General features: G+C 53.5%; 2 protein-coding genes across 4 annotated transcripts in view; both read right to left on the bottom strand.

Moving 5' to 3' along the window:
• Window positions 1-55197: 55197 nt before the first annotated feature.
• On the bottom strand, window positions 55198-112670 carry MATN1 (matrilin 1; the record flags this gene model as incomplete). The annotated part of the gene is made up of 11 exons (XM_080801722.1): window positions 55198-55325; window positions 56487-56591; window positions 56940-57031; window positions 57381-57438; window positions 104789-104896; window positions 105721-105873; window positions 106451-106867; window positions 107342-107467; window positions 108177-108399; window positions 110556-110902; window positions 112574-112670. The coding sequence occupies 11 exons, from the start codon at window positions 112668-112670 to the stop codon at window positions 55198-55200; spliced, it is 1854 nt and encodes a 617-aa protein (XP_080657848.1).
• A 10318-nt stretch (window positions 112671-122988) lies between these two features.
• LAPTM5 (lysosomal protein transmembrane 5) overlaps window positions 122989-142601 on the bottom strand; it is a 24377-nt gene continuing 4764 nt past the window's right edge. The window contains exons 2-9 of one of the 3 annotated variants that reach the window (XR_013966721.1): window positions 133031-133124; window positions 132264-132340; window positions 130629-130760; window positions 129829-129951; window positions 127851-127946; window positions 125598-125690; window positions 123146-124373; window positions 122989-123055 (exon numbers count right to left, since the gene is read on the bottom strand). Coding sequence is in view for 2 of the 3 variants with exons in the window: in XM_080801780.1 (XP_080657906.1) it covers window positions 124284-124373; window positions 125598-125690; window positions 127851-127946; window positions 129829-129951; window positions 130629-130760; window positions 132264-132340; window positions 133031-133124 (705 nt within the window). In the remaining variant the exon portion in view is untranslated. Of the gene's footprint in view, window positions 124374-125597; window positions 125691-127850; window positions 127947-129828; window positions 129952-130628; window positions 130761-132263; window positions 132341-133030; window positions 133125-137178; window positions 137344-142601 lie in introns of those variants that run through there. The other 2 variants (XM_080801781.1, XM_080801780.1) reach the window with 2 other exon arrangements.

The following is a 142601-nucleotide window of genomic DNA, read 5'->3' as shown; positions in this document are numbered from 1 at the left end:
AGACTGGACACAGATAAGGAAAATGGCAACAAATGAAACCTGAGATTTACCAAATGAAGAGCACTGGAAATGGTAAATACGTGAATAAATATAAAAGGTATTTTTCTCAGGGTATCTGGGTGGCTCAGTGGGTTAAGCCTCTACCTTCGGCTCAGGTCATGATCTCAGGGTCCTGGGATCGAGCCCCACATCGGGCTCTCTGCTCCAAGGGGAGCCCGCTTCCCCCTCTCTCTCTGCCTGCCTCTCTGCATACTTGTGATCTCTGTCTGTCAAATAAATAAATAAGATCTTCAAAAAAAAAAAAGATATGTTTCTCATTTTTAGAATTTCCTGAAAAGGCAACCCTTTAAAGCCAAAAGTGATAACGTATTTATTGCAGGATCTAGAACATGGCAAAGTAAAGACAGGAAGAGGAAGGGCAGGAGGAATGGCAGAAGGGGGCAGGTGTACTGCTGTAAGGTCCCTCCATGACCTGTAATGTGCTGTACTATTATTTGGAGACAGACCAGACTATGTTCAAGTCCCCTATTGTAAACCACAGAGGAACCTCTAAAAAGTACCTCCGAAAAAGAAGAACTAATAAGACAATAGAAAAACCCTCACAAAAGGCTTGCTGAAAGACCAGGGGTCTGGTGATGTGGTCACAGAAGGCTTGTGAGCAACGTGTGAGGGTATGGCTTCACAGATTGGGGGGAGGGGGAGAAACCCACAATTCAGTGTTGATGTTTTGTTTGTTTGGTTACTGCCTAGTGCCCACCTCATGCCGCCCCCTCTGGATTCTCATCCTTGATGAGGCCTTTGCTCAGCAGAACAAACACAGCAGGTCAAACCCTGTGACTAGAGACGGTGTTTGGAATAGGTGTCATTTCTCCTGAGAAATGAAAAAAAAAAAAAATCTACCTCCACGATATATTTTTGTTAGCATGGCTCAGAGAAAGCAGGGCCCCGTCTATTCATGAAAAGCAGCATGTTAAGTACTTCTAGTCTTCAGAACCAGGTTAAGCACAGTAACTAAATGAATCTGGCACTCTTACTGGATGGGACTGTATGATAGCATGTGTCTACCATTTGCCTTTATAAGGACCTTAGCACGATCCCTGGGTGGCTCAGTCGGTTAAGCATCTGCCTTCAGCTCAGGTCGATCCCAGGGGCCTGGGGTCAAGCCCTCCATCGGGCTCCCTGCTCAGTGGGGAGTCTGCTTGAGAGTCTCCCTCTTTCTTCCCCCCACTCACCCCCCTCAGCTTGTGTGCTTTCTCTCTCTCTCTCTCTCTCAAATAGGTGAATTTTTAAAAAAATCTTATAAGGGTCTCAGCAAGATGTACTCATTATGCTTGGATTTGGGGTAGATTCCCATCCGTCATTGCTCTGACACGTGGTAGCTGCTCCACACAAAGTCAGATGTAATGTTAAATCCAAAACCACACAGGAAAGAGTTCCCTTCCCAAGGAAACAGTGAAAACTTAACAATGTAAAACTTTAGAGCGTCTAATTCCCGGTAATAAATGGAGGCCCCTCCCAACATTCGTAAAATGAATCAGAGAAGCTTTTGGTATTACCAAATTGTTTAATGGCCTTACAGATTTGGTGAATCAGAATGAAACATCTCCACTCCACAACTCATCCCTTTTTTTTTTCTAGATCTAGGTGAAATTCTTATTTTCATAGTAGAGTTTAAAGAGTCCATATTCCTTAAGCCCCCACTCACAAGACTGTTCAGTAATTTTGGCTGTTAGAGATCTTTTCAGTCTTGTACACAAAGGTCGGCAGAGTCAGTTGTGAGTCAACTTCCTCAGATGCTCTTCAAACCAAAGTTGACCTTCTCAACGTTGTCTGCGCCAGGAAAATATGGAGTGGAATTCGTAGATTTCACGAGGGCCTGTTGCTTTCCTTACCATATTAGATACGCAGGAGCCATTGGGACTGGGTTTTAAAAGATGAGTTGGAGAAGTGAAAACGTTTTTCGGCCTGAGTTTTTCAACAGTGAAGACGCAGAAGAAGGTAGAGCGAAGCCATGATCACACTGACAGTAGACTGGAGGGCGCAGACGCCAGACTTGCTGCCCGTGGCGGTGGCGGCGGGGGCAGCGGCGGGCGGCGTGGTTTGGGAAGCCTGTGAAAAAACCTCATGCTGAGCCAAGAGCAGCGCCAGAAACAGCAGCCCAAGCTGAAGCCTGATCAACATCCCTCTTCCCATGGTCCTTCTGTCGCGCTCTGTGTGCCGGCCCCGGGAATGAAGGACCGTGAGCTCCAGGTGACTGCAGGCAAAATGGCAAGGGCGGTGGGCGCAGGACCTTACCTACCCGGGAGCGGGGAGCGTCACAATGCCCCCTGAGTTGAAGCGCCAGGACAGGCCAAGCCCCGCCCGCCAGAGTCACAATGTCAATGACTGCCCCGCCCTCGGGCTCCCTGCCCCACTGGCCAGGGCGCCTCACAATGGCCCCTGCGTCCTGCCCAGATGTTCCGAAGGCTAGGGCTCCACTCCTCCTCCCCCCACCCCGCCTGCCCATTACCTAGCTTTCAAAAGGAAACCTCTAGAACTTCTTAAGAGCCCCTGAGCTCCATTACTTAGAAATCTAAGGTTCCCGCTGTCTTCCAAAGGGCACTATTTTCCCCCCATTCTTAAAAAAGGCACATACTTGTTGTTGAAGGTTAGTAGTTCTGAGTGCGGCACAAGGTTTGTACCCAGACATAATCGCTATTTGGTGTGTTTTTATACAATCTGTATACACGCTTTCCCATAGGAGAGGTTTCCTACCCAGAATTTTGGCTCAATATGTAGAATGACTAATTTTCCTATCATTTATAATCTTTTATTTTTTTAACTTTCTTTTTAGATTTTATTTATTTATTTGACAGACAGAGATCACAAATAGCCAGAGAGGCACGCAGAGAAAGAGAGGAGGAAGCAGGCTCCATGCTGAGCAGAGAGCCTGATGTTACTCAATCCCAGGACCCTGGGATCATGACCGGAGCCGAAGGCAGAGGCTTTAACCCACTGAGCCACCTAGGCGCCCCCTGTCATTTATAATCTTTAAAAAAAATAGTTTCTTTAGAAGATTGCACCCTGAACTGTCTTTCTTGAGGGTGTCCAGTTTTAATCCCCATCTTGTTTGGTTTTTATTCTTCTGGATTTCTAGAGAAGAAAACACATCATGGTGTTAGTCTTGGTTGTTTCTTGGTGATAAGATTTTTCTATCTTCCCACTCTTCCATACTGGGTTTACCTACGGAGGTTGAACTAGTAATTTGTGGGGGAAGGAGGAGATTTTTTTTTGTTTTCTTGCAGAATGCAGTAGGTGGAACTCAAGCTAGAATAAACTAAAGTGAAAGTTACTTTAAAAAAAAGAAAAGACTATGGGGTGCCTGGGTGGCTCAGTGGGTTAAGCATCTGCCTTCAGCTCAGGTCATAATCCCAGGGTCCTGGGATGGAGCCCTGCATTGGGGGCTCCGCCCTGCTCAGCGGGGAGCCTGCTGCTCCCTCTCCCTCTGGCTGCCTCTCTGCCTACTTGTGCTCTCTATCTCTCTATCAAATAAATAAAATCTTAAAAAGGAAAATAAGGCCACCTATCCTAAAAAAAAAAAAAAACTATAAGGAGTTGACAGTGAAAATTTAAAAAATAATAGAGATCCATGGTTCATAAAGGGCACTTTGAGTCTGAATGGGAAATGATCCTCCCTATAGTACTGGGGTGGGGAAAAAATAATCTATACGCTGTTTGAAATTTGGGGCATGACTTGTAATAAATTTAACAAGTTTTTTAAACATTTGGCTTAGATTCTCTTATCAGCTTGAAGAGAAAGTTTAAAGTCATTCAATGCCCTGTCCATCCTTGGTTTTCAAGAATTTGAATATTTTCTTTACATTCCAGAAATTAACATAAATATTTTCTTTACATTCCAGAAAATTAAAACCTCCTCCTCCTCAATTTTCCTAAGCCCCTGCTTCCTGTCTCTTTGAGAACCTGAGTCTCTTTTACTGAACCTTTAGGGGACAGCCTGAGGAATTCTCTTGTTGAGCCCATACAAACTGGATTCCCTCGAGCTCACTTAATTTTTTCCGAAAGTGATACAGAGATAGCGGTGAGCACCCTTCAAGCACCATCAGGACGAGACTGAAACATGGATAGATGATGCTGACCGCCAGTCCTCCCAGTTCCGTGTCACCCCCAGCCCATGGGAGTCCGCAGTCCAGCCTGGGTGTGGCCGGAGCTCAGGCTGACTCACAGCCCCACCATCCTCTGCTGGCTCCCAACGCCCAGCGGTCTCCTCAGGCCGCTGAGGGCAGGATCCGGGCTGGGTCCCCACCCTTCCCTGGACCCAGATCCTGGGGACAGAGCAGGTGTCTGTCTCAGCTTGGGGGGTAGTAGGAGCCCACTGGGAGCAATGAGGGCTCTCTGCTCCCAGGTTACTCGGGGAACCATGAATTCCCACTGTCCCTGGGGTATCCAGAGCAGGAAACAGGGATGATGAGGGGCCGTGGAGCCAGGTCACATAGGGCCAGGCTGGAGGGGCTCTGGGGAGCAAGGGTGCTCCGTGGGCCCCAGGGAGCATCCAGGACTGTAAGAGGGAGAAGTTGACAGCATGAAGGTTCCCCAGAGCCCTGACAGCATCTCCCTGCCCACGCTGTGCTCAACCAGTCCCACGTCCCCAGAGAGGACAGGTCAGCTGCTCCCCCAAGAGCGCTCAGCCACCACATCCCTCTCTCACAGCACCTGCAGGAAGGACCCGTGGACAGTCTCTCTGTTCTGCTTCTCTGGGGCTGGATTGCATGACCACCAACCTCCATGGGAGCTGCAGGCTTGTGAGAAGGAAACGCACGAGGTCCCCTCCCACGTGGCAGGAGGGCCCACCCCATGGCCCGTCACTAGAGACCACATGAGGCTCCTTTGTGCCCGTCCTCCTTAGAAACTGCCCCGTGTGCCCAGGGTCCCATTCCACGCATGTCAGGGCAGACCCCAAAGGTGGCCTCTTCTAGAAGGGTCCCAACTCCACCCCCTTCAGGGAGAGCCCGGACGCTGCCCCTCCAAGAGGCAGACCTAGACCTGGGTCTAAGGGGAGCAACCCTTAGAGCCATCTGGTTCAATCTCTCCCCCATTTTTCAGAGGGGAAACTGAGGCCCAAAAAGGAGAGTGGTTTCTTAGGGAGCAACTGCAATCTGGGGATAAGAGGTCTCTTTTTCTCTCCTCCTCTCCCTGTTCTACCACTTTCCTCCCCACTTTCTTCCTGCAGTCTGTGTCTGGGTCTTGCCTAACATCACACAGGGGACCATACTGCATTGTGATCAGAAGGCCTCGGGAGTCGGGCAGACCTGGTTCAAATCCCAGCCCCACCACCTCCTGGCCATACCATCCAACCGGGGTCTCTGAACCTCTCAGAGCCTCAGTCTCTCCCAGGAAATGGGGTGAATCCGAGAACCTGCTTGATAGGAGTCAGGGGAGGATTAAGGGAAGGAATGTGGAGAAAAGCATGCGCCTGACCTGCCCTCGTGGACAGAGCTGGGGCATGGAGAGAGACACACAGACCATCAGAACAGAGCCAGAACCGGGCCTCCTGACCCCTCTTCCTCAGTTACCATGATGATGGTAAGGAGAGCCACTATGGGCTGGCTTCATCTTAGGTTGTGTTTAAAGGACAAGGGAATGTGATTGTGGGGATGTCTGGACTCTGGGTATTCTGGCCAAAAAAGCAAAGCACTGCGGGCTCAATGCTTACCAGTCAGAGGTTTCTGTAAGATCAGCTTCCGGAGAGGCGGGAAGCAGCATCTGGAGCTCTGTGCCGTATGGCCGGGCTTTGGCTAGGAATGAATCCTTTTCTGCCCTGAGTGTGGGGACAGTCCTCCAGCAGCCACTCAGCTCCGGCAAAGCCTGATCCAGGGACAGCCAGCCCGTCCCCTGTGGCCACATCCTGGGGGACCAGCAGGATGAAGAGCGAAAGAGGTGAGTGGTCTTGGGCGGCCAAAGAAGGCCTCTCAGAAGAGGGGACATTTGAGCTGAGACAGTGACAGACTCTCAGGGCTGGTTCTCCAGCTCAGTGTGACCACCTGGAATCCTCCCAAAGTCAGGGGGTGACATTTTCAGATGACAGGAGCACAGCAGGGCAGACACGTGCTGCATCAGCTGCAGAGCCGAGGGGCTGTCGGGAGTGGTGGGGTCTAAGTTGAGAGCCCAAGGGAGGTCAGTCCAGAGGGCGTTGCAGCCCACGGCCCTCCCACACCCAAGGCGGTCAGATCTCCTGATTTTGGGGTGGGGGGGGGAGAAATCTGATTTCTATGGGAGAGATCCCAATATTTAAACATTTAAACCTCCACCTCGACCCCTTCCTTTCTCTCCCACCTTCCTTTCTTCTCTACTGTGCAGTGTTTATTTCCAGAAACCTGACCCAGCCTCTGCCATTCACACTTCAGAATTCGAAGAGTGTTTATTTCTCTTTCCCTGAGCGAGGCTGCGGGGTGAGGTTTCCCAGGGCCAGTGCCTGCCCTTCTGGAGGTGAAGCCCCACGGCAGCACCCGAGTTTGTGAGCGCATCACAGCCTCTGATATTTACTGAGTGTCTCCTCTGCCCCAGGCCTTCTCGGGAATGATCAGTTCCGTGCGTTTCCGAGCGCTGGGAGGTGATGCCTCCATCTGCACCAGGCTGTTGAAGAAATCAAGTCTCTGAGAAGTTCAGAAATAAGTCTGTGGCCACCCAGCAAGTAAGGAGTGGAACAGGGACAAAGATTCCTATCTCTGCCCCAAAGTCTATTTTTCCCCTATACCAGTGAATTTCAATGAGGGGGGATTCTGCCCCCCCTCCAGGGGACTTTTGGCAAATTCTAGAGATATTTCCCACTGTTGTGACTCAGGGATGCCCTTCACATGTAGGAAATAGAGGTCAGGAATGCTGCAAATATCCTCTAATGCATAGGACAGCCCACCCCCCAAAAAGAATAATCTAGCCTGAATGTTAATAGGGCTGAGTCTGAGAAACCCTGACCTAAGGGTCAAGGTCTGTGAGCTTAGCAGGGCCCTGAAGGAGGTGCAGCATTTGGGCAGAACAAGAACACAGAAGGGGGTCGCTCTCTCCTTTCGAGGAAAAAAAGGCATAAGGTTAGGAACAGCGCGTGTTTGAGGTCCTGGTCAGTGGGGCTGCAGCGGAAAGTTCAGGTCTGGGAGCAGGAAGGAACCAGCTCAGCCATGGAGACACTGCCAGCCTGTGTGGGTCGGGGCTTTTTGGCTGAACCCCGCTCATTGCAGCTGAGCTTAAAAGGAAATGTGCTGGCTCTGGTGTCTGAAGATGGACAGGCAGGGATGGGAACAGAGTCCGACTCCAAAGCAAAAAAAGAAAAAAAAAATTGCCAAACAGACAAAAAGAAAAAAATATTCCTGAGTCAGCACATACCTCGAGCTTGTAAGCATCAGACAGTGTTCCAAGCGTTCTCCGTGCCTGACCTCATTTATCCTCACAACAGCCCTTTGGGTGGATATTATTATTTCCTGTTTGTAGATGAGGGAAATAAGGTTCAGGGATGTTAAGTAACATGCCTGGGATCACACAGCTAGTAGTAGGTGGCAGATGCCGGATTTGGGCTCCAGTTCCTCATCAGGGCTCAGGACGCTGAGTGGCTTCCCCCAGGTAGGAAATGAGAAGCCGTCAGATGTCACGGGGTTGCCTAAAGTCAGAGCTGGACTTTAGAATGGCTCTGTGGCAGTGCGGGGGCGATCAAGGGGGAGGGGAAGGACTGGACAGGGTCTGGGCAGGAGCCTGGGAGCACCTAACTCTGCAGGACAGTTGATGGGGGCTGGGGGTGGGGCGTGACCCAAGTGGGATGCTCAGTACAATTCCCTGAGCCCCTGAGCCCCTGGCCCTGCGATGGGGAAAAGTGGTGGTGCAGGTACAGTGCAGGGCGGGGGCTCCCAGATGATGGAGGGCAGGGCTCCGGAGGCGGCATTTGCTCCATTTTCCAGCTCAACCCCCTCACTTTGGGCAGATGGAAACTAGCCCTGTAAGTCATCCATCTTCTGCTGCCCAAAGGGAGGGAGAGGGGACGGCGCCTGGTGGCGCCAATGGCAGTGGTGGATCTTCCCCTGGTGGGTTCCCGGGATAGCAGGCTGTCATTCCTTCTCGTTACTGTGCACCAGCAGCTTCCAGAATCTCCCATCCCTGGGGCCACTTGCCATGATGTCCCCTTCCTTCATCTCGGATGGACTCAGCCTCACTGACGGGCTTGGTTGTCTTATCCCATCTCCTCAGATCCAAAACCTCCAGCAGCTCCCATCTGCCACCTCTGTCTTCACCACCCAGGGCTGGATTCCCGCCTTCCACGGAGGCTCCTCCCCACCGCTGGCCTGGGCCATGAACCTGCTGGGCTGCCCTGCCCCCTCTGGCCCCTGCCAAGCCTCTGACCTCAGTGAGCTGCCTGGTTTGCCTGGTTAAGGACAGGTGCTGCTCTGTGAGCCTACTTCCCTCCCTCCCTCACTCCCTCCTGCCTCCTTTCCTTCCCTCCCTCCCACCTTCCTTCCCTCCCTCTCTCCCTCCTTCCTTCCCTCCTCCCTCCCTCCCTCCCACACCCACACCAGCAAACACTGAGTGGGCCCTTGGCCTGATGCATCTCCTCCTCTTCTTCCTGCTCACCTCCAAGTGTCTCCCTCAATACTGAGCTCAGGCATCAACCCCTCTTGCACAGCTTTGTGGACCCCCGGCTGGGTTAGACCCCCAGAGAGCGCTCACACACTGCTCTAGGGCTCAGCTCTGACACTGCTCAGCACGCGGCATCCCTGCAGCAAGGGGACCCCAGGCTCCTCCTATCCCAGGACACCCCATAACCCACGGCTTAGGTCAGAGGGCATCTCCCAGCTGCAGAGGGGACAGGGAGAAGGCACACCTGCTTCTTAATCCCCTCTGCTGGGAGGCAACACTCACATCACTTCTCCTGATGCACCACTGAGAGCTGGTCACTTCTCCCAACGCCCCACCCGGATGCAAGGGGGGCTGGGAAATGTCGTCCAGCCCACCGTCCCCCCACAACCTCTGCCGCCTCTCTCCCTCACCACTGCCTTTCATCCTCATAGTCACCCCCACATGCCCGGCGACACCACCACCACACTCACCACCATCGTTCACCTCGTCACATCGCTGTGAGGACCTGGAGGACTGGGGAGGGTGTTCAGCAGTCCAGGAAGATATGGGTTCAAACCCCGGCCCTGCCCCTTGGCAGCTGTGTGGACTGGGCAGGTCCCATCCCCCTTCCCCAGACTCAGGCTGTGCGTCTGTAAGTGGGGGTCCTGAGGTCCAGCTCACAGGGCTGCCAAGGGGCTCTGTCATGGTACCTGCTGGACAGTGGTCAGCATGGGGCCTGGCCCTTCACTTAGTAGAGCGGCTATGGTGGGGGGACCAATCCCCTGGGGGGAGGGGGCAGGAGGGCGCCAGGGAAGCACATGGGCTCAAAATATAGCCTTTCTAGCTGGCCTTCCATGTGGCAGGTTTTGAAATTTGATTCAAAAACAAGCAGAAAGACTCCACGGAGAGGAGAATACGTTAGGACAGGTGATGCGGGAGGGAACAGAGCCTGTGTGTCTGCAAAGACGTGGCTTGTGTCTCTCCCAGAAGGAAGTCCCCTAACACAGCAGCCCCAACACTGATACACGGAGGTGAGGGGGCCAGGCTCCCTGGTGGAAAGAAGGTAGCAGCCACGGGGCTGATGTGGCAGTCGTCGTGCTCGGGACACTGCCCTGGGAAGGGGGTCTCATGGTGATGGTGGGGAGCCTGGGAGGAGCCGGCTGGCACCAACCTGCCAGGTGACCATGGGGACACCACTCAAGGACTCCAAGCCTCCCTCCTCACCCACCTCCAGCAGCCACACTCGGGCCCAGCCTCCCCAACCTCCCCATCCCTGGGGCAGAAGGCAGAGGGCCACAGGGTGGCCATGGGCGGTGCAGAGAAGGGGCAACGGGATTTAGGGACATGGCAAGCACCTGAAGGTGGCTGGCTGTTTCACTTCCATAGGCGTTAGCTACAGGTGCACTGTGCCCCATCCCCCATAGGAGCCCTCACGCCCCAGGGCTCACCTCTGACCTTGACTCCAGGAGCAAGCAGCCTCCCACCAGGTGGTGACCAGGGCCCAGGGCAGCCCCTTCCCGCCTCTCAGGAGCTGACGATCCCTATACAGGACAAAGGGCGAGGCTGTGGGGTGGCTCGTGGGGTGGTGCAGTGGGGGAGGGTGTGGGGTAGCAGACTCACAGTTCTGCAGGGATCACCCTCTCATTTCTCCCCACGGGCTGCTCATCTATCCCTCCCAGCAAACCCACATGATCTCCATTCTGCAGATAAGGAAACTGAGGCTGGGGAGGGCAAGGGATGTGCCTAGTCACCCTGCAGGAGCGTGAAGATGCAGGTCTCCCACTCCCACCACCTGGTTCCAAAGCAGCACCTGGTTCCACCCCACCCCAGAGCTCCCTATGAGTGGGCCTCTGCTCTCCAGCCTGTGTGCTCCTCGAGGGCAGCAGCTCTGCCTCCTTCACCCCTGCAAGCCTGTTGTGCGGGTTCCCAAGCTCCAGAGCCCCTGCAACAGCCACTTCCCATCAGGAAGCAGTCTGGCTCTACAAGAACAAACGAGAGCTCAGGAGCCGTGATCTATAGCAGTGTAACGACTGGAGGGGCTGAGACCGGGGGTCCCCCTGGAGGTCACCATTTTGTCAAAAACAATGAGTCTGTGTCAGACGTCGACTCTGTCAGTTCATCCCAGCATTCATGGATGGTGTTGGGGCAGCAGGGCTTTGATGGAGAGCAAGTCTGGTTTCCTGGGCAGTTATCTCCCAGGAAGGCAAAAGGGATTCATTGAACAGCCTCATGGGATCGTGAGGCTGCTAGAGAACACCACCTCTGTTTGCTCAAATCCATGTGCTCTGTGTTTTGGGTCCCTGAGTGAGCCAGGCATCGAGGAGGATGTGTGCTGTGTCCTGGGCTGGTACAGGCTGACTGACCTGGAATCAGCCTAGGACCCCAGGAGCAATAGAACAGAGGCTATAACCAGATCTGTCAGTCCAGGGAGGGCGGAGAAAAGGAGGGCAGCGCCGACGGCTGGTTATGGATCAGTTGTTCAAATGCTACAGACCATGGGAAACCCCTTCGCCTCTGTGAACCTCACTTTCCTCATGTGCAGCCTCTACCTCCCAAGTTGTTAAGAGGCTTAATGAGATGATGTGCATGACTCTGTATAGTGCCTGGTGGGTGGCAAGCACCCAGTAAACACCAGCTTTTATTATTGTGGTTGATGTCAACATGGTCCATGTCTAAATGCTTTTCATGACTCCACTATTCTCTGAATTTCCTGATTCTACTGGTTCCAGGAGTTTCAGGACTCATTATCAGAGATGACAAAACCTCCATCAGTGTGGATATGGCACCCTGAGGATCAAAGCCGTCTAAACTTGTGGGCTGGTCTCACTAGCTTAGTGCATCCCGGAGCTAATGTTTATAAGCAGAGAGCCAACTTAAAGCAAGAAAAGAATCACATCAAAGTCAGGGCTGAGAAGTTCACAGGAGCAGAAAGGAGGCCCAGGAGAAGGAGGCAAATAAAGTAAGATGAATGGATCCATCTTCCTCCACCTTCCGCTACCAACGCCTGCCTTGATTCCTAGAAACACTATAGCAGAGCCTACCTCATACCTCTCAATATATGTTCATCTTCTTTGATAACAGAACATGAAATGTCTGTCAGGGGTCACCGGCTTCAACTAATAAAAGACTATATTTCCCAGCTTTCCCTGCAGCAAGGTAAGGTCATGTGACTACGTTCTACCAATTGCCTATGAGAAGAAGTCAAGGGCTGTCACACGTGCCCTGTGTGCACATAGAACTTCCAGGTTGTACCCTTAAAGGGAAGGGCCCTCTATGACCTGTCCTTCGGTTCTTCTTACTGAAATGTGAACGTGGAAGTGAAGCATATCTGATCAACGGTCGGGATTAACAGTTCTGAAGGGCAAAGCAGCAAAATCGAAGGCGCTTGGTCCCCAGCAGAGTGGAGCCATCCAGCAACTTACTAAGAAAGAATATACTTCTGTCTTCATTACTGATGCACTGAGCTTTATTAACTGTATCATAATATGTTGATCACAGCACTGAGCAACATTGCACAGTGGCTGAGCTCTCTCAGGAAAAGCTATGCCAGGGTCCCAGGTACCAGTGTCCTCTTCCTGCAACGTAAACTACCCCAAAATGTCATCATTAAAACAACAATCTTTGATTTAATTCACATTGCCGAGGGTCAGCGATTCCAGCTAGGCTCAGCAGGGCTGTCGTCTCCTTCTGCGGGTTGGCGGGGGTCTGGCCGGCTGCAAGAGAGGACAGGGGGCCACCACCGTTCCTCATCCTCAGCGGATTAGCCCAGGCTCATTCTCAGAGTGGAGGCAGGGTTCTGACCACCGGAACAGGCACAAGGGTACCTGGTCACGGACATTACGGTTTCCACGGCATCTTATTGGCTCCACCTACTCCCGGTGGGAGGAACCACCCACGCCCTCAGGGGCGCCTCCTTGCGGTCCTCCAGTCCCCTTGATGCTACTGTCCTGACTTCTCCAGTGTTCTGTCTTTCCTGCTTGACTCTGAGCTCCATGAAGACAGAATCATTGTTTCCTTTACCACGGTCTCACCAGCGCCTCACCCAAAGCCAGACTTAAAATGGGCGTTCAGTATAGGTTTGCGAGCGAACGAATGAATGCGTGAATGAGTGAACGCATGATGAATGAATGAACGAACACATGAATGAATGCCTCCCCCACTGTGAACACAGACAATGCGCTGGGTGGACCGATGCTCAGGAACTTCCCTTCATGCATTGGTCCTTCCCTCTCCTGCAAAGGTGTGTGGGGTCCTCTGCCTGAGCTGGAGCTCCAGCTGCGTCCTGACTCTGTGCCCTTGGGCAAGGACCTCCACCCCGACTGTGCCTTGGTACTTCATCTGTAAAATGTGGCTGTTGTGAGGAGTGGGGGGAAATAACTTGGATGAAACACGTGACAGCCAGCCTGGGACAAAGGGAGCACCAATCGTGTTAGTTATCATTAGTGTTAAGAAGGACTCAGAGCCCGGGCATATCCTCCTCCAGTCAGGAGTCTCCCGGGACTCACGTGAAATATTCACCCCAAATGAATTTGGGTCTCCTTTGGAGATGCCCCTCCCACACACTCCAAAGCTTCCCACCCTCAGCCCATTCACAACTGCCTCAGATTTGGACTCTGCCATCCACAGAGCAGGGGAAGGAAGGAAAATTTATTGTACCACCGGTGGGATGACAGTTATGAATAGCAGGCTCTCCCACCACCACCCATCACAGCCATGGGGAGAACACTGGGGCGGGTGGCTCAGGGACCGAGTCCTCCTCCCTTCAGGGCCCGCTCTGTCCTCAGCCCCAGCCTGGTGGAGTCATCAAATAAATCCAACATTTAGAAAAGGGGGGTGGGATGGGGGACTTCAGCAGACAGTTCCCTGAAATGTAATGGTAATAAAATAGAAAAATGGACCAGCTTGCTCCAGATAACCAGCGCCAGAGAAGTAATTTCTCTGCCCTGAGTCAGGATGCCGGTGGCAGAGGCACCTGCCCAGGTAATTCATCAGCCTCAAATTAATGGATTCCTCATGAGTCGCCTGCACGTGTCTCCATCCAGGGTTCTCAGAACACCACTTTTTAGATTTTATCAAGACCGTTTTTCTCTCTTCTCCCTGATCAGGGAGGCAGGCACCATACTAGGGGGCATAATTGAATACTGATTTACCATCAATGACCCAGAGTAAAAAAACACTCCATTCAAGGGAACCAATTGTTTCCAACTGCCTGAAACCTCCCTGGGCCTCAGTTTCCCCATGAATCACTGAACTACTGGTGTTAAACCAAGCACATGAGAGCCAGTTTTGTGTTCATGAGGAAAAAGCCTGTATTATGTAGGAAGTGCCTCAATTTCCTCAGTTGTTAAATGGGACTAAGGGCATGGGATGAAGGGGACTCTTACTTTATTGCTTGAAATCTTTTTAAACAAACATATATTGTTGTTGTGTTTGGACTGACAAAATAAAACACCATGAAAACATAAATTGAAGGTGGGAGTCCACACCTTGTCAGTTTACAGCAGAGTTGAACTAGGTGGGACTCAGGACAGCCCACACATGGCCCACAGCCAGTACACACTGAGCCCATGATGCATGTCGTTGCCAGGCTGCTCCCTATTACTTTTGCTGGTGATGGTTGTTGCTGTTAGAGATCAGGGTTCTTGGCAGGTGTTGGCTGTGTGACTTTGAACAGAGAGGATAACCTCTCTGATTCATCTATAAAATTAAACACTGCTTTCCTGCCTAGAGCCAAACAGATGGACTGAAAGACTGACAGAGCATGCAAAAAAGACCATCTCTGAAGAGTTGTGCAAAGAGAAAAACCTAAGGCTACAGGCTGAACGCACTTTGTTCTGGAAAACCAACCCCACACAAAGGGTTGCTACAAGACTTTATTTTTTTTTAATTTTTTAAATGTTTTCATTAATTTATTTTTACTAAGCACAAGAAGCATCAAAGGCAACAATCTAATCCTGCCACAAGTTCTTCATGATAAAGACACTTAACTAGGAATAAAAAAAAAAAACTTAACATAATAAAATCCATATATGAAAAGCCCACAGGAAACATCATACTCAAAGGTAAAAGACTGAAGTCTTTTCTGCTAAGATCAGGAAAAAGGCAAGGATGTCCACTCTTGCCATTTATATTCAACATAGTGCTGGAAGTGCTAGCCAGAGCAATTAGACAAGAAAAGGAAATAAAAGATCCCAACACTTGCACATGGATGTTTGTAGCAACTTTATTCATAATTTCCAAAACTTAGAAACAAACAAGGCATTCTTCAGTAGATAAATGGGTAAATAAACTGTGGTATGTCCGGACAATGGAATAGTATTCAGCACTAAGAATAAATGGGCTTTAAAGACATAGAGGAACTTTAAATGCATATCACTAAGTGAAAGAACCCACTCTCCAAAATGAAAAAAAAAAAAAAAAAGAACAAAAGAAGAAATAACCATACCTCTCTCAGGGATTCACATACACACACACACACACACACACACACACCACATCAGAGGCATAAACAGGTTCAAAATCGGGTGGATGACCCTGGACATGGGATTCATTATCCAGAAAGTGCCTGCTCACTGGGGACAAAACACTAAAGGTGCCATTACTCCTCACCCGCCTTTTCGGGGTGAACTGGGACTTGTCCCTGGTTTTCACTAATGGCTTTTGTGGTAGCTTCAAAAGCCATCATGTCAACATCTTGCCCTGTTTATCAAAAAATGTCACTTTTGTGAAATATGCCCGGCAGTGGGGGAAGAGAGCAGAGGAAGTGTGGTTTCTCTCCCTCTCTTGCAAACCCTTCTGGTCTCCCCGTCAGCCGGGGACACCGCAGAGCTGGTCTCTGGGCTCAACTGCTGGTGATGTTTGCAGACAATGCTCAAGATTTTGCAGAGGTGCCCTAATGCCAGCTTCCCAAGCACATTGTTCTTTAAGAGTCACCTCTGTGAGAACATTTATTGTCCATTGCCCTTTCAAAATGGGTCTTACTCACCTGTCCCCGCACTGTGCTGCACACAGTGTCCAGTACAAACAGGAGCTTGAGGAAACACTGGTTGTATTGAAAAGAATGTTAAGCAGAAATTGAACGTGCTTTTAAGGTTGCATTGGAGCATGAAAGGTAAATGTTTGAAAATCAAAGTCCTTCTCTGTTGCTCCCCGGAGAGCATAGCACTTCAAGAAAGCCTTTGGCAAATCCTTTTGTAAAGGGCGGAAGCGTGGGATTCTTCTGTACCGTAAATACCCCTCACTTGTGACACTGTGATTTTATATATGTATGCATATGTATACATCTGTTAATGTTTAATGTATAATATTAATTTATAAGTATTATTAAATGATAAAATATTACATAAAGTATCTAGTGGATCCATTATACAGATCATCCTTCTAGGACACCCACCATTAAATTTGGGGTTTTACTTAACAATGGCTCAGATCAGAAATATTTCAAGCTCTCAGGATCAGAAAAAAGCTTGATAACTTTTTTATTATGAGGCAGAAAATGTGGGAAACCAAGACACATAACCTGGCCCACAGAGTTTCTTTCTCCCTCTATTCCCTAGGAAGAGCAGTGTCCACGATATGCAGCTAATACCCCGCTGTCCCCTCCCTCGGTCTGGGGAGTTGTCATCTATCTGATGGTCCAAAGCCCAGAGTCACTGCCATCATTGGGGGGAACAACTGTTCCCGAAGCAGGGGGTCGGACTGCAGGACAGAAATGAGGCTGAGGGTTCACAAGTACCCACAGCTCTCTTATCTCATCCAGGACACTCAGAAAGTTTCTATCCTTGATGGAATTGTTAAGAAGCAGGAAGACACTCAGGCCTCTGCAGAACTTTGCATGAGAATGATCTACGTGGCACGTGGCAATTTCAAAACAGGTCTGCAAATTTGCTGACACTCCTCCCCCTGAGAGGTGCATCCTACATTCCTCGCTCTGGATCTGGGCTGAGATTTGGTGACTTGTCGGCCAGCAGACACAGGCAGAACACCCTTACCCTGTCCCTAGACCCCCCTGAAAAAGCCATCAAGGATGTCATCAGGCTCAAGGCCTGGGGTCTCAGCATCTAAAGCAGGTCCAGGGGCAGAGGGGCTCCTTGGGTACAGTACCACAGGCAAGATGCCCTACTGGAGGAAGAGCAGAGGGGAACAAGTGCAAAAAACTCCACCAAACAAAGTAACAATAAGATGAAGCCATGCAATGGGGCTGTAGCTGGAGTCCGTTATGGGAGACATGATGCCATGTTTTGCCCTGATGAGGATGAACCCATGGAGGGAGGAACATGGATGACTCAGGAAGGGCAGTGCTGCTGGAGCAATGACCTTGACACGTGGAAGGGGTGGAAGCTCATGGCCTTGGTGGGGAGCACCATTAAGAGAAGGCCAGAGAAGGCCAGGGCCCTGATGGATATTCCCCAGGGTCTCCCAACACAAGAGCACATCCTTCCTATGGCAGGACACTGATTCTAGCTGGGAAAGCCCTGGCCATTGTGGGGACCAGGAGAACATGGATCACGCCGAGCTGACGGGGACATGAAGGTATCTCGCTAAAACCTCTCCTCCTGCAGATGTGAAGTCTGGGGCCGAGGCCCACAGCAACCTAGAAGTCACCGGACTGACCCAGAGTCTGGCCCAAAGCCCCATCTCCCGACTCTGAATCCAGCTGTTCTTCTTCCAAGATTAGATCTCTTTCCTGCCCAGGTGCCCAGCCTTCCCCCTTCCCTGTAGATGTTTCTTCTTTTTGAGGTTTTGTGTTTTGTTTTGTTTTGTTTTGTTTTGTCTTTCAGTTTTATTGAGATATAATTGCTACCCACCACCATATCCCTGGAAAGTCTGGATTCTCTCTAGAGCAGGCCCAAGCCCCTCCTTGCCCCCACTATGCCTTGAAATCTCTGAGTCCTGGCCACACCGACCACCTGCAGGAGTCAGCACATCGGTCCTGCTGAGTGAAGGTCTGAGATCATCGCTGACACTGGAGGTGGGGACTATGTAGACACATGTGAAAGCCCAGCCCTGCTCCTGAGAGGTCTTGTGTCCCTGATGGTCACAGTGCACTGTGTCTGCAGGAGGCTGTCCCACCCCAGATTCGCAGCCATCAAGGGAGGGGTTGTGATCAGAACTGACCTGTGGAGGTTGGAAGGCTTCCCATGAAGAGCTCAGCAGTGGGACAGCTGGATGGGGCACACATGCGAGGCCATCACTTAACTGTTTGGGTAAAACACGACTGCTATGAAATTTTAATTAAATTCTTATTTGTGTTAAATAATTCAGCACTGACTGCCCAGGCCTGTCTCTGGAAGGGAAGCCAGGGCCTGCTCGATGTAGCAGGAAACTGTAAATGTCAGAGATGCTGCGTGGGGTGAATATGGACATCCTCCCCCCCACCCCCCATCGCCCGCGCCCGTGGTAACCTCCCTTCTCAGGGAAGTCAGCTTTCTTACTTCCTGCTCTGGTCACCTGGCAGAGTGAGCCGGCTGGAGGAGCAGTTGAGGGCAACACACAGAAGAACTCTGGGGCAGGCAACTGTGGAAAGACCATGGAGTTCAAGGTCCAGCAGAATGAGCTGTGGATCCTGCATCTACAATTCGCCAGCTGCAAGACCTTAGCACATCATTTCCTCTATGAGTCTGTGTTTCTGTATCTGCAAAGCAGGACTACAACTCTCATCAATGCAGAAATGCCAATTATTCTTCTCCTGCACATCTCTTCTTATCAGCCGAAGGCCTGCCGAGGGTCTTCTTCAAGCCCCACAGTTTAGCAGGTCTGGAGTGGGCACTTCATCCAGGCTGGAAGAATCATATTGTCTCTTCTGGGAATTTCAGTTTGGAACATGGAGGCAAAGTTACACATCCGCAGAGAACCAATCACGGCAGCCCCTGGTAGAGGCCATTATTATCTTGAGTGACCAGTGAGCAGAGAAGCCAGTCTACTAGGAAATTTAAAAGCTAGGTAAAGGGAAATAGAGATGAGTCATCCTGCAGAGCCAGTGGGAGAGAAAGGCAGAGAAGGCAAAGAGAATCAGAGAGGGTCTCTGCCAGACCACTTGCAGGTCACAAGATGCCTGGTGGTTTTCTACATTGAGATCAAGGCATCCTAAACCTATTTCTGCTTGAGTTTCTTTCTGTGAGTTTGTTAACCAGTTAGAACTCATTTCTGGCTCAAGCAAAAAGAGGATTAACCCAGTGACTGGGGTACTGGGAGCTTGCAGTGTTAGAACCGACTCAAGAACAACTTACTAGGGTCCCCAGTGATGGCATCAAGACTATAATTCTCTCTATTTCTCCTCCATGTGTTGTCTTCATTGGCAGGCTACACCTGAAACGGTAGCAACCACTCTAGCCCATGAACTTCTGGGTTCAAGCTCAATGGGAAGAATCTAGTTCAAGTTCAGTGAGAAGAGCAAGAGCTTATTTCTCAGAAGCCCCAGTCAAAGGCTCATGGTAAAACAGTGGCTCTGGTTGGGTCTCATGCTTATCCCTGAGCCAATTACTGCAGCCCAAGGAATGGTCTGGATAGACTGGTTTGACCCCGGGGCTCCCCTTTGAGCCAGAACCTTCTGGTAGACACTGATTTGTTAGGCGAGGCTACAGTCTCTCAGAAGAGGGTAGTGTTTTTAGAAAGCACTTGGCCTGCAATTCTTGTAGCTGCCGTCAGGGGGTGACATATGTCAACATTCTCAGAAACCGATAAATCTCTACTTCCTTTTTCTTTGTAAAGCTGTGTTGTCAGTGGAACTATATCAAGAGGTAATGATTTTATTTGCAGGTCCAGTGTATCAGAAAGATCAAAGTTTTGACTCTGACTCCAACATTTAACAGTTAGAAAATTTGGGCAAATGTCTTAGCCTCTCTGAGCATCAACCACTTCTTTCCTAAACCAGGATTAATGCCATCAGTATCATTGGGATGCTGCAAAATTTAAGTACAATAACATATGCAGTGTACTTAGCACAATGCCTAACACACAATAGGTACAGGGTGGATATTCGTTTTTCTAACAACTTAGAAATATGTTCCCTAAGTTTTTTGAAAGTCAGTATATATAGTTTCGTAAAACTCTACTATAGACTGTAATTAGTAAGATAAACGCCATAATGGCTTCTAGCACTAACAGCCATGAATAACAATGTTTCTTTGGGAAAGTATAATTCAAACTCCAGACAGACAGACACAGCCCATTCTACCTCCCCTAGGCAGCTTCCAAGAAAGCAATCGTCTTTAGGTAGTACCTAGAGCAGAAAGAATGAAGCAGAACAAGACCAGGCTGTACAGATGTAGGGGCTCAGGGCTGATGGACACCAGGAGCGGGAATGAACCTCAGATTCTCTGATCTATGATCATCATAATAACAATAAGACCACCAACCAGACCATTGCTCCCATTGCTCAGGGGTTTACTGTGCGCCATGATTGCCTTAATTCTCAAGGTCAACTTCTAAGGAAAGGACCAGCACTATCCAAATGTTACAGCTGAAGGAACCCCTGCAAAGGTAACAAATTTGCCCAGTCTTCACAGGTCTGAGTGACTGATTCAGGTCCCTGCCCCTGACCACTGCACTCACTGCTGCTCTGCTCCCAGGTGTCTGCTGGTGCAGCTTTGAGGGCTCATGATCACCGTCATGGTCAGCTGCAGAGCAGAGCCCGCCAGGACTCCCCCAACCCCCCTGACCCTGCAGGAGTAGACAGCAAAGACAAGAATCTGGGCAGGCTTCCTCCAGGCAGCGCCGGGGGGTGGGGGGCGGAGGACGGTGGGGTACCTGTGCCATGGGGTCATGCCGCTGGCTGTGCCTCCTGCTCAGACACTTACCATCTTTGTCGCTCAGGCAAGTAGCTCACCTCTCTGAATCCCAGCTTACTCACCTCAAAGTGCAAAAAACACCTCCTTTTTCCTCTATAGGCCTCAACCCCCCGCCCCCATATTGCAAAATCAAGCCCATGTCCCTGGGCTCATCCTTGTCTGTGTTTCCAGCCAGCATGTGAGCTCCACAGGGCAGGACTGAGCCCATCTTGCTCATGGCTCTGTCCCAGTGACCAGCATGCCACAGGCCCTCAGTAAACACTTATAATGTGAACACATGAGTGAGATGAGTTCTGACCACCCTGGATCCTCAGCGAGCCCTCCATGGACCAGCCACAGTGACATCACCCAGGGGCTTGCTGGAAAAGCAGCAGCTCAGGACAACGCCTACCCCCACCCCCCACCCTCCAGGGTTAGAGCTGCATCCGCAGGACCTCAGGACAAGTTCATCCAAGTCCCAGGAGCCTTGGAGCCTCGGAGCCTCGCACCACCCCCCAGCCCCCACCACTCAGCCACCTTCTGTGATGTTTGCTCATGGGTCACCTCACTGAGCCTCTGCCTTCCCCTCTGAAAACCAGCAGTTCCACCCCCTTTCCCTGAGGACAGTCAGGAAGGTTAAGTGAATGGTGGACCTGACATACCCACTCCCAGGAGATGCTCCATAAATGGCCCCAAATCTTGACCTCCTCCCAAATCTTGACCTCCTCCCAAATCTTGACCTCAACAGCTCACCTCACCCCCATCTGTCCCCTTCTGCCATATGGACCCCTGGTTTGGGTTTTTTGGTTTTTGTTTGTTTTTTTGTTTGTTTTTATTTTTAAGGAGGAGAGGGGCAGGATCTACCCCTTCCATTCTCCTTCCTTGTGACTGGGATGGGCTCCATCCTGGCCCTGGGCTTGATTGTGTGACCGTGGTCTGGCCAATCGAAACTCTTCATTTGCCTGGCCCTGTGGAGATCTATTTCGGTGAGAGATCAACAATAAATAGACAGATAACTTAATGTCAGATTAACACTATGAAGAGGAACAAAGCAGGCTAAGGGATAGGCCATAAGGGAGGGGCCTGTGGCCAGGGATGGGGATTTGATAGAAACCTGAAGAAAGCCAGGGAATGAGCCTCAGCCAGAGAACATTCCAGGCAGAGGAAAGAGTAAGTGCAAAGGCCCTGAGGCAGGGCTATACCAAGTGACTAGAGAGGAGGGAGGGTAGGAGACATGAGCTCAGAGGAGTGGCCATCCACCAGACCATCCAGGACTCTGAGTTTTACACTAAACAAAATGTGAACCCAGTGAGGGCTCTGAGCAAAGAATGCACATGAATAGTTATAAATTATAGTCATAATAATAGCAATCACCTTACATGCTCACAATGTCCAGGCCCCTCCTTTAAGCTCATGAAATATATATTCATGTAACCCTCATAGTAACCCTACCATCGCCACTCATTACAGATGAGAAATTAAGGCTCAGTGAGGTGACAAGTTCACCTGGGTAGTAAGTGGCAAAACCAGGACTGGAATCCAGGCAATCTGGCTCTGGAGTCTGGCTCTTTATCGCTGCTTCATTTAAAAATTAAAAAGGTTGATTCTAGGAACTCCTGGGTGACTCAGTCCATTAAGCATCTGACTCCTGGTTTCTGCTCAGATCATGATCTCAGGGTGGCTAGATTGAGTTGGCTTGGGATTCTCTCTCTCCCTCTCCTTCTATCCCTCCTCCCACCAACACTTGCACTCTTTCTCTCTCTTTCTCTCTCTCTTAAAAAAAATTTTTTTAAATAAAAATAAAAGGTTGAAAATAATATAGAGGACAAGGGTAGATGGAGAGGAGAAGGGAGTTGAGGGAAATTGGAAGGGGAGGTGAACCATGAGAGACTATGGACTCTGAAAAACAACCTGAGGGTTTTGAAGGGGCGGGGTGGGAGGGTGGGGGAACCAGGTGGTGGGTATTGGGGAGGGCGCAGATTGCATGGAGCACTGGGTGTGGTGAAAAAACAATGAATACTGTTATGCTGAAAATAAATAAAAAATTTAAAAAATTAAAAAAATAAAAAAAATAAAAGGTTGATTATTCTTATTTTTCAGATGAAGAAACCAAGGTAATGCTTTCAGGTTCACAGGTAGCAGGGCTGGGAGTTGAACCCAGATCGTTGTGATCCAGACTCAGCCATCGAGAGCTGGAGTCTGGATCCCAACTACGACCTTGCCGCCTTCACCCACCCTGGTTGGACCCAGGCTTCTCTCCCACCCCATGTTGAGCCCAGACACAAAAGTGACTCCCCATCAGTCTCCCTAATCCTCTGGAGACACGCCTTCCAGGACTCAGCACCCACTCAAGCCTACGTGAAACCCCAAGATTGCAACTGGCCTGGGCCCTGGGCCTGGGGCACACGTGTGCTCCCCCAGCTGCCTGTTGGGATCAGCAGTGCCATTCCGGCTGCTCTCCTGAGGCCCCATTAGCAGGTGTCACGCATGCTCGAGTGTTGTGAGCGAAGAGGTTCAAAGCTAGAGGCTCATCAAAGCTCCCCCACAGGGAAGAGCCTCCTTTCTATCCAAACATTCTGCAGGGTTTCAGAAAGAAGCAGCTTCTCGGCTCAGGGATGGCCAGACCAAGCCTCCCAGCAGCTCTGCCACCTGCCTCACAAAGGGCACAAATTACTGAGGCCCACGCTGAGCAGAGAGCAGAGGGCCGATGACCAAGATGTAGCTGAGAAGCCCCAGCCGGTCCACTTTCCATCTACGGAGTGGGCTGGGGCCAAGGCTGGCGGGGGCCGTGCAGATCCTCAGGGCCCGGCTGCATTGCAAGGTCGCGTCCGTCTCTGGGGTGAGTGGGGGTGGTGCTGACATTGGTCCTGGGAGGGTGGAGGTGGCTGGTTCTGAGCCCAGGGTGCTCCCTGCCCTGGATGCTCTCAGTAGACATTGCAGAGTCCTGGGTGCCCTGCCCTTGTCCCCAGGTGCTCACCCTTACCCGCCAAGGAAGGCTGCCCATGGAGGACACCTACGGCTCTCCATTCCTCCTGTTCCCTCCGTGAGAGCACGTCCAACGGCATTCACAAAACAGGGCACACACCATGTGCCAGGACACAGCTCTGAGAGGGACAGAAAAAGCCCCAGCCTCGTGGAACTGACGTTTAGTGGGGTGACAGACATTAACAGACTCAGCGGTATTGAGAGTCAGGGGGTGGCATGCGCTAAGGGGACACAAAGCAGGGTGAGAGGACAGAGGTGGCTGTGCGCAGGTTAGAGGCTGACATGACCCCAGACGGAGGGTGGGCTCCAGGGCTCCCGCATCTCCAGCCCAGACACAGAGCCAGGCCCAGGCTGGCCCTCCGCAAGCATCTGTTGCCTGATTATCTGCATGGACAGAGCCCCCTCCTCGGGTCTTTGTAGTCAGGGAAAGACTGGCGGGGGGGGGGGGGGGAGGTTATCTCAATGCTCCCCTCTCCGGTGAGATATCTCCACAGGACCACATTCCCAGAGGATTAGGGGCCCTGCACCCTCTTTGCCCAGTGTCTCCAGAGGCCATTCCCCAGCAGAGGAAAGAGTAGGACCCCTCCCCTCCTCCCTTCTCCAGGCAAAGCCGGGCCCTCTCCCCAGAGGGGTGGGGAGTGACTCTGACACCCCTCTCTCTGTTGGGGCAGAGCTGATGGGGACAGAAGTAGGAAATGCCAACTCATATGATAAAGAAAATAATCTGGGACATCAGGCTCCCCTGGGAACAGCCGCGCGCGTGCGCGCGCGCGCGCACACACACACACACACACACACACACACACACACACACACCCTCCTCGCTCCACAGCCGGGAAGCCCTCTGTCTTCTTGTAGTGCATGTTTCAAGCACATTGTTTTCCCCTCTTGATAAAGTGTAATTCGTTTAAGGCTCTCTGATGGTTATTTCAGGTCTCCAAAGCATACTCTTCACGGGCAGATCAATTCCAAGGAAACACCTAGAGCCCATGAAAGTTAGATCCATTAACAAGTGCTAAGTGGCCAGTCGCTCACAGAGGGGGCCTTTGACAAAGACTAAGAAATGATAAAAACAGGCTGCTGTGCCCAGAGCCCCGGAGCCCTGGAGCCCTGTCCTCAACAAGTCTTAATTATCTCTCCTCCCCCTGAAATCAAACTTCTTTTCAGAGTCTGGAAAGGATGATTAAGGAAGACTCAGAACAAATCAGCCCCGTGTGGGGATAGAGGGGCCCCTCACAGGTCACCCCCAGAGGGCTCTCTGTTCCGCAAACCCCATGAGTGTCGGGGAACGGTCTCTGGTTCCCGTAGCCCCGCATTTTGGACACCAAGTGTCCTCACAGGAGTGGGGGCGGTGGGAAGTGAGGAGACCCGAAACGCCACCCCAGTGCCCCAGTGCCACAGTCCATCAGGAAAGGGAGGCCAGGCAGGGACTATGGAGCAGCAGAGACCATTTTTAGAGGCTGAGAGAACACCAGGGATAGCCTCTCGATTCTAATACATTAACAGAGACACGGTTTCCAAAGACTTTGACTTCTGCTAGTGGACAAGTGTCCTGGGGCCCAATGTCAGAATGTCCTCAGTAAAAAAATACCACATGGACCCAAGTATTGCCTCCCAGCCTTTCCTTTCCTCACCTTTCACAGGTGAGGAAACTGTGGCTCATGGAGTCTACGTAACTTACCCAAGCTGCAAATCACAGCCAGATCTGTCTGAAGCCAAAGCCGACACACTTCACTCTCTCACCTCCCGCCGACTCCCATCTGCAGACCTCCATGCTCATGCCCTTTGCAACGTGACTTGCAACTCCTTCCACCGAGGGGTAAAATCTGCTTCCCCACTTCTTAATCTGAGCTGCCTTTATTATAACTTGCTTTGGCCAATATGGTGCTGCAGAAATGACATTGTACTATTTCTAAGCCTAAACCCCAGGAGGTCTTGGGGACTCCGGCTCTGTTTTTTGTCACCTGCCCTCACTATGAGAACAACTCTGGAGATACTCTCTCATTTCTGCAGGATGAGAACACACAAGGAGCAGAGATAAACCATCCCGGTAGAGGCCGTCCCAAACCATCCAGCCTCCAGCCAACATATCCACCGTCCTAAAATGCTAGTTAGCTCAGCATAGCCCAGCACAGCCCAGCCGGCAGCAACAGAACCACCCAGCAGACCTAGAGGTTCCTAAACTAAATTAATGCTTGTTATTTTAAGCCACTAAATTTTGCAACACTGTTATACAATAAGAGCTAACTGATAGACCATACCTCCATTCCAAAGCAGTTTCACTCACATCTTTCAACATTGCTAGTATCTTGCCTTTTCCAAAATCTCCCTTAACCACCATCTTTACTCCTGAAGACCAGAGGAATTTCTCCCCTGTCTGGAAAGACCATGAATAGACAGTTGTCAGAATGCATGTCTCCCTCCAGCCATTCCTTCATCCAGTCATTCAACAACCATTGATTACGTGCTTAACCTTGTGTGTCAGGCGAAGGGTCCCTGTCCTCCTAGAGCACGCAGGGAAGAGCAGCACTAAAGAGACAATTGCATACAGGGTAACACTGGAAAGAAAGAGCATTTCACCAACTTTGCATGAAGTACCCCAGCCTGAAATGAAGTTGCTAGCTCCGTGCTCAGAGCGCACTCTATGAGAAAGCCGGGGCTCGCAGGGTCACGGTGAAGGGCTGGCTCGCCCTGCATCAGGGGAACATCAGCTCTGCATCCCAAGAGTGGCTCCCAGGCCTTACCAAGATCCTCAGGGCCATGTTGACACACAGGGGCTCCTGCAGGCCAGACAGGAGAGGCTCAGTGGGTCTTCATGTCTCCCCCACTGGACATGTCCTGGCTAGAGCCAATCCAGGAAGGAACAGGGAGTCTGTGGGGAGAACAAACACAAGAGGACCTGCTGCGTGGAAACCACGGTCGTTAGGGTCAGACTCAGCAGGAGCGAGCCTTAGTTCTGCCACCTGGAAGTGGGACAATCCTGGCACACTTGTTGGACACCGGGGAGGCCCCGTCCCTCACCAGACACACACAGATAACAACCACCAGCTTGCAGGGTTGGCCTTTGTATTTGAGAATCAAATGATACCACAAAGTAAAGGACCATACTTGGGTCCTGATACAGGCTCAACAGATGGTCGCTCCCTCGTGAATAAATGCATAGAAGACAGCATGTCAGCACCGGCGAGGATGGGATGTTGGAGGCTACAAATCTGAATGTCTGTTTTTTCTCTTCCCCCAGCCTTGGGCCAGGCCTCTAGCCGTCAGCCCCCTTGGTCAGAGCCACTCCCAGGGGCTTTCCCCTCTCGGTCAGATGCTTCCCTCTCTTCCCAGTTCCACCCTCAGCCTGGATCTCTTAGTGCCATTTTCCCCATCTTCCCCACTAGGCTGTGGACACCCAGGGATCAGGGAGCCATCTCTGCGTTCCCCCCGGCAACTCAGGGAATACATGCCTGGGACTGGACCTCAGGAGGTCAGCTCTGTCTCTCTGCAGTTACCCACAGGGGCCCTTTGCCAGGGACAGATCCTGACTGGATGGGCCAGAAACCCAGCTCAGAGTGGGAGGGACTAGTGCCCCCCACCGCCCCAACTGCACCTGCTGTGTGTCAGGGGCTTTTTTTATTAGCTCATTTAGGCCCCACACAAGATTGTGGAGTGAGAACCATTCAAATTCCCAGTTTGTTGTTAAGAAAACCTGTCCAGAGAGGAGCCTGGCCACGGGCTGGGGGCAGGTGAGTTCCTGAGTCAGACTCGTGTGATTTCTTCTCCACCTTGTAGCCACGCGTGAGGTCACATAGGCGCTCCACCATGCAGGTTGAGAGCTGGCTCTGCAGACCCTAAGAGAATGGGAGCCGGGAGGGCCTTACAGACTACACATCTAAGCGAGGGTGTCCGTGTGGGCTGTGAGGAGGTCTCTCCACCCTGAGTCACCCCGACCTGGGTTCAAGTCTCAACTGTCTCCCTTAAAACTGGATGACATTGGGTACATCACTAGGTCACACTTTTGCGTTGCCTTGTGTTCCACGCTGGGCAAAAACCCCCGCCTGGGTGTCCCCGAGTCTTCCCTAGGCGTATTGTTCTAGAGGTGTTTTCCATATGTAGGTGTGCTCGATGATGTAGGCAAAAGCATGGTGTTTGGGCTCGATAAAGGTTGGCCAAATCTGGGGCTGGATGCCCAAGCCCCGAACCCCAAAGCTCTCCTTCTTGTCTAGAGGCTAAAACCAGCTTCGCTCATCCTGGAAACAACATTATACAAGGATCCTCCCTTACTCTCATGTCCTCCTCAAGGCGCCCAGACTGCCTGAATTAACCAGGCAACGTCATCCATGGGGATGGCCCCGGCAGCAGGAACATCCCCCGCTCCCTCTGTCTCCCTCCATCCTCTCCTCCCACCTCCCTGTCTCCCTGGAGGACTCCATCCCTAGCACAGCGGCTGAGCACGTCTGCAGAGAGCTCCGAGGGGCTGCCGACGATCGCGTGTTCCTGTAATGGCCTTCATTAGTCTGGCTGACATCAACACGGTTCTCAAGTCCATATGTTTAACTTAATGAGGCATTATTTTCAGCCTGAAAACTATAGAAGAAGCATGTTTTCTCCCCAAGAGCTAAGCTGATGAATAGATTAATCCCAGACTAAGAAAATGAAAATGCTGGCTCGTTTTTACTCTTCAGTTTTGGCTGGACTTGAATTAATTTGAGTTAACCTGATTCTTTCTCCTGGGAATAAACAGGAAGATGTTTACCCCGCTTAGCCCTGGGATGTGTCCCCCATTCACCTGTTTCCTTTCTACCAGCTCTGAGGAAATTAAAACAAACGCCAGCGTCTGAGGAGAGGAAAGCAGTGCCTGAGATAGAGCAGAAGGACGCCATTACGGGCTCACTACCCAGATGAGGACCCGAGGCTCAAAGGGTGTGGAGGGTCCTTGGCGGGAAAGATGAATGGAATACTGGGTGTAGCCCCCAGCAGAACGCGTGCTCTCGATGCCCTGTGCCCCCCTCCCCCCACCAAGGAGCCTATTTGGCTACTAACTATTGCTTCCTCATTCTAGATGCAAATCACTAATTCAACCTGCCCTGTCTGATGCTTTCTCAGCTGTGCGAAGCCGGTCCTGTACTCCGGGAAAGCCGCTGGTAGCGAGCAAGCCAGGACAGTCGGTCCCTCTACCATAGCTCCCGGCAGTGCCCGAACCGCCACCTGGGCCCCACATCCCTGCCTTTCCAACTGATGAACTGCCACAGCTGGGGCATCCTGGGACACCTCCCTAGGGTGTCAACGTTACTCAAAGATTCCGATGGCAACACTTGTACTAAAGTAAATCCGCCGACTATACTGAAGAGGTCAATGGCAAAGTTCATGGGGCTTTTAAAGATAAGGCATCAGCCTTCAGGATGTTTTCTTCGTGGGGCAAATCCCTGTAGGAGCGTTCCTGCTGCTCTGAGACGTATCCTCACACGAGGGCCACCCGGATCCTATCCTTAAGCTCAGGCTTTCCCTGGACTCAGACTGCACCTCTGTGCCCCACTAACCCCGCTCAGAACACTGAGCCTAAGTCCAGGAGGCCAGTCCTGACTTTGCCCTTGAGCTGGTCCTAATCTATCTCAATCAACAGCCTGACTTCCTGAGCCTCAGATGCTATGCCTGGCATTAGACATAGCTGGATTTGAGGGCCAGCCCTGCTGTGCCAGCCAGGGAGGCCACCTCACTATGCCCCTACTTTCTCATTCTTCAAATGGGGATAACAATCCGGAGGAATTCGTTACATTGCTGCACGGGATGGTTCACATGTTCCGAACAGGGCCTGGCACACGGCCACTTCTTGATGGTAACCTAACCTTCACCTTAAACTCAAGCCCACCCTGTTCCAGCCCTTGCCCAGTATGTCCCCACCGCAACCCATGACAGTGGCTGGAGACCAGATTCTATCCCCTGCCACCTCCGGATATAGCACACGGGAGACCAGCGCCCCACACTGCATCAGGACATTTCTACTCTCTCTGCACACTACGTCTCATTAAGAATCTTTCCAGGAAAAAAAAAAAAAAAGCCCAAAGAGCAAGCAGCTTTGAGAGAGCAACTGCACGGGGAGAGGAGGAGACTGGTATCAGGACAGGGAAGCAGGACAATGCACTGCTGTTTTGGGGTTTCATAGTCTCTTGCCTTAACAATTGAGGTTGGGCTATAAGCGGGCAGGTGCTCTGGCCCTTCCCACATCTGTCTGTCTCATCTCAGGTGATCTCTCACCCTCTCTGGCCCTGGGACCCCTCCTCTGTAAGATGTCACCCAAGCCTTAAGCAGACCCAGTCCCCTCTGCAGTCCACCCCCAGGGACTCCAGCTGGCACCAACCCCAGGGCACAAATCTCAGGAGACTTCTCGATTTGGACGTGTTCCGAGACCTCATCTGCTGAGCCTTGCTTTATTTTTCCAAATGCAACCAGTGCCTCTCACACCCTCCCGAAAGAGGCGGGAGCCCGAACTCTCCCTGTCCCTGGCTTCCCTTGTCTGATGCCAGGCTCCCAGAGCCCTCCTTTCTCGGACAGTGGTATGGGAAGGACCAGGAGCAGGAGACCAGAGTTCAAGGCTGAATGCTGATTCCCATTCATAGAGTGACCTTAGGCACATCCATACTCTGCCCTGAGTCTCAACTCCTCTGTTTAAATAAAATGAACTCCATCTCCCCCGGCACCCACAACTCAATAGTCCGTGCAGTTGACACTCAGCAACACACCCTCACCTGCCTTCCAGGAGGGTCACTCAAAACCTACCAGCAGAGGCCCCACTGTGCTCCAGACCCTATGACTGATCCTGGGGATAAAGGATGCCTGAGGCCCCACGGATCTCATCAAGTGACACCCTTGGCCCTACAAGGAAGGAGAAACCACATGGAGTCATGATCCCAACACAGGGGCAGAGGCCGGGGCCAGGTCAGCACAGAACACCACAGGACCCAGGACTGACTATGTCCATGCTGGGTGTGCAGGAGAGCTCCCCAGGAGCCTGAGCCTACCTGCCCTGGGGGAGCCTCCAGACCTGCTCCATGACTCACCACCATCAAGGTCTTAGACAAGCCATTCCCTCCCAGGCCTGCTAACTGGTCTGTAAAATCCAGGTCTCAGCTCAAATGTCACCTCCTCCAAGAGGCTTTCCTAGACCTCAGACCAAAGCAGCGCCGTGTCACTCTCTTCCACAAGGGCTGCAAATTATACTTTTATCTGTTACTTGTTTCTTATCTGATTGTCCCTGACTCCACACACACCAAATGAGGTTGTTCCATTCATTCCCATGATAAGTATTTATGTATCAGGCAATGTTCTAGGAGCTGGGGATTCCACAGTGAGCAAAACTGTCCAACATTTCTTCCTTCACAGAGCTCGTACTGTAGCTGGGGAGCTGGCAGATAGCAAGGTGATTTCATAACATACAGAGCACGTCAGGAAGCGCTAAGTCATTGGCAGAGAAATTAGGCAGGAGGTGGGTGAGGAGTGGGTACAAGGAGTTGGGGTACAATTTTATGGATTTGGTCAGGAAGGCCTCACCTGGAAGGACTCACATGGGCACAGACTGGAAGGATGTAAGGCTCTAGGGGTGCATGGCCCTGGGGAGAGCACCCCGGGCTGCAGGAACCACAGGCTCAGAGGAGGGAGGTGGGCATGTGCCCGGGACACCCAAAGATCAGCAAGGAGGCCCGGGTGGCTGGGGTGGGATGGGGGGAGATTTCAGAGGGCCTGTATGGGGACTCTGGCTCTACCTTGAGGAATATGGGAGCCATGGGGGGTTGTGAGCAGGGGAGAAGCAGCCGCACTGGTGTTTTTCAAAGCTCTCTCCTGCTACTCAGTGGAGAAGACACCACTGGGGACAGGAGTAGAATCAGGGAGGTGGTTGGAAGGAAGGATCTGGGCTGTGGGCAGTGGTGGTTCGGATCATAGAGGGGGCTTGAGGGGTAGAGATGAGGAACTTGTTCAGGTACCCAGCATAGCCCCTGGCACACAGTAGGCCCTGAGAGATGGGGGCTGTGACCATCACTATGGAAGGAGCTGAGAATCCGCAACAGACTCTCCCGGCCGCCTGCGCTCCTCTCTCCGCGGCCGGCTAACTGTGTTTTCACTCTCTCCAAGGGGATTAAAAAGCACAAATCCTTGGGCTGGGGAGAGAAATTGCCAGTGACCCGGGGAGGGCGGAAGTCACTTGCCGAGGTCTTCGAAACAGTGGAAAAGACGAGAGGGCTGGATTATATAAGTGATAAAACACTGACGTTCACACATGCGACACGTGCTTAAAGACGCACATCCACAGCATTTTTAAGGGCAAGGTAACCTTTAAAAATGATTTGCTCTTTCTTGGTTTAAAAAAAGTTTGGGAGGTAAAATAGATATGTGTGTGTGGTGACTTGAATTCTCCCAGATGGCACCCTTTCCTCCGGTAATGTATTCTGTCACTGGGATTTTAACGGGATGTGATTACAGCAGTAGCCATGCTCCGTTCACACGGGCCAACGATCGCGTGCATTTCTTTTGGAGTGAAACTGACAGCCAGGTTAGAATAGAGAATCTGCTTGGGTGCGTGCTGTGTGTACGTGTGTGCGTGTGCGTGTATGTCTGTGTATATGTGTGTCATTTAAAAAAAAAAAATCCCTGGAGCCATTTGGCCATTCAAAAGCTGCTGCCCAGTTTGTTAGGATGGTGAACCATCTGGAGAGAAGGCCAAGGCGATGTCCGAGGGACCTCAGAGAGCGGGGAGGTGGAGCCCAGCAGAGCCAGAAAATGGGACTGAGCTCTCGGGTGGGTGTCAGGACCAGGGGGCAGGCTCGCAAGGCGATCTGGAGCCTGCCGCTCCTCCTCTCTGGGCCTCAGTTTCCCTGAAAGGTCAAACAAAGGACTTCTTTATCTCTTAAGATTCCTTCCTTCTGGTGTCTAAAATCATAAACAAATCAAAGATGAAGGACGAGAAAGGAGGAAGGCATGGAGGGGAGGTAGGAGAGATAATATCTTGTTGCACTTGGGACTTCAATCCGGAGGACCCAAGTGTGGAAAGCACGGTCCTCCCTGACAGAGTGGGGCCAACCCCAAGGGGATGAGGCGGGAGTCTGCCAAACGCCTTTACCTCCGTGGTCTCTCTCAACCGTCCTAGAGTCCCAGGAGGGGAGTGTTGTCATCCCATTCTGTGGCAGGGGTGGTAAGACCTGCCCAGAGCCACAAGGATCCAAGGCTCCTGCCAGAACTCGTTTCAGTTCTCTGACTCAATCGCACATCCTCCCCGTGCTCCAGATGACTGAGTCCTGAGTTCTCAACACAGAGAGGAAGAGGACCCTGCTGCTGGTCGCACGTCTGCACCCCCACACCCAGGGCCGAGGGCCAGGGTGTCTGCAAAGGGGGGCTCACAGAGCCGGCATCTCTTCTCTGAGGGCCAATCTCAGAGCCCCCCTGCCCTCCAGGGAGGACCAAAGGGGAAAGCAGCCCCGTCCCCTGGAGTCACCCACTGGGCTTCATACCTGCTGGAACTTGGCAGGAAAAAGCTGCTGCGGCAGTGAACTTCTCACTCTCCCCTCTAGGTCCTGACAGGGTCCCCACCCTGGGAAATAGGGTTTCATTGCAGACACTTGGCTGCCCACATCCCTCCAGCTGTGGGAGCAGGGGCCCCGAGAGAGGGACCCGTACCTGCCTAGAGAAGGGGGTCCCTGGGCCACATGCTGGGGAGGAACGGGAGGCACATGCCACCAACCGGGTCAGCTGTGATGTTTGTCTCTTGCAGACCTCCCCATGATGACCCACTTCCACCTGATGCCATCATTCCAAACTCTGCGTTCCAGCCGGCGGGTGCTCAGTGGCGTCTGGAGCAGCTCAGCCTGGCAGTGAAGCTCACCCTGGCCATCTCAGGAGCCCAAAACCAATTTCGAAATAGAACACATCGTTGACAATTGCTTCCGACCTCACCATTTCTTGCTTATGCCCCATGCAGTGGGAGGTGGAAAGGAAGAGACCATTGGGTCCTGCTGACCGCAGCCCCCCTCCCCACGAGAGGACCATAGAGCGGAGACCCACCCCGGTTCTCCTGCTCCAACCCCAGGCCTTTTCCATCTATCTCTGTGTTTCTAAGTGCCAGACTTCTCTTCCCATGCCTCCTGTCGGCACCTTCAAATGCAACTTGTCCAAAAATGAGTTTATCTCCTCTGCACCCAACTCACTTCTCCCCGTGTTCCCAATCTCCAAGATTGGAACAACCCTCCTGGGGGACCTCAGTGTCACCCTGTCACATTCTGATAGAGTTTACCTAAGAAAACAGCAAGGGGCATTTTCTATGGGAGGCCCAGAAAACACGGGAGGGAGGTGCGAGGCTGGGTCATGTCAGACCAGACATCTGCTGGATGTGGTTTACGAGCGCACAGGACATGTTTGATGAGTGAATTTTAAAAAATGAATCAATGAGCAAATCCAGGAATGAACAAAGGAACAAGTAAATGGACAAAGAACCGCCTGAAGGAATTCCTTCGTAAGCAAATGAATGGATGACTGACCGCAGAATGAGCAAATACACAGGTAAACAAGCGATGGACTGGACGAGGGGCTAAATGCACAAATGAACCACTGAGGACACAATGTCTGAAGGAAGTGCGAGCCGTTGGAGGAAGAAATGAGCGAACCATGATGGAAGGAAGGACTAAGTTTACACAGAACGGGTGTAAGAAACCACTGGTAAACGGATCCTAAGCCTAGTGGAGCAGGGGAACGAATGAACAAATGACAGAATGAAAGAATGGACATAAAAACAGAAGGACCAACCGTGAATGATGGAAAGAGCCCACGTGGGAGCCACTGAGCGCAGAGGGCCACCCGGCCAGCCCGTTCCCAGGGGACAGCGGGCTGCCGGGCGGGACACCGCCATACACCTCGGAAATCCATCCGGACCCCCTGGAGCCAGGCTCTTGGCAAACAGGTCACACTCCTCCCCGGGAAGGTTTTTGAAGGAGCTTCTGTTTGGATGTGATAAGAATATTATTACACAGTCCGGGCTGCAGGGGGCGGCTCCGAGGGATTAACTCTGGGTCCCGTGGAAAGAGCTAAACAGAATCGACTGTATTGTTTTCCCAACTCAGTTGCGGATAATTACCCATTATGTAGCAAACCCCCAGCATGATTTTAATAATCACTATTAAAATAACTGCTTCCACCGTCTCCTTACAAATTAACCTCCGGGAGGTGTAATTAATGTCGGCGTGGGGAAGTCTGCGGAGTGGCCCGGGAGTGAGAAAGGGGGGGGCGCGATTGCCTGGGTGGTCCCGTGAGACAGCAAAGAGGCCGTGTGGCCCAGGGAGGAGGTTTGGGAGCTCAGAGCCTAGGTCCCACGCCCCATCCACAGCCATGTGACACTAAACAAGTCATTCAGTCATCGGGGCTCCGTCCCCTGTCCTATCAAGTGCCCTGATTCCCAACCTCCCCCGGGGAAATGGGGGAATCAGGGGGATTTTCCAGCAGCGTTCCTCACTGTCCCCTCCCCCCACACACACAATGTGAGGCTCATCCTCATCATGGAAAATGAGAGTTTCTCCTGACCCACGTTTCTCCCCCACCAGACCGAGGCTGGGACCCGGCTGTCCTCAGTGGGTGCTCAGCACACAGCAGGTGCTCAGCAAACGCTGGTGGGAGGACCAGCTGGATCCTACCATGTGGTGCAAGCTTTAGAAGTGCCCTGGAGTCCCTTTCAGGACAACTGAGGTTTGATAAGCTGACGGCCCCTCCCCAAGGTCCTCATGGAGCCTGTCACCGTCACTCGTCTCTGACGCTCATCCAGTGTGACTTGTTTTCTTTCCTCCACCATGGTCTTCTGCCTGTCTGGGACCCTCTACCACCTCCCGTATGCCCCTCTAACATCCGGGGCCTGAGAAGGGGTCCTCCAGGGATGAGTGTGTGGGACGGGAGCCCCAGGTCTCTGACCAGGGCCCAGGGGCTCTGCTCTGAAAAGAGCATACAGGTAGCATCGCGTCTCCTATCTCCACCGCCCTGACCCACCAGTGACAGAGGTCAGCTTGTGGGTCTAGGACTTGCTGAGTCCCCATGGGAGCCTGGAGGAGCTGGACAGGGATGCTGACCTCTGACGGCCACATGATGTATCCCTGCTGTCCTCCATGGGGACTGAGTGCTGGGTCTGCACATGGGAGTCTGGAATTTCTGCCATCTTCCAGAAGTCTGCTTTCCTAAATAGCCCAGTTCACTCGGATTGCCTTCTCTATCCCTGAGACTGAACTTCCTTCCCAGATATGCCTGCAACTTCAGGCTTAATGAGCCTTTTCTCTGGGTTGGACCCCACCTGATGGCCTCATTCTCTGACTCCTGCCTGCTTCTTCCATTCCTGAGGAGTCAGCCTCCTCCAATCCCACTGATGGAACTGACCTTAAGGACGGTGGGGGAGGAGGCTGGAGAAGGCCAGTCTAGAGAAGACTCAGCACCTTTTTATGGGGCCACTCCGTGATTCTGACGTATCATTACCAGCTAAGCCTGGTCTGGCATGGGCCGCCTTTGTATACATTGATTAATTCGTAAACACTGGTTGAAGGGTCCTTTACGTGCAAGGCCCCAGGCTGGGTTCTTATGTGAGAACTCCTGTCGCTCTCCCTGATACAGAAAGGGCTGTGCGACTGAGTCCTCACGTTCACCCTTGATCTGTCAGCTAATAGGTGTTCCGGGGGCCGTGCGCTCAAGCAGCTTGCTGGAAAACAGTCCCTAAGCCAGCTCTGCCCGGCAGTGGTGCCCGGCTGGGTATGCACAAGATGTTTCAGGACAGACACCTGAGTTCTGAAGAGAAGAGGAAACCAGAGCTCAGGCATGGAGGACAAGGATGGGGCGTTCACCTGGCAGACAGGTGGGGAAGGGGGACACTCTGGGAAAGGGGCAGCGTCCATGAGAAAGTGGGGAACCGAGTGAGAGATTGGCGTGTTTAGAAAACCATAGGTAGTAAATGGATGTAGCTGGTGTATGGGTATGTGCACACATGTGTGTGTGAGAGAGAGAGAACGTGTGTGCACATATGTGTGCTTGTGCATGTGTGAGAGTGTTTACATGTGTGTGCGTGTTTGAGTGTCTGAGCATGTGTGCATGTGAGAGTGTGTATGAAAGACTTGTGTGCATGTGGGAGAGACTTGTGTGCATGTGTGGGGGAGACTGTATGTACATGTGTATGTGTGACTCTATGTTCATGTGTGTGAGAGTGTGTGCATGTGTGACGGAGTGTGTGTGCGCTTCTGTGTAAGAGTGTGCATGTGTGTGTGAGAGTATGTGTGCTTGTGTGAGTGTGTGTGGTACATGTGTATGTGTGAGTGTGCATGTGTGTGAGAATGTGTGTATGTAAAAGAGAGAGAGAGAATGAGAGAGAGAGAGAGAGAGTGTGCGTGTGTGTGTGTGTGTGTGTGTGTGTGTGTGTGTGTTGAGGAAAAAGGAAGACAAAGCAGAAGGCAGAGTCCCAGTCCGTCATCCAGGGCCCACTGCCCGCATTGAGGAGTGGGAACTCGACTCTGTACGAGGAGCAGATGATTTCCTGAGGAGGAGTCCATGGTGGGTTCTGTATAGTCGGGCAAGCATGAGAGACCTCTGCTCTGCGCTCAGGGAGGTCAAAGACGTGGAGAAGGTCCCTCTGTAGCCCCAGGGAGTGTGGTCACACATCACCTCAGGACATCTTGCCTGTAAGGCTTGTGACCAGTTCTGGGACCTTCTGGTCTCCCATCTCAGCTGAAGATGTTGGGCACAGAGACCCAGTGACCATCCCAGCCGGTCACCTACTCAGGTCTGCGCAGCAGGACCATCCTAGCTCAGACTCCTCTGCACCCTCTGCTCTTCCAGAGCAAGTTCAGCCTCACGGGGCAGCCCTAGCAGGTTCACCAGGAACTGGGTCAGAGGATCCCCACTCACCTTTCCAAGACAGCCAAGGACACCCCCAAGGACACTAGCAACCTGACAGGTGGCCAGAACTCCTCTTCTGGTTTGCTGCATTCTTTAAATCATCCCTAATCATTACAAATGACTCTTAGAGAGAAAGGAAGAAGTTATAAAAAAGAAAAAAAATTGAGGTAGCTCCTATGAAAAGATCACTAATCAAACATGGAAACTTCCAACTATCTTCCCCATATGATGCACTCATCCCTGGCTAGGGTGAATGCTTCCATAATTGAGTGAGTAGGGGTTCTAGGTATTAAAGGAGCAGAGAACCAGAGGCTTCAGCGTCAGATGGACCGGGTCTGAGCTCAGCCCCATCCATGGGCAGACTGCGCTTGACCTCCCAAACCTCAGACTCCTCATTTCCAGAGCGGGGGGCAGTGTCTCTCTCACAGGTGCGAGCAGAAGAGTGGGAGTAAAACGTGAGGCACTGCGGACATTCCAAATGTGTTGCCATTGTGACCGACCACGTGAGGAGCAAAGCTAGAGCAGAAGTTGTCTTGGGAGAGACGCTTCTTTCCTCTTTGTCCCTGTGGAAATTTCCTCAATAGATGGCTTGAGCCTGTTTGATAATCTCACCTTCTTCTGACAAAAGAAATTTCCACTGCAGGAAGCTTTATCACCAAAGAAGAAAAGAAAAAAGAAGGCAACTGCCCTGCAATGTTCATAAAATCCATTTCTTACCCAAGGTCCCTGGTTGCAAAGAAGAGGGGCGGCGCCTCGCTCCTCCATGTGTCACCCTGCATGAGGACCTGACAAGCAGTCTCATTGCATCCCTGCAGTGACTGCAAGGGGACATCATCTCCCCACTGTGCAGATGGGGAAACTGAGGCCCAGAGAGATGACATCATTAAATCCTTTGCCCAAAGTCAAACCTGGATGTGAGTGGCAGGGTAAAGATTCTGCCTTCTTCTCTGTAGTATCAATCAAGTTTTTATTCCTCTTTTTTCCCCTCCTTTACTGGTTTGGAAATTATACATTCTATTTATCTTCTTTAATCTTTACCTTTTAATAAGCACACTTAATGCTGTCTAAAGTGAATCAATATCTCTCCCTCCCTCCAATCAGATATTAGAATGCATCAATTCTCACCCCCCTCCCATCTTGGTGTAATGGCGCCACTCTCCTTACACTCCAAATTAGTTAAAATACTATTGTTGTCACCACTCTGGTGTCATGTGATCAATGCACACTGACCACTTTCTCCACTCAGCACTGTATGCGTGATTTACTCCTTCCTTCTCATATCAGTGTCCTTCCTGAAATATGTCACTTACCAGTTCTCTCAGCAAGGTCCTATGAGTGACAGCCCTCAGACTTTGTCTGAAGATACCTTCCTTTCTCCCTCAAATTTTGTTTTCTACTTCAGATTTTTTTTTTTGTTTCTTCAAATCTGTTATTTATCAGGAGTGACTGAAATTTTAAAATATAATTGAGTCCCATCACCATCATCAGCATGGAAATGGCTTTAAGAGAAAACTGGCCAGATGAGTCTTAGTGCTTCCCGCTTCAACCAGGATGTCCCTCAATGTGAAATGACAATTCAGTTGACTACAGAATTGGATAGCCCTGGCCTTTGGCATGGAAAGCATTGTCCCATTGTTTCCTGATCTCTGTTGTTGCCACAGAGAAATCTGTTGTCGATCTTATCATCTGGCCTTGGTAGGTCACCAAGCCTTTCTCTGGTTGCTTCATTTAATACAAACTTTGTATTGATACATAACATACAGACAGAAAAATGTCAGATTCATAAGCCTTCAGCTGGATGAATTTTCACAAAGTGAACACAAAACACACACAAAAAAACAAGAAGCCCACTGTAACCCCTTCACTACACCCCCACCAGGCATAACCAGTGTCCTAACTTCTAACAGCAGAGAATACCCTGGCCTGTTTCGAACTTTATATAACAGAAAAATGTATTACGTACTCTTTTATGTCTGGTTTCTTCTCTCAACATTATACTTGTGCTATTCATCTGGGTGGCATGTAATCTGGGTTCATTCATTCTCATTGCTGTTTACTATTATATTTTATGGATCCATGCTGCTGTTAATGGACATTTAGTTTCCAGTTGGAGGCTGTTGTGAAGAGCAATGCTGTGAAGATTCTTGTACATCTCTACGGGCAAACAGACCTACATAGGTGAGAGTAGAATCTGTGCCTGGGTCATAGGATAAGTGAAATGTAACTCTAGTGGAAACTACTAAAGTTCCACCAACATCGTACCAGCTGATTTTCCCACCAGCAGTGAATGTGAATCCTGGTGGCTCCATTCTTCACCAACAGTTGATATTCTCATTCCCATTTTAGCCATCTTAGTAAGTGTATTACATTGCAGTTTTGCATTTTCCTGATGACTAATGATCACAAACCTTCTCATATGCATCTAGGTCATTTGCATAACCCCTTTTGTAAAATAAGTCATTTTCCAGTTTTCTACGGGTAGTCTATCTCTTTATTGTGGTTTTACAGGAACTTTTATTTATTCTGCTTATGAACCCATTGTCAAATATCTGCAGTGGTGTGCTGGGAAGCTAGCACTCCGGGGGAAGGGGAAGATGGCCTTTTTGCATTTGCCAGTTTCCATGGCGTTAAAACTCCCACCATGGCCAATTTCAAGCTACTGACCGTTTCACAACTAACAGTTCCCAAAATCTTTGAATATTGAACAATGAGTTCTTACAAGACGGAATGAGCCAATGTCATCATGTCACGGGGTGTATGTACTGCGAATATGTTTCTCCACTCGCTGGCTGTCCTAATACTTAACTTTCAATGATTTTCCCTTTACAGTTAGTACTTATCATCTTTCCTGTTATAGTTAGTACTTTTTGTCCCCTGTTGAATACATCTTTGCCTGCCTCGTGTTCCTGGAGATACTCCTCTAAATCAAGTCTAGAGGCTTTATTGTTTTACCTTTCATATTTAAATCTATGAGCCATCTCAGTTGACCATATACGTTTCAAGGTAGAGATCAAGTCCCTTTTCTATTTAGTATATGGATATTCTATTGATTTGGTCCCATTTATTTAAAAGACTATCTTCCACGATACTTCAGCATGACCTTTGTCATAAATGAGAGTATCCTAATTGGATTTTTGGACTTTCTCCTGGTCTTTGATTTAATGCATTTTCACTATGAGGTATCTCAATGTGGATTTATTTTTTAATAGGATTTTCATTTCAGAACAGCTTTAGATTTACAGAATTATTGCAAAGACAGTAGATTTGTGGGTATTGCGAGATGATCCCCATGATAAAAGTTAACACCCCCACTACAGAGTTACAGAACTTTTTTTCCCTGTGACAAGAACGTCTAAGATCTACCCGCCTTCTTTAGTTTTAAGAGAGCATTTTATGTGATTCTATTTGATCTTGTCTCTGAATGTAACAATTATATTTCTCTTTAAAAGAAACTTTAGTATGTATACATTCAACTCATGCAGGTCTACCTGCAAATAACACTATTTCATCTCACGTTAGTATAGGTACCTAGGGTAATTCCCAGTTCCAGCCCCTACTCCTGTCACTAGTAATAATGTGGTCCTTCATTTCGCTTATCCATATGCTGTAATCACCCAATACAAAGTCACTATTATTACTTTACAATTATGGTATTTTTTTTTTAGATTTCATTTATTTATTTGGCAGACAGAGATCACAAGTAACTATTATTACTTTAAATGGTGTAAATAGTTTTAGATTAAGAATAATAAAAAGAGGGAAGACAACGTCTCCGCTGTCCAGCCTGCCACTCCCTTGCTGTGTATTCAATAAGCTTCTATATCCTTTAAAAAAGAAAAAAGAAAAAAATATTTATGTGTAACTTCATTTATTTCTTCTCTAACGCTCTTTCTTTCTTTATGTGTCTGCAAGTCTTGGATCGTATCACCTTCCTTCTGCCTCAAGAAAATATCTTAACACTTCTTACAGGGCAGGCCTGTAAGTAACAAATTCCTTCAGCTTTTTTGTCCAATAAAGGACTTCTCCCTCCTTCAACCGTGGCACCGAAGGAGTTTCTTACCTTTACACTCAGCCTCTAGCAATTTGTCAGAATGATCGTGTAAGTGTTCCTACCTCCTGGTGACTCCAGCAGCTTTCCCAGGCTGGCGGGTCTTAGCTGTAACTCTCTCACATCACCTGTCTCTCTAAACTCTGGGGTGGCAGTTTGCTCCGCACTCTGAGTTCTCCGAAGGAGCCAAGAAAAGTCGTTGATTTTCTGCATGTCCAACTTCTCTAGCTGTAAGAATGGAGGTAACAATTTCCAAGCTCTTAACATGCCAGAGGTGAAACGGGGAGTCCTGTGGATTTCTCTATATTGTACCTGTTCAATTTTTTGAAACTATAAATTGAATTTTTTGTATGTTCTGTAAAAGTCATGGCCCTTGTAGATTTGAGTATTACTTTTTATAGTTCTTCCTGTGTTCTGGAACTCCTAATAAAGGTTTGATGGAACTTATTCTCTCCTTCGTGTCTCTGAATCTCTCCTCCATATTTTACTTCTCCATTCCTTTCTGTGGTACGTTCAGGGTAATTTCCTCTTGTCCATGTTCCAGGGAACTGATTCTTTTCCCCAGTTCTACCTAATCTGCCAGCCAATCCACCCTTGAGGGTTTTTCAAATTGTAATGATTATCAATTTCATTTTTAGATTCTCTGTTTTTTCTAAGTCAGTCCATTCTTTTTAATAGTGTCTTTTTTAAAGATTTTATTTATTTATTTATTTATTTGAGAGGGAGAGAGCATGCACGCACAAGCAGGGGGAGAAGCAGAAAGAAGCAGGCTCCCCACTGAGCAGGGAGCTCAACTCAAGACTGAGTCCCAGGACCCTGAGATCAGGACCTGAGCTAAGAGCAGGCACCTAACTGACTGAGCCACCCAGGTGCCCCCTTTTGAATAGTGTCTTAACTGTATTCTTGTGGGTTTTTTTTAAAGATTTTATTTATTTATTTATTTGTCAGAGAGAGTGAGCACAGGCAGACAGAGAGGCAGGCAGAGGCAGAGGGAGAAGCAGGCTCCCTGCTGAGCAAGGAGCCCGATGTGGGACTCGATCCCAGGACCCTGGGATCATGACCCGAGCCGAAGGCAGCTGCTTAACCAACTGAGCCATCCAGGCGTCCCTCTTGTGTTTTTTTATATTTTTAATCACTTTAAATACATTTATATTATAATTTCTATAAGAATTGCTCTCTTATTTGAAGTTATTTTGGTTTTTTTTAAGATTTTATTTTATTTATTTGAAAGAGAGACAGTGAGAGAGAGCATGAGCGAGGAGAAGGTCAGAGGGAGAAGAAGACGCCCTGTGGAGCTGGGAGCCCGATGCAGGACTCGATTCTGGGACTCTGGGATCATGACCTGAGCCGAAGGCAGTTGCGCAACCAACTGAGCCACCCAGGCGCCCAGAAGTTCTTTGGGTTTTTATTGTCCTAGCTTGCATGGTTACTAACACTCACGGATGATAAATTATTTTCTCACTTTTTTATTACGTCATTTGCTAGCTCATCTTCAGTGAGGCTTTATCCGTGGAAACTCTGAGCAGCTGGAGTGAAAGGTGGGGCCCTCCCGAACTACTCTGCCTTGGCTTCTGCCAGGTGCGCCAGAAGTATCACCAGCCTGGGACTGATTGTCTGTTAATTGCTTCATGGGGGGGAGTCTATGAACAGTGCCTACAGTATAAATTAAAACCACAAAACCAAGCACAGCACAGGCTTGTAGCCACTATCACCCAAAGAGGTTGTCAATTCTCTCAGAGTCCAAGTGAAAGCTGACATACTTCCCTTCTGTATCCTACTTCTTGGAAATGAATTGTTTTTCTTGTATACTCTCTCTTTAATGTTCAACCCTTTGAAGGTCTCAGCTTTAGGCAGCTTCCCACATTGCATCCCAAACATCATTTTCTGTCCCTGGAAAGCATAAAGCCTAACCCCTCAGCCAGTGAATGTCTACCATCATCCTGCCATATGGCAGCTGCCACGCCCATCCACACACTCGCCACCTGGCTGCCAGTCCCTTTCCACCTCCAGGGGACGTCCCTTCCCCTTTTGCTATATTTGATCAAATGTCTCTAGAGTTCATAGAGGGAAGGTTTTCCAGAGAAGAAGTCAGAACCCAATCCCCATGTTGGGTCTGTCCTCTGCCCTACCCGCCCTGTGCCTGAGGATCCCGTGGGTCATCCGGGGCCAGGTGTTCAGGAAGCAGGTGGATGTACGGGTCACAGCGCAGCACGTGGGACTGGGAGCACGGACAGATTTAGAGAGTAGAGGGGATGTGCTCCCTAACATTCTTGGGAAAGTGCGAATGGCCATGTGGGTGTGTTGGAGGTTTTGTTCCCTTTTTGTGCGTGCCTGGGCTCGTGTGGGTGGAAGTGGGTACTTTCGTATCTGAAGTCTAGATCAGTGACAAATACGAGTGTAAATCTAGGGGGCATGACATCTTGCTGCCTTTATGGGAGAAACTGAATGGATTCGTTTAAACTGAAGATTAAAAAAAAAGATGCAGCTTAGAGCTGTGTTCCCTTCTGTATCCTATTTCTGTATCCCAGGCTCTGACCGTTACCGAATACATAACTTTGAGCAAGTCATTTCTCTTTTATGAGACTTGGATCCCTCATCTGTAAAAAGGGGGATACTATAGATCACCTTACAGAGTTAAGATTAACTGGCATGACACACATCTAAATGTGTCAAGCCAAGCACACAGTAGGGGCCTAAGAAGTACATAAAGAGCCCCTGCTCTGTGTTCAGAGTCAGATCAAGAAACCTGGGCTGAAGGCATGATCAAGATGTTTGCATCAGGTCTCCAAAGATCGGATTTCACAAGCTGGGAAGGGAGTGGAGGACAAGGCTTTCCAGGCAGAGACTACAGAATGTGCAAAGGCTAGAGAGAGTAAACACTAGAGGATGTTCCGGGGGCAGCCAGTGGTTCCGTGTTGCTCTTGCTCTTGGGAACAGGAGGGTGCAGGTTGTGAATTCCATGGACATCTGGAAAAACTCAGGGGATAAAAGTGCTGATGGAAACAAACCCACAGCTCACACTGAGCTTCGGTGAGGCAGTTGGAGCCTCTGTGACAACTGTGCCCGGGAGCTGAGACGTCCGTGCTCGGAGGAGTTGGGAAGCAAAGCCTCGCTCTCAGCACCTGCTGCTAATGAGGCCCTGGAGAGCGCAGGGCCCTGCCGGGCTCTTCCTGTCAAATGCATGTGGGAGGTCTGGACAGAGCGCAGGCGGGACTCAGAGGATTGCAGGGGTGCAGCCGTCGGATTTCACAGGACGGAGGCATGGGGACGAAGGGGGCATGATGACATTACTGATTATGCAAATTAGTTACTATGTCTCATATCTAACGTCTACTAAGGGACTTCTATGTACTGAACACTGTTCTGTGTATGAACTTCATTAAGCCTCACAATAAGCTCACGAGGTGGGTACCATTATTCCCCCCATTTCACAGATGAGAAACAGGTGCAGAATTGAGTTGATTCAAGGAAAGGGAGGAAGGTTGGGTGCATGGCAAGATTTAGAAGTCAGACCAGCCAAAGTTCAGATCTCCATCTGGCCCCTCACCAGCTGTGACCCGGAACAGGTGATGCCCACATCTGTCTGCCTATTCCTCTTCCGTACAATGGGGGATGGGCTATGACCCCTGCAGGACCTGGACAGGAGAGGCTGGAGAGCAGAGAGTGCCCCCGGCATCCCCAAAGCTGGGGTTGGCCCCTCACCCCTACAGCCAGCTCCAGGCACATTTGGGATCAGAGATGCCCAGAGGAGGATGCTGGATCCTTTAGGGACACAGTTTGACAGCTGCCCTCTAGAAGCTTCGCTGGAGATCTGTTCCCAGTGTCACATCTGGGGTCTGTGACCACCTGGCCAAGGACTGTGGGCACTCAGTGCCAGCCCTGAAAGCCAGCCGAGAGGCCGAGCTTCTGTTGCTGGAGGCTGGACTCCCAGATGCAAGTACCTCTTTGATTACTTTTTAATGAAAAACACGTCTGCATCCAAACTGAAATTATATTGTCAGCAGTTAATTATCACTTGTCAAACAAGTGTGTGTCCAGATTGTGGGTTTAATTTCCATATAGGTTTGCAAAAACCTCATTCCTCTTATTTGATGAGGCTCTCTAAGCAAGAGACACTCATTGTTGGAATCATTCCCTTTTTTAAGCACTTTTTTTTTTTAATAAGCAGGTCTCCTTGCCATCTGAGTCGGAGCTCTTTGCAAATAACAGGAAAGCACTAAGTGTCATTTAGGCAAAGAAAAATGGGGAGGGGAGAGTACCAGGTTCCAAGGGTGTCTCTGGGAACTTGGGGGCACCTGGGCCTGACGCAGACCTGGCACCGGGAGCTGGAGCCCCCATGGGACCCCAGCCATCTGCCCTGGTCACCCTCTCTCTAGCATTCCTGGTGTCTCATGGCAATTTCTCTTGATGCATCTGTTTCCTTCCTCCCGCTGCTCTTGGCTTTTCTTCTCTTGTGGCAAGAATAGCCTTCCCTCCTCTCTTTGAATGAATAACACATCCTTTCAGTCAAGGACCCAGCAGCTCTGGGTTCAAGTTCTGCCCCTGACTCCCCAGTGTCCCAGGGCTTGTCCCCCACTCCCACCAAGCCGCTACCACGTGTGTGAAATGGGGCCAGTACCTGCCTTGTCCACTCCTCTAAGCAAAATGCTCTGCCCATCAACAGTCACATGGTGGACTCTGCAAGGAAGGGTGACCGTGGCTATTTCTGCTGCTGGCAGGTCCACTACTGTCATCATAATGATAATAGGACAGGGTCCTCCACAGAGTGGGAGCCCCTTCCTGGAGAGACAGAGATGGGGAAAAGAGGCTGCCCTCTGTGGGACTCTCACTGGATGGTCTAGAGACCCCAAGCAGGTGCTGGGTGACCTCAGCCCTGAGCCACGGAGCCCCAGCTTCCTTGCCTGCAAAGTCGGGAAAGCAATGTCTACGCTGCAGAATTGTCGTGGGGACAAAATGAGACAACAGTGTCTGGCAGGCGACAGGTGCTCAATAAACCCTCCTTTGCTTTCTGGCACCAGCCCTTGGCCAAGGGAGGGAACAGCAAGTGCCCAACGAATGAAGGAAGAATAAATTAATGATATTTTTAATGGGATTATAGACCACATCACAGCTCCGTTTAGAATCTTCTCCAAAGGCCTGGAACCGGGAGCTGGCATCTTTTGTAATTTTATTTCTTTGTTCTTTGGCTGATGTCTGTTTTCTCCAGTGAAACTGGAATTTCCAGGAGGCCAAGAAGTGAGTTTCTGTTCCTGATTATCTCCCAAGCATCTGGCACAGCATGTGGCCCGTAGAAAACATCACAAATATGTTGCCGAGATGAAAGAGACAATGCGTGTAAATACTCAGCCCAGCACCTGGAACATTCTACATTCTCAATAGTCGCCATGCATTACGACTATTAACTTTCCAGATCTCGGTGTAACTGAGGGCTGAGGGGCAGAGGGGGAGGAGGCGAGGGTTGGGGAGACAGAGGTGGGGGGCAGGCCTCCAGCTTTAACTCAGGGAGTTCATGGGAAGGAGACTCTGTGTGATGCTGCAGGAAAACCAGATCTGAGGACAAGGGTCGGGAGCCCAGCTCTACGGAGAGAAGACAGACCTCAGTTTCCCCGTGTACCCAGCCTCGGCCACCCACTGAGCCCGGGCAGCCCCTGAGTCTCCAGTAAGTGCAGCAGCCCAGACCACGGACCCGGAGGATACGTCTTGTCCTGTCAGATGGGGAACAAGAGAGGCAGCGTCTGTGCCTATCACAGGGGCTGTTAGTGGTAGTGGGGCGGTGGGGGGTTCTGGGTGACAGTCTCGTCTACACTGGGAGCAGAATCCGTTGTCAGCTCTGGAGAGGGTGAGGAAAGTGGCTCCAGCCTGGATTTAAGTGTCAGTCTCCAGTCCTGTCAACCGTCACAACCAACACGCCAAAGAAGGAGTATTAGTTGAGGCAGAGGCATGGGGGGGTGGGGGGTGCGCACACATACACACTCCCTTCTGCCTCAAACAGCCTCACCACTTGCCCTCCTCCTCAGACCTGGGCTCTAGACTGACCTCTGCTTCTCATCCAGGCCAAGTAGTATCTGTTCCTTGGGAAGAGGGGACACCATACATGTCCCACTACCATCCACTCATCCACTCCAGTCCTCCCCCTTTGAGTGGCAGACTTGACCCCACCTCTACCTCCAGGACGGGGAGAGCCCATGTCTTCTAGGAAATGGGAAGGAGGAAACACGTGACCCACATTGACTCTGCAACAACATGACAAGCCAGACTGAAGGCGGAGTTGGTAACTCTGGGAAGTACAGCCAAGGGATAGAAAAGCATGGGTCATTGGTTGTGCAGCTGAGATGCTAGATCAAGCCTTGCCTGAGACCCAGTTCACCTCCAGCTTGATAGTTTAAGCCACTGGGCTTTCCACTGCCTGCACCGGGCCCCAGCTTCTCCCTCTGTAGCAGGAAGCAGTTATTCGCTGACGCCTCAGCGGCTCGCTGGCTCCCCTGGGATGCAAGTTTGCAGGCGTCAGCAAGCACTCAAGCCCCTGAACAGGAACCCTTCAACAGTGCAGCTCAGAGACTATTCCTAGGATCAGGGCAGAATCCATTTCTTCCTTCCTTCCTTCCTTCATTCATTCATTCAGAATAAGTTAAACATTTACGGTGTTCCAGGCCCTATGCAAGGTGCAGGGTTAACTTCCAAGGGAAGCAAGATGGGTGGGAGGGCAGCAGGCTGTGGTGGACCGTGAGCTCCATGAGGAATGGCTGCCTCACACGTGCCTGGACAGCACCTGCCACATCGAAGGGGCTCAACAGACCCGCCATGAATGAATCTGACTGAGGAAGGGTAATAGTGCAGATGAGGGGGCCTTGCTGGGATCCAGGAGGTCACAGAGTCATGGCGTCAGGTGAAAACAAAACAGGTGGCTTGGGAGAAATCCAAGAGGGGGGATGGGCTGGATTGGCTGGTGTGTGTGCATGTGGAATGAGGGTGTACCTCTGGCCTGTGTATGCATGGAGGGATGTTTGTGTGTGAGTCACAAGGGCTCATGACGGGGTTTGGTAGATGTCTGTCTATCTGCGCCTGCGCTGTGCATGTCCGTACCTCTGTCCACACTCCGCACGCACAGAGGTTCTGGGTAGAGCCTTCAGGGGTCCCCAGCTGGGCACCCCACCCGGTGTTACCTCCGCTGCCCACCCGGCCCCTGTCACTGAGGAGGGCGTCTGCCCCCACCTCATTCCCCCCCAAGACCGCCCCTCTCTCCCCCTCCCGCTGTAACTGATGGAACCGCCGTTCTCATTTCTAATCATTTCCTGCAATTTGCAAAATAGTTTCTTCATTTCCCACCAAAGGGGCTACTGCTCCCTCCTGTCATTGAGTCAAACAAAGAGAAGAATAAGAAAAGTGATAAACCATCGTGAAGGAAAGGAAAGATGCGGGGGGAAAGGCAGTTGCCGAGCCCGAGGGTGATTACAGAGAAATGATGTGAGCGAGTCATTTAACCAAATTCTATTTTAACTAAGGATGAGCTCTGTTTGCTTCCTAATGCACCGGCCGCCATGGCTCCCGGGCCACATGCCCCTCAAGGAGGGCTCGTGACCTGAATACTCACCACCACCCGTGACCCAGCGCTCACCGGGCCTTGTCCTCGGAGGGCCGGGCCTGCTGGTTCCTCCTGATTGTCCGGGCAGCCTCGAGCAGAGCAGGGAGCCCCGTTCGCCTCCCTCAGCACACGCGGGCCCCTTGCCCCAGTCCCAGTCATTCCTGTCCTAAGCCCACAGGCTCCTCCTCCCTCCCAGGGCCCCAGACAGGTAGGGTCCCAGGACCATGAAGCAGGCGGGTGAGAAGTGGAGACACAGTCTGTACGCCGCAGGGTTTCCAATCATTAGACCGGCTGACGTGAAAGCAGCAACTGTCATCAGCTGCGCTGTGATGAGGGCCACGGGGCCCCACCTCATGGAGTGAGCTTCCCAGAGGTACCCACCCTTCCCGGCAGAGTCACCCAGGTCCGACGGCCTGGAGTCCTCCAGGCAGAGGGAACAACATGGGCAAAGGCTCAGAGGTTCAAGTAGCAGAAGAAGCCTGGTGGTGTGACGGGACCACCTTGAATGGGGAGAAGGTGGCAGGTGTTGAGGCTGCAGAGGCGGAAGGACCCAGACTGCCCTGGGCTCTAAGGCCAGTCAGAGCAGGTGACAAAGGGGCAAAGACCTGAAGCAGGGGAGGCAGGGAGCAGGGCAGACGTGGGGAGGAGTTTCCAGCTGGAGGGCAGGGCAAGGGCAAACCTTGAGGCTGACGGTACACAGGGCTCCCAGCCTAGGAGGAGCCCGAGGGGCTGTGGAGAAGGAGTATGGCTTGGGATGGACAGGGAGTGGACTCAGGGGTGCGGGGGCAGGAGAACTCAGGGTCCCTAGGGGACTGTGCTGAGTGAGGTAGAACCCCGGGCATGAAGCTGGGCAGGGAGAGCTCCACCCTGAAACTCACGGGGTCACCTGGCTGCTGGGGAGAGAGTGATGGGAGCAGGGCCGGGGCAGAGGCAAGGAGCAGGCACAGGGGTGGTGGGGCCAAGGGTGGAGCCTAGAGAGCTGTAGAAGGTCCCGGATCTGGGGTCACGGGAAGGCCAAGCAAACGGAACTCAAGGATTATTCACTCCCTACACACAAGCCATTTTCGGTTCTTAAAACGTCATGCTATTTCACCCAACATCTCCTTCCTTATAGGGGACTTTTCTACAAATTAGAAATTTAGAGGAAGATCAAAGAATGAAAATATTTATTGCAGCATTATTTATAATACTAAAAAATGAAATCATTCAAATTATATAAATAGGAGATTAGTTAAATAAATTATGGAACATTGATCAAAGGACTACATGAGACAGAGAACTGGTCGGACCGGATTATCAGGGAAGAAGCACCCAAATTTGTGGGTGCTGTGTGGGGAAGAGGTGGCCGGGGTTCGTTGAGACCCAGTTTTCACTCTGGGCGCCCCCATAGGAGAACCGCACATCCCCATCGCCTGCATGTCGGGGTCCCCATGAGACCTGCTTTGGCTGAGCAGCGTGAACAGAGGTGGGGAGTGAACCTCCCGGGGACAGAGCTTCTAAGGGTCAGAGCTCGGTTCTCCCGTCCATCCGTTCTTCCCTGTCGCCGTGACTGAGAAGTATGGGGACACGCTGACCCCCTAGCACGTGGCGCCCCATCAGCCCCGTCCCCAGGTGTGTGCGGTGAGCAGAGTCCTCCCCACTGACACCAGCGGACCTGTAACAGGAGCGAGAAGTGAGCTTCACTGTTCTGGAGGGTTCCCTGCTCTTGCATGGTAGCCTAGCTCGTCCTGACAGCAACATGGCAACAGCGTACAGGGAGGAACGAAGAATGGAGAAACACATCAGTAATGGACCGGCCGCTGTCTCTGGGAGGCGGGGCCTCAGGGGACTTCAGTGCTCCCACAGTTACCACTCGGCACTTTCCGGAGGCCTCCCAGCGAGCGTGCAGGACTGTATTAAGGGGGAAGGTGAGCGTCATTGCGTAGAATGGCAGCCCCGCTCCGGGCTGCGGCGCCTCTCCCTCACCTCTGGCTCCTGGGCACTGAGCCTTGGTCCCGCCCAAGGAGCCCTTTATTACAGATCCTCTCATTCTCGGATTGTCCCTCCTGCATAATTTAGCACAACCAACACCGTCTTGTCCCCAAATGTTTAATCTAATGTCTCCTGGCCTGGGATTCTCAGCTCTCAGCGCGGCGGTGGCAGGAGGGGAGATCTTCAGGGGCCACTGAGCACCTGCACTCTGTTGGGGCCTGGACTCATGAGAGCTAATGCCCAGTGCCAGGCACCGTGCTCCACACTTTGCACACATTCTTCTGCTTAATTGCTCAAGAGCCCTACAACAGAGGCACTATTGCTATCCCCACATTTTACAGATGAAGGTACAGAAGCTCAGAGAGGTTTAGAAACTCATCCGGGATCACACAGCTCAGTAGTGATGGAGCTGAGCCTTGAACCCAGGCAGTCAGCTCCCAAGTCCCAGTTCTCACTCTGTTGAGTACATTTCTGAGATCCCACAGCAAGGAAGCAGTGGAACCCAGGCTGGAAACCAGGATCCACCGAAGCCAGTGGCCTAACCGGTGATCCACACTGCCTCCCTCCACCATGCCTGGGGTCTGAAGCTCCACTACTGGGCTTTGGAATCAAAATATAAAATCACAGGGCAGCACTGCTTCAGAGGGGCAAGAGGCTAAGGAAAGGAGCCTCAGAAGAGATCAGGATTCAGATCTTTCTATCCTTCTATCATCTAAGGAATCATGGCCTGTAGACTCAGTGTTGGAAGGGGTCCAGGATCACCCGGACGAGGGATCTTATCTCAGACCACCCGCTTGAATCACCTGCTTTAGAAAACGCCTGATGCCACACACCCTCACCCAGCCATTGTACAGATGGGGAAACTGAGGCTGGGGAGTTGAAGAAGGAAGTGTCAGTGCCAGGACCCCAGGCCAGTCAGGGTCCACCCTTCACCGCCTCTGCGTCTCTCAGCTCCAGGGACTGCCCCCATCGGAGTCCTGACCACCGCTGAGGAGGCCCTGGAGGAGGACCTGCCTTGCTCGTCTGTGCTCCCCTCGCCCTCAGCGTGGTACCCTGTGTGGGATCAAGAGTCATAAACATTCACTGAACCCAACAGTGGGGACAGGGACGTCCTCCCTGGGTAGGCTCTGCCCCCACCCCACAAGCCTCTGCACACATAGCCCGGGGTGCCAGGCTCTGGCTCATCTCCTTCAGTGCTTCCCTCGATGTCACCTGCTTCCCGGACCCCCGTGTCCCCCTTCCGTTACTCCCCCACACCTGTGAGGTCTCATGGTGGTCTTCCCCACCTGGCATTGTCCTATGTGCCCCCCCCCAAACAGCTGCTGAATCCCCTGCACCTAGAACAGAGCCTGGGGCATGTTAGTCACTCCGCACATTGTTGGGTGGGGAGTGACTGAGTGAATGGACCTCAATTTCCCCATCTGGAAACTGGACCATTCTCTGTGGTCCTCAGTGTCTCTCCCAGGCCCATCGCCCACGGACTCTGTCTGTCTGAGAAGCCCAGAGGACCAGGAAGGCTGGAAGGGCAGCGATGAGCCTATGTCTGAGTGGGGGACCGGCAGCAGTGACAGTGAGGCCCCCCAGCAGGGCTGGGCTGAGCGTTTCATCCCACACCAGTGCCTCTGCTTATGTTGCAGTGTCGGCCAGGAGCCTCCTATGCAGTCATGAAATCATGATGTACCTGTAGGTGTACGATTGTCAGATGTGGTTTTACATATTTTGGTAAATCTATAAATATGGAGTATAATTACCCATCATTAGCATATGCTTATGTTCTGCATAAGTGCATATTGTTTCCCCAAGAACGCGAGTTGCCAGCTCATGACCCAGACGTGGTGACACCAGCCTGGAGATTGTGTTCTCCCCCATCACTGATGACAGAGGTCCATTCATCATCCTGGAGGCGTGGGACGGCCAGGATGGTGGGCGCATCTCCCACCTGGCAGGTTCTGGGCCCCAGAGCTCCGGAGGGACAGAGATCAGGGTGAGAAGGTACATCAGTCCCAACTCCCAGCCTGGGACCCCGGGGACGCTCACCAGGGCCAGGAGGGGTCCCCTAGTTGCCTGCCTGTGCCGGCTCCCACCAGGTCTCGCAGTGGATCAGAGCACCGTGGCTGGCATCTGTTTGCCCTCACTTGTCCTGGGGTCACCGTCCTGAGCCTCAGCTGCATCATGGGGACGGAAGCAGCTCCTTCATCACAGGGGGGCTGGGAGGACTTAGTGAACGAGCACGAGGGAAGGGCACCCAGCCCACGGAGGAAGTGATCACACGTTTGAGCTCCTCTTCTGCCCTTGTCACCCCCACGACTGTCACGGAGGAGGCACATGGGCCCATTTTACAGACGGGGCTCGTCTCAGCAGTAGCTCACAACTGTTAATACCCCTTCACACCAGGTGCCCCCACACACAACCTTGTCACCTGCACAGCCCTGTCCTCAGCAGGTGCTGTCGCCATCCCCACTTCACAGGGAAGGAGACTGCACCGTGGACCAGATCACACAGCCAGTGAAGGACTGAGGCTCAGTGCAGGGCTTTTGACCCCCAGGGTTGGCCTTGGCACCAGCCCTGACCCCACCCTGCTGGGGACACTCGTCATAGCACCCACTGAGAAGGTGGTGGACAAGGGCAGCCGCCCACCCCACAGCCCGCCCCTCCTTCCTTCACTCGCAGAGCCCTGGATTTGTTCTTCAGCAAGAGACCTGGTGGGCCTCCCCAGCCCAGCGGTGAAGCCAAGACTGGTACGCTCCACTCCCCAACCCCGCCGCCTCCAGACATAGGCTTTAGGAGAGGGTGTGTCATCCAGATCTGGCCATGGAGGTGTGAGAGAAAATCTGCTGGTGGAGGGAGAGCTCGTAGGAAATGTGTTTCTGCCTCGCTCTACTCCCCTCCTCTAGACTTAACTGGCCTGTGAGACAATGTTTGGAGCTGTGGCAGCCATCTTGCTACTGTGAGGCAAGAAGCTAAGGAAAAAGGCCAACATAGTGGAGGACGATAAACCTGATTTGTCGGCATCACTGAGCACTGACCAACCCTGGAACTGTCTTTCTCCAGACACCTTTTTGCTCAGGATCATTACATGTCTCAGTTGCTTGAGCCATTGTTAGATGTTCTGTTACAAGCTGCCCAACACAGTCCAACTGAGAAAAGCAACTACTATGTGCCCAGCACACATCTCTCCTAAGGGTCATGGCCATTCATCTACATCCCATCTCTGCCATCAAACCCTGGGGTCCTGGAAGGAGAGGTTGTGTTTTATAGCCTCTGTAGCCCCAGAACTTCATAAAAACCATGACCCACGGTGAACCCCAAATACCACAGTGCAAATGACATGAGTGGATGGATGAATTAATGAGCAAATGAAGTTCTTTGCCAACTGTAAAGTGCTGGGCCCAAATGCAGGATTCAGATCTGAAACGGTGTGAGGAGGTGAGGAGTGGAAGAGGGGCAGGTGGAGAGCGGGATTAGAGGAAAAGCGGTGGTCCCTGGCTCCAGCAGGGGTGAGGCGCCACCATCCTCCCAGGTCCCCTGTCTCTCCACCCTGCTGCACAGACCATAGATGCCAGGTCTGTGAATCCCACCACCCCCCTCCCCTGCCTACTCCAGGCATCCCCTGGGCTGCTGAGCCTCTGACAGCAAGCGCCGCTCTCCCCAGGCAAACACCGAAAGGCAGGCTGCGTGCTCTGTCATTCCCCCCTTAAAATTGTCCTGAGAAACCAGATGGTTATCATGACCCCAGCTGCGCTTCTTTGCTGCGTGATTTTATAAGAGGCGGAGGACGAGGCCGCAGAAGAGGAAGCCGCGGGAAAATGAGGAACAAACACGCAGGGTGAACAGGCTTGAAAATTTCAGCTCCAAATTTTGCAGCGAGACTGGTTTAAAGAATGATTTCAAATGAATTTTGCCATCAGAGTAAGAGATCTGTCTTCCCCAAAACACTTTACTTTGACAGCTGACTTCAAGAGATTTGACAGAATTCATTTTTCCAGCCGCCAAGAGATCACGGTATTAAACAAAACGCGTTCCACCGTGAGAACTCCGTTAGCCGCCTGATACAATTGTGTTCCATCCGGAGTTGAGTGTCTGGACTCATTTTTCCCTCTTTCCTTCTAGGCTTCCTGCATTGATAAGAGGCGAGGCCGGCAAGGGCCCCGGGGCTCTCCACTGCCAAGGCCCCAGATGACCGAGGGAAGAGAGGGGACCGGAAGGGGCTGCCAGGTGTCCAGGGGGACGTGACCAAGAGTAAACAAGGGAAGCTGGGGGAGGGGAGGTGGGGAAGGAGGGAGAGTGAAGCCTGAGGGCCCAAGGGGCTCAAACAGGCAGAGCTGAGGACACAGCAGGCTTGGGGAGGGGTCAGGGAGGTGGCTGGGTCACATCTTCCAGTCACCAGAGCTGACCTCTGCCGGGCTGGGCATCCCGGTCTCCTTCTGCTGCAGGCGCTGCTGGGCCATGGGGAACGCCTCGAGGAGAAGTCCCAGCTCGGTGACAGACGCTGTTCCTGATCAGTGATGGAGCCTCAGCCCTCATCAGGACTAATCACTGGGTAATGACGTGTGTGTAAACACTCCCCCGAGGGCTGAGGGGGCCCAGCGGGCCACAGGAGGTCCCTGGGACTCCACTCCCTCCCTGGGACCTTCCATGTAGACCTGAAGGCCCTTCTGCAGGACGGGGACTTTGGAGTCGGCAGACAGAGGTCCCTATCCCGGCTGTGGCCAGTTAGCAGCCGGGGACTTGGGGCTTCATCTGGCTGGGCCTGTTTCTCAGCTGGATAAGGAGCCAACACTGGAATCTTCAGAGCCTCGAGGACCGCATGAGAGACCATGCCTCCGAGGACTCCGTCCTGACCTTCGAGCGGGCACCTGGCAAACCAGCCCCCTCTGCTGCCTCCCTCACACCTCCTGCCCGCTGCTCACCCCGCCTTCCCTGATTTCAGCTCCCAAGTCAATATAACAAGGACGGCCCTGATTTCAGCTCCCAAGTCAATATAACAAGGACGGACTCTCCTGAGCCCCTCTTGCCCTGTGCTCAGCTCCACAGACCCATTTTCTCATTTATTCTCTTGGTCTGCTCGGGGTTATTCTTTCGGCCCCATTTTACAGATGAGGACACTGAGGCCCAGAGAGTAATGTGGACAGTCACATAACTATAAGAGGTCAGATCCAGGGCACAAACCCTGGTCTGATTGATGACATGAATTCCTGCTTTCTCTCGCATGCCTTTCCCAGGCTTCCTCCCCAACGCCCCTACCCCCCCCCACCCTCCCCCACTGGCTCAGTCCTTACTTCGCTCTCCAGCTGGGGCCGGCAGACCCTGGGGGAGCTGACGCTGCACAGAAGCGGGGCTTCAGATCTGGACAGCGATCCCTGCCTCCTTCCCTGGCCAATACAGCATCAGCCTCACTCCAGTCAGTGATTGTGTCCAGTGGGGCCCAAGCCCCATCCAGGCCTTCCCACCACCGTGGCCCCTCCAGGTGCATTCAATGGGTGATTTATGGGCCAGACGTGTACGTTTGTATGAGCTGCACCCAGGTCAGCTTGAATGGGCCCCATTTAAGATTTTACCTCTGAACAGCTCCTTCCCCTCAGAAAGACCTGGGTGCTCCGTGCTCACCAATTACACAGAGGTGGTGACAGCCAGCCCCGGGCCTGTTACCTCTCACCTGGACCTGAAGAAGGCAGGACCCTGGACTGTGCTAGGCTGGCTGAAGGCTCCCCTGGGGCCCCTGGCTCACATTCCACCTTCAGGTTCACGGTTGAGAGCTGGACTGTGGAGAAAGAACCCCTGGGCCCAAACCCCAGCTGTGTGACCTTGGAGAGAGAACCTAACCCCTCTGGGCCCAGTCTGCCTATCTGAAAGTGGAAATACGTCAGTTATTATTATTATTACCAGTGCCCCCTCACCCTTCTCCTGCCCCCTACTCCCACCCCACTGCGTCCCACCTCAGGGACCCATACCTTGCTCCTGGACACCTGCCCCCAGTCTCCAGGGGGCACTGGCTCACAGAGGCCTTCCGATGAGACCCCAGGGATGGTGACCTTTTTCAGGGCCTCTGGAAACAGAAGCAGCCTTCGAGGCCCAAAGGGATGTGTTCCTCAGAAGGAGCAACTCTCACCATCTCCTTTATGGACAGACTGGCTGACAGTTCTGATGTCCAGGGGCCTCTTGTAGTGCTTCAGGAAGGAGGACACAGCGGTCACCGAGGACCTACGGAAAGCCGAGTGTTGGAACAGGGCAGCCCTCGCAAGTGGGGTGATGGGGCCCATTTCCCAGAGGCGAGGGCAGGGGCTCCAGGAAGGGGAGCGCCCCCCGCCCCCCCCGCCGAGATCACACAGTGAGCAGCCAAGCCTCCATTCCACTGTCAGGCCAGTGACTCTAAATTCTAAAATCTTTCTGCTGCGCCACCTTGAGAGGCCCTGGGCGGCTTCTGTGCACATATAGCCAGGCCAGCGGCCAGGACACCATAGCGATGAGGCAACCATGAAGCCAGAACCGTCCCCCTGCTCACCTAGGGGAGCTCATAGCCCCTGCCCATGGCGACTTCCTCTGCCTTCACCGCCCATTCCAGGAGCTCATGGCGGTAAGAGCTACCTGTCTCATTTCCTGGGCCAATCCTGAAACACAGAGAGCTGAGAAAGCTCTAGATCCAAGCCCTAGTGAGCAGAGCTCAGATTCACACGGCTGCTCCTAGGGGCCACAGGGGAGCCCTAGAGAGCAGATGGGCATTCTCAGAACACAGAGACACTCCCCATGCTCTGGGCCACCTAGGAAGGCTTGTGTCCCATGAGCAAGATCAACCCAGCTCCCTCTGTGGGCCCTTTCCTTGGGCAGCCGTGAGGTCTGGGACTCCCTAGACCCCCAGCCCATCTCCCGCCAGGCTGCACACAGCCTGGAGCCTGCTGCCTTCCCATCAGCCGGTCACTTCCTACCAGCCTGCTTACCCCTGCCTTCTCCCACCTCCTAGCATCCAGCCCTGCCTCCCACCAACCTGCTCCCCTATTACCCCTTGCCACCTATGTGCTGCCCACCTCCCAATGGCAGACTCCCCTTCTACACCTGCTCAGCTCCTTCCCTTGCCCACCTCCCTCCTGCCTCCCCATCTCCCGCCACCCTATACCACTCCTACCAGCGCTCGCCTCTGACCAGTCTCCAGAGGGACTGTGTGTCCTTTCACTCCCATTATTCCAGAACATACAGAGAGAAATAAAATAAATGTCCACGGAGGCAACAGGACTGTTCTCTCTCTCCCCCAGTCCCAAGGCCTCTTCCCACCCCATCAACTCCCACCTGAACTTTTCCGAGGCCTCCTCTGTCTCTCTTGCTGCTGCTCCCACCCCACCATCCTTTCCTGACGGTGCTCTCGAGAGCAGTTCATTGCAGAAATCTCCTTGTGCCTCCCTCACTTCAAACAGTCAGGGGCTCCCCAGTGCTCTCTGGGATGGAGACAGAGATTCTCCTGCCCTCCCCCATCTCGCAGGGAGGCCTCCTGTGCTTCTGTCTTGCCCAAGGTCATGGCATGAGCTCTGGCCAGTGCCTCTCACTCTCCTCCTGAGCTGAACCAACAGCTCAGTCCCATCCAGAGCACCCCTGCTGACCCTGTCTGCACGGAGCGCCCACAAGACTCCGTGTGCTCGGGAGGGTCCCCGCATCTCTTCCAGGCCCACTCCCCGCAGCCCTGCCCCTCCTGGCCCCACAGATGCCGGGAGCCCTGCTCCCCGGGAACATCTGTTATCAATCACGGGACACAGGCTATAAAGTCAGATCTTTTGTGTATCTTCAATGAGCAGGTGCCACGAAGCCACAGGAATTTCAAAGATCTTGGGAAGGGGGGCGAAACAGACAAAAAGCAGTGGGAGGGAAGAAAACGCAGGGCTGTGTCAAGGAGATTAATCCATCGCTCAGACATGACAGAAATATGCTCAATTATTTTGTATTGCATTTCATTGAAATGTACATGCCGTACTTAGCTGCCTGCGAGCCTCAGATTACCCAGAGAGAAAGCACAGTGAAAGACAGGGAGAATAAAAATACTGACAAAAATGTTCCTGAAATTGGAATTATTTAGAGAGAAATAAAAGCCGGGCTTGAAACAAAAGAGGCTACTCAGCACGACAGAGGACTTCAGCGCAGGGGCCTTGTCCCCCAGCCAGATCGGCCAGAGTCAGGGGGTCCAGCCTGTCCTGCTGGACCTGCCTGGACCCATGCGCTGTGTGACTTTGGGCAGGGCACTACCCCTCTCTGGGCCTCATTCTCCATAATTCCTGTGGGGCTTCTCAACAGCAACACTATTGACATTTGGAGCTGGATACTTCTTTGTTGTGGGGACTGTCCTGCGCCCTGCATCTACCACCACCATTCCAATTGTGGCAATCAAAAATGTCTCCAGGCTTTGCCCAAGGTCCCCTGAAGAACAAAATCAGTTTTGGTTACAAATTTCCACCAGGTATCATCTGAGTTCATTTGGGAAAGAGCAGAGCAAGAAGGTGGTCACAGTGGGCCCCAAGCCAGGGCCAAGGAGGCCCCAGAGACTTCCTTAGGGGGTTAACGACACTAGCAGAGCTTGTTGATGAATCTAGGCCAAAGTGTACCTAAGAAATCAGGGCAGTCCAGCTGGGGACAGTGAAAAGTGAGCATAAGGGGATCCCAGTACCCCCCTCTTCTTCCTTCCAACTCCTTCCCTCTGCCCTGGGAACCCGCCCCTGAGCCCTCTGCCCCTCCCTCATCAAAACCCCTGTCTCTTCAATGAGGAATGGATAAAGAAGATATGGTCCATATATACAATGGAGTATTATGCCTCCATCAGAAAGGATGAATACCCAACTTTTGTATCAACATGGACGGGACTGCAGGAGATTATGCTGAGTGAAATAAGTCAAGCAGAGAGAGTCAATTATCATATAGTTTCACTTATTTGTGGAGCATAAGGAATAACACAGAGGACATGGAGAGATGGAGAGGAGAAGGGAGTTGGGGGAAATTAGAGGGGGAGACGAAGCATGAGAGATTGTGGGCTCTGAGAAACAAACTGAAGGTTATGGAGAGGAGGAGGGGGAAGGGAGGATGGGGGAGCCTGGTGGTGGGTATTAAGGAGGGCACGGATTGCATGGAGCACTGGGTATGGTGCATAAACAATGAATCTTGGAACACTGAAAAAAATTTAAAAATTTAAAAAACAAACAAACAAACAAAAACCTGTCTCTGCAGCAGAGGCATGGGCTGAGTGGGGACGAGCGAGCGGGTGCCTGGTCCCCCGGGGCAACTTCTTCTATTTTCAGGGGAAGGAGATCTTGGGCAGAAGGACGTTTGGGACCTTGCAGGTTCCTGGCCCTGGTTCCACCGACCCTTAGCATTCTGGAATCCGTGAGAGGGTGCCCCAGGCAGAGAAGCTAGGATGCAACCCCCTACTGTGTGTGAGCAAGCCAGAGAGACAGAGAGAGGGGCGAGAGCCTCAGTGATGGCGCCAGGGAGGAGGTGGCTCAGACCCACTGAGCTCAGACCCCCTTTGACCCTGGCACCCAGTATGCGGCTTCCTCAGCTGCCCAGAGCGGGCATGGGGCTCCCTGGCAATCTCTGCAGACGGTCGGGAAACAGACCCAGGCATGGACTGGACACACCCAGCCGTTGTGGGCTAGACACGGGCTGGCAGGCGGGCTGAGGCCCCACACCACGTCAGGTGTCCATAAAAACACACTGACATGCAATCATATTCCATCCAGCAAATACTGACTAAGCACCTACTATGCGCCGAGCTCCGTTCTGGGCACCGGCAGCAGCAAAGGACCGAACACAGACCTCTCTTGTGGAGCTCATACCCAAAGCGCCCCCACCCCTGGCAAATGGTAGCCAATGGTTATTGAGCATTCGCTGGGTGACAAGTGCAGCCCGGAGCACTCTGCAGTCCCCATTTTAGAGAAGAGAAAATCGAGGCTTTGAGAGGTTAAGTAGCTTACTACTGTTCTTCTCATTCTCGCTGCCAGCTCAGTAGTCCCCAGCCCCGCCCAACCAGATCCTCTGCAGTGGAGCTATTACCCCACTGGTGGATCTGGCTGAGACTTCCATGTCCGTGACAATAGCCTTGGGGCTGAAATTCAGGCATAAATCCCTGCTCAGCTATTTACCAGTTGTGGGAATGGTTGCTGGCAATTTCTGAAATTAGTAAATGACTGCTGGGGTCTGCCCCCCCGGGGACCAGGTTCTGAGCTGGTCCTGGAGACCAGGTCGGTAGGTAGGACCTACCTACCAGGGTGGGTAGGACCGGGTCCTTGTCTCCACGGAGCTCACAGTCTGTGGAGGAGGGGGCATGTCACTGAGCAGGACCCACCGGGCATCCTCCCCGCACTCACCCTTCATGTGCCTCACCTCAAGGAAGTTTCCCAGAGATCTGGAAGTGGGGACAGATCACCCCCCACTGCACAGATGGAGAACCCGAGGCCCGGCAAGGCTAAGGAGCCTGACCAGAGGTCACCAGCGAATAAGTATGAAGCCCGCACCCCTGACCGTTGGTTCCCATCTAGTCCGGACACCCACGGAAACACGGAGAAGCCCACCAGAGACTCCTTGAAGAGTCCCCTCTGGACTCAGGGGTGCCCCAGGGGTTCCCTGCTTTCCAGCTGGGGAAACGGAGCCCAGAGACGGAAAACTCTCTTTCAAATCTTTTGATTTGTAATCAAAAAGCTGGTGAGTGGCAGATTTGGGACTTCGACCTAGTCCTCACCTCGAGCCCCACATTTTCCCACCACAACAGTCTGTCCAGCCTGTCGAAGGGACACTGGACCGGGAAGCAGGGAGCCTGGGCTCTGGCCAGAACAGAAGGTCATGAGCTGATGTGAGCTTTGCCACTTCCCGGGTGCACTCCCCCACCCTTGTGCCCGGTGCTCCCCTGGTAATGTGCTGCCCTCCTACAGGGCCAAGTGCCTGAACACTTGACTCTGGGGTTACATACCCAGATTCAATTTCTATAGCTCCCTACTGCACAGCCTCAGGCAAGTCGTTCAGCCTCAATGACTCCAGAGTCCTCACTGCGACATGGGACTAACAGTCCTGCGTCAGAATGAAATGAGATATGCAGTCAGTGCCTGGTCAGAGGAAGCAGTCAGTGTATGTGTGTTGTTGTTATACATCTACACCTACCCTCCATCCTTCAAAACACAGCTCAGGCACACCTTCTGGCAGGACTGCTGACTACCCAACTCTAGGGAGAGCCATTTATGTCATGATACAGGTGTGAGCTGTGTGGTGCACAGCCTGTGCAACAGGACATGTGGCCCTGGATTCTGGGAAGCTTTTTCTGACTGGCCCAGCTTGGTCAGGGGCCACTCCCTCCTCTGTCGAATCCCCTCTGCTCACCAGACATGAGCTCCATGAAGACAGGGACCTTGTTCTACCCACCCTGGTGTCCCCAGGCCCAGCTCAGAACCTGGTCCCCCAGGGGGTAGACACCAGCAGCCATTTACTAACTTCAGGAATTGCCAGCAGCCATTCCCACATCTAGTAAATGGCTGAGCAGGGATTTATGCCCAAATTTCAGCCCCAAGGCTCTTCACTGCAGTCCAAGGAGGTCAGGTATCTGGAGTAAACCTACTCTTATGTTGACACTTGCAAAGCCAGACATCTGAAGGTGTCAGTTAGCCAGGCCCAGGATCCAAATGCACAATCCCCGCTTCTTGTCATCAAGCACATGGCCCGGCGAGACCCTTGTCCTCTCCTCCTTCTCTGGTCAGAACAGGTCGAGACCTCTAGGAGACACAGTGAGGGTTTCTGCCTCAAACATCACTGACTTCTCGGGGTTGCTCAAGGTGTGAAGGTTTATTTTTCAGGCCATATAGAAATGCTCTGCTATCCCCCCAAACAGCACGTGAGTTGCTCCTGCTAGCCAACCAGGAGAGGAAACTGTCCCAAACATGGGGCACAAACGGGGGTGATGAGCTGCAGACCCTGAGCAGCAGGGACGGGGAGCTCCAGGAGCAGGAGAGCCTCAGCCTTCTGCCCCCCACCCCCCAAGGGTTGTGCAGGGCTCAGGGCTGGGCACCTGCTTCCCTCAGGCATTTTGCGTTTGTCGGATGCTGGCTCCTTATGATGCTGTGGGAAGCAAGTGGCCCTGGAAGGGGGTGTCAGACTCAGGTGGCCTTTGGAGACAGCTGGGGGGTCTGTGCTGGGCCCTGAGCTGTGCTCGAGGATGCAGGGATGCTGGATGATTTCCTGTGGGGGACAGCAGGGGAGGAAGATGTCAACCAGATCGGGGGGAGGGACGGCCAAGCATGCAGCTGATTGTCCATCTGATGTGTGCTGGGTCCTGTTCTAAGGGCTTGTTTGTATTAACTCATTAAAGCTTCACAATTACCCCCACGAATGGGAGGTGGATATTACCACTCTCCCCATCTTACAGATGAGGAAACTGAGGCACCTGATCATCACCCAGTAAATGGCAGGGCCAGGTTTCAGGCTGAGAGGGTCTGGCCCTCTTCCTGCCATGTGCAGGGAGAGGGAACAGTAGTTACAAAGGCTCAGAGGCGAGAGTGAGATGATGGCAGACTCAGGACCCAGAAGCTGTTCAGTCTGGCCGGGATGGATGTGGGGGCGAGGGGGGAAGCTGGGGGCTGGCTCCTGGAGGGCCAGGCGCCAAGTGAGGAGGTGTGGACCCCCATCATCACTGCCCTGGGTGGGAGGACTGCATGCTGGATTGGTGACTCTTCTGTGCGTCTGCCCCGCCCCCAGGGGCTGTGTCATGGTCATCTCCGGGCCCCCAGACCCGTGCTCGGGAGGGGTACAAAACACATACTCAACTAAACTGACCCAAGGTCACTTACTTTCTCCCTCTCACGCTCAGCCCTGGGCCCGCACCCCGGGGCCGAGAAGCAAGGCCCTGCCCTCTTTCCTGACTCACGGTGGGGCTCCTTCCCTGCCCCCCGGAACCTTTGAAGGTAGACAGGGCAAGCCTGTAACTCGCTCTGGCCAAGGAGATGTGAGAGGTGATGTCGGCCACTTGGAGGGAACTTTAAGAACCAAGAACCCAGTGGGCTGAGATGGTCACAGAACCCCATGTCAGCCCAGAGCGACACTGCTGAGCCCCAGGTACCTACCCTGAGCGTGCCAGCAGTGAGAGAAGGACCTCCTCTCATGTTGGGCATGCTGTGGCTGGAACCCAGCCCAGGCCTCCTAACTAATGTCATTGCTGGGACCTCTTCACCCAAGAAGGGGCAGATGACTGTAAAGAGAGGGGGGAGGCTGGCGCTCCGCAGAACCCAGAACCCCCTCCCCCACCCACAGATGCTGAGCCCTGGACAGACCCCTCAGCGTCTCCCCAGTCATAGGGGTGGGAGGATCAGCATCCAGGAGGCCGACTCCCTCAACTCTGACTCACCCAGACCTGGGCCAGACAGGCATGTTCCATTCTGATGTGCGGATCACCCGAGAGCCTCTGGGCTCCTTACTCCTCTCTGTTTCCTCATCCAGATTTCTCATGTGTCATCTCACGTGGCCTCAGTGGGACCCCACGACAGAGAACCCAGACATCCCCAGTGAGGTATTGATGTTGTCTTAACAATAACAAGGGTCTGAAGGATCTCACCAGATGCCAGGATACATGAGACCAGATTCTTGATAAAATTAAAAAAGGCATCAAGAAATATTTCTATCCAGAAATCAATGAAAATTCATGAAAAATATTACTTGCTAAGTAATAAGGAAGGACAAGTCCATAGAACTGAGTAATGGCAGAAGAGAAAAGTCTCAACTCTTCCCCTCAATTACAGGATCTAAGACATCAAGTTGACGAAACAATAATATTGAAATACTGGAAAACATGCAACTTCCCAATAAAAGACACAGAAAGCCAACTAACGTGATAATGAGTGATACACAGGAATATCAGAGCCTGTGGCCAGCATTTTCTAGCCCCGTGTAAGTGATTCCCAAAGTCTCCCCCCATGTCCCCAGCATGAATCCGGTCCCTGCCCCGACTCATGGTCTGGCCATCCCAGCCTCTGCTCAGGGACCCGGAGCTCCATGTCCCCAACACTGTCCTTTCAACCTGTTTCCCAAATCCAACCAATCTTTTTAGCCCCAGGCTTAGTGCACCACCCCTGAGGAGCCCCCCGGACCACCCAGGTCCCCACTATCACCCACCACTCTGAGCTCAGCCCGTCTGTTTGGGTTACCAGTCCATCCAGATCATTGTCCTATTTTGTAACCCCATGGGGACAGCTCATGGCCACAGGTTCCTGCCTGGACCTCGGAGTCAAAGACCTGAGTTCATAACTGCCCTGCGTGTGACCTGGGCCAAGATGCTTTGCCAGTCTGAGCCTCAGTTTCCTCACCTGTAAAATGGAAAGATAATAATACCACGCTCATAGGATTGTCAAGAGGGCTAAATGACTTCTTGCCTATTTATAGTATGCTTCTAAACTATTTATAGTATGCTTGGCATAGAATAGTCATTCGGGGACGTCTGCAGTCTTTATTGTGCTCCCCATCTTACAAAGGAAAAAACTGAGGCACAAAGAGGGGACATGTCCTCACAGCCAGTGACACGGCCAGCCCAGGATTCAGATTCGGTGTCATGACTTCCTCTCTAGGCACCAATGTGTGGGGGATGGAGGGAGGTGTTTTATCCCTCAGCTTCCTCAGCACGGAGCCCCTCCTCCCACATTCTGTCCGGGCCCTACTGGCCACCCAGGAGAAGGGGGTCAGTAAGCACCCTGATGACTGACCACGTGCCACACACAGTATGAAGCATTGACCGTCACTCTATTCCCACTTCACAGAGGGGCAAATTGAGGCTCAGAGAGGCTAAGGTACACGTCCAGGATCACCCAGATGGGGTTTATTGTTAGGAGCTCTCACCGTGCATAGCATGGGGCACCTGCATGCCCCATCACCTAGGGCCCCCATAGAAGCAGGAGATTTCTCAGCTGGAGCACCAGCTCCTCCAACCAGCCTGATTCACCCTCTCTCCCCAGTTCCATCCCCATCCCCCTACAGACCAGATCCAGTCCACTCCAACCTCAACAAAACCTCACACTGTTCCTGGAGCCCAGCACTCTGTTCCCTCTGGGAGAATTCCCTTCCTGCCCATCTCTGAGCTCTGCGAGGGGTGGAACCTGCGACCATGTATACCCAGGGCGCTACTGGGACTGCCTGGGTGAGGCTCCATGTGCATTTGTGAATGGATGAATGAGCAAGGGACCAAGTGATCAAGTACAGAGACCACACGGGCACTTCCTATGAAGAAACGTGGCCCCCAACCACCGTCCTCATAATGCCAGTATCAGCCCTAAGGGGTGGGCCCAGATTAGAATTAAGCCATTTTCCCTCCATTCTTCATTATTAATAAAGCCCACTTCCCCAGAAACTAAGGCCATTCCCTCTGAGCCTTACTCTCTGCTGGGGTTTTATTAAAAAAGATTTAGCATCCAGATTGAAGGAGGTGAAGGTCCTGACCGAGGAACCTCAGATGGACCCAGGCTCTTGGGGCCATGTACCCAGGATGGGACTGTAGGATAACAGGAAGCACACCCCCATACGTCACCCCGTCTTCCCCCAGCCCCGAGGAGGGCCCCGCGCGGCTCACCTTACCTCATCTCCTCACAGCCTGCGGGAAGTCACAGCTGTTGTCCTGGATCTTCAGAACTGGTCTGATTGACGTGACAGAAATTCAGCTTGTCCCGGCTGATACCAGGAAGGTTGGAACAACGAGGTGCAGCACGGCCCACACGGGCTGCTCGGCTCCGTCTCTTACCTTTGCTTTGGCCACTTCCACAGGCTGAAAACCCAGGGCCCAACAGTGGCTGGAAGTCCCACCTGCAGTCCCAGAAAGAGATTGACTCTTTCATTGCAGTTTCCGTGACTGAGGCCAAGGGCACCGGGCCCACATTGGCCCAGTTCTGGTCAGGAAGCCACCCTTGTGGTCCTGGCCAGAGGTGGCAGCAGGGTCCTATCAGACCACGGAGGGACCCCCTCTCTCGTTACCTGGAAAGGGATGGGGCAGATGTCAGGAAGCGGGAGGACAACTGGGCAGATGGCCATCCCCATTTTACAGATAAGGAAACTGAGGCTGTCAGAGCAGAAGGAACTCGTCTGAGAGGGCACTCTGCCTGCATCAGTAGCAGAGCTGGAACCCAAGCCCCATCCATCGTGCTCCTGAGTGTGTGCTGGAAGCCCTGGGCAGAGCCCCCATCCCAGGGCCCTGGGGAAGGGGGGCGCTCTGCCCTCAGAGGGATCAGGGTGTGAGCTCTAGGCTTCGGAGGCTGAGGCGGGCCAGCACCAATCCTCCGAATCATTCGTGCCTCACAGCCCAGGTCGGTGCCGGCAAATTACTCCCAGTAATGCGGCTGTTTGCCAAGGGAATTCAAGAGGCAGTAAACAATTACCAGACTAATTAGACATGAATGGTGGATGTGCCAGGCTTCTCAACACCGACCAGCCCCCTCCTCAGCCCCCTCTCCCGCACAGGGCCAGTGAGGACACCAGGGCGCATGGCCTACTTGAGCAGGTCAGAGCTGGAGAATCAGAAGAGACTCAGGGAGAAGGATCTAACCCAAAAATCTCAGGGTACAAACAGGGAAACTGAGTCTTGGGAAGAGGAGGAAACTGCTCCAGGACACACAGTCTCATGCTGAGAGCCCCAGTCTCCTGCGAGGCAGGTCAGACTGTTTCCTGGCACAGCCGGTTAAGTGCAGGTCAAGGTCATTGGTAGGGGGGTTCACAGCTCAAAAGGCAAGGAGGACACAGCAGATGGCAAAGCATGAAACCTGGGGCAGACATTCATTCGTTCATTCACTGACCTTTTCTTGCGTGCTTACTACATTCCAGGAGCCTGTTCTAGGCTCTGGGGACAGGACAGCGGACAAGACAGGCCATGAATAAGTTCCCTGCAGAAACGCTGAGCCCAGAGGCAAACACTAGTCCTGCTTCATGTTTATAATCCACACTGGGAATCCAAAAACCTGCAGGCAAGCCCCAGGGAGCTGGGAACAGAGCCAGTCCTACCTAAAACAATAGCCAGAACAGGAAGAAGGGAAATTTTCCAGAGGAGGATCAGAGCCCTGGACAGCCAGCTGCCCGACACACCTGTGCAGCCTCAACTTTGTCTCTTGGCAGCCGAGGGTTGTGCAGCAGAAGCAGCCCAGGACCAGAGCTGGGTTCAAGAATGTTCTCTCTGGCCAACCTGGAGGGCGGAATACTTGGCGCGTGGTAAGGAGTGGGCAGGGTGTACACAGGTGGGATGGGGAGTCAGGAGACTGCAGTAATGTTCCAGGTGAGCCCTGACAGGGACTTAGGACAGGGACAGGAAGGAGGCAGTGTTCAGGGAGAAAGGCACCCATGAGCACCTGCTCCTGCTTCCCCGTGACCTGGGAAAGTGATCAGAATTCCAGAGGAGGCCTTCTATTGTGTGGTTCAGGACCTGCCTCTGAGGCCTTCCCAGATGAAGCAGGTAGATAAACAGCCATGTGGGAAAGGCAAACCCAGAGCAGGGGGCCCAGTGGCCCCCTCCATCCGCAGCCCCAGCCGCAGGGACAGGCCCGCAGGGAGCCCCGATCCCCAGACAGAGCAGAATGATTAGACCGAGGCAACCCCGCAGCCCTAGCAGGGGCACGAGGAGGATGTGCAGGCAGACCACCGTGTGGGACAGGCCCTCAGCATCTCATGGCCTGGTTTCAAACCCCAGCCCTGCCGCTCACTTGCTGTGTAACCCTAGGCAAGTCATTAATCTCTCTGAGCCTCAGGGTTCCCATCTGTGGGGAGGTTAGAGTCCACGGTGTGTAAACTCTGGCTGTCACGACCCTTCAGGCCACAGACAATGAGCAGGAAGATCAAAGTCCAGAATACAGATACGGCCTGTTCCCCATCGACCAGGCCTGACAGGATGAGGGGCATTTCTGGCATGTCATGTTATTGCACTGTCCAAAGGGCACCCCGTCTGAAGCCACATCATTCCCTCTTCCTGTCGGATCCCAGTGCCCTTTTCCCTCTGTCCCAATAATCCCCAACCAATGCCTCGAAGTTCTGCTTAGAATAAGCAATTGGCCAGGGGGTCTGGAGGACCAGGTTCTAGGCCAGCCTCTGTCACTTTCTCATGGTGTGACCCGAGGCCAACTGCCTGGGCCTCCCCATCTGTGCTGTGGGAGCTCATTGTGGACATCTGCAAAGACTTTTCCAGCATTTGTGTTCTGAAAATGGGCTTAAATCGGCTGCCATCTGCTGTGTGACTTTGAGGGAGTTACTTGAAGTCTCTGAGCTGGGATGACCTGCTCACCCAGCAGCTTGCTCTTGTGAGCCAGGGTGCCTTCCCTCGTCCACCTTGATGGGCATTCAGTGCCCAAGTTTAGACAGAGACCTCACCTATATGCCAGGGCCCCTCAAGGTGACAGGAGACAAGAGCACGTCTGTGCTCTGGAGTTGATAAGTAAAGGAAAAGCCGCCAGAGCCCTGCCAGGGGACCAAAGTCCTAGGACCACACCAGCACTCCCACCCCAAGGAGGATGAGGGGGAACGCATCTTCCTGAACCGTCCAGACCTTCCCACCCAGATACCAGCCCCAAGGGCAGAGAGGTGAAGCCAGGAGAGGGGGTGGATCCAGAAGCCAGGCCCTGAGCACCCACTGCACAGATGGGGCAACTCAGGCATGTTGGTATCAGGTCATACAATGAGAAAGTGACAGAGGCTGGCCTAGAACCTGGTCCTCCTGACCTGGTGCCTGTTGCTAGCCTAAGCAGAACCTTAAGGAATGGGGGGGTGGGGGATAAGTGGTTAGTTGATTCTGATTTCAGATGCACTTGAATCATTTGCCACTTAGTTGCCACATAGCAATGAAAAAATGAAATGTATTACTCCATGAAGTGAAGTCTGTGAAATGCCAAAAATTATTTTACAAAAAAAAAAAAAGTAAATTTCTTCAGACTAGATGTGCTTATGAAAACTAAAAAGAAAATGATCAATTCCACGATTTTGGCCCGTGTTCAAAATATGCATTAAAATGTGCACTTCTCTATACAAGCAGGTGTCTTACAGTAAATTGTTGAGCTCGCTGCTCAGAATCACACCCAAGGCCTGATGACCCAAGTCATCCCTGCAGCCCAAGAGAATGGGAGGCGGGAGGCTTAGGGATAGTTATTTAAAATATAAAAAATAATGCTAAAATTTATTCTGTTCTTCTTATCTCTATTATGAAAGCAATGCCCAGCACCCCCCGACCCAGGCCTCCCACCAGCTGGTGGGAAGATAAAGGGGTACCATATTCTGGAAAGCAATTGGGAAATGCTGACCAGAATTGAAAGGGTTATAAGCTCGGACCCAGCAAACCCACATGCGGGAATCTGACCTACGGAAATACTCAGGAGTAGCAGAAAGCGTACATGTGCGGGGGCATTTCTAGCAGCCCTGTGCCCTGTGCCCTGTGCCCGAGAAACCAGGAACCTCCAAATGTCCATCAGCTCATAAGTCCTGGTCATCCACACAACAGAATGAGACACCACTGTTACATTTAAATGAGGTACATCTAAAATGCTATCAGAGGGGCGCCTGGGTGGCTCAGTGGGTTAAAGCTTCTGCTTTCGGTTCAGGTCATGATCCCAGGGTCCTGGGATCAAGCCCCGCATCATCAGGCTCTCTGCTCAGCAGGGAGTCTGCTTCCTTTCCCCTCTCTCTGTCTGCCTCTCTGCCTGCCTCTCTGCCTGCTTGTGATCTCTATCTGTCAAATAAATAAATAAAATCTTTAAAAAATAAAAATTAAAACTAAAAAAATAAAATGCTATCAGAGAGACATGTCCAAGACAAATTAGAAGGGAAAAAAGATGTTGAGAAAACGGTGTGTGAAGTTATGATCACACTCTCATAGATAGGAAAGACTCCAGTCTGCAAATCAAACTGCCTCCTCCATCGGTCATGGAGGGGGGGGCAGAGACGGGGCGGTGGGGGGGTCTTTACCCTCTGCAGCGAGTGGAAGGGAAGTTGGAAACTTCCGCCAGCTACTTAGAAAAACAACAATAATAACTATACTCATTTTAAAATTAAATTAAAGCAGTGTAGACTGGCAATTAAAAAAAGAAAAGTGTTTTGTTTTTCTTTTTACTGTGTATTCTCAACACCCAAAGGTGTATTTTTAACGTTTGGTTGCATTTCTTCCCGTGTTTTTTAATCAGTTTTTCAGGCACAGTTATTATTGATCTGTATGAATAATTTAGCATCCTAGGGTTTTCTAGAAACTTAATATTATAGCATGAAGCATTTCCCATCTAGTGCGAGCATAAACAATGTTTACCTTGCCTTCAGAATATTCTGGGGGTGCCTGGGTGGCTCAGTCGGTTAAGTGTCAAACTGTTGGTTTTGGCTCAGGCCATGATTGCAAGGTCGTGAGATTGATCCCCACATCAGGCTCTGTGCTCAGCACGGGGTCTGCCTGTCCCTCTCCCTCTGTTCCCCTCCCCTCAAAAAAAATAAATAAAATCGTTTAAAAAAAAGAAAAGAAAAAGAATATTCCAGATGGTTCACAGTTTAGTTAACCAAACCCATCTTGTCAAGTTGTTGGGTTTTCTTTTGTTTTTTTGTTTTTGTTTTTGTTTTTTCTATTGTAAGTAGGCATGTGGTAAGTGTTTTTATTTCTGAAGCTTTGGGGGAGAAGCATATAGGAGTCCCGATGTCCCACTAAAAAATACAAAATATAAATATACTCAGCCTATTGAATGGGCTGAACCTGATGGAGACACAAACAAAAATGATATCGTTCTCCCCCAAATGTTCCCGCAAATGTGCTCTGCCTCAGGCCCACCTCTCCCCCAAGCCATCCCAGTTGGATCCCGTAGCTCTGCCCACAGGCCAGCACTCACAGGTCCTGTCTGGTCTAGACACACACCTGCTCCTGCCCTCACTCAGACACAGGACCCAAGTTCAGGAACCCCAGCTGGGAAGAGGGCAGGAAGGTGCGGCACAGGATCTGCTCATTCTCTCTTCTTCCTGCCTGCCCTCCCCAGCTTCCTGCCCCTCGTGGGTCATGTAGCCCAGAACTTCAAAGAAGAGGGCTAGCTCAGGGCAGTCCCACGGGTGGACGAGGTCCCGCTCCTTGCATGTCTCCACAGCCCTGGGGAGGGCAGGCGAGCCTTCCACAGATACCAAGATGGAGAGTAAGCCCCTGATTAGACGCAACCCCAGGGGAAAGTGGGAGTCATCCCAGAACTGAGATCGGAGTCCCACCACCCTACAGGATGGGGCTCCAGACCTGTCGCAACCAGTCATGGAAAGAGAAAAGGCTTCATCCCTCGCACTTCTGAATTTGGGGACTGCTGTCTGGGGAGCTCTTCCAGCCTGACATCCTACCCTGCGGATTTTGGATTTGCCAAGCCTCCACATCACATGAGCCAATTCCTGAAAAAACAGAGATCAACAGACAGACAGATTTTAGAATCGACTAGGGAAAATGGCAGTTTAGGAAGAGGTGAAGAGGGTGTCAGCAAGCTAGAAGAAGGTAGCACGAGCCCACAAGACGGAAAAGGAGAGGCAAGGAGACCGTGGCAGTGAACAAGTGCTTGAAAACAACGACCCAGAACCTCCAGTAGACAGCAACCTCATCCCAAACACATGACAGGAGATCCAGTTTAAAGTAGCTGCACCAAAATCAGACGGTAAAACTGCCAAATACCAAAAGAATGAAAGAGAAAGGGAATATTTAAAAATAGCCAGAAAAAGAAGAAGAGACTTCTACAAAGTGCCTACAAAGCAAGGGTGGCTGACTTCTCAGCGGCCATGGCAGAGGCAGGAAAAGACGGCTATGACTTTCCGAGTGCCGAGAGAAACCCAGGGTCACTGTAGAAAGGGCAGCAAATCTATCTTTCACAAAGGGCAAAACAAAGACATTTTCAGACAAACCAAAACAAAGAGTACCCCCAGCAGGAGATAAATTCTAAAGTACACCTTTTTCAGGCAAAATTTTACTCTATGCCAAAGGATGTGTTTTAGGCAGAAGGAAAATGAGTCATCACGTAAGGACTGAGGAACAGAATGGAATGATGATGTGTTGATTATCACCGGGAAGCCTAAACTAACACCAAATGCCTGAGCCAATAATCATAATGATAAACTTCAACAATAATAAATAACAACATCTCATTTTAGAGGTTCGAAAGTAACAAGAGCATAAAAATACCACAAAAGAAGTGGTGCCTGGGTGGCTCAGCGGGTTAAAACCTCTGCCTTCAGCTCGGTTCAGGATCTCAGGGTCCTGGGATCGACCTTTCATTGGGTTCTCTGCTCAGCAGGGAACATGCTTCCCCTCCTCCACCTGCCTGCCTCTCTGCCTACTTGTGATCTCTGTCTGTCAAATAAATAAATAAAATTTAAAAAAAAATACCACAAAAGAACCCCAGGTAAGGGGTGATCAGAGCATTCTGGGCTTCTTAAATTATTTAGGAGCAGTATAAAAATACTGATTAACTTTACAACTCTTTAGACAAAGTAGGCATCTTCAAGCATCTAGAAAAGTTCTAGAAGAAGAGATCCAGTAGACCAAAGACTGGACTTGCACCAGGAGACAAACCAAGCTGGGCAAATTTCAAAGGATTGGTCCTCAGTCTTGGCAAAGCAATTAGATTAGAGAGTACTAACAAGGGACTCCTGGCTGGCTCAGTCGGTTAAGCGTCTGGCTTTGGCTCAGGTCATGATCTCAGGCTCATGAGATCAAACCCCGTGCCAGGCTCTGCACTCATCGGGGAGTCCACTTGGAATTCTCTCTCTCCCTCTGCCCCCCGCCCCCCAACTTACGCCCCTCTTAAAAAAAAAGTAGTAACAAAAGAGATAACTAGAAAAAGATGCTCCATGTTTAGACATTAAAACCTATCTCTAAACAACTCAAAACTAAAGTAGGAATAATCATGAAAATTCTGAAATATACAAGGAAACAACAGTGACACTACAATATACTAAAACTTGTTGGGAGCCATGAAAGTGACATTTGGAGGATCATAGTGTTAAATGCTTACATTCGAAAAGAATTCCAACCTGAGATAAGTATTCAAACTAAGAAATTAAGAAAAGAGCAATACAATAAACCTTAAAAAACATGCAAAAGGGGAAAAGAGGTGTACGAAAGTTATTAACAAAAGGAAGAGCAAGAGAAAAGAGAGCAAATGCTTGTTGAGCACCTATTTTATGCCAAGCACAATTCTAGCATGAATTAGCTCAAGTAAGCCTCCCAAGAAGCATACACGATGCTTACTGTTTCTGTCCCCCTTTTTACAGATGGGGACACTGGGGCACAGAGTGGGTAAGGCAAACATACAATAGAGAGGATCGGCAATGCCAAAAGTCAGTTCTTTGAAAAGACTAGAGATAGATTCTCTCCTGGCATGGCTGAAATAAGAAAAGGAAATAACAAACAGAGAGAAGACACAAAGAAACAAAATTAACCATGGAAAAGAGACCAGACCATAGGAACCACCGGGATTAAACAGAACAATAAGTAGGAGAATATTGGGACACCTTTATGACAATAAATTTGAAAACAGATGACACAGATGCATTCCTGTAAAAATGCAATTTACAAAAACTGATTCAAAAAGGCATTTCAAAAACTGCATAATTGTATAACATTATAACAGAATTAAGGAAGCTGGATTAGAAGCAGAAATCTCCCACAGTGACATTTGGCCCAGATGGTTTTGTCACATGCTTTCTCAAACATTCCAGATAGAAATCAACCTAATCTTTCAAAAACGTTTCCAGTTTACTGGACAAGAACAATATGGGAATGAAAATTTACAAACCAAATTCCCTGAAAAACAAAAATGCCAAAAAAAAAAAAAAGTGAAATCCAAAAAGACAAAAAAAAAAAAAAAAGAACAAATGCAAAGTTCTGAAACATAATATTAGCATATGAAATCCATCAATGTATAAAAAAATAAACACATTGTGACTAAGTTGGAGTTATTTCAGGAATGCAAGGTTAGTTCAATATCAAATTAATTAATGTGAATCATCACATTGAAAGGTTAAAAGAGAAAAACCATATGAATATCGTAGTAGATGTAAATAAAATTCAGCATCTTTTCAAAGGTAAATTCCTAGGTAACTGAGAATAAAGTAGGCTTTTTTGGCAGGATAAAGAACATTTCTGAAAAATCTAGCACAGACGTCATACATTTTGGCTTTACACAAACAGCTTTCCCTTTGAAATCAAAATAAGACAAGGGTACCTGCCACCACCACTGCTAGGAAGATTAGAAAGAAAGGGAAAGAAAGGCAAGAGAAAGAAAGAAAACTGTCATTATTTGCCAATGATGTGATTGTCTATGTGGACAAGCTGAAAGAATGTACAGATAAAAAACAGAATTAATAAGGAAGTTCATGCATATATCAAATCATCACATTGTACATTTTAAATATCTTGCTGTTGTGTTTGTCAATTATGCCTCAATAAAAAATAAAGAAGTTTAACAAGTTTGTTGGATATGGAATCAATAGATAATGCTAATTACACTTCCATGCACCAGTAAAAGAAGAAAGATACTATGTACGACAGGAAAAAAAAGAAGAAGTATAAAACACCTAGCGATTAATCTAATGAAAGTCACTGAAAACCTTTCTGGAGAAAATTACTGCACTCAACTTGTCTAATACAGATCTTGACACATTGTAGCTCGTGGTGTGTCTGCCTTTCCTTTTCCCTTCCCCTGTAGCTCTGGTATTTACTATCTTCACTCTGGGAGAGGAAAAAAGACCAGCAAATTTGCCAGGAGAATTTCTATGTATTGATTCTCATTGACCTGTTGCTTTAAGAACAAAGCTTACCATTTGCATAACTCCTCTCAGTTCTCCCAAGGCTTCCATCTCTGCTGTCTTTCTCACCCCAGCCAACAGGTGGGCAAGAATATTGCCATCTGCATTTCAGGAAACTGATTCTCAGAAAGATGAAGTTATTTGCCAAGGGACAGCCAAGTGCAGGCACGATCAGGGCCCACGTCTGTCTTGTTCCAAAATGAGTGTGTTTCCACCACACCCTATGCCTCTTGAAAAAGGACTCACGTGTTGATTAGTTCCTCCCATATTTATTAACAGTATGCCGGAAGCTGGTGTGCATGAGGGCAGTAATGAACAAGATGGACATCAACTTGCTTTCACAGGGCTCAGAGTCCATAAGGAGACAGATAATGCCATGCTGTGGGGGCTCAGAGCAGGAGAGCAGACAGGCAGGCTTCCTGGAGGAAGGCAAATTTACTTCCAGGCTGAGAGAATAGCATGTACAAAGGCCTGGAGGAGAGAGAATGGCCTATGCACGGAACATCAAGAAGTCTGGTATGGCTGGAACCTAATTTGTGGTCCTTGAGCCATGACAGACAAGGGCCAATCCATGCAAAGCCCAGTGCAGCAGGCTAAGGAGTTTGGGCTTAATCCTAAGGAAAATGGGGAGCCCTTGAGGTGTTTTAAGGAAGAGCAGTCACGGTTAACTTGGGTTTTAGAAGACAAATGGACAGAAGCTAAGAAGAGATCCTAACGTCAGGAAGCTGGGTCAGAGCAGACACTCATACCCAGCTGCCCTGCTTTCTGCCCATCTGGAGCCCTCATAACCTCATGAGCCCACCCTCACCCCCAATATCACTCAGGGCTCTGGACTACAAGCAACAGACCCCAGTCCAGAACTTGAGGTCTTTTAGAAGAGAGATGTTTGGCCCCAGAGACCAAGAAGATGCTCGGGGTCTCTTAGGGCAGTAAAAAGAACATCCAGGAATAGGATCTCAGCATGCTCTCTCCGCCACCTTAAATCTCTGTCTCCGCTTCTTTCTGCAGAATGGCCTCAGTTTCTCCCACTGCACCTGGGCATGCCCCATAAGGCCAGGAGGGTGACCCCAAGCATCCACTCTGAGTTCCACGCCTCAGACAGCAACAGGGGGTCTCTCACACTGACTCCAACAGGAAATTCCAGGGAAGGCTTTGATTGCGGTAGCTGGGCTGCTGGGGGGGGGGGGGGGAGTGGAGTGTTCAGGGATGAAGCGCTCTGATTGGCTGGCGGGGATCACATGTCTATCCCTTAGCTGGCAGCAGGGAAGGAGCGGGACAGAAGAACTTAATGGACGGAGATCAAAAATGCAGAGGCTACACCATTACCAGATGGGCTGGGGCCGGGGGGGGGGGGTGCTGGTGATGGGATGAAAAACAAACCAACCACAAATAAATAACCATCAAGCAAACATATAAATACACAGATGTTCTGAGTATATGCAAACACTCGTCCTTGAAGACCCACTAAGCTGGCCCCTCCAACAAGACCTCCTTTCACTGCCCCCAACCCCCTCCCCGACTCAGGCTCTGTAAGAAGCACCCTGGTGCCCCCCCTTAGCACCCTGAGCTCACCCCTGTCACAGCCCCGGTCAGAAGGCAGAGTGGGACCCACAGTTCTGTTCCCACAGTGTTATCCGGAAAGCTACTCAGACCGCGGGACTTCTGCATAGACAGTGTCCCCAGGAGCCATGGAGAACACAGCCACAGTGAATGGATCCCCTGCCGCCACACCTCACGCCGCTGCCGCAGCCAGCCCCCTGGGACCTCCCCACCAGCGTCTGCCCCAGTCTCCTGTGGCCTCAGAGAAGACTGGGCATGGCAATCCCTTCAATCCAGCGATCCTACCCCCAGCGATCTATACTAGAGACCTGCTCTCATGTGCATGGGAGGGGGCATGCGCAAGGATGTTTACTGCGGCTCTTTTGGGGTTGGGGGGGAGGGAAAGAACTTAAATATCTATCAATAGGAAAATGGTTTTTAAAAAAAGATGTTGCATTGTGCCACGAAACAGGACACATGGCCTCATTACAAAGAATGAGGTAGCTCTATATGGACCAACACAGAAAGACGTCTGAGATGTCACAAGTGGACACAAAAGCCAAATGCACAAAAACGCACGTTGTGTGCTACCTTGCATGTTTTTTAAAACACCCATAGCAAAAGCGCATGCATATGTAGGCATAGAAATGCATAGAAATAGGTCGGTGAGGATTATACACTGCCCTCCCTAAGAGTGGTTACTATGGAGAGGGGATTGAAATGTGGAGGTGACTGCAGAACAGGGTCGCCCAGGGAACTTTCTATCTCCATCGTTCAACTATCTGACAAAGAGAATGCAAGCATAGAGCTCGTGCATCATCAAAATTAATATTTGGAAAAGAAGTCAGAGAGTTCTGTGCCTTGCAGCCTTGCCAATAATAGCAGAAAACCCAACACGACGTAAACATTCGCCCGAGAAGGGCCGGTTAAACAAACATGAGTGCCTCTGACACAAAGGACTCTCGAGGGGACAGGGCCATGTCGGGAAATTAAAAATTAAAAAGCAAGCTGCAAAACTTAGAGTATGATCCCATGTTCATAAAAGAAAGACAAGTTTTTATACACTTAGGAAATACCTACAGATACTGATCCAGTAACAGGCAGTGCGGGCTGAGGGGGAAGGCACAGAGATATGCAATCGGCCCTTGCTTTGAAACAGCTGAATGGCCCTGGAGGTCGCCCTGTGGCTCTGAGACCCTTCACGGTCCTTGAAAAGGGAGAATGGTAGATTCTGCCTCATGGGGCTGATGACTGGATTGAAGGAGCAGTGAATCCAAAGGCCCCTATCCAGCACAACCCAGCAAGTTCACTGTGATCAGGATCTGCAGTGTTTCATCTGGGAAGGGAGTTAGTGAGTTTCAGGCAGAGGGGGCAGGACACTTAACAAAACCTTTACACAATTCCACATGGCTAGGACTTTCAGAGCGGGCTTACATCACTTTCATAGTGTAAAAAACTAATAAAAACTAAAAAGAGAAAACGACCCAGCCCAGCAGCCCCTGTGATGTGTGTGCCCAAACCGGCACTCCAGCTGGGCACTGTCCTGTCATGAAGTTCCTGCTGGTCACCGTCAGTTCTCACCTCGAGAAAATTGCTTCCAGTTCCTAGACTGTGATTATGAAGAAGTGAAGGTGCAAGAAGCCAGGCCTCAGCTCACAGAGACCTCTCCCTGCTGCGGGCTCAGGACCAGGGGGACGGCCAAGAGGTGGGTGACAAGTGTTCTCCTGTCACCTGCCCGCATCCTGTGATTTAATATAGTTTGGACATTTCTCCAGCTGAGTGGTGGCCGGGATGCCAACCGCCTGAAATCAGGCAGATAAAAGCCCGAACAAAGGGCGCCGAGACTTAGCTCTCTGTCATTCTGCCAGAGACGAGCGGCAGCTAAACCCGCTGAAGTCAAGAAGGTGGTAGATCCCAGGTGGAAGGGCAAAAGAAATGGAGAATTCCAGAAATGGCGCCTTCTTCGAGAGTCACGTGGCTCTGCTGCTGTCCCTGCCAAGGAAGGGGCACGGGGGAGGCTGCGTCCCTCTGTGTGGAGGGGACCCCGCCACAGGCAGTGGCCTTGGACCCCCTGCTGTGTGCCGGGCCAGCGAGGTCTCCAGGGACAAGGCCACGACATGGCAGGCGGGGCCCCTGTTCCATGAACAACCATCATGATAAGCAACAACTACTACTAGAATAATAATAATATCATCCTTCCATGGTTGCCTATTATTTGCCCAGATCTAGCACAAGTATTCCATGTGCATTTTTTTTTTCATTGACTCCTCTGAAAACATCCTCTGGTGTAGAATTTTATAGAAAAAAAACTGGGACTCAGACAAGTTAAAACATCACCCACTATGACACGCTTTGTTAAAGGTAGATTAAGGGGCACCTGGGTGGCCCAGTCGGTTGGGCATCTGACTCTGGTTTCAACTCTTAGTTTTGGCTCAGGTCATGATCTCAGGTCGTGGGATCGAGCCCTGCATCATCAGGCTCCATGCTCAGCAGGGAATCTGCTCGAAAGGCGCTCTCTCCCTCTCCCTCTGCCCCTTTCCCCATGCTCTCTCCAGCCTCTCTAAAATAAATAAATTAATTTTTTTTTAAAAAGTAGCTTTACAGTTTGAACTCAGACGTCCTCTATCTCCAGAGCCTACACACACCCCCACCCCCTGTGCACAGGGACGGCATCCCTCACTCCCCAGAACTGTCCTGGGGGCCAGGGGACCCAAGTGCCAGGCCCGGGGGGGGGGGGCCTGGTGGCACTGGGTGAGTCCTAAAACTTTGTACAACTGATTGAGCCACCTTGCCCTGGGTACATGCGGGAGTGAGTGTGGGGGAAAGGTAGAGGATCTTGCATTTTCTTATTCACTTACTACATGCTTGGCACCATGCAGAGCTCAGGGGAGAGCAGGGAACCCCCAGCAGGCCCTGTCGTCAGGGGGCTACACAAGGCCATTATCCCCAGGCAGCCAAGACAAAGCCAAGGGACCACTGTTGCCGCCCTTCTCTCTCTGCTCCCCTCTCTCCACCAGTCACAGAGGCCTCTGTCAGCAACCCCTCAGAGGGCAGGGCAGGAGGACTTCCAGGGAGAGGGGGCAAAACTCCCCCCAGACCCCATCCCCAGCCCTGGGCCCTCTGCCCTCCCTCCGCCCCTACAAAGGGACAACTTCACGGCCCTTCACTGTGAGGATGCTCTGGGTCTCCAAGGCAGACCAAACGTCGTGTCAATTCAGATTTTGCCAAGTGGGGGCTGTTCTGCTGTGGGTTTTCTATAATCTTTCTTCTTTTTAACCACCAGACTCCACATCACATCAGCATGATCTAAATTCAAGGGGCAGCCCCCCTGTGCCCATCTCTCTCCTTCGTCCCCGCCCGCGAGGTGACTGCCACGGGGAGCACCCCAGAACCCCTGCCGAGGACCCGGCAACCCGCCTGAGTCCACATTAGGGCCTGTGCAGCAGCCCAGGGTGCAAACCCCGTACCCAGCGTCTTCCCTCATGGCGGGGGGGGGGGGGGGACGCAGTCCTTTATCTCCGTGTCCCAGCGCAGGGCGCGCGTGCAGTGGGACATACCACACGTGGTTCCCAGTGTGGACCTGGAGTCAGAGGAGACCTCAAGTCCCAGCCTTGCTCTTTGCCAGCCACGCGGCCCGGGCACGTGACAACTGGGGTGTCCCTCCTCCAGCAGGCACAGAAGCACCCACTTCTCCTCCCAGGAGGTTGTTCTATCCGCCTGCCTTCTCCACATCTCCCCCCGGGCGTCTAATGGGCGTCCCAAACTTAATCCAAAACTGAACTCCTGAGGGCCCCCGTCCCCCGCAGTCCCTGAGCCTGCTCGTCCACAGCTGTCGCATCTCTGAATGGAGACCCCATCCTTCCCATGGCTCTGGCTAAAGCCAGGGGGTCCCCCTGAACCCCTCCCTCTCTCTCACGCCCCCCACCCAACCCACCAGCAAGTCCCAGTGACTTTACCTTCAACATTCCGCCACATTCCAGCCACTTCCTGCCACCCCTACCCCGCCAGCGCAGCACCCCCATCTACGTGGCTGCCCATGAGGTCTCCCTGCTCCACACTCCCTGCCCTTGAAGGCTCTGCTCTAACCCAAGCCAGCAGCTGGGCACCTGGAACATCAGCAAGAGCTCATCCCCTGTTGGCTCAAGCCCACCGGGGTGCGCAGGGGAACCCAGAGTGCCCACATGCCCCCACCCCACCGGGCAGGCCAGTAACCAGAGGCCAAAAGCACAGAGGTGCGACAGAGGGGCCTGAGCAAATGAGGGACCGTGTGCACCTGTGAATGAGCAGATGTCTGTGCACAGGTGTGGCGACGTCTGCCAGGACACACGTGTCGGCCGCCAGGCGAGTGAGGAAGAGAGAGAGCAAATGGAGGAGAACAGGGACAGATTCATCTCACTTAACCAGCCCATTCAGGTTCCTTGAGGGATATGTGTGTGCGTGTGTGTCTTTGTCGCACATGGGGACTCACCCTCCGCTAGCCACCCAACCCACCTCACGGTCCATGGCCTGCCCTTGCTCCTCTGGGGTTTGTGCGCTGCAGTTCCCTGGGGGGGATGGGAGGGTGCCCGTGACCAGTCCTCTAGCAAGCAGGAGGGGTGTGGCAGACAGAAACCCCACTGAGGGGCAGGTGTAACAGAGAGAGGGACTTCAGGGCCACCAAATTACAGCAGCAGGAAACCATCCTTGGTGCTCCAGGGCCCACAGGGACAGGGGAGGCGCAGAGGCACTAAACACAGCTCAGTGGGGCATGGAGAGTCATCAATGAGGTTTGTGCGTTCAGCGTGGGCACCTAGGACCTGCTTCGTGAGAGTGCCTGCCCTCAGTGTCGCCCATCTTCACCTCCTCTTGACAAACCCATCAGCAGCATTCTGATCCCCAAGTCCCCAGGGAGGCTCAGAACACTGAGTCAGTGATGGAACTGGGATTTGAGCCCAGGTCTTTGTGACTGCAGAGTCTGGCCTCCAGACACTGCCCGTCTGCTCTACTTCAGCCCCTCCAAAGCCAGAAACCTCTGCTGATACCGCTGGGTCAGGACTATGAGCAACAGAGCCTGTGGCCAGAGGAGATCTGGAAAAGGGAGGTCAAGGGGATAGAGTCAGATCTAGCCAGGCAGACAGCCCATTGCTGACTTCAGTCTGCAGGGGACAGGTAGGAGCCGAAGCAGACCTGAGCATGGGGGTAGCCAGAGACCCCTTAGCCTGGTACTCAAGGACCTTCTTGATCTGGCCCTGGTTGGTGTACCACCCTGAGCCTACTGGTTCCTGTTTCCACTGTGCATTCTGTTCTTGAAGATGGTTTTTTCCACCTTGCTCACCTGGCAAACTCCTATTGATCCTGCAAAACCCAGACTAGAGCCCTCCTCTCTGGAAAGCTTCCCTGCCTTCTCTTATCCCTGGAAAGTAAATCTTCTCTTCTCTTCTGCTCCTAGTGTAGAGCTTCCTCTGCACAGGTTCTTTGCAACTAAGCTGTGATTTCTTTCTTTGTGTGCCTCCCCCATCTGTTGGGACAGCAGGACTGAAACTTTGGTGGGAGGCCAATAGGCATTCTCCAGGGTTTGAATCATCAGTCCACATGGTACTTTCTATCCATGAGAATTTGAGAGTTAGGGGGTGTAGTTTAGGCATAGGGCAGGGAGCCACCAAGCTAGGGAGACTCAGAGACTCAAATGAGGTCCCCTTTCTCTCTGAGCCTCAAAGCCAGACTGCCGGCAGCTCCGGGATCTTACAGACCCAGCCGCCTCGGTGCAGACAGTGGCATGCCAATCCCCACTGGGGCACCTTGAGGCACCCCCAAGAGTCTTCCCCAGGAGAGGAGAAACGAGGCAAGAACTGACTCATGAACTAGTGGTCCCTGAGCCCCTCCTGTGTGCCAGGCTCTGTGTCAGACAGTCCCACATGCTCCTCATCAGAACTTGCCTGCCCCCTGCTGTCCACTTGGGGCATCTCCAGTGAGGAATCTGGGACTTGGTGAGGATGAGGGCATGTCCACAGTCACCCCTGTCAAGCAACAGTGCCCGCATCCAACCCCAAAATGGTTCAGGGGACATTCTGAGGCAGAATCCACAGGCCTCCGTGACTGTCTAGGAGTGGAGTGAGAGCAGGGGGAGGAGATGTCCCTGCCCTTTTCCTGAACGTGTCAACCTCAGACCTCGTCTCAACGCTGCCCTCAACGCCAAGTGACTCGCCGAACTCCTGACAGCGAAGCCCATCTCCTGCCTCCTGGATGGAGCACTGGACTCGGAGACCAGTGGCCCAGGGCTAGACCCCCACCTCAACCCTTCAAGCTCCTTCCCCTCCCAGGGCTCCAGGGACGCACTCAGCAACAGGGGGAAGACAGCAGGTGCATGCCCACGCCGCCACAGGAGTGAAAGTGAGCATGCCAGCAAGAAGCCCACCCAGAGCCCAGCACCAGGCAATGCTCACACCCAGGTGTCATTCCACGCACTTCGAGAATGCTGGATTTGACTACATGTGGGGCATTCCAAGTCGTGGCCCACCGTTGGACTTCTGACAAATGTCCGTTCCATGAATTAGTTAATGACTAGGTTTGAATTCAGCGCGGGTGGCTTCCAGCTCTGTGACCTCCCTCTTGGCCCTCGCTTCCCTCCTCTGCCACTCCATAGAGCACCATCGTTCGTTCCCTGAGTCCCAAATATAAAATACAGGAAAACCGACTCAGATTCCAGGAATCAAAAAGCCCAGGAGCCCAGAGAATGACATGTGGTCGGGAGGCACCAGGTGGCCCCGCGCTCCACACTCCGCCAGGGCTAGGAAGGCCGCCTGTAACCCGGGGGCCAAGGGAGGGGCTCATCAGACACGCCAGGTCAGGAGATGGGGTCCTGAGACCCCCACTCAGGTGCTCTGAAGGTGGGCACAGCGGGTGGAGGGAGCCCTGAGAGGCGAGGTGGGAAAGAAGTGAGGCGGGAGGCCGGGAGAGGCAGATGTCACAGTGTCCAGTGCTTTCGTGTCATACCTCAGCAATCCTGGGAGATGAGGACTGTTGTCCCCTTCCACAGATGAGGACACTGAGGCTCTGAGTGGTTGGGAGACATCCAAGCCTCACAGCCAGTGAGGGGCAGAGTGGGGCTTAACGCCGTCTTCTCCGTGAGCTGAGGGAGGTGGGCCCTGTGTCAGGCCCTGTGCCCCCCACAGGAACGGAGACACTGTCACGGCCCCCCAGGCCCACAGTCCCATGGGGAACAGGCAATGACCAGTCAGTGGGACCTGATGGGGGAAGCCCAGGCTGAGTAGGAATCTGAGGGGTACCCCCACCCTGCATGCCTGCCCTGGAGCCTGGGGGCCAGCAGCAGATAAACCTGCCCTGAGAGGGAGGAAGGGGAAGAGGAGGAAGAGGAGAGGAGGGGCAGGAGGAATGTGTTCAGGTAGAGGGAACCATCAGTTCAAAGGCCTCCCCCACTGAGCAGCTTTCATTCCCTCCTTAGGAAGGAGGTGCTTGTAACTGGATTATAATTATGTTGACACAGTGTGAGGGCCCCCAGATCCACGTCCCCCCCACCCCTGGGCTGCCCCTTCCCCTTCCTCTCTTACCCTCCAAGGCAAAGACAGCCCCTGGGTTCCCCGAGCAAAGCCTGCCGTGCGTTGCTGGGGAAGCCACTTGTCCTCTCTGGGCCTCAGTTTCCCCATCAGTGAAGTGAGGGGCTTGGATGGGGAAAAGGGCCACCCTCAATGAGCCCTACTGTGTGCAGGGCCCTGACCTCTCCCCCTCTCAGAGCCCAGTGCACCAGGATTACTCGTGCTCCCTCACGAGTCCTGAGGCACGGACTCCTGCCCCTGCTTCTCCCCTCCCCTACGCAACATCTGGGGTCACTAGGCAGGACTGCTGGCCTCCACATCACAAGCATCACTGCTCTAGGACCTGCTGTGGTTCCCACTTACGGCTGCCTCAAGCCATCAAGACTCCTTACTCAACAGTTTTACCACCCACCACCTCTCCCAGCTCCACTCTCCAGAAATCTCCTGCCCAAGCAGGTCTTCATGGGGCTCCCAGCGCCCTCACCCACCCCCATCCTGCCAGGGCTTTGTTCCAGCTGTATCCCCTCCTCCTTCTGAGGAACTCCTATGCATCCTTCAAAGCCCAGAATTCATTTCCTTGGTGAGGGCTTTTCCAGACAGAACCAATCGCTCCCTCAGCTCCACCCCAGAGCAGCTAGTAGAGAATCTGTTCTGGGCCCCAAACACGTGCCAGGCTGTCCTCACCCATTACCTGGGCCACCTCACGTTATCCTTACCACCACCCTGGGAGGCAGAGATCACTGTCACCTCTGCAGTACAGATGAGGAAACTGAGGCTCAGAGAGGTGGTGCTACTTGCCTGAGGCCACACAGCCAAGAAGCAGGGGAGTCCTTATCTCTCCACTTCTGTGATGATCCATACCCCCAGTTGTCTCCCCAACTGCACAGTGAGCAACTCAAGCAGGAATCGCTCTGAAGTTTTCCTTGTATCCCCAGAACCTTAAATAGCAGGGCAGGGCAGCAGCGATGAAGGTGTGTTCGATGGACACACCTGTCGGTTGATTCCTACCTCCTAGCCTTCACCCCCCACCTAGGATGTCACCTTCCAGCTGGGCCCCCCACATGTCCTTCCGTGTCATCTGCTGGGTCCAGTCCTCTGCAGTCCTCATAGCCTTCGTCAGGGAGGCCTTGGGCTTCCCCAAAATGCCCTTGTGCCTCTTTCCCCCACTGCTTATTTGCACAGGATGAGAGGGACATTCCCAGGGGCCCAGGACTGGCCTCTCTCAGACACTCCTCAAATTGCCAGCCTTTGCTTCACAGAAAATGCTCCAGCTCAAGTGAACTGAGCTCAAACTTGGCCCCATTTGGGCCAGTGACCAATCCCACCAGGGATGTCTGGAGTCCCCTCTCCCCTGAGGCACGGATCCCCATGTCCCTCCTGCATGGGGCCAGGGAAAGAGCAGGGACTCGGGTCAGCTGGGCCGGGGCTCACATCCCCTCCTGCCACCAACGAGCTCAGTGACCTGGGACAAGGCAGTTCCAGGGCCCCAAATTCCACTCCAGAAAAGTGGGAGTAGCCGTGCCCCCCAGGGGACAGAGTAAGGGCTGATGGAGTCCAGCACGTGCACAGCCCTGCACACAGTAGGTGCTCGGTAAATGTGAGCCCGCCTACCCACAAAGGCGAGCAAACTGTAAGCTGCATCCAATTCAGAGCTGCTGAGTGAATCCTTAATCTGGCATCCAAACCACCACCCCATCCCTCCCTCCAAACCATTCCCCCCGCCCCACCCCTCCCTCCAAGGCCCCAGCCCCTTCTCCAGCCCACCCCTGCCCTCCTGCTCCCAATGTAATGTGTGTGGTTTCTGTGGGGGTTGTTCCATTATTACACAGAATAAATCTTTCAGGATGTTTAAATTGCAATTTTTTTTTCCTAATTCACCTACACCCAAAGAAAAATGGTTGCCTTTAGCGAAGGTCGCACATGAAACACACAATATGGGACAGGAAGAGGAGGCGAGGCCCCGATCACAGAGCAGGTACCATTCATTAGAGGAAATCTCGGCCTTTCCAGGAGCTCGGCTGCCCTGGGGCTGCGAAGCGGAGTGGCAGCACTTCTCTCCCCACTGCCTCAGAAAGGCGTGATGCAGGCGCTCCTGAGAGTGAGGGCACCTGCCCAGGACCACCCCCAGCTGTAAGCGGTGGGTCCGGGACTCGAACTCAGCCTGCAGTTCCAAGGACCCTGCTCCTGTCCTCACCCTTCTGCTCCCTGGGAACAGGGCTGGGGATTGTAAAGACAAAGGTGAGCAGAGGAATGATTCCAGCCCAGGCACACACCCACTCGGCGTTGGGTTCAATGAGTTCCCGTGGTCATTTGCATATATTTGCATGCCATGGCTCCAGAGGCCTCCAGTATAGGCAATAATCAATTAATTAGTGCAACCAGACAGTGGGCATTTAGCTGCCAAATGCTCTTAAACTGATGTAACACACAGAATGGATTTTGGACACGAGCCACCTCATCACCTCCTGGGTCAGCAGAGCCGTCCCTGCACTGGGCCCAGTGCCCACCCTCAACTCCTCCTGGTTAGAAGGGAGACACTCAAGGGAAAAGGGCTCCTTCATTATCTGGAATGAAGAGTCTGCTATTTTGTGTTCTTATGTCTCGAGTAGCAGGAGGGATGGCAGGCCTCTGTTCTCTGCAGACTCACTGCGGGCACAACCTTCTCCCACCGGAGCTCACAGGAAATGACCTTAGTTCAACGGCCTCCTGTCATATGGGAAGCCCTCTCTGATCTCCTGTAGTAACTTGAACGCTTCTGGGGACGGGGAACTCACCATCTCAGGCAGAGCGAGGACAGCTGGTCAAGCACAGGGCACACAGAGACCGCTGAGTCTTACCAATCAGACAGCGTGACCAGCACTGTGACCCACCCACTCATGGGTTACTCTGTTCCTGAGCAACCAGGGTGGAGGAGGAGACAGGGTGGGCATCTGGCACCTTGCTCCCCAAATGAAGTCACATCCTAGATCCCTACAATCCCCAGCACTGATAAGTGACGGGGAAGTGATCCCTGCTTTTCTGCTAGCCCCAAGGCTAGAATCACTTCCAGGACCCCAACCTTCGACCCACAAGCTAGTGAGAGGCCGGAGGGCAGGGCTGAGCCTGCAGGGATGCATGAGTGAATTAATGCAGAGAGGACAGAGGCACACATGGATGAATAAATGAATGAATGAGGAGAACGGATGTGAGCAAGAAAAAACAAGTGCATTGGGCAAATGACAGTGAGGATTACTCATGCCAGGAACCTGATCGAACAAGGCTAGAGCTCACACTGGCCGTACTCCCACTCTTCTTTCCTCAGAGGAGAGAAAACTAAAGCACAGAGAGGTTAGCAACTTGCCTGAGGTCACAGAGCTAGTCTGAGGCAGTGCTGGTCACTAGGTAGTCTGGCCATAGGGCCTACACTCCCAGCTCTGCCTGGGCTAGCTTGGTGGCTGAGGATCATCAGAACTGCCTCCCCATTGCACCCCACTCCACCTCACCCCACCCCCAGCCGACATTCAAAACAACCTAATGAAACCCAGAGCCCAGTCAAAAGGGCGCTTGGTTTCACCATCAAATCATTCTTGTTGTTGTTGGCTGGGATTGGGCTGGAAGCAGAACTTGCCCTTTCCATGATTGTTTCCAGTGGTTTTCAGCGTGTTCTACTTCCTGTCTCTGCAGGGCTGGAGGGGTAGCAGGATGCTTGGCAGGCTGCAGAGGTCTCGCCTTTACTGGGGGCGGGCGGGAGGGCGGGGGAGGTGAGCGTCATCGCCAAGAGGTGTCCTGGCCTGCGCTTCCCACAGCCCCACTATCCTTAAAAGTCCCTGTTTTTAGCCAGGAGATGGTTTAGCTTCTGTCTTGGTATCTATGTTACTTGTTCTACCCATTTAGCACTTTGAAATGGCTGTGGGAGAGCAAGGAGTAGGGCCAGGGGGAGAGGGGCGGCTGGGTCACATGAGGACAGACTTAGGCTCAGCATCAGCAGCCAAATCTGTTCAACAATGAGACGAGTTTCCCTGACAGATGATGAGCTCCCCATCCCTGGAAGTGTTCAAGTTATTACAAGAGAGCAGAGAGGGCTTCCTAAATGACAGGAAGCCGTTGAACCAAGGTCATTTCCTGTGCTAATATCCTGGTTCCAAGACTTCTTTTTCAGTCCTCAGCCTCTCTGACCTGCTTCTATGTTGTCCCAAGTCTTTGGTAGAAATTCCTAAATCCTGAGATTCTGCGGGCCTAGGAGACCGCGAAGGCATCCATGATCTTATAATTCTAGGATTCGGTATAAAGACAAGATGCTCAGATCCCGCAATTCAAAGATTCTCTAAAACGCGTCTTTGAGCCTGTGAAAGATGTTCCAATTCCAAGATTCTCTGCATCTCGGATGCTATGAATGGTACTGACATCCACAAATGCTCCTGCTGTATGAGGAGAAGGGTGGGCTGCTCACATTTCAGGATCTGTAGAAAGAGAGAATTCAGTTGTTTATCTCCAGGGACCTCTCCACTCTAAGAAGTGGCATCCCTGCAAGTTTGCCTTCCATTTCCCCTCTCTCCCAGCCTCCGCTGGCTCACTGCAGCCTCTCCTGTCAAGCACCCAGAGCCCTCAGTGTTGAATGACCCACCCAGAAGTCCCCCCACTCTGTCCCCTGCCCACACCCACTGCAGCCTGGTTAACCTGACAGTGGAGAGGGACTCCTCTCTTGGTCCCTGACACTAGTCTGAAACTGTTTGTTTGGATTGTCCTGCACAGTCGTCTCCTGGGGACCGCCCCCCAGGTTGGAGATCAGGGCTGGGGTAGCCTCCAGCTTCTCTCTCCCTGCCTGTCCCCAGCCCCCCAACCCAGGGAGGCAGGTGTGGGTTGCAACCCCCACACACACACTGCCCTGCCAGGGGTACCTTCTCAGTGGGGGATTGTCACCTGTCATAACCCAGGTAAGGTTACCATAGGGACACCTGTGCTCGCCCCTAGGTCTTGAAGCTCCAAGTCAGGAAAGCCCCTGGGTGGGTTTTTCCCACCTGGGTGGGCGGATATGGTTCCAGCTGAACACTTCAGGGATGTTTTCCTTGGGAATTAATTATGACAATAGTAGGCACAGAGCCTTTGGAGGCCAAGTAGAACTTTTCTGGTGTAGCTCACTCAAAATAAGCAGCTTAGGGACCAAGAAGGCTGGAGCCCCCTTGCATTTCAGTTCTGTTTGTTTTTCCTGACGCATTAACCCTGCTCCATAGTGCAGGGCTCTCCCAGATTCACTATTAACTGGGGACTCTCTCAATGGGCTCTGAGTGACAGCTGTCCTGTGGGTTCAGCTGGGTTTCTCTGGAAAGGAACTGGATCCGGGGAGGGAGAAGTGGAGACTAGGCCGGCGGGGCTGGATTTCTGGAGGAGGCTGGATTCACATTCAGTCCTCCAGGACAGCCCAGGGGCTGCTCCCCACCCAGCAGACCTCCGCAGGAAGGCTGGGTCATCCATGCACCTGCGGCATCATCCATGCACCTGCGGCATCATCCACGCACCTGCGGCAGAGGGAGCTTAGAACTCAGCAGATTTGGCCACGGAGGAGAGGAACAGCGGTGCTAGAAAGTCTCACACACGGGAGGAGGGGCATTCGCTGGCCCAGGAGGCCAGGACACCACCAACCTGCTTCCCGCGAACTTGGGGTCCAGGGAGCATCACTGGACGCAGCTGCCTGCCTCCTCTAGCCAGCTATGAACAGAGAGGACAGCTGCACCCCAGGCTAAGGCAGAATAGGCCTTCGGCTCAAGGACCACACCCCAGGCCCCCCTCAGGGTAGAAAGATGCTTGTGAAGCCAGAGCGGGGGGGGGGGTGGCGGGGGGCAGCCCAGAACTGCCCAGCTGCACTCCCACTCCAACCCATTGGTCAGTTTGTGCCCAGGAGCCCTTGGGGGCCGGGGGGGGGGGATGGTTGCCGTAGTAACTGCACACACAGGGGGCACACACGTGGCTCTGGGCAGGGCTGAGGAGAGAGACACCAGGACCGACGTCTGAGGGCCCAGGACCTGAGGGAGGGACTGGTCTGGGAGAGAAGGGGGCGGGGGGGGGGGGAGGCAGGTTGTGTCAGGAGCCCCCACTGCTCACCAGGCCCTGGGTGAGGGCATTGCGCATTTTACCTTATGTGACCCTCACAACAGCCCTAGAAACCTCTGTTAATGTCCCATTTTCCAGATGAGAAAACTAATGTCCATGGTGATCCAACACACCCAAGTCACCGGCTTTTTCATAACAGGACCAAGATCTTCACTTGCGCCTGCCTGGCTCCAATGCGCGTGATTTTCCTTGTGCCTGAGCAACAGGGACATGAAATAGTCGACGGCTGCCACGGGCTTCATGAGACACAGAGCTCAGGACTCAGGGCAACAGGTATGAGCTTGAGGAAGGCCCCCGCACTGACAGTGGAGAAACGTGCTCAAACCATGGCCCCCTCACCTCCTAGGTGTGTGCCTTGGACCTCTTTCAGCCTCAGTGTCCCTACCTGTAAAATGGGAGTGATGACCCTACCTGTGAAGGATTAGAATGTGTGAGGATTAGAGGACGCCTACACGCCTGGCACACAGTAGGCCATCAATAAATGTGAGGTAAGGCAGAATGTGAGCTCTCTGCAGGCTCCTTCCTTCCCTGGACATCTGGTCTGACCCTGTGCATCCATCCACCCATCCAGCCATCTACCCATTTACCCATCCACCTCATCCACCCATCCATCCAGGCACCTCATCCACTCATCCATCCATCATCCATCCATCATCCATCATCCATCATCCATCAACCCATCCATCCATCCATCCATCCATCCATCCATCTATCCATCCATCTACCCATCCATCCACCCACCCACCCACCTACCTATCTGTCCATCCATCCATCCATCCATCCTCCATCCACTCACCCACCCATCCATCCATCTATCGAACCAACTCTCCACCTATCCACCCACCTGTCCATCCATCCATCATCCACCCACCCACCCACCTATCCTTTCATCCATCCACCCAATCATCCTCTTGCTGATTCACAGCAGGAACCTAGAACCGCTTTGTACAGGGATTAGAGGGAGACACTGTCACAAATGTCTGACAGACCTTCTAGCCCAGTGAGAGTGGCCACAAGCATAAGGATGACCGCTGCCTGGGGCCAGAGCAGAGGCCTGGTTGAGCCCCAAGGAGGCACTATGGAGGAAGCAGACTTTCCCTGGGAGAATCAGAGAGGACCACAGGAGAGAGTGTCTAAGTGATCACCAGCCTCAGCAGAGCAAGAAAGCCATTCAGGGCAGAGGCACAGCATATGCCAAAGAGAGGAAGGACAGAAGAGCCTGGCCTGTTTGACGAAGAGCTAGGCATGGCTGGACCTCAGGTACAGAATGCAGGTAGGTGTGTTAGGAAGCAGCAGGGAGCAGACAGTCTGGAAGAAAGCAGGGCCAGACTCTGAGAAGCTTCTGAGAATTCCAGGCTAAGAGATCTGAACTTGACCCCATAAGCAGTTAGGAGCCACTGAAAGTTCTTGAGCTGGGGCACAGCAGGAGAAACACGTTAGAAAGCACCTTCCAGCAGCATTGAGCAGGCAGCAGTCGGGGACAAGCTGGGAGTGGGGTGCATGTCCTGGGCCCAGTGTTTTAGGGCCTCCTCATGACAGGTTTCTTGGCACACAGGGATACAACAGGTTCAAATATCAAGTGGGGGCCAACCTGGACAATGGCCTGTGGTCAGTTCCACCCAGAGCCCACCCCGTGACCCAGCAGACAAATGCACATCTCACTCACCCACATAAAGCCCAAGCAGATCCTGAAGTCAGCCCCCAGCCTCCATCTGCCCCCACCCAGGGCTCATCACCATGGGAATGATTTCAGCCCCTAGCCCCTCCTCATGGTCCCCTCCCACTCTCCTGTCCTCATCAGCAGGTGGCCTCCCTTCCTCCATCCAGAGAAAATCCAAGTCTCCAAATAGAAACTCCCTAGAATTCCTGACACCAAATACCCAAACCTCCCCATACTCACAAAGCCCTCCTCCCCTTCCTCCTGAAGATGGAGACCCCATTCCCTCCCTCTGTCTGGGGCCCAGACCTGCTCCAATCAGCCCCTCCCACTCGCAAACCATGCAGGGGGAGAGGGAGGAGCAGTTTTAATCTCTTTATCGATTTAACTGTCTATTCAAGTCTCTCTCACCTTACAACAAACCTTACATCAAACCTGAACTTGATGTTCCCACTATCACCCTCTCTTTCCCCTTCCAGTTGTGGGAACTTCCTACATCAGCCGTGGATGCTGCTTGCCTCCCCACACACACTCTGGGGACTGCTGCAGTCCCCACTCATTCCCCCACGGCACTGCCCTTGTCAAGGCCACTCTGACCTTCACGCCTCCAGCCTGCCTTGCAGCCACTACCTCCAGACTGGCCTCTTCCCCTTCTTCAGCCCTGTCCACCCCCATGCAGTGGCCAGGGGGACCTTCAAACCCAAATTTGTTCATATCCTTCGCCTGTCCACACCCTGCATGGCAACCGTCACAATCAAGAGAGCATCCCAACTCTCCAGCATGGTTCTGTGGCCCCTGCCACTGTTTACTGGATGGATGGATGGCTGGCTGGATGGATGGATGGATGATGGATGGATGGACGGACGGACATGGGTGGATAAGATTGTTGATGGCTGGTTGGATGGATGGACGGACGGACAATGCATGGATAGGACGGATGATGGACGGGTGGATGGACAGATGGATGGATGGCTGGATGGACGGACGGACAATGCGTGGATAGGACAGACGATGGACGGATGGATGGACAGATGGATGGATGGCTGGATGGACGGACGGACAATGCGTGGATAGGACAGACGATGGACGGATGGATGATGGATGGATGGATGCTAAATGGACAGAGAGATAGATGGGTGATGAATGGGTGGACAGATAAGCATATCCAGGATAAGAATCTGACACTCAGAACGGACGCAGATGCTTCCCCAGATTTCACGAACTCTCCCCGTCCAACCAGCAGATCTTCACCCCACTGGAGGGCAAACTCACACAGGATGACGCCCAACTGTTCTGGGGACTTGACCTGCCTTTCCGTGTTGCTTCTCACCGTCACACCCCTGTGAGGTGAGTCTCTCACAACCAGCCTACAATCAGGGACATGGCAGCTCCAGGAAGCTGTGTCGCCCCCTAGTGGGTGGCCCAGCTGGGCACACACCCAGGCCTGCCTGACCCAGAGCTGGGCAGCATGAGGAGGGTGCCCGCCCCCAGTGGGGCTGCTGGCGTGGGGCCAGGCAGAGGACTGGGTGACAAGGTCTCTTCCCCCATGAAGGCTATGCCAGGCTGGGGCCAGTCCTCCACTCTTCTCACCCCACTTAACCCTCTCCCCAGCCCCCCGCGAGCCACTGCTGCTCGGCCCCCTGACAGAGGAGGCGAGGGAGGCTCGCAGAGGAGCAGTGGCCTGACCAAAGTCCCTCAGCCACGGGCAGAGCCAGGCCGGACCCCTGGGATCCCACTCAGGGCTCAGGTTCTCTTTGAGCCTCCCAGCTCGGGTGGTTTCTCTGGGCAGCCCTGGTTTTTCCAGCTCGGCCTCCTCCTGCACCGTGTGGACTCAATGTTCCCCTCAGATCTCAAAATAGGCCCTTTTCAATGGGCCTCACCCTGAGCAATAAAATCCATGAAATCAAGGAAGGGTTCCAGGCATTCATTGCTGGTGGGGTTTTTTCCTGATACTCATTAAAATCAAGACATGACTGGAAGAATATAAAATACAGTTTCTCAGTGCACCACCTGCAGTCACCTCTCTGACTCAGCGGGGGCTGGTCCCCCTCCCTGGGAGGCACCGGCCCGTTGCCGCTGCCGGAGCGGCCGGGAGGAGCAGGGAGGAGGCAGCATCCAGGCACGTGGACATGGCACGGCCTCTCCCAGCCCAGCCCAGGACAGGGGCGGTTTCTCTTTCCCCTGGGGAGGCCCCAGCCCTGCCTGCCGCCCCAGCCTGGGCTTTGGCAAAGGAAACACCATGGCAGCCGGAGGGGGCCCAGCTGACCACCGGCCCCCTGACAGAAGGCCCCGTAGGGAAGGCTGCGATGGCCCCAAGGGTCCCCGGGAATGGGGAGCATACGGGGGTGCTCACCACAGGCGCTCGCCACCAGTCCTGGCTCTGGGAGGAAGCCCCATGCTTGGGACAGGATCCCTGGCCCTGCACCAGCCACAGGACAGAGGCTGGGAGAGGCTGGCTGTCCGTGGGCCAATGGCTCCTGCCAGGAACGAAGGCAGGAAACTGCAAGGGAAAATCTGATACCAGGAAGAAGGGAAGTTTTTTCCCAAGCTGTGGCCACAAGCCCAAACAGCAAGGCCCGCCAGCCGTGGGGGGAGGGAGGCGGCAGGCTGGGAGGACTCCAGGTGCCAGTGGAGGCTGCGGGGTCCCGGAAGGAGGCTGTTCTGGCCCTCTCTGTAAGGGACTGTGGCAAAGCTGGAGGGAGTCCAGAGGTGGAACCATCGGAGCCGGACCCCGACCTGTGGACCTCAAAGAGCCTTTAGGGCAACGAAGGCATTTCCCCTGGAGGAAGGAAGACTCAGGGGCCATGTGGCTTAGACAGGCCTGGGTTTAAGACCCAGAGACTCTACTTGCCTCTGCGAGTCCCTTCTGCTCCCTGAGCCCCACTTGACCCAGCCTGTAAAATGGGGACAGTCCTGTCATCCAAAGTAGATGATCAAATGAGATGGATCATCTCATTGATCCAGAGAATCAATGAGGTTAGTGCTATTAGGGCAATGATTAGCTCACGGTAAGCAGTGATACATGTTAGCTATCCACCGACTTATATTTCGAAGTTACTATTAATAGTTATATAACACACTATAGTATTATATAATAATTATATATTATATTATAATTTATATATTATATATTTATGTTTATTATTTACATGGGTATGTTATTTGCATGTTTTATTTATGTATTATAATGTGTTATATAGAAGTAATATAATACACTATCTGTACTGTAATATATGATAAATCCCCATTTGTAAATTATTATTGTCACCACTGGAAGGCTGTGGGACCCGGAGGGAACAGACACGTTCTGTGTGGCCCGCATATCACACATTCATTCACTCTATCTATTTACCAGGGTCCTGGGAAGCCCAGGGGAGCCCCTTTCCTGGGCTTCCTTGAGCACAGGTATCTTCAAAGGTGGGCACCCTAGAAAGGACAGCCCTGGGGAGCTGGGAGGTTGCTGGGGCTACATGCTCATTCGTGTGGACCAGGGGCCCACTGCACGCCCACCCAGCCCAGGCAGCCAGGGTGCAGAGGCGTGGGGAGCAAAGGGCTCGCCAAGGTCGCCCAGGCCTGAGTGCGGAGCCACGCCTTACACCCAGGTCTGGACACAGGCGGTCCCCACTGTTGATCCCATGTTCCACGTCACTGTCACGGACTTGGGCAGCCCCTCGTGCTTTACAGGAGGGGGTGGACAGGAAGGAACCACATCGGGCCCTGCGAACCTGAGGAACGTGAGGGGATAACGGGAGCGGACACGTTCTGACCTGTTGGGAGGTGTTCCATGAGGGAGGGGGTGCTGTCTCCTCCTTGAAGCCCTGGTAGGAGACCTGTGGCTGAGGGGGGTACCCGGGCCCAAACGCCGGCACAGAAGGTGTTCCCATCCCGAGCCCCGATGACACCCTGCCCTGCACCCAGTGTCTCATTCCAGTCTGCACACCCCAGGTGGGACTTGTTATCTCCATGTCCTCAGTGTGCAAATAGTGACCAGAGGGACAGTCACAGGCCCCAAGTAACAGAGCACATCGGGGACAGCCCAGGTCTCACACCCAGATCTTTGGACTGTAGGCGACTTGCTCTGTCCAGGGTCCCTGAGGAGCCTTTTGGGGGCCCCTCCATCATGTCTACTTCAGGGTGTCTAATGTGCCCCTCCCCCAACTCCGGCTTGAAGACTTTTCTATCCCGAAGAAGGGACGAAAGACTTTTTTTCCATTGCCTATAGGAGCAAGAGAGGGGAGGGAATCAGGAAGACGCCCCTCGGGGTGCTTCTACCTAGTCCCCCACCCCATCCCCAACCTCCAGGTCTGGGCTGCCACCACCAGCCCAGGAAAACCCCGGGCCAGGCCCTGCGAGACCAGAGCTGAACCCACCCCAGGCCCCACACGGGGCATGTCAGGGTGAGGGGTAGGAGAGCACAGCCAGCCGGAGCCTGGAGAAAACAACCATCTTGAGGGAGACCCCCACCCCCGATCTGCCCCTGGAGACAGGTTGCTGCCTCCTTGGGGGTCTTCGTGTGTGGGAGGGAGGGGACAGTTTGAAGGGATTAGATCGCAGGCTACTGAGTGCCACAGGTGACAGGCGCTAGCCTAGCTGGCAGGGGATGGTGAGGAACCCCACCCCCCAGCCTGGCTTCCATCTCATTCCTGGACCGATGCCGCCATCCAGTGGCCAGATTCATCCCTAGCAGCCTCAGGCCACTGTATGATCTCTTAACTCCAAGATCCAAGGTGGTCCTTGAGATCATCTTACCCAGGGTCAGGGGTCCCTTTCACAGATGGGGAAACTGGGTCACCCAGGTAGCAGCAAAGGGTGAGTGAAAATAGTAGGAAATTTGGAGTTCAACAGCCCTGGGCAACAGCCAAATCATATAGGTCCTAGGGTGTCCAACTAAGTCTGAATTTTATCTTAGAGACAATAGGGAGCCAGAGAAGGATCTTGAGCGAGGGTGAGATCTGATCAGATGTGCACTGTAGGACCATCACTCTGATATCAGTATGCAGAATGGACTAAAGAACAAGAAGGGAAGGCCAGTTAACCTGCTATGGTCCCAACCTGGAGAGAAAGGACTAGAACCCACCTTCATCATAGTGAGTCCGAACCGCAGAGAGGCAATGTTCTGGGAAGAGTCCTGACTTTGGAACCAGAGATTCCAGGGTTCAAACCCCAGCTCTGCCACTTACTGGCTGTGTGGTACTTTACATCTGGCAGCCTTCCTTTCTCCATTTGCAAAACAAATTTATTCACAACATCACTGGGAAGTTTGAATTCAAAATTATGTGTTTTCCCAAAAAAGGGTAACTCAGTGAGGGCGCTAAATATGATTCTGACCCCAGGAGCAGAGATGGCCCCTCCCAAGCCAAGATGGCCCCTCCCAAGGCTCTTGTGCACGAAGTTCCTGGGCTCCCGTGATGGTGACAGAGCTGCCCCCCCGCACAGCGGCTCCAGAGGAGGCTGGCCCATACCCAGGCAGCAGGAAGCCTCCGAGAAGCTACTGTCTCCTCTCATATTAATTGCATTTGCATCTGGAACAGATGGGGTGTTGGGACTACACCCCACCACCACCACCACCACCATTTTTCACAGAGCATTGATCCAGGAGAAAATCGTGTAATTAAAAGAGGAGAAATGCAAAACAATCCCCTTAGCGGACTGTGCTGTCTTCCCTCCCTTGTAAATCCATTAATGAACTGTAATTGCAAAGACAAACCCCTTATTGAAACCTGGTAACCAATTCACTGTGGGGCCAGGGGACTCCCATTGTAATCCAAGACCTGGGGAAAGACAGGGGAAAAAAATCCTAATTAGTTTAGTCCTGTTTATCTATACACAAATCAAAACAACAAAAATATCGGTTACAAAGTAACTTGCCATCTGCCAATAGACTGTGGGCGCCCTGGGGAGATGTTGGTTTTCCTTCTTTGTGGGACTGTTTATAACCTTCTGTTAATCAAATGGCGAGCAGGGGAAGATGCGGGATTTACACGGAGAGGGTGCTGCAACTGAGTGGGGAGAATCGAGATGAGTTTGGCAGGAGTTGAGGTTTGGAAGACCCCAAGATGCCTGCCCTCGCTGTCCTCAGAGCCCAGCAACATGGTTCTGTATGGGCCAGCTCCCCCGTCCCCATGCAGGAAAGAATACAGGATCTATTGCAGCCAGGAGCTAAATAAAACCCCAGCTCAGACCTTACCTGTTGGGGATATCGGGTGGTTCTGCTCGGCCTGCGCCCAGACCCTGGATCCAATTACACGCCCCTCCTTCTCCTGGAGGAACCACTCAGTCTTCTTAGTCCTGGGACGGCCAGTGCAGCTGGTCCAGCCATCATCCAGGGACAGGCAGAGCCATGGCCTGGCCAGTTGGAGCCTTGCATCACCCTGGCCACAAGTGATTGTACAAGGGTGGGCACTGGACCCAACCTGAGCCAAAGAGGCTGAAGGCTGTGAACTCAGAGCTGGGGGTGCTTGGAGCCACCTTGAGACGAGGCCTGGCTGGACATGAGGCCTCTGGGGCAGAGACCAGAGTCAAGAGTGGAGAGAACCCATGGCGCCTGGGTGGTTCAGTTGGTTGGGTGTCTGCTTTCAGCTCAGGCCATGATCCTAGGGTCCCGAGATTGAGTCACATCAGGCTCCCTGACCAGCAGGGAGTCTGCTTCTCCTTCTCCCCCTGCTCGTGCTCTTTCTCTCTCTCTCTCTCTCTCTCTCTCAAATAAATAAATAAATCTTTTTAAAAAAAAAAAATTTTTTTAAAGAGGGGAAAGAGCCGGAGGCCCGAAGACGTCTCCGAGCCCAGCTCCTTCCCGGCACCTTCCATCATGGGGTCCCGTCAACTCCCTTCTCGTGCTGAAGCCAGCTGGTGTGACATTTCTGTCCCTTGCAGCCCAGAGCCCTAACTCAGGCCGTTCTGAGCCATAGCGTCCGCCATCCGGTCTCCAGGTGGTCGACCTGCCCTGCTTCTCCTGCAGCCACCCCAGGACTCCCCTTCCGGCCGTCGGATGATTTGGGCGACACTGTTGGAAATAGGAAGCAACCTTCTCCTACTCAAAAATGGGTGAGTTCTGGGCACATACCCCCTTCCATTTGTTCCTTTATGAGAAATCCTGAGCCTCAGCCCTAGAGGCACCAGATCCCCAACCCACCCCAGTTCAGCCTGGACCGGGTCCTGAACCAGGCCAACCGCAGCCACAGGCCTGCCAGTTCCAAGCCCCTGGGTGCTGATCTCCCCATCCAGCACCTTCTCCAACCCCCAGCCTGCTTGGCAAGGTGCTCGCTCCCTGCCTGGTTCCCACCGGCCCCTCTGTGGGGGTCCAACCCTGCTCCCTCTGCCTGGGGCTCCTGGGTCAAGCTCCAGGCTCCTCTAGGACCAGGTCTGCCCTCTGCCAAACTGTGAGCCTGCTGACCCTCTGGGAGGAGGACAGGGGAAGAGGCTGGCCGCTGGGATCTGCTGAGGGCCTACTGTGCACTCAGGGCTTGACATTCGTTGTCACAGGCGGCAAAGCTAAGTTGGTGCTGCTCTTAAGAAAGGCCTGGGCTTTGGGTCAACCTAGGAATTGGTGCCGGCGCTGACTCGGACAATCCCATCACCTGTAAAATGGGTCACACTAACACAGTCACACAGGGTCACCGGAAGGATTTCCCTGGGCCCTCAGTGCCACTGTCCGAGCAGTTTCTCTGTTCTCCCTGCATGTAAGGATGTCGCTGCCTCACGGCGACAGGGAGGTCAGCAGCCCTGCACGGGACCCAGCAAGGCCAGCCTCCAGGTCACCACCCGACCCTGGGCAAGTGAGAGGGATGCTCGGTCCCCACCCATCCCAGCTCAGGTCTCTTCACAGCCCATCTCGCACCCCCTCGAGGGTTTGTGGGGAAAAACATGAGTCCCATTTCTGATCAGAGTTCCGTTCTACTTTCTGATCACATCACCTTGTTTCCTAAAACCCTTGCATGGCTTCATACCACCCTGCAGGGGGAGTCCTGCCTCCTCTGGTCCTGGGCCTGTGCCTTGGTCCCTGAGACAGGCAGCTGCATCCAGGATCTAGGGGGGCCGCACACCTTCCTCCTCAGGGCCCTTGCACACGCCACTTGCTCTATTTGACACACTCATCCCCAGCCTCCCTTTACCTTCCTAACTCCCAAAGTGGCACTTCAGATTCGCCTCCAGGAAGCCTCCTGCACTTGCCCACAGCAGGGGAAGACCTCCTGCGGCACACCCCAAGTCCTCCGCCTGCTACCCCAGCCGGACTCCCCATGAGGCTTTCTGTCCAATGTCTGTCTGCCCCTCTAGGCTGGGAGCACCACAAGGCCAGAAACCACTGGGCGTTTTTCTATTTTATCCCAAATGCCTTGTGCATTCTTTGACCTCTGGTGATGCTCAGTGAATGGGGAAGGAAAGAGGGAAGGAAGGAAAGCATGGGGGGAGAGGGTGGGGCTAAGACTGGACCGGCTGGAGTTCGCCGTCCCCTGCCCCTTCCTCCCAGGCATGTGCCCTTTCTCAGCCCCTCCTCCCTCCACACACCGCTCACCTTCCAGACTTGCCCTGCAGGGGCAGCCCTCAGGCCCCCTGCTAAGCCACCTCTGCGGGAGCCCTGCGGGGCTGGCCGTGCCAAGCACTCTGTCTGGGTGCCCTCAGCATGAACGCTAGTGAGGAGGGTACTGTTGCCCCGTTCACTGTCAAGGAAGCTGAGGTCAGAGCGCAAAGGAGTCTGTCCAAGGCAAGGGGGCTGGGTGGGGTCTCACACCAGGACTGTCAACCCCAAACTGCTAACCTGTCCACTGTCACCTCTCCATGGGATAGTTCCTGGGAGCTCGGAGCCTGACACTTGGTCTCTCCCAGACCAGACCCCCCTGGGCACACCTTTCTCTCGTACGACTTCAAGGAAGTAGTGACAGCTCTCGGCTCTGAGTGACACCATGCGTCCCCGGGGAGATTCTTGTTGACTGCTTATTTCTGGATCATCTCTCCATTTAGTAGATGGGGAACTAAGGCCCACAGGGAGAAGGGACGGTTTGTCCAGGCTCACGCTGCCCTCCGAACCTCGTCTCCCTGAGCCGTGACCCACCCCCACCCCCACATACTGGCACTGCTCCAGGCAGAGAAAAGGCTGTCCCTGACTTTGCCTCCTGGTGGAGATGGGGGAATCAGTACCCATGACCGTGACGCAGGTGGGCCAGAGCCATGGTGCACACTCTGGTCTCCAGCAGGTAACAGGTGCCCCGGGTGGCACAGCCCCCGGAGACCAGGTGACCACAGAGTCACAAGGGACACTGGCCCCAGACGGGAACGAGGGAGGTTCTCAGGTGTTGACAGGTTTGAATGTGTCCCTGAGGCTGGGAAACCCCTCCCCAGATGGCAACAACGATGCCAACTCCACTCTGGATGCAAAATGTGGTCCGGCCCTGAGCTGGGTGCCCCCCACTCATCTCACTGACACCCCTCAAGATCTTCGAGGTGGTGCCAGTATCCTTTGACTTGGATGTAGGTGGGGAACTCGGAGGGGGAAAGGGTTCCCGCCAAGTCACCAGGCAGCTAAGGCACGGCACTGGAACCCAGGATGGTCCCACTTCGATGCAAGGGTTTCCTAGGTGTTGCGAACGGCCAAGGCAAGGAGTGTGGCCAGAGAAGAACGCCAGCGAATGACCCGCTGCTGTGGATTAAAAGTGGCTGCAAATTCTTCATTGCTCTCTCTCCGTGAAGTGGAGTGTACCTCCCCACCCCTTGTGTTCAGCCTGGCCTAAAACTGCTTTGATCAAGAAATCAGCAAAAGGATCAAAAAATGCAGCAAAAGTCGTGCAGTGCCAACATGGGGCTCCAGATCTGAAAAGCTTTCCACAGCCCTGGGATGCCAGAGAAGAAGTTGCGTCCCCTCTCCGGAGAGCCCCCAGGGACATACATGGAGAGAGAAGTGGAGAGAAGCCCAGCCTTGCACCCCCGTCTCCCCAGGTAGCAGTCATGACAATGGGCCCTGCCACAGGGGAGTGGGCCATGCTGGAGGCTCCGGCCAGGTCGAGACCACCACGAGTGTGACCCCAGCTGACTCCACATGGAGCAGAAGAACCACCAACGGAGCCCAGCCAACGCGCAGAATCATGCCGGACACAGGTGGTTTTCGGGGGGGGTACACGTTTTGAGCCACTAAGTTTTAGCAGGTGCAGGGATATAATTCTGCCTCCTGGAACTGTCTCTAAGGAAGACCTCTCGAGATGGTCTGAGTCTCTCATAAAAGCCTTTTAGAGGCTCCCAAGTGTGAATCTAGTAGTAACCCTAAAAATGCCCCATGACACAGGAATGGGTTCAGCAAATCACCCCAGCTCCCACTGTGGGACACCAGGGACTGAGACTGTGGGGGGCACTGCTCCAGAGGGGCCTAGGTGAGGCCGGCAGACCCCAGGTAGGGCTGGGGGAGACATGGGGTTCGGGAAACTTTCTCATGTGCCATCCCTGAGGCAGAGGGGTGCCGCCGTTGGTGCTGGGGATGGAGGCAAAGCTGCTAACACCCAAGGAGGGAACAGAGAGGACACCAACACGGGCATGGGGTGTGGGGCTGGTGGGGGCGCCCGGGGCCAGCCCCGGCACTGCTGGGACCCTCCCAGCATCTCTAACTCACGCACACACACTCAGCCCACCGGCTCCTGCTACAACCTAAACACTCTCTCTTTTTCCCCAGCTGGGGTGAGGGTGACAGGCGCTCAACTGGACTGTAAGTCCCTTAAGGGCAGGGACTGCATCTGTCTCGAAGGCCACCATCTCCCCTCTGCCTGCCATGGGCCCGTATTCTCTGTTTGTCTCCTACATGCACACATGAATGAATGAATGAAGCAGGAATGAATGAATGTATGAATGAATGCATGAATCAGCCTGTCTGGTGTCCTGGCTCTTCTTCTTTTTTGATGTCTTGCAGCCCTAGATTCAAGTCCTAGCTCTCCAACTGATGCTCCACTGAGCAAGTCATCTGAACACCCAGACACAGCTTCCCCATGCGTATAAAGAGGGCGACTCAGGTCAACTGCAGGCAGGGCCGCAGGAGAAGGAAGTGAGAGCCTGTAAGGGCAGGGCAACCCCACGTGGGCTCTGGGGTAGCGGCCTTCACCCCTGTTCCCACCACTGTTGCCAGCCCGCAGGGGCCCCCTGCACCCGCCCCCTCCCAGTCCTTCATCCCGCTCCCCAAATGACCACGCTACCTCTGGCCCCATTCAGGGCTTAAGTTAAATCATATTTCATTGTTTTTCAGAAGGCAATAGAAAAAAACAGGAAAGAGATTCACAGCACTCGCAGTCAAGAAAGAGTTAACTAAAAAAAAAATAGGAATATATTACGTTTCGATTGAAGAAATGCAAACGCAGTCCCTCTCACACTCACCCTTGTGTTCTCACTCACACACACGCATCCCTGCTCCAGATACACGCCCACCCTCAGGCACGCAGGCACACACAAGCACGCTCCCCAACACGGCCACACTCCTAACACACGTACACGTGCCCATGTACTCGCACACACATGCGTGCTCCCAGACACGGCCACACACCTGGCACACTCACACATGCCCAGCAGGGCTGGCAGGACGGTGGGGGAGGCCTGGTGCCCTCAGGGCCTGCCCCTCCAAACCCCCCTCGCCGAAATGGCAAAGCTAGACTACACTTGGGGCTCTAGGGGACACACGCAGGACTCAGGGGGACTGCGTGGGCAGTGGGGAGACCGAGAGGCTGCGGCGGGGACAGGCAGCCTCACACGACTCTGTTCTCCAGGACGGCCAGCCGCTGGCTCACAGCCTCCAGTGGACTCGGGGTTAAGGACAAGCCCAGGCTGACCAGAGCAGGGCAGTGATGGCTGTGGCACCTGCCCTGGGGACCCCGCCTCCTGTGTCCCCCACCTCCCGAGAGCCCCTCTTCCAGGGAGTTCTCTCACCCCATCTACAACACGTCACTGCCCTCAGAACGGTGCCTTCTCCAAAACCCAGTAGTTACTATGTGCCCTGAAGGCCCAGCCCTGCCGGGGGGGCAGCTTCAGGCCTGCTGGGTCCCCCACCTGGATTCCCACCTTATCCTGACAGAGCCAGGGGGCCTGTTCCGGGCCCAGCCTCGTCTGAGTGGAGACTGGGATTCGTCATGTCACTGAGAGCCTGAGAAATGGGGAGGCCACACGCTCCATGTTTTCCTGAGCACAGCCAGGACCCTGGTTGGGTGTCCAAGTCTCCAGATCTTGGCTTCTGCCTCAGTTTCTCTGTTTACCCTCTAGGAGCCTCTGCTTTTGACAGCATCAGTAGCAAAGGCCATGCCAGCCCATCTGTCCAGAGTCCAGCCTGTCTCCAGCAAGAGGCAGAGGCCCCACCTGCGACCCCACACACAAGGGGCATGCCTCCCTCTCCCTGCACCACCCCCAGCACCGCCCCATCCCCCCCACCCCTCAGTGGCCTCTGGGAAAGGATATGCTTCCTGGTCAGGGCCTGCAGCAGCCCCTCCACTCTGATCTGGAATTTCACGATGGACTCGCAGGCACACGGGTCTTCCTCTGGAGTGGACAGGAAGCAGGGAAAGAGAAAGGGGAAGGTGAGTGGTGGCGTGGCAGGGGGACGAGGAGAGCTCACAGCCCAGGACCAGGACTGGGTAGTCTTGGGGAAGTGCGGGGGCCCTGTGAGAGCTGAGAAGACAGAGACACATGTAGGGTTCTGAAGCAGAACTCCCAGGAGCGACAGAGGGGGAGACCCCGAATGTCTTCCCAACCCCACAGAGCCCCGATAAAACCTCCAATACCAGCATCTCCATGCTGGTCACCTACTACATGCAGGACACCATTGCTAGGGACCTCGAGGTCATCTTGCCAGCTTCACGCAACACTTTGGGTTGGAAGTCATTAATCATCCCATTTTACAAATAAAGGACCCGAGAAATGAAACCACTGGATCATGGCCCACAGGCAGTGAGTGTCACAGCAAACACACAAACCCGGGCACCTCTGGCTCTGTAATCCATACCCTCTACCCCTGGGAGGATGGGGGAGGTAGCAGGGTTCAAATCCTGGCACCTTGGTTATTAACGATCGCTCCACCCCTCTGGGCTTGGTTTTCCTGTCTATAAAATGGGAATATTTCTACTAATTAAGATTGAACGATTTAATATTTGGAGAGTACTAACAACAGTACCATTCATGTAAGAAGCATATGTTTGCTAGTTGCAAAAGTGAGAACAGTCAGCCCTCCTCCTGCTTCTACCAACTCTTGCTGCCACCCCAGCTCCTGCTTCTCCCCACCCGCATCCAATTCCAGGATAGCTCCACAGTGCCGCCGCCCAGCCCCACCTGCCCCTCCCATCAGTGCCCACTCTGGCCTCACTAACCCACGCAGATCTTCTTCTGCAACCTCTTGCCAATCTGGTTGATGGTCTTGAAGTCAGCCGTGTAGAAGTAGTGCTCTGCCACGGGCTCTGAGGCGATTTCCCTCAGCTCATCCTCCACGGCATTGCCCACACCCACAGCAAACATCTTAAAGCCTGCCAAGAGGAACAAGATGAGTGACAGTGGCCGTGGGGACAGGCATTGGCATCTCAGCCTCCTGAGAAATGCCCAGGTGAGCAACACCAAACACCTCCTAGTGGCAGCTGCTGGACTTACAAGCACAGTGCCCAAGACAAAGACTTCCAGGGTTCCCTGAGGTTCTCCCACATGTCAGACCTGCACTGATTCCTTGGACCGGGAGCTCTGTAATCTCATATACCCCCAGAACCATCCGTCTGGTGGCTATTATTATCCTCCTTAAGTAGGTGATAAAACAGAGACTCCGGCTTGTCCCCAAATGGGGCTGCCTTCCAACAGCTGGTGTGTTCTGGAGAACATTTAACTGAAAAATTTCCAAGCCCCACCTACAAAAGGACCCTTGAAACAAACTTCGTACTTTTCTAGGGACTCTGTTGTCTCATCACAGATAAGAAAGAGTTGAACAAAGCCAGCACTCCTCATTTACCTTGCACCTAGGGTTAGGGTTTAGACTCAAGACAGACAACTTCCAGTCGAGCTGTTCCCTAGGTACCCCTGGCCATCAGTGGTGTTCAGGGGCCAGGCACCACCTACCAAGGTCCTTGGCTTTCTTGGCAGCATCATTAATGTAGTCTTGGCTCCGGCCATCGGTGAAGACAATGCCCACCTTCTGGGCCCCAGGCCTAGCCCCGCTGGACACAGTGAAGGAATTGTCGATGAGATACTTGAGGGCAGCCCCAGTCATGGTGCCCTTCTCCATGTAAGACATGTTCCGCACCGCCGCCTTAATGTCCTTCTTCGTGTGGAAGCGGCCCAGCGGGAACTCCTGCCGCACAGAGCTCGAGTATTGCACAAGCCCCACTTGGGCCAGTTTGTCTGACACGTCCAGTGTGTCCACGATCTGATTGATGAACTTCTTCACTAGCTCAAAGTTCTCCGGACGCACACTTTTGGATCCGTCAATGAGGAAGACCAAGTCAGTGGCCGAACTGCCACCACCGCCACTGCAGACTGGGAAGGGTAGGAAGGCGAGGAGATGAAGCTTAGGAGCCCGTCGTTCATCCCGACCACAAGTCAGGAACCTGTCACACACCTAGCTCTATATTGAGGATTATCCCAGCCCATTTCGTCCTCAAAACTCCCTCTAGAAAGCCAAGGTTCCCGGCCTCATTTTATAGCGTTGGAAACTGAAACTCCAAAAGCCGTTAAATCGTACAGCTCAGAAGGAGTGGCGCCAAGATTTGAACTCAAGACTATGTAACTCCTTCCACCATACTAAACCCACCACCCACTGTGACAAAGAGGGACAGAAGTCAGAAGATAACTTTTTGTAGACACCAAGTTCTAGGAGACATCTATCACTGTTGCAGACTGACCCAGAAGCAAAGTGCAGAGAGGCTCGGATGGGCTTCCTAGAGAGTGGCCAAGCCCCATCCCCTCCCCTCCCCACCCTCCCCAGGGCTTGCTTGTGTCCAGCCCACTGACCATTGCAGGTCTTGCCGTCACTGTTCAGGGTGAAGCCCTCCCGACAAGCGCAGGTGTAGGAGCCTGGGGAGCTGAGGCACACCTGCTCACAGTCGTGGTCTCCTGTGGCACACAGGTCTGACACCACTGTGGGGACAAGAGGAGACTCAGAATCTAACGGTCACAGAGCCTTGGACGTCTCAGCCAGGGCAGCCCTTCACACACTCAGGGAAACAGGCCACCCACTGGCTGAGCTCTGAGCCCCACACTCAGCCCCGGGCCGGAATCACAGGTCCGCCCCACGCTGACTCTCTCAGCCCTGCCTCCCGCCCTATTCAGCTCCGCCCCGTCAGCCCCTGCCCTGTCCATCTCCGTCCGGCCCCGCCCCGGCCCGTCCCCGATGCAGACTCAGTCCCGCCCTATCCAGCTACAGCCCCGATCGACTCTCTAGTCACTCCCCCATCTCTCCCTGTTCCCTGCCCTGACCCCACCCCGAAGCTCAGTCCCAGCCCTGTTCATGCCCATTCATCATCCCTATCCCTCCATGCCCCCCGACCCTAGCCCTCCTCCGACGCGGACTCAGCCCTGCCCTACCCAGCCCCACCCTGTCTAGCCCCGCCCCGATCGACTCTAGCCACGCCCCCACCCTGCCCCTTCCCTGGCCCCGCCCCGACGCTCAGTCTCGGCCCTATCCATCCCCGTCCGCCCCGCCCCGGTCCCACCCCCGAAGCGCACTCAGTCCCGCCCCGATGCTCTCAGCCACGCCCCCGCCCCTGAGGTCCGGCCCCCACACCAGCTCCCCAGCACGCTCCCCGAAACCCCCCAGCCTCGTCCATCGCCGCCCCTCCCGGCGCACCGCAGAAGGCCTCCTGGAACTTCTTGGACAGCTTCTCGATGACGCTGTAGCTCTCCACGTAGTCGACGTGCTCTTCCTGCGGCTCACTGGCGATCTGCCGCAGCGTGGCCTTGTCCACGCGGCCCACGCCGATGGCGAACAGCTCGATGCCGCTGGCCCGGGCCCGTGCAGACACGTCCCGCACGCTGTCCTGGGGCCTCCCGTCCGTCACCACGATGGCCACCTAAGACACGCGGGGGCCCGTGTGAGGACCAGGCCTCCCTCCCGCGCTGGGCCGGGCCGCTCAGCCCTCCACTAAGCCCGCGGGGGCCACTGGCAGAAGAGAACCCTGAGGCCCGAGGGGCAGAGCGGCTTGCCCAGGTCACACAGCTAATCCACACCAGATGGATCTGATTCCCTGCCAGGGTTTTGCCCCAGGGAGGGGAACCTGACTAGCAAAAGGGGAGACAGGTTTCCTCTCACTGAAAGACATGGCTGAGATGTTCTCCCATCTGACTAGGACCTGTGGGTGTCTCCCTCCTCGGACAGGCCGCAGTTCTGATAATCTGAGGGCAGGACCATGTCTCCCTCCTCAGACTGAGATCTCTGAGGACGTGGCCCGGCAAGCGGGCCCGACACCATGCAGTTCTGCCCTTTGGCCAGCAGAGGGCAGGCGAGGCTAATAAACAGCGGCTCTGCCTCCAGCCTGGCCATCCTTCCCCTCCAGGCCCTGGGAGTGGGGTTGTTCCCACATAGATGGCTCCCTCTTCTCCCTCCGTTCCCCCGGATGCTACATTTCCTTTCTGTAGGAGAGAACACTGTCTGCTCCCCTCCCACAAGGCTCCCCCGTTTGTGCTCTGGGAAGGGACCCAGAAGGGGCCCTGGTGCTTGGCCAAACCTCACCACGCCCACCTGAGCCTGCCCGCCCACCTGAGCCTGCCCGGAAGCCAGGGTCCTCACAGCGCTTCTCTGCTTCTGACCTGGGTCTGCTTCTGATTCCTGGGTCCCCACCCTCGGCCCGGGGCCCCAAACCCCTGTCTTGTTGACATGTAGTATGGAAATGCGGCTCACCTTCCTGAGTCATCTAGGAGGGGAAGGGATTGTTTCCTTATCACTGCAGGGACCCCTGGGGAGTGATCTTGCACCCCCTTCCCCACCAGGGGCCGAGGCTCGCCTGGCTGTGACTGTCCACTGCCATAGGCTGCCCCACTCCCTGAGACCCACTGTCTCCCGGAGCCCCGACTATCCCCCTTCAATTCAGGCTTGTGACCTTGAACCCACCTTGTAGGGGCCTCCCACGGGTGAATTCCAGGCTGGACAGCCCAGGTCTGGGGGCACTGTGTGTCTTCATGTGCCTCCCCCAGGCCCCTAACTGGAGGGGACACTGCCAGCCATCCCCTTCACCACTTCTCTCCATTAGGATCACCCCAGGTCACCACAGCCTGTCAACAACCATGACCATCAACCTCACAGCAGAGCTTGAAAAGGGCCCCACAGAGGACGACCAACAGGCTTAGCCTCACAGACCATTTCTTTGAGGGCTGTAATGCCCGGGATTATGGCCTATCCTCTGTAGACGTTCCTACTGCTTATTAACTGGACAAGACACTTAGGTCTCTGTGCCTCAGTTTCCTCATCTGTAAAATGAGGTCACCACCTTCAAGCAGGATTGCATTCCTTCGGCACTCAGATGTCAGGCATGGCCTGCGTGGGTGTCGGAAAGTATGTCCCCAGGGCTGAGGGCCTGGGCAGGTAAAGGCTGACTCCTTGGGGCTGTTGAGGGCTAGGAAGGAGAGGTGTGGGCATCGGTGGGCAGACCACCGTGGGATGCAACCCCTGACCGGTCTCACAGGCCCTGGGCTGTGCTGGGAAATTCTGCTGTGGGGACCAGGTCTGTGAACTCCTCGGCACCTGGCCTGGAGCCCGTACTGACGTTGGCTTGGGGCACATCACCTCATTTTTCCAAACCCCTGCCCTCGGAGGCTTATTAAATAAAACTGAGCTAGCCCTTCCATGGGGCTTGGTGGGTACGTGCCCTGTTCCAAGCACACTGTGCAATGGACTTCACAGAGGCCTCCTGACAGTCCCTCAAAAACGAGTTGCATCCTTGTGGTTTAGACGTGAAGGGACTGATAAGGAGCCACACGTGCTGCTCAGGGTGACAGCTAGTCCAGGGAGCGGGGTGGGGGGCAGGCATCTGGACTGTCTCAACTGGCCCCAGGGAGCCAAGGTCCACCAATCTGAAAAAAATCAAGCGCTCTCCAGATTGAGGTCCTGCGGTCAGAGGGTGGATAAAGATGACTTCAAGTCCCAGCTCTGCCCCGTGGCTTCGCTGGGCCTAAGACACAACCGGAAGCCGGTTTGGGGAATCCGGGAAGGCGGGAGGGGCGGGACGCGTACCTTGCTTATGTCGGGGGACCTGGCCCGACCGCCCTCGGCGTCGCTGAAGGCTTTGTTGATGGCGAACTGGATGGCCAGGCCGGTCATGGTCCCCGTGGACAGCGGCTGGATGCGGCGCACGGCCCGGAGCAGCGCGGCCTTGGAGCCGTGGGCCCGAAGCGGGAATTCCTGCTTCACAGCGCTAGCATAGTTGACCAGGCCCACCTGGGTGGCATTGGGCCCCACATCCAGAGACTCGATGACCTGGGACAGGAACACCTTCACCTTCTCGAACTCCACGGGCCGCACACTGCGTGAGCTGTCCACCACAAACACCAGGTCCGTGGGCCGGGTCCGGCAGAGATGCCCTGCAAGGGGGGACGGGAGGGAGAGGGCCAAGAGCAGGGGGAGAAGGTAAGGGGCTGCTTAGAACAAGACTGGAGGCCCCGGGCAGTGTAACCTTCTATCAGCATGCGGACACTCATGGCTGGTCCAGCTTCTCAGCCCCTTGGGGAAGGCAGAGGCTCAAATCTCAGCCCCGGGGAATTCACTGTACCTCCCTGAGCTCAGTTTCCTCGTCTGTACAATAAGCTGACAGTCCCCTCTTTACAGAACCCTCTGGGGCTGAGCAGGAGTGCGTGCAAGGTGCCAGGACAGGGCTGGGCACGCAGCTGGTATCCAGGGGGCGGCAAAGGAGACGACAGACTTTAAGACACACTTCTCAGGCTGTGGCCCAGAGTGGCTGCCACAGCCACGGCAGAATTTCTCCTGCGGGGGCGGGGGGGGGGGCGCAGAGGATAGAGCCCCAGGGCCCAGCGCAGGCCCATTGGCTTGGTCTCTTTCATCTCAGCATCAAAGCCAGTCACCCAAGGGGACCCAGTTTCCCTCAGCCCCGAGGAGTCTTCTGGCTGGTGTCCGTGGGCAGGGAAAGGGGCAGGGATTCTTCGTGGCCACCGTGGCAGCCTGACCCGGTGGGTTCCTAAGACACATCCCCACGGAGGCATGTCTTTCCAGACACCCCAGCAAGCAGCCCCATGGGCTGGCACGTGCATGAAGCTGGAATGAAGCAGAGTGAGGTTCAAATCCCAGCTCAGCCCCACTGTGGCCCCGGGCAGCTCACTGCACCTTTAGGAGCCTCAGTTTCTCATCTGTCCAGTGGGGAGAATAAGGCTCACTGCTTGTTACTCTCACTGGCCTGACCCTGCAGCCAGGAGAGGCTCAGTACAAAGGCCCTCCCCTCTGTGCCCCAGAACTGAGCAGAGCCACTCCCAAGAGAGGATACAGGAAGGTTCAGAAAAGGAAAGGGGTCCTGGGCTGTCCCAGCCCCCCAGCCACACCGCCCTAGGTATCAGAGTTCCTCAAGGGACCTTAGAAATGACCCTGCAGCTGCACCCTGGTCCCTGCTAGTTAAGGCTACACATGGGTAAACTGAGGCCAAGAGAGGCTGAGGGAATTAGCCACACCATGGAGCAGTGCATCAGGAGCCAGGAGAATACCCTTCTCCAGCCTCAGTTTCCCCATCTGTACAGGAGGAGCTGGGCATTCTGGGACTCGGTGCCCAAGGCAGAATCTCTGGGAGTGGTATAGCAGGTAGGAGCTCACACCCAGCAAGGCTGGAGGGGCTGGGGAAAGGGGGATGGAGTCCTGGTCACCCCAGATGGAGCATGCATGCAGCCCTGGGCTTGGTGCAGCTCCAGCTTCTGTCCTCAGCAACCCACAAAACTGGCCCTGGCAGCATGCGTGGTCCCCAAGGGGGGCCTGGGAGCTGAGGAGCCCCAGGGAAGGCTGTGAGGCTGCAGAGAAAGGCCCACTCCTGTCCCTCAATAGCACAGACCAAGGATCACCTCTGCTCTGGCCCTTATGAATGTCACCATTGCTGTCGGCTCCAGGGCCAGCCTGCTGTCCCCCTACCCCCTTGCTCCCCGACCCCTCGGCACCCCGGCCCATCCCGTACCCCACTTAACCTCTGCTCCTCTTGGCCAGGCTGCTGGTCAGAGGCCACTCACCCTGCGTCCCCCACCTCACGTAGACCCCCTCACCTCTGGCCTGGGGGGCAAGGCCCAGTGTGCACGGGGCCTGGAACAGCAGCAGCAGCAGGCCACACTGCACGAGGCCAGTGCCAGAGAGGAGCCTCATGGTTCTGGCAGCGCAGGCAGCAGCCGGCACAGTGCTGGGGGCCAGTGGGGTCCCGGTCTTATCAACCTCGTCGCCCAGCCTCCCAGCCAGGCGGCCCCCACTGACATGGGGGCGGCTGCCCGGGGCCCCTAGCCCCCTTGGGGGGCGTGGCCCAGGCTGAATGGAGGTGTGTGTGCCCAGAGAGGGAGGGAGCCGCCTGGCCTGGGCTCAAGAGGCCCCTCCGACCACAAGGGCTCCTTTGCCTGCAGAAGCGGACCTGCCGCTGGAACTCAGGAAGTCTCAGGTGGGTGGAGAGCAGCTCCGCCAGGGGTTGGAGCCTGCCCTGACCCAGAGCTGCTGCTCCAAGCCCAGGGAAAGCCTGGCCCAATGGCCTCAAGCCCTGCACCCTCGCCCCACACCCTACCCCCGACCCCGACTCTCACCTGCATCAGTTTCCTTATCTGGAACTCGCCCTGCTCACCTGGCCTGTCCCCTGCCTCCCTGCCTTCTCCCCGCGGGGCAGCCAGACCTGGGGTCCCCGAGGGGCCCTCCAGGGCTTTGTACCAGCAGGGTCACCTGCCCCAAACGCCCCTCCCTCCCTTTCACGCTCTGACATGTGTGCCCAGGGCAGTAGAGGCAATGGGTAGGAGCACAGACCTAAAGCCAATTACCCAGGTTTGCTACTCACTGCCTGTGTGACCATGGGCCAGTTGCTTCACCTCTCTGATCCCACCTCCTAGGGTGGGTGAGAGGAGCAGAGTTATAGGAACAGTCTTGTTTAATTCCCTTGACAACCCCTTGATGCAGCTACTATTATTACCCCATCTTCCAGAAGAAGAAGTGACAAACACAGAGATGAAGTAACTTGTCTGAAGTCACGCTGCCAAGAAGTCATTGCCAGGGGCGCCTGGGCGGCTCAGTCCGTTAAGTGTCCGACTCTTAGTTTCGGCTCAGGTCATGATCTCAGGGTCGTGGGATCGAGCCCAGAGACAGGCTCTGTACTCAGTGGGAAGTCGACTTGAGATTTCTCTCTGTCCCTCTCCCCCACATGCCCTACATATATGTTCATGATCTCTCTCTCTGTAAAATAAAAGATCTTTTTTTTTTTTTTTTAAGTATCATTGACAGAACAGGGCCCCAGGCCAGTGCTCTCAGCCACCCTGCTTGCTTGGGTGTAGCTTGGTGGAGGTGCCTTCTCCAGGCCCACCTCTCCCTCACTCTCCCAGGATTGGGACCCCCTTCCTGTGCTTCTGTCATTGTGTGCCTCACCCGTGAGCTGTTAAGAGTCTGACTGATTCATCCCCTGCGTCTGGGCCCAGTCCAGGGTCTGCACTGGAAGGCAAAAATAAAGGCTTGTAAATAAAGGAACGTTACCAGGAATGGACCTGCTGCTGCATGGAGGTTCAGTAATTGATGAGATCACATGAAAAGAGCATGGGCTTGGCCAACTGAGAGGCCCAGGTTCAGATCTCTGTCTGGGGCTGAACAGCTGTGTGACCTGGAACAGCTAACTTAACCTCTCTGAGCCTCAGCTTGTTATCATGCGGTGGGAATGGTAGTTCTTGGCATCCCTGCCTCACTGGGACCATGTGAGGAAGCAATGAGAAGACAGGGCAGATGGGGGTCAAAGGATTGTCATCTTTCTGGGGGACAGGACTGTTAACATTTAAGACCTATGTGCCTCACCCTGTATGAGTGATGCCTCAAAAAGAAATGTACAGACATTTTTTTTAAGATTTTTATTCATTTATTTGTCAGAAAGAGAGAGAGCACAAGCAGGAGGAGAAGCAGGCTCCCCACCAACCAAGGAGCCCGATGTGAGATTTGATCCCAGGACCCTGGGATCATGACCCGAGCCAAAGGCAGCGGCTCAACCAACTGAGCCACCCGGGCATCCCCAGAACTCTTTTTAAAGTGACCCAAGCAATAGTCACAATCTTGAGCGATAATGGCAGCCACACTCTATTACTATGTCTTCCTGTCCTCCAAACAAACCTGTGAGGTCAGCGTCTCCAAGGGCATCATCCCATTTGTCAGATGAGACAACTGAGGTCCAGAGAAATCCATGACTTGCCTGAAGCCACCAGCCAGTTAGCCCCACCTAGAACTCAGGCCTCATTCCTCTTTGCCCCAGGTTTAGAGAAGGAGGAAGCAAACAGTATTTCCCTCTGATGTTTCCCATTTAGATTTTATTTTCTTGTATCCTTCATAGCTGTCCCCAGCTTCAAATGCTAGTCGAGGCTGCCAATCCCTTTCCCTCTACAATTTTTAAGTAATTCTTTTCTCCAAAGACACTGTAGGGCACGATGACTGCAGTGCCTCTCACTTCCCCACAACGGATCATAAATGTGTTAGCTGCCCTCCCGCTGGCCATCAGCTCCCTCCGAGGGGGGCATCTGGCCCCACCCAGCCTCTGACAACCCTCAGGACCCAGCGCGAGTCTGGAACAGGGTATCTGGTCATCAAGTGAAACAATGCATTAAAAGAAGCAACAGGTGACAAGTGGGTTCCATTCCCTTGGGAACCGACCAGGGTCAGGCAAGGGTCTGCAGCGGTGGCCACGGCCCAGTGGAGCTGCTCGAGGAGAATGTGATCTGCCGCCTCCCAGCCCCGCATCCCCTCCCAGATGCACCGGGCCGCGGCCGGAGCCCGGAGTACACGGCTCTCTTGGCCGGGCCAGCAGCTGGGCCCATGAAACGGCTCTTTCAGCACCACATCTGAATGGCCGTTGTATGGGCTCCTCAGAGGAACACAGGCGCCTTTTCTGTGTCACCCGTCCGCTCATTAGCAGGGCCACAGAAATGGGCCACAGGTACGTTTTCAGGAGCAGAGATAGGTTTCTTCCCAAAAGGGGGGCAGCTCTCGCATTCCACAGCAGGAGCAAGGGCTTAGAGGGAGGAAGCTCAGCGTATACATTGAGGAAAGAAAATAAATATTTGTGTTTTCAAAATGTGAAGCAATTTTCTTCCCCCCCAGGAATGAAAATCAGGAACAGTGTGTCCGGTATGAACCAGAGGGAAAAAAATACTCGCAAGTCAGATGGGCAGCTGTGAAGGGCTCCCGCTGTTCCCTCTCCTTGTTTTCACACACCTCAGGTTTCCAGAAACTTAAAGCCTTTAGTGTTTCATCCAAGAGAGCCTTGGTGCTAAAGCGAGGGGCCCCGGGCAGGCGTGGTTCCATGGCAGGGGCGCAGGACTCCCCCGCCTCCCGCGCCCCATGACTCCACTCTTTTCCTGAAGAGCAAACCTGGTTTATCGCGCGCTCCTCCTCCCTCCTTCACCACCAGCCTCCCAGTTTGGCGGGATCCACACATACTTGTACTCTTATTTATTTACTCTCTTTAATTAACTCTAAACCAACCAACACACTTGGTAAAAAAAAATATTCCCCTCCTCCTCCTGAGAAATGACAGCCGTGAAATCTCTGGGTTGCTGTGCAGTTTATAAAGGTATTCCAATACGCCTTCAGATAAACTCGAAACTAATTAAATTTAACTTCTGCATCCGCACATCACCGCAAATTACCTCGCCTCCTGCCAGTGGCCTGCGTGCCAGACTTTGAGGAATCCTGTGAAGTGCAAAGCTCGGGAATCAGACACAGCCCCGGGGGTGAGTCCCTGTGGCTTCACCCGCCCGCTGCACTTGACTTCACCGTTCTGTTCTTCTGCTTCACGTCTGCCACGTTGGGACCTCGGCGCCCAGGTCACGGGAGGGTTGAGAATGACACGGATGGATGCTCCATCCACGTTTCTTGTTTCCGCCTTGCCTTCTTGTATCAGTTAGAGAACAGGCTAAGCTGCAGTGACAAATAAGCCCTCGGATGGCTTATTAGCACAAAGGCGTGTTTCTGTCTCAGGACAGAGCCCGGGGCTAGACACACGCCCCCCTGCACAGCCCCTTCCCAAAGCCTCCTCCATCGGACTATCTCACCATTTCCAAGTCCTCTGTCTCCAGCCACAAGAACAAGACAATGACAGCAAGCATCTCTCTGCACGCCCTCTGATGAGGAGTAGCCACTACCTGGCTCTGCCTAGAAGCCCGGGGACAGGACGTGGGTATTCAGTGTCACCTTCCCAAGGGAAAAGAAAAGCTTTTGTTGACCCTATATCCCTTCTAGGTGAAAACTCAGATGCAACCCGGCATTCAAGCCTTCTCACAATCTGTTTCTTGCCACCTTTTCCAGGCCATTCCAGTCTCGCTCCCGTCCCCTGTCTCCCTCCCCGTCTCTGTCCCCTCTATTCTCTGGCACTGAGCAAAGTATCCTTTTTCCTTCACTGCAGTGGATTCCACTTCAAGTTTTACTGATCGGTGGTGGGGACTCTCGTCCCATGAGCCCATGGGGTCCTCCCAGGAGGAGCCTCTGCCTTTTGCACAAGCATTTTGTCCCAGTCTGTGCTCAAAAAATGGTGACTCGTTGCGCTGTGGGGGAACCTAAAACCTTGAGGCTCGGACTCTGAAGGAAACCCAGAGTAGATCCAGCCTGGCCGCCATCAGAATCACCTGGAGATGGCTGTCAAAAAGAGTCCCTCCCATGTCGGGCACCTTCTTGGGGCCAGAGGGCCCGTCCCCACCCCAGGGGCATCTATGGGGCCATCCATGGGCTTGGCTCCCACTGTCAAGCATGCCAGCAGAAGGAAGGAGTGTTTGGAGGGGAGGCTTAGGTTTAACGCGGGGAACCGGGCAGAGACAGCTGGTACCTGTCCCACGGCCCTTCAGCCCACCTGTGTGTGCACCCACGGCTGCTGTGGACAGTTCCCACGCACACCGACACCGAGCGGGCCACCTGGAAGTGCACATCCCCAGGGCGCCCTCCGCCAGTGAGGGAAAGAAGCTGGGAACACATAGCTTCCCCGTTCCCCACTGGACAATTCTGGCAGGGGCTCCTCATGGTTCCCCGGAGGGTCCCCAGCAGGAGGGAGCCCCAGCTGCCCGCAGAAGGCACCCACTTATCAATGCACTTCTTACTGGCTTGTAGTGTTTCCTTGCCTCGCTTCCCCTCTCACTGTATTTCCTGGGGCCACCACCCACATACACTACCCGCACCCAAGTCCTTGTCTCAGGAGCTGCTTTGGGGAGAAGTGGAAACGAAACAAAGGCTGTTTTCCCAGGTGTGGGAGACCAAGATGAGGATGTGTTTGGGGCCCTCCTGGGGGTGGGGGAGAAGAGGCCTCTGACAGGTGGGGCAGGGGAGGGGAGAGAAGAGCGATGCCTATCCCAGACCCTAAGACCAGCCGGGATCTGCAAGCTCTGAGCAGAATCCTCACCTACCTGTGTTTATGGGGTTTTCTCTGTTTTCTACTTCCTTTAATTACCCACAAACTATCAGTAGAGCTTGGTTAAGATGTTTCAAAAGAAAAATAGATGCACCCCGGGAATCTATTTTTCTTTTGAAACATAGATTCCCGGGGTCCATCCCAGACCCAGTGGACCTGCATTTCTGAGCTCTTCAGGTGGTCCTGATGTAACCAAACCACAGTCTCATAACATAGACATAAACTCTGTCTCGGAAAGCTCTAGTCCAGCCTAGGGAAGGACACCTGTTGGACGGGAGCTTGCTATCTATCCCCCAGCGCGTTCCATCCAGCCTAGAGAGCAAGCAGGTCTCCCGTGTACTGAGTTCAGTGACCTGAAAGATCATGGTAGGGGCCCCACTGAGTTGATTTTTTCCCCAATGAAAACATCCTCCTTTCCTACCACCATCTTCCACAGCACATGGATTTTGGTTCCTCCCCACCTGGTGCCAGCTCCCGGGTCATTTTGATTTGTCTCTCTCCCTCCTAAAGATTTGAGCTCTGAATTTAATATAATCACCCAGTGGTTGGCAGAATTCAGTTCCTTGCAGTGGTCAGATTGGATCCCCTCCTCTGCCCCCATCCTCTGCTGGCTGCTAACCAGGGGCCACTCTCCACAACCTGTCATGTGGTCTCCTCCCAGGCCCACTCAGGCTTCAGATCTCCCCCATACCAGGTCCCCATCTTCGGGAGGAGCCCAGTCCCCTTCAGGGATCACCTGATTAGGTCAGGCTCACCCAAAGTCATTTCTCCCTTTCTTAAAGTCTACTGTGCCATGAAACATAATCTAATCACAGGAGTGACTATCCCATCGATTTCACAGGCTCTACCCACACTCAAGGAAAGAGAGGGATACAAGGTCATTGGAGGCTATCCTATAATTCTGCCTAGCTCAGGTGGTATAGACCGGTGTAGAATGAGGGAGGGCGGGAAGTGGGGAGGAGGGCAGGAGATTGATAATTACAGCATTCTTCAATTTGGGGAAAGTTGCTTTGGGGTCAGTATGGGAAGGACTAGGTGCTAACTGACGTACCAAAAGGTCAGCCCAGTGGTTAGTCTCATAACTCGGTCTCCAGGCCCTTGCCTCTGTGGTGCCTTCAGCGATGAAGGAGGGTGGGAAAAGTGCCCCATGGAGTCTGATGACCGGGGAACAAGGTTTGGCCCTGTCCTTACTCACAAAGTGACTACAGACACACAAGGGCATTCCTAAGGATGTCCAATGCCAGAGACATTTAAACCTTTCCTCCCCACCCCCCCTACCCTCCCCTGAGATACCCGACATCACCTCCCTGGGAAGAGGGGCCAGAGAGGTGTGCAGGAAGATTCCTGGCATGTCCTTTTTTTCTTCTGAAGTCCTACCCAAAGTGCTCGAGAATACCTTGGCTCTTCCCAAAACCCTCTATTAGGAATTCAGCTCCAGTGACTATAAAATCTCAGCAACTGTGTCAAGGTCAAGGACGACCATATTTGTGGGATAATAAGCTCAGAATGGTCATCACAGGTGAGACTCCCAGGCTGGAGTCACTCCCTGACATGCAGTCCCACCTCCAGGTCTTCACCCAGGCTGTCTCTCTGCTTGGGTTGTCCCTCCAGCACATGGAACAGAGGAAACTGCAAGGCCAAAGTCTTGCCTGACCAGCTGGGCCACTGAGGTTGACCAGATGGACTCTGTTTATTTAGGGCCGTAGCTCACTCGTGTTGGCTGCTCTCTGCCAAGCCCACTGCCTATCAGAGCGCTCCTGGTGACTAATTAGGCAGGCTTCCTGCTGGAGTGCCAGGAAACTGGAATGTGAGTGCGGGCTCCCAGAGAGCCCATCCAGGCAGACAGTGGACGGAGACCCACAGTGGCTGCTGCTTGTATCCACAGCAGAGCCTCCAGCACCTCCCAGAAAAATCCAAGGTGGTCCCAAGGGCAGGTCATCCCCTTCCTTTAATCTGCGAACTGTTTTTCTCGACACTTTTCATTGCAGACTGGGGACATTTCTCAAGGAAGCACAGGGCAAGGGTTCTTCACCTGCAAAGTGGGCATACTCATCCCCACGCCCCTGGCTGCTGAGATGTTGCTAGGTGCCCATCCTGTCTGTGGCCCCTTGGGACACACCAGTGCCTCTGAGGCCACTCAGATGTCCATCAGGCCTCGTACATGCTGCCTCGGTCACAGGCCCTACAAGCAGTTGGATCGGGTGGGAAGCCAGAGGCTAGACAGGGCAAGGAGGCAGCGGCTTCCATCCAAGGACGCATCTTGTGTGGCCACAGGTCAGATTAGGTACCATGATGGGTTAACACCTCTATGAAACTTGGTGACACCCCACCCACGTGTCACCCCCCCACACGTCCACAGATGACACTCACATCCCAACCTCCCTCCTTCCTCTACCTCCTGACCTCCAGACCTATAGACATAGCTGCACCCTGAGCTCCTGCCTCACGGGTCCCCCCAGGTAGCACAAATGCAAACAAAACCCAGTGCATCCTCTTTTGTTCCCTCCCCTGTGTCCTCAGCTCAAAGCTGGGCACCATCTTCCCACACGCTCTCCAAACGTGGGCACCAGCCTTGACCTTCCCTCTTCCTCACTTCTTTGTCCGGGCCCTTTGGGTCCTGCTTCCCAAATGCCTCTTGAGTCTACCCAGGCCCATGGCCGCTGCCTGAGTTCATGCCGCCAGCCTCCCTCCCCTAGATGACGCCCCCCACCCACCTTCAGTCTGGGCCCTCCACCTTCGAGGGACCCCTGTCCACCGCAAGCTCTCGAACAAGGCCTGTCCTCAGTGTCAAGTGCACAATGATGGGTATACATCAGTCCCTATCTGCCAGGGGCTTTCCAAGCTTCTAAAATCACGCCCTTGTCAGGTGGATGTAGTAGGCTGGAGAGGGCCAGGGGGACAAGCTCAGACTCTGGTCAGGCCTATTGCAGAAGTCAAATTCAGCTTTGCTCTCCATCTGATCGTGACTTTGGGCAAGTGATTTGTCAGGTCTGAACTTCGGAACTGATCATCACACAGCGCTTGCCACATGGGGCCTGGGGGGAGAGGCAGAGATGACCCTGAAGTCCGGGAGGGTCACAGAGGTTCACATTCCAGCTACCCCCAGAGTCCCGAGAAACCAGGGCTCCTGCTCCGGGACCCAGATTGGATTTTGCTGACTCTCTTGCCCTTCAAGAGACATCCGTGCACGGGCAGCCCTCACCTGCCTAGCCTGCGCGCAACCCACGCCTTCCCAGGGCTGGCTCCTTTCCGGACCTCCAGCTCAAACAGGCCTTCTCAGTGGGTCCCAGCTCAGCCCTGTCAAAGGACCCCTGTGTAAGCCTCAAACGGGGCATTGATAGGGACGTAGTGAGGGCTGCCCAGCCGATGGCGGGCTGGCTTGGCTTGGCCAGGCCACGCAACTTCCCCAAACCCAGCTATTTCCTGTTTCTCGGGCCAGCCCCCTCCGGACCGCCTGGCCATGGGGCACAATCCCACTACACATCTCTGCCTGTGCCTTAGCTTCCGGCTATGGGAGATGGGGTGGGGGCAGGGTGTCCTTCAGCTGGTCCTCAGGACACACAGCCAATGCCCCCCTGGCGTCCTCTTGATGAGGATGGAAGGTTGGAGACAAGATCAGTCCTCCCTTCCCCTCCCCTCTGTCCCCAGCGCCCATTAGATGGGGGCTTCTGGGGGGCTTCCTTACGTGGCTCACCCCAAGATGCAGGGGCTCACACAGGCTAGAGCCTCAGACCTTAACAGACACCATTGGAATAGAAAAAAAGGCAGTCGGTCTAATTTTTGAACGCTGTGTGTCTTTGGGAAAGTCACCTGACGTCTCTGGCCTCAGTGCTCTCATGTGTGAATGGGAGCTTGCCGTCCATCTCTATTAAAGCCTCACTCTATCAGTTCACTGGGGATCTGACAAAGAGCGATAAAAGTCATAAAGAAATCTGCTCTCCCGAGAAAAGCTGACAACCTTGAAGATCGGTAACTCCTTCCTCAGCCGTCTGTGGCTCCCTGCATCCGCTCTCATCCTTTCGAGGGCCTGATCCTGTACTTCCCTGCCCAAACCTTTCAGGCTCCCCCAGTCCAGAATAAGTCCCTGCTCCTGGGTGCAACATTCAAGGCTCTGTTAGTACCAGGGACCAAGCCCAACTCACGCTGCCCCGGGCTTTCTTCTGACTTCACTCAAGCAGGCCCTCAGCAGCTCAGCCTCAGAGGAAGGCCAGAGGCAGAGACAGAGAGAGATTATTGCAGAATTTGATTCCTGGGTCCAAGCATGCCCAAAGCCAGAAATCTCTGGATTTTTCATTTATGTGAGCCAAGCAATACCACAGCCACCTTTTTTATTTATTTTTTTTTTTAAATTAAGTTGACTCCCACAAGTTTCTGTTACTTGCAACCATCTCCTTCCTGCAAATGCCCTTCTTGGCTAAAGCAAGCCGGGTGGGCTTACGGCCAAAGGACCCTAAGGAATCCAAAGGCTCCACGATCCAGGCCTCATACTTCGCTAGGCTGCCGTCCCCACATGCAGCCACACCGACCTACCTCCCCCAGCTCCTCTCCCCACCTCCGCAGGGGCCCTCTGTGTCCTTTCCCCCTTTACTTACCACTGCCCACTCATCCTTCCAGCTCAGCTTGGTGAAAGGTCCCCCAGGAAGCCTCCACTGACTGTAGGGATCTCTGGGACTTTCCTTATCGTGGTGCTGGCCATGGGCTATGATAATCACTTATAGATCTGTCTTCTCCCACCCCAGACTGTGGGTGACTGGAGGCACATCTGACCCATTACGATCACCCCTAGTACCCAGCCCAGGACCTGGTTCCGGGCAAGCACTCTCCAGGTGAGTGGACTTCACACCTTCTCTGGGGAGACATCAGGGCACTTATGTGTCTGTGACTTGTGATCAGAAACAGGACTGGGTCAAGACACTGCAGCTGGACATGGCCCCTGTGAGTCTCTGGACTGAATGAATCCGTGCCTGTGTGTGTGCGTGTGTGTGTGCACATGCACGTTTTGTGGGAAACGGAGGCAGCCCTCCCAGTCCTGCCTACGCCACATTTTAAGAACCACATCAGCCAAAGTGAAGCGTGGTGCTGCTTTATTCAAACTTCTTCCCCATCCCACACAAAGCAATTAAATGAGGAGGTGCTGGCGGGGAGCCCCCCTCAGACCCGAGAGAGCCTGCCTCCGTAGCCCTGTTACCTCTACCTCGGGATCAGGTGCCTGGGGGACCCCAGCCTGCAGGGAAACAGGCAAAAGAGGGGTTGTGGGGACCCAACCTTCCCATCTGCCACCACCGCCACGAGAGCCCATGGCAGGGTCTGAGCCCACAAAGAGTTCCCCTACTTTGACTGAACCAACACGTGGATTTAGTCCAGCCCCCAGATCTGCCTGATGTCAGGGCTAAATTGCTGTGCAAGCACAAGCATTGGGCAGGACGGAGGTGCCTCTGCCCAGACTGGTGACAGAGGGACCCCCGCTGGGGAATGGTGGCAGCTCACTGCCAGGGAAGACTGCGCCTGAGGCCGCCCTTGTCGCGGGCCCCATCGCTGAGGGAGGATGCTGACCACGTGTGGCTGACTGTTGCTGATGACTGTCTCCAGCAAAACGACTGTGCATTTGTCGGGGGACAGTTCAGTGGTGGGAACAACTGCTATCTCCTGGAAGTAGCTGTCAGATGATGTTGGGCAAGTGCGCAAATTTTCGTTTGAACTAACAATTATGCAGCCCCTCGGAAGTACCGGATGGACCGGAGTGGGCAGCCAGTTACTGGACTCGATGGAAGAGAATGGTTTGGGGCTCATTTGATCTTTATTGTTATTATTGAATTTTATTCCTGCTTTGAATCGACTGGTGGTTGGCTGTCTGTAATTGTTGAAACCAGAAATTGGACATAGGTTTTTGGCGGGGAGGACCCGGGGATGATGACTTGGCCGCATGGCCGTGTGAAGGGACAACTGTCTAAAACCAATGCAATGGACGGCAGGTTTCCCCCCCAACTGGCTCCCTGCACTGAGAAGTGTGCTTTTCATTTGTCAGCCACATGGTTCCACAGGTCAAGTTGCACGTCCTTTAACCAAACCCACTGGGCTAAGAATGACAAACGGTTTAAACAGATGCTGGGGCCGATCACAATAAGCCAAGGACTATTGGACCGAATTTCAGAGAGACTCAAGGAGTCCTTCAGCCTGAAGCTGACCCAGTTGTGAGCGTCTCCCAGGCCCCGTGGGAAAAGCAGGCCAGCAAGGGGGACACAAGCGGGTTGTCCTGAAGTCAGCTAGGTGATTCACCCGGGCCACAGGTGCCACCAAAGCGGAGAAGCAGATTGTGAGACAGCTCCACCCCTCCCAGCACGGGGGCTGGGGCCTGGTGGGCGTCACACTTCTGAGTAGGGGGGTGGTGCTGGGCCCCCATCCGGACTCTTGTACGGTAGAGACACGGCTTCCTCGTAGGACGGCAGGACCACCTGTGAGCAAGAGAGATGGGGGCTGAGGACTGGCCAGAAGGAACCACGATCAAGAAGCTCCAGCCCCAACCTCTGACAAAATGGATGATGGTGATGACCAGCATGCCTTGGGGACTTCCTACACGAGACACGGCATGTCCGAGACAAGTGCACTGTCTATTCCTACAGGGGACAGACTTCCCTCTGCCTGCCCAGCTTCAAGTCCCCGTGTGGTGTTAATGAAGCACCATTTTCCCTGGGAGAACCTCTTCTGTCCACATGCTTTCAGAAGACTTGGTCCCACCTCTCAGATCCAGAGTGGGACATGCGACCTGAGTGAGGCCACTCAGAGAAGAATCTCGTCCTCCCTGGCTAACATCATTGGTTTGGGGATAGCCTGTGAGTCAAGCTGGTCCTTCAGACATGCTCCTGGGTCTTTCTGCTGGGGTTGCTAAGAGGGTGGGGGAAGTTAACCTACGGGTTTTGGCAGTCACTTTGCCACCATGAGGAAAGCAGACTCAAGAGATGGAGAGGATGAGGTCACATCCAGGTGACCAGCCTCACAGCCAGCCTCTGGGAGCCAGACCTACATTGGACCTTCAAGTTCTGAGACCTAATAAATTCCCGTTTTTCACATAAGTCAGATTGAGTTGGGTTTCTGCCACTTGCAACCAAAACGGTCTTGACTAATACAATCCCCATTTTATAGATGAGGAAAGTGACACCAAAAATTTAAACCAGCTGCCCTTTTCCCATGATGTAGTCAATGAGCTACTTCTAAGTGTACCTCATCCCTCCACCTAGAAGGTCCCTTCCCTTTCCCAGATAACTTGTATCAACTGAGAGTCTAAGACTTGGACAAGTATCACCCATTCCAGGAAGCCTTCCCTGATACCCCAGATGAAGCCAGGTACCTCCTCAATGCTCCCCTTTCCCCCATAATTCACACTGCGTTGCTGTCAGATCTCTGTGTCTGGATTTTTTGTGGGCTCTACAGTCCCCTAGGGTGGGGTGGCATGTTTTCTTTGTACCCTCACGGTTGGATGCAAAGCAAACAATGAGGCAGAAAAGGGTGAATGCATGAATGAAGGAATAAATCCTAGACTATCAGAGCCGCAAGAGATCACCACATTTCTTCTGGTCCAATCATCTCACAAGGGGAGAAACCGCAACCCAGGAAGGGAGACCTGCCCTTGGGGTCACAGGGAGTGTCAAGGCTGAGACTTGATCTCCCACCGGGCTGACCTTCTGCAGCATCTTGGAGCAGCTCCTCTCCTCGGCCGAGTTCACGTACTTCATGAATTTGTAGCATCTCCACACACACTTGAACATGTAGACCTGGAGAAAGAGCCAGATCAGACGATGCTTTGCTGACCGCCCTCACCGCCCCAGCAGGCCTGGGACAGATGCGGGCACTTCCTGGGCAGCCCCAGCTCAGCCCAGAAGGCGACATCTGGCTACTGCGCTCGGAGGGGCGCCTCACCTGCCGGAGCAGGTGTTCTGAGTATAGTTCTTTTCACCACCCCACAGACCTCGCGCAGAAGGGGGCTTTGGGGGACTTCCGGGCCCCCCTCCAGCCGCCCTGGCAATGGTTCTGCAAATCCTTCTTCTCTACCTCCTTGGGGCTAGAAGCTCACCACCTCCTGAGACTGCCGGTGATGTAAGCAACTGCTTTCTCTTAGCAGTGGATGTAAGTAAGGGGGGATTTTCAGGGTGGGGAGGGAGGCCCCCAGGGGCCCGTTCAAGGAACAATAACCTATAGGTCTCTCTCTGCCCCCAAATGCCTCCTAAGGAAAGAGGGTGGGCCCTGTCTTCTGAGATTTCTCTTGTCTTATGGAACCCCATGATGGGAACTCAAGAGGCAGGAATAAATAAAATGAATTATAAAAGAATGAAGTAGGAGGCAGGTGGGGGAGGGTGACCAGTGAGACAGAGTGAGGAAGAGACAAAACTTTCCCCAAAGGGGGATAAAGAACTGGAGGGTCGCTGGAGACAGAGCTGTGCGCTGGGCCCTGGGGACTGGCTCTCCAGGTGGGTGTAGGATGTCAACCACCCCCACCCCCCACCCCACACTGGCTCCTTGAAGCCTTCAGGAAAGTTCTCACTGAATTTCACTGAAGCCCTTGGGCTAGGCCCATCCTTTGAGGAAGGCTCAGAGGAGGGAAGTTCCCTTTCCAGGCTGGCAACAGATGATGGCAGAAGCTGCTCAGGGCGCCAGGAAAATCAGACAGCGACGTCCAGTCACACCCTCACACACAGAAAGTGGGAGGAAATGTGCCCCGGTATCAGGGGTGCTTGTCTCTGAGTGGTGGTGGGTCGTGAGCGGATTGCCTTCTTTCTGCTCATCTGTAGTTTCCAAATTTCTACGATGATCCTACTTTACTTTCACAGTCAGAAAAGAACACTCTTGAAAGCCTTTCCTTCTGCTGAGTTGACATCAGCCTCCCCAGGGCTTTGGGACCCAGGCTCCAGGCCTGGCTTCTAGAATCCCCATGAGGGTCCTTTAGGTATTTGGAAACCCCTTGAGTCACCTCTTTCCAAGCTGAATTGCCCTGGTTTCCTTGACTCCCTCAGATGGAATAGTGTTCTTACCTCTCCTCCCTCCTGGTTGTGTGGCTATTAACACTCTCCAGTTTGTCATCTCTCTCTAAGAATGGGGTCCTGACATGAGACTCTATCTTCTGTGCCTGACCACCTCAGAGAGGAATTAAACTATTCCCCTCCTTCCTTCATACCACCAAACCTCTAGTAATAGGACCTCAGGACCCATCTTTACTTTGGTGCCTGAATCATATAAAACTGTGACAGAGGCAAAGCAATATTAATTCTGTCCCTTTCACAGATGAGACCCAAAGCCCAGAGAGAAGTGACTCAAAAGGCAACCAAACAGCTAGCAAGGGGAAAGCTGGGACTCATATTCAAGATTTTCTGAATCTGGGACGCCTGGGTGGCTCAGTTGGTTAAGCAGCTGCCTTCGGCTCAGGTCATGATCCCAGCGTCCTGGGATCGAGTCCCACATCGGGCTCCTTGCTCCGCAGGGAGCCTGCTTCTCCCTCTGCCACTCTGTCTGCCTGTGCTCGCTCTCTCTCTCTCTCTCTCTCTCTGACAAATAAATAAATAAAATCGTTTAAAAATAAAAAAAAATAAAAATAAAAATAAAAAATAAATAAAAAAAAAAAAGATTTTCTGAATCTGATTTCAGACAGAACAGCTCCTCCTTCCTTGGATCAGGGTCTCTCTGGGTTACACAGTAAGACCCTGACACTGGAACACAGTGGTCTTCCCTGCGACCCCCTCCCCCTCAATGCAGTATCCCCAAGGATCCCAAGTGGGGTCCAAGGAGCTGGTGTGGGAGGGTTGGAGGAAGGAGCCAAGAGCAAGGAGGGCAGCAGCGGAAGACAGTGGAAGACTTCCCTGCCTCCTAACAGTCTGGCGTGGGAGGGCCTGGGCAACGCGGGCTCCCCACCCTCCCCAGAGCCGTTTCGGAGGGCCTCTCACCTTCAGGATGAGGACAGTGATGAAGGCAATGGAGAAGATGATCATCATCTTGATAAACTGGCTGTGATCCACACCCTCCTGGCTGGGGAGGTAATTCTGCAACAGATTTGGGGGCCGCATCAGTGCCTCTACCCACAACGAACCCTTCCAGGGTCAACTCGTGGAAGAATGAGACCATGTGGTACAACCACTGTCCCGGCTGACCCCTACCAGGGCCCTAGGAGGTAGGCACTCCCTACCATCAGCCCCCCGTGGCAGGCGAGTTAACCAAGAGAAGCAGGTGCAGTGGCTACCCGCCCAGTTGGCTCTTCCCTGGCTGGACCCCCGGCCCCCAGGGGCAGCAGGCCTGTCTCTAGAGGCTAGGCTCACTGATAGAACCACCCTGTCCCGACACACGTGGGGGGCACGCCACAGCCGTGCCAGCCAGCCATCTTGGGAATGGCCCCTCAAAAGCTAGTCAAGCCCTTGGTGTCCACACCCCCATCCCCATCTTGGGGGGCGGGGGGGGGGCGGCGGGGAACCTCATGAGAGACGCTGAGTGCAAATGACCCAGCTGAGCCACTCCCAGATTCCTGGCTCTCAGCAACTGTGAGATGGCAGCTGTGCCTGGTTTCAAGTCACTAGGTTTGGGGACAATATGTTAGACCACTATAAAAAATGAATATTATTTTTTTCGCTTAGAGAAAGTCTTTATTATGTTTATCTGAGTGTGTGTGTGTGTGTGTGTGTGTGTGTGTGTGTATTTTCTTATCATGGACATCCTTAATTTCTTCAATTCTGATATTTCATTGATTCAAAAATCTCATCATGCCTGAAGACTATATATAGAATTAAAGCCTGAACTTCACAAAATCATTGACTCTATTGCCACAATGATTTCTAAAGTCGAAAATGAGATTGTGGGTTGTGTTTTGTTTCTGTTATGCTTATCCACACTTTGGAGTGAAATACTAAATCCAACATTAAACCAAAACATGGGATTATACAAAAGATGATGCAAAAATGAGAATTTTCGAAATTCGAAATTTCAAAATTCGGAATTTCGAAAATGCGAAAGGCCCTACCTGAACAGTGACATTCTTTTTTTTTATTTTTTTTTTTTTTAAAGATTTTATTTATTTGACAGACAGAGATCACAAGTAGGCAGAGAGGCAGGCAGAGAGAGGAGGAAGCAGGCTCCCCGCTGAGCAGAGAGCCTGATTCAGGGCTCGATCCCAGGACTCTGAGATCATGACCTGAGCCGAAAGCAGAGGCTTTAACCCACTGAGCCACCCAGGTGCCCCTGAACAGTGACATTCTTTTGCAAGGCTGATGTGTGGGAACAAGTTATATAGGTAACACATGAGACTGGAAATCACCCATCCTGTCATATCAGAATGCTTTTGTATTTTTTTATGTATTGTATGTGCGGTTACACTGATAATCATGCCAGGGACAATTACATACTTTAGTGGTGTTAATTTGGGGATTTGCAAAAATCTGAGGATGCATCTTTATAAAAGCCAGGCTACTTTATCATTGATCAAGGGTTGTAGAGAAATGACCTGGGGCAGTCATCTGGTCCTCTTTAGTTATACGGGGTAGCGCCCTGAAATCGTGCAGAGAAGCCTCAAGGGCCATCTTGAGATGTGTTGAGTGCCCCCTTTCTCCATGAATTTAAAAAAAAAAAAGAATATTATTTCTGCGATGCAATTCACACCACAAGGTTCCCTCTGGGATCAGGCAAGGCCATCCCTGAAGTCACAGGTTCGCCTGGCTTCTTCCCTTGGTCTCACGCGCTCCTCCCTCTCCTTTTCGAGGGTCTTCCTGAGAGCTCTCCCTCAAGCAGGTGCTCACACAAGAATCCTCTCCCCTCCCCACCCCCCCACGGGGTCCACCTCTAAGGAACCCAGCCTAAGCACGAAGGCACAGAGAGAGGAAGCAGCTCGCTCAAGGGCGCCCAGCCCATGATGCTGGCGGGCCCCCAGCCCACACTCACCATGTGGTTCATGGCCTTGAAGTTGAGATAGGTGGGTACTTCCATGTAGGAGCTGCAGAGGGTCAGGAAGCTCAGGCAAAAGTCGAGCAGCTGCAGGGTCATCAGTGGGACCTTGGAGGGGCCCTTGAGGGCAAAGGCAGGAAGGAGACAAACCAGCAATGAAGCCCTAAGCCAGAGGTCCCTGTGCTGTTCGACACAGTCAGCCAGAGACACCGGGGAATTTTCTAGCCCACGGGGCCCGGAAAGAAACGGACGCCCATTGTCGAGACATCCCGCCGAGGGCTGGTGGTGGGACTTGGGCTCCAGCCAGGGTCTCCTGATGCCCAGCCCACGACCAGCAATTCAATCTCTTTCAGGACAACAGTTAGGGAAATTCTGAAAAGTAACTTTCGGGGAGCTGAGGCAGGGATCGACACCTCCATTGCGGGCATCTCCCTTATGGATGTTCATCATTGGCTTTAATCAACTTTATCTTCCTTCTTTCCACTGGTTACAGAGGAGGGACAAAGCAGAGTCTGGGCACGGAAGTGGGCATGCACCCTTCCCTGCGGTGTAAACTCAGATGGCTGGTATTGGCCAAGTCCCCACAATGTGCTGCCCGCCTTGTATACACTGTCCTCTCTTAATGCCCCCAACACATGGAGATGGGGAATCTTCGCAGGCGCATTTTACAGAGGAAGAAAGCTGACCTGATTTGATGGGGCTAGGGCTCATCAACGAGGGAGGGCCCAGGGAACAGAGCCCCTGCCACCTCCCCAGGCTCGCCGGCTGTGGGACGTGGAGCAGGGCTGCGTACTCACCACCCAACTGCTCCTGGAGGTGAACTTGAGGTAGGCGGGCAGCTCAATGTAGGAGCCCAGCAGGGTGAGCAGACACAACAGGTAATCCATGATTTGCAGGGACAGGAAGGGCAGCAGGTACTTCTCCCGGTTCTAGAAGACAGGCTCAGCACTGTCAGGGAGTCCCCCACAGCCTGAGTTCCCCATGTGCCTCCCCCCTACTTCACCGGGAGCTCCCTTCCCTCCCTGGGTAATATGGCCCTCTCCCAAATCCTCCCCTCCTGGCTGGGCCAAGGTCATTCCCAGTGGACCCACATGCCTTCCCCTGAGAGAGGTTCTGGGATGCGGAGAACGTAAGACCCAGACCCTGAATGCCAGGCATCTTGGTGTCCCCGGAGACACAGAGATAAGTGTCCCTGGGCCTCCAGGAGCAGGGTTTCAAGAACCCAGCCAGGAAAGGCTTTGTGTCCATTTTACAGATGAGAATGTGTCAGAGAGGACTTCCTGGAGGTAGGGACGCTGAGGCTTGATCTGGAAAGAACCACGAAGGAGATGGGGAGGGTATTGGAGACAGAAGGGCCAACATAAGCAAAGGTCCAGTGAGGGGGAGGGAAGGCCCGCACGGCTTTGGTGGTGGGACCCTCCTCTGTGTGGACCGCTCTTGGGATGTTTGGTCATGGTCAGAGGCCCTTGATGGCAGAGGCTGAAGGTCCTCTCCTTCAACCTCAAGCAAGTGACTACTGTGACCAGTATGAGTGCACATGAACCCACCCTTGGGGACAAAATCACAGAAGGGGTGGTTTTGTGGTTTCTCAGGTGGCTGTCTAAAATCACTCAGGAGGCAGCCAAAAGAGCCGAGACTCAGTCTCAGGGCCTTCTGGAACCCTGGTCCACTTTCCTAGCTGGATCGTGCCCATCTCTGCACGAGCACCCGGGAGCCCCCCGCACAAGGTACAATCGCTCCCTGGGGCACAGAGCTTCCAGAAGGATGCTGTCGGCTCAGGGAGTGATGAGGGCAGTGCGGGCAAGGGGGCTGTATTCCAAACAGACCCCATCCTTCCTTGCCCCACGCTGCTGGCTTGTGAGTGCCAGGCCACCAGCTCCCCAGGGAGGACACCCTTGCTGGGTCCTGCTCGGTGGCTCTGTGGTGAGGCCCTGGCTTCCTGCCCCCTGGGGGCCAAGGGACAGCCTGGTTCCTCTTCACAGAAGCCTGAGCCACAGCCTCTCTCTCTCTCACCAGCTAGCTGGGTAGAACTGAGCCTGACGCATCTACCCTCCCCTAGTCTGGTTCCTCTCCCTGATTATGAAACCCACTGCTTTCTCCCCACCCCAAGCCTTGAAATGACCCTTCCTCTTCTTGCTCATGTGTGTTAACATCTGGTATGACCGAAGTGTCCATGTGCCTGACCCCACACCTGGGGGGTCTGCGTTGAAGTCTGGTATGGAAACGAGGCTTTCCAAACTGCAAGCAAGTGTGAAAATCTCTAGGGTGCAGGGCGAAGGGGGGGGGTCTCCCAAAACACCCGCCTCCCACCTTCTTGGTGGCCATGGCTACCCACCCAGCAGGTGTGAACGGGGGTGGGCAGGAGGGTAGCTGGGGCTCCTGGCCAGCCCCCAGGCCCTGACTCCCATTCCCCTCCCCTGACAAACCCTCACCTTGACCACTCCGATCAGCAGGCTCAAGCTGATGGCAAAGAGCATGATGATGAGCAGGAAGCCGGAGACCAGGTTAGCTGGAAGGCAAGGAAGGCAGTGAGGAGCTCCGAGGTGACCCCAGGGACCCCAGGCGGGTTCCGAGGACCACATTTTGGGAACCACTAGTGTGGGGGCTGTGACAGTGAGGAGTGAGCTCAGACCCCGCCCTCCTGCTGTTCTCAGTCTTGGGGGACTACAGAGATAGCAAAAGAGCATTTGGGGTAATATGGGACGCAGGGTGGGAGGGTGACCTGGGTCTGCTTTAGCCAGGGAGAGGCCAGGGAAGGCTTCTCAGGAGGTAGCCCATGAGCTGAGTGACCCGGAGTCCAAGCAGCTGAGACGGGGCTGAGCTCGGTGTGGTCTGCACAGCAGGAGCAGGGAGCGAGGGGGTGCTGCAACCCAGAGCCAGAGAGGCCAGTGGGGACAGGATCGCACCGTGGGGAGTTTCTGTCCCATTCCAGGGTGGTGGGCAGCTACTGACAGATGTAATCAGGACAGTCCTGCTGTCACCTTCCTAAGGCAGTTGGGTTTGCAAGGCACTTTCCTCTCTGTTCTCACACCTAGAGACTTGGGTGGAGACAGGTCCCTGCTTACAGAGGAAATACCTGTGGCTCAGAAGGGAAGAGGCAGGGCAACAAACCCCAGCTGGTCCGCCCAGAGCCAGGGCCCCTCTCCACACCTGCTCTCCCCACACCTGCCCCTCCTGCTCCAGAGTCCCCAGGACCTACCCAGCCGGAGGTAGCCCTTCTGCCACACCTTGCAGGTCGCCTTGCTGTGGACCACCTCCACTGAGTGCTCGATGAACAGCAATACACTCATGATCTGGGGGCAGACAGAACGGCCATCAGTGGGGCCTGCACAGATCCACCCCTGCTCCCTCCCCCCCAGAAGGCTGGGTCTATGGAACATCCTGAATAAAGTGTGGCCTGTTCACATAGCGGCTCAAGCTTTCTTCCTTTTCCCAGCTGTGTGAGCTTGGGCAAGCTACTCAGCCTCTCTGTGCCTCAGTTTTCCCATCTGTAAAATGAGGCTAGTGCCTATAGCTACCTAAGAAGAGTGAGTGAGGACAACCCAGGAGAGCACATAGAACTGCACCCAGTTCTCAATAAAACAATAACTGTGACTACTGAAGTTCAAGTTTGGAGGGGGAGCATCCGAGGGCTCCCACCAGTAACTGGGTCCCTCTTCTGCACCCCTTTTACCACAACGGGCTTCGGGCATTACAGGATCTTGGTCAGAGTTTCTGAGCAGCATAGAGCTCTAGATTCTTGGAACTACCCACAGAGGCGTGGCAGCACCTGACCTGTGACTCCCCAGGGAACCCTGCCAATTCCATCCCCCATGGCCCCTCAATTTCCCCATCTGCAAAATGCAGGTAATAATACCTCCTTCGTAGGGTCATAGTGGGGCCGGGTGGAATCATTCACTTAAAGTAGCTCTGCTCACTATAATGATTGCTGTTATCCTCCCTGGAAGGTAGGTTCCAGGCAGGGAAGGCTTATGTCTCTCTTGTTCATTGCTCTAGCTACTATGTTGGATGGATGGATGGATGGATGGATGGATGGATGGATGGACGGACAATGAATGTACCCTATCCAAATCCGACAGCCCTGAGCGTTGTGGCCCTGGTGACAACAGGAGTCCAGCCACAAATTTGAAAAGACCTCGGAAGTCACCTTTCCTGTGCCCTCTGCCATCAGACACAGGACTCCTTTAAATACTTCCAGCCAGGGGAACTCCCAGTCTTCTGTGTGTCCACCTCCTTGCAGCAAGCCTTCTGCCCTTCCCCCACTACTGCACACCCACAATTCTCCAGGCACCATCTGGCCGCGCTGAGAATCACAAGACTATCTCCTTCCTTGCAGTGGATGTCCTACCTCTTTTAATATAGCCAAAGTTTACATTGGCTTTCTGGGTGGACCTGCACTATTAATTCGTGCTTAGCTGACAGGCAACCAAATACCCACCATCTGTTTTCCCCTTGCTCACTGTGTGAGGGTTTTTTAGCTCAGACACAGGTCTCAATTTGTCTTCCTGCCATGTTACATTCTGCTCAGGGGGCACAAAGGGACGGCACAGAAGAGTGATGAAGAGCTGAGCTCCAGAGTCAGAGAGCGATGGAGCTGAATCCGGGTCCATATGTGACCTTGGGCAAGTCATTTCACCTCTCTGAGTTTTCTCATCTGGAAACTGGCAATCACTGGATTTAGTAAGGAATAAATTGCACTGTGTTTGTAAAGCACTGAGCCCGGGGCCTGCGTGAGTGTTCAGCAAACACAATCTGCTTTTGGCTCCTGTGAGCTTGCAGGAGATCGTGGAACGGACCAAGAGCAGGGTGCCGGGAGGTGGACAGCGAGCTCGATCTAGCTGCCCCATCTATCTGGTGCAGGATGAACCAAAAATGCTTTGTTTCACCAAAAAGGTTGAGATCAGCCCGGCGTGGAAGGCAGATGCTGTGGGGGCTGTGGCTGGCACCCACAGGAAATAGCCCCAAAAGAGAAAAACCACTTCCTTAGCCCCTGAAGCCTGAGGCTCCAGCCCCTCTCCTACCCAATTTCACCTTTAATGAGGGAAGGAGGGAGTGAGGCAGATGACAGGTCCATCCAGGACAGAACAGGACACCCTGCGAGGGGGTGAGCTCCCCATCCCTGGGTGTGTGCGAGCAGGGCACCAATAAGATGCAGCTGTGCATGGAAGGGCACATGAGTATCTAAAGATGTGGCAAGAGAAGACTCTGGAAGTCCCAAGAATCCAGAATTGTTGGAGATCTGGAACGAAGCTCAGAATCAGACAATCCCAAGCTCCAGCTGCTTGAAAGGATCTCTGCCCACTTATTTTCTAAAAACCCTGTTTGTTTGATAAGCTCAGAGAGGTTAGGCGGCTTGCCCAAGGACATACGGCAAGTAGCGGACACTGTGGAGACTGGAGTCCAAGTCCCCCAGGGGTGTCCTGGTGTCTTCGCACACACCCCACTCCCTGAAACACCTCAGAGCCCCCGCTAGCCAGTACCCCAGAGCGTGCGGATATTTTAATCATGCACCTATGTCAGTAAAACCTTCTCAACGCACTCCTCTATATTTCTTTCTTTCAAAATTATATGCGTGTGCTACTGTTCTGTTATTACCAACATCACACACACACACACACACACACACACACACACCCCGCATCCAGATGTTACTAAAGAACGTAACTGAAAAATTTGGAAATTCTAATACTGTCCTCCCGGGACTCCCAGCCATCATCTCGGGCATCACTCCCCTTTGGAGACCAGTGCTAACCCACAGCTGTCCCCAACCCCTAAATTCGGGCCATAAACGTCTCTCACAGCCCTGCCACGGCACCTGTGATCCTGCCATTAGCATCCCAGCTACTCCCCCCCCCACCCGCCCCACCGTATCCCATGACCCTGAGCAAGGGAGGGAAGGGGAAGGACCCTGGTACACCCTGACTAAGGTGCGCTGCCCTCACGTCCCAGTGATCCTCCCAAAACCAGCCAAGGGACTATTCTGAATACTCCCAACCCAATTTCACAGACCAGGGAAGCAAGGCTCAGAGAGGTCCAGTGACTTGTCTATGGTCTCCAGCTGGTAATGGGTAGGGCCAGGATTCAAGCCCAGGCGAACAAGCCCTAGATTTGATGCCCTCCACTATCCTTCCAGTGCCTCCCAGCCTCTGGCCTCTGTCCGATGCCTGCCCCCCTTCCCCGCTCCCACGCCAGCGCCCTGGCTGAGTCAGAGGGGCACCACACCCTCCTCCCCCCACAGCTTGTTCCCAGGGCAGCAGGGCCAAGAAATCACCCTCCTTTTGTACAAACCACTTGGGTTTAAAACCAGACTCAGCCTTTCCTCCATTTCTACCCTCCCGACAGTCCTGGAAGGTGAGAGAGAGAATTCTGTCCCCATTTGCCAGATGAGAACCCTGAGGCCCGTAGAAGGCGGGCACCAGCCCCAAGTCTCAGAGCCGGGCAACCTCAGCATTGGCTTCAGACCCTCTGCTGGCCCCCTAACTTTGGCAGAAGACACCAATCCAGGAGAGAGATAGGAGTCTCACCTCCCCAGGAGATGGGATGGAACGTTGCTGATGTTTTTTGAGTACCTACTGTGTGCTCAGACCTGCACACACAGGCTTACATCACAGTCTCCCAAAACCTTGCAAGAGAAGCAATATTTCCCCCATTTTACAGATGAGAAAACAAAGGCTCAGAGAGGAGAAGTCGCATGGCCCAGCAGGGATCTGAACCCTGGAACCCGGGCCCCTATGGTCCGGGGCTCCACCCAGAGCTGAGTGGGCCCAGCCCCTGGTCTTGCCAACCAACTGCCCACCCTCCCCAGGCAGGTCTGGACACCAGCACCACCACCACCACCACCTCTGCTCAGGAGCCGGCAACTGGGACACGAGACCACCCTCTGCCTCCCAGCTGTGTAACCTTGGCCAGTTCCCAGTTCGGCCCCACCTTCAGTTTTGCTGCTCTGGCCAACAAGGACAGGCAGTCCTGTTTGCACCCAGGGCCCCTAGGATGATTGAACTCCTGCAAACCATGCCCTCTCATCCCTAGGGCACCCAGGGTGGCCCGCCTGAAGATGTACCTTGCACATCAGAAGGCCCTCACCGCTCCGCCCATGTCCCTGACCAAGAGCCTTTGTAGTTCTGGGAAAGTAACTGGCTCACCTGCAGTGCATGCTGGGAGAGGCCCAGAGCCCCCCAGCATCCGGATGTCCCAGGGCCCAGGCCCTCACCTGCCCCTTGCCCCACCCCCCACCCCTGCCAGTACCCACCAGGACAAAAAGAGCTGCCTTCTCCCGTGACCCACGACCTCTGGGGACAGGACAGGGCTCTTTTCCTCCCACAAGCCTGGGAGACAGCAGCCACTCACCACCCTCTCCTCCAGCGCAGCATCTCTCTCTGCCTTCCCTCTGCAGCATCGAGGTCATACAGAGTAGAGCTAGGGTGTGTGGGTCAGGGGGTCCTGGGCCCGACCCAAGCTCTGTGCCACTGAACAAGCCACTAACCTCTCTGAGCCCGTCTCCTTGTCTGGGGAATGGGGACAATAACCAGACCAGCCTCGTAGGGCTGCTGTCAGGTCAAAGGACACACTCGCATGGAGCCAGGCATACAGCCAGGGCTCCATAAGCGAACACGTTGGTCAGAGTTCATTAATCTGCATAGGTATTCGTTCACTCCTTCTGTTTGTTCATCTGGTAAATACTCTTGGAGCACATATTGGCTCCAGGCTCTGTCCAGAGAAGCCACTGACCCTGGCCTGGCCTGCAGGTGTCATGGACCCTGGGGAAACCATGGGTCACCAGTGTGTTCAGTGCCACAACAAGGGACACGAGGAGGACTATGGGTCCCTGATGAGGACGTGATCACCACCATCTGGAAGACTCCGGGAGGTTTTCACAAATAGGAAAAGTCTGAGCAGAGTTTTGAAGGTTTAGTAGGAGTTTCCCAACAGAGAAGAGAAAAAAAGCATTCCAGGAAGAAGGAACACTGTATGCAGAGGCCCAGAGGCTGGGAGGGCAGCTCCAGGGAAACCCACAGGCAGGAATGCCTCTCCCTGAGGGAGGGAACGTTACCAGTGTGCAACTGGGCCCCAGGACAACGCAGTGACCAGCCCAAGTTCACGCGGGAAGTCTGCTGCAGAACCAGAATCAGCCTCAGTCCTGACACTGAGTCAGGGCTCAGGCGACAAGCCCACATCCGTGGTGGCCAGGCTCGGCCCAGCCCGCCATCACCACTGCTCTCCATTCCTCTTTTGTACCTCCTCCCTCTGCTTCTTCCCGGTTTCAGTTCCCATTCCCGTCCCCAGCCCGTCCCTTCTCTCTCAATAACACGCATAATTTCCCAGAGCTCGGCAATGGGGGAAGTGGCCAGGAAGTTGGGAGAATGCCTGTGGGTTTGTCTGGTGGTTCTGAGGAGCAGCCAACAGCTTGAATAAACTAGAGGCGGCAAAATCACGGAGGGTGGGAGACACGGGGGCACCAGTGAATATGGCCAGGGCCACAACAGCAGCGATGCCCCAGCTGAGTGTGATGGACAAAATGCTGGCCGGGTGGGGCTGATGGGGGCAACCGTGCTGGGAGGTGGGGACTGGCCATCATGTGGCTGGGTTTGGTGTGGCAGTGACTGTTTTGACGACAGGGGCAGCAATGATAGAGGTGACCGTGGCTGTGACCGGGTAACAGACGGTGATAGACAGAACCCCAGTGGGCATGCTGCGAAGCCGTGATGGACTGCCTTGATAATATGGCCGTGACATTGCTGCTGATGTTGGTGACAGCAGTGACATCTTGATATGACGACCATGACGACAATCATGGTGGTGGTGGTGGTGACACGAAATCCCCAATTCTAGGTCTCAAACACCACTCTCCAGTCCAAGGAGGTGGGCTCACCCTCTCTGACCTCTGGGGGCTCAGGAAACACCATCTCAGAAATAGGCGGGCAGAGCCCCACCCTCTGAGATGCCAGGGGGTCCCCTTTACAGAGACCCGCTCCTCGGTGAGCACCTACCAGGTACCAGCCAATGCGGGGCCCTTTCTGAGCCTTCCACTTTATTTGCTCCTGGCAAATCTACCAGGTCAGATGGTCCCCCCACTTACTTTGGAGGAAAGCGGTGGGCGGGGTGGGGGCTGAGTGTGACTTGGCAGAGGTTGCACAAGGAGCTAGGCCCGGGCATGTCCTCAACCCTTCCCCAACAGATAATGCAGTTTGCAAAATGGGAAGTGGGTCCCCAGTGCGCACACCCCTTCCTGGCCCTCTCCCTTTTCAGGGCCACCCCACCCTGACCCTGTGTCCTCTGGCTCTGGCGGCCTAGTGGCCCAAGGGTGGCAGCACATTTAAACCATTATCATCACCCTCGTCATCATCACACCCTCGCTGAAGCTCACCTGCCCACCCTGTGTTCCCTGGGGGCCCCTGACCTGTCTGGGAGGGAGGATAGGAGAAGAGAACCAGACACATGAGCGTCAAGAGGAAGCTCTCCTCCCCCACCCCTCCTCGCCAGCCCATACTTCCTGCAGACACTTATGAAGGCGGGAGGGGGGGTCATTCCCCCACAGCATTATCTCCCCAGCCAACCCCAGATACCATCTGCCGGGCCCTCTTGGCGGAGTCCGGGCTCCACTGCCGCCCGGGGCCAGGCTGCCCTGTCCTGCCTCAGAGCCAGCTTTCCTCCCCAACCCCCACCAAGGCTGCTGCTCTGCTCTCCTCCCGCCCACCCCTGCCCCCTCCACTCTTCACTGACCCCTCCACCCGACCACGTTGCCTCTCTGGGCCTCAGTTCCCTCATCTGTGGAACAGAGGGAAGGATCCCCTGCCTTGCGAGGCGGTCACGAGGAGCAGATGAGGTGACATGTGTCTGCTACCAAAGACGGATCCACTCAGAAAGACGCACTGACCTGCAGAAGTGCTCGTGTGTGGACGGTGAACCACAAGCCCCCCACGGCCACGGCCACGGCCACTCTAACTATAACCTCCCCAAACTAGAAGCAAGCCTCCACAGAAGGACAGGCAAATACATGGTGATATATTCAAGCAATGAAGTACCGTGGTGGGCCTTTGGACGGGGTCAGGACCATTCTCCAGGTTTGGCCGAACCTCCCGTCATCCTCCACTTCCTGAGTATCTGGGGACACACCCTGCATCCAAACTATTCTCATAAGCCATCAATCCCCTCTTTACCTTCTGAGCAAAGCCACCCCCTGCCTTGAGGGCCACCGCTCTCATGGGACAGGGCAGAGGCCAAGACCTCCTGGGGACACCCGCAACCCTTCATCCTCAGCTCAGCCTTGTGAGAAAAGTTCTACTCTCCCCATTTGCTCCCCATTTTGCCGGGGAAACTGAGACTGCGTCTTTACACGTGGGCTCCAAGTTTGGACGAGCCAGGCCCCCCGGCTCTTAGAGGCGACTCTTACCCAGTCACTGCCAAGAGGCGCACCCTCCCCACGCAGTCCTGACCATGAGCCAGGTTTGAGGGGGCGGGTGTCGGGCTCTCCTTCTTCCTCCACCACAGGCTGCCAAGTTGACTGGCCCTTCCAAGCCTCTTTCCTCTCCTGCCGAATGGGGACTCCCAGGTTTGCTGCCATTTGTGGGGGTGCTCGTGAGGTGCTGGGTGTGTCTCCACCTGGTTTCCTGTGAGTCTCAGAATGACCCTGCACGCTAGCATCACTGACCCCCATTTGCCAGGGGAGGAAATTGAGGCTGGGGATGGGGGAGGGAGGCCCTGGGCTCACAGCAGGGCTGCGGGCTGGAAGGGCAGGGAGCCAGCACCCGCCCCTGCACAGCCTTAAGCTCAGCTTCCTGCCTCACTAGGGCTTCAGGCTTCTGTGTTGCCTCCCCCACCCCCACCCCCCACCCTTCCCCAAAGAGACCAGCACAGGCCTCGCAGCAAGCACAGAGTGAAGTCTGGGTTCCGGGTCTGCTGCCTTGGGCTCAAAATAAAAGCTTCATTTCCTGGGGGAGCTCAGTGTCAGGGTGGTGACTGAGAAGCATCAGACCCCCCCCAGACTCCGCCCCCCAGTTGGGGCCCAGTCTAAACAGGAGGACCCCCTCCTCCCAGCTGGAGTCTCCCCGGCCTGGGGTCGGCCTACCCTCTCCCACCTCACAGGGTGGAGACTTCCACCACTCAGCCCCCCAGGCCTGGTAGCACAGGAAATGTTCCACTTTGCCCCCAGGGGATCTTGCGCACGCACAGGCCCCAGTGGGTCCAGTGGGTCCAGCAGCCTCCACAAGTAGCTGTGTGGGCCTCCAGCATTTTATACGTTAGAAGGCAGGCTGCACGTCCCAGAGGTGAGGAGCGTAACTCAGGCCCAACTGGGCCCCCTGGGCCATGGCACTGGAGAGAAACCGCAACTCCCCCCCTACCCCTAGCGGCCTCTTCACACCTTCAGGAGGGGCACAGACCAAGGCCTTTCTGCCCCACATGGGGTATCGGGTGTGAAGGCAGAGGCCCTAACAGACTCTCATCTGGGGCTTTCCCCACCTGGCAGTTGGGGCCTATTTTTAGGCCCTAAACAGATGAGCTTTCAAAGGTGTGTCTGCTCCCCCATCCCACTCTGGCAGCCCCTCACTCCAGCGGGGCCACACCAGCTCAATACCTCAAAGCAGTCACCCTTGAGGCAGGGACTCCTAGCCCTGGGTAGCAGATGAGGAAACTGAGGCCCCGATGGCAAAGGTGTCTGCTTACTCCGGGTCACATCACATGTTAGTGATGGAGACGGTGCTATGATTTTCAATTCCAAAATGGAACAGAAAGAAGAACCCCTGGGAGTCCGAGAAAGACAAATCAGGAGGGCTTCCTGGAGGAGGATGCTTCCTATGAGCTAGACCATAAAGCAGAAATAAAGACTGGGGGAGGGAAGGATCTCCCAGACAGGCGAGCCACCCTCAGCCCACGGGCCAGGTAAGGAATTCATTTGTTCACCCACTGGTTCATTCCCCACACCTGTGTACTGGAAGGGGTGCCCCAGGAAAAGCCGCTGTCTACCCGCTGGAGCCAGCCAGGAACCTTCCGGGCCCTCTGCTTTCTCATCTCTAAAAGGAGAAGATTGGACCAAGCAGAGATCCATCCTCCGGGCTATGAAGCCTGAAAGAAATGAGGAACTCCGTCCAGCCTCCCCCACTACACCTCACAGGCATCCCTCCCTAACCCCCAGCTCTAGGAACATCTCAGTCTTCCAAACATCACAGAGCCTCTCCCTCCCCCGAGGCTTTGCTCAGGCTGCTCCCTCCCCAGCAGCCCCAAGCACACACCCGCTCATCCTCAGCACACCTCCGGCCTCCTCCAAGAAGCCGTTCCTGAATCCCCAGCCTCCACTCCAGGACTCGGCTCAGGCCCCTCATCGTGCGCCCACGTCATCCAGCAAAGCCACCATCACACCTCTCCTTGGGCCCGGAGCCCCTGGAGGCACAGGCCACGGACGTGTCAGGCCCGCACCCGGGCCCGGGGCTCAGCACGGAAAAATGAAGTCATGTTGGAGAATTTATCTGCATTAAGAACAGGCTCCTTTACACAAGAGAGGTTCGCTTGACTTTTTTTGTTTTGCCAATTTAAAAAGTAGTGTGCTAGAGCAACTAGATAAATAAAGCAGCCCTGGGTTATAACCCAAAGCATAAAATAAATAACCACAAGTTTCTACGGACGTAAATAAATACATCGTTTAGTTAGAGAACAGATAAGGAGAACAAACCGATCTCCCATGAGAAATTCCAAATATCTCTAATATTAGGTAGCTCGTCTGCCCTCCAGAAGTAACTCTCCACTCCTTCGGTGACCTTCTTCCAGAAAGGACAGTA

Source organism: Martes martes (assembly GCF_963455335.1).
Source record: "Martes martes genome assembly, chromosome: 4".
NCBI lineage: Eukaryota > Metazoa > Chordata > Mammalia > Carnivora > Mustelidae > Martes > Martes martes.
The sequence above is the reverse complement of the archived record's forward strand: the minus strand, read 5'-3'. Positions and strand labels throughout refer to the sequence as shown.